Below are 144,179 nucleotides of genomic sequence, written 5' to 3' on the forward strand. Positions count from 1 at the left end.
TTGATCATATATTTACCTCCAAATCTGGATTTACTCAAAATGCTGATCTCGTCGAGATATGAACTTTGCCTCAATATGACAGTTTGGAATACAAGTCTCAATGGCATTGAGACAATCTCTGGAAACAAAGCGGGAGGGAGTGACATCATGAACTTGGTGAAAGATTCACTTTTAGAAACTGAAAAGCATTCACTTAATCCTGAAATGTCAAATTTTTGGGGATATCATTGCGGAAAAGGTCGGAAAGAACGCTGGAGTAGCTTGAAATGCCTATCTCATCTAGCTGTGGAACTTGGCGGAAGATCAGACTTTTGGCAAAAGAGACTGATAGTCATTCAGCAACTCTTTCGAAATCTCTGTTGATCTAACCAGAATTCATCGCGCATTCAGATACTGACTGCAATATCTGGTTTTCAGAAGGAACACCTCAAAGGCATTGAGGAAATTATTGGAATTAAATGTGGGTTGACTAAAATGCTTATCTCACCGAGATATGCACTTTGCAGCAATATCATTGTTTTGGCAGTAAAGTGTCAATGGCATTGAGAGAATCTTTGGAAACAAAGGTGGAGTAGAGAAATGATTCACTCTGGGAAATATTCACTTTTGCAAAGTGAACACCATTCCCTATATACTGGAATTCCAGATTTTTGTTGGTATCGTTGAGGAAATCGTCAGAAAGACTTCTGGATAAGCTGAAAATGACTATCTGATCTTCTTTTGGAACTTGTCGAAAAATCAGACGTTTTGCCGAAGAGACTCATTGGCATTCAGCAACTCTATGGAATTCTATGTTGGTCTACCCACAATGCTTCGCGCAGTTAGACCGTGAGGGCAATATCAGATCATCAGCAGGAAAACATCATTGGCTTTGAGGGAATTATTGGAATCAATTGTGCGTTCACTAAAATGTTTATCTCCCCAAGATATACACTTTGCCGCAATGTTAGAATTGTGGAGTTTAAGGTGACAATGGTATTGAGGAAAACATTGGAATCAACTCTGGTGGGACTCAACATGCTTACCTCATCCAGATATGCACTTTGCTGCAGTCTCCGCTTTTCAGCCAACATGAGTCACTGGGTTTGATCATATATTTACCTCCAAATCTGGATTTACTCAAAATGCTGATCTCGTCGAGATATGAACTTTTCCTCAATATGACAGTTTGGAATAGAAGTCTCAATGGCATTGAGACAATTTCTGGTAACAAAGCGGGATGGAGTGACATCATGAACTTGGTGAAAGATTCACTTTTTGAAACTGAAAAGCATTCACTTAATCCTGAAATGTCAAATTTTTGGAGATATCATTGCAGAAAAGGTCGGAAAGAACTCTGGAGTAGCTTGAAATGCCTATCTCATCTAGCTGTGGAACTTGGCGGAAGATCAGACTTTTGGCAAAAGAGACTGATAGTCATTCAGCAACTCTTTGGAAATCTCTGTTGATCTTACCAGAATTCATCGCGCATTCAGATACTGACTGCAATGTCAGGTTTTCAGAAGGAACACCTCAAAGGCATTGAGGAAATTATTGGCATCAAATGTGGGTTGTCTAAAATGCTTATCTCACCGAGATATGCACTTTGCAGCAATATCATTGTTTTGGCAATAAAGTGTCAATGGCATTGAGAGAATCTTTGGAAACAAAGGTGGAGGAGTCAAATGATTCACTCTGGGAAATATTCACTTTTGCAAAGTGAACACCATTCCCTATATACTGGAATTCCAGATTTTTGTTGGTATCGTTGTGGAAATCGTCAGAAAGACTTCTGGATAAGCTGAAAATGACTATCTGATCTTCTTGTGGAACTTGACGAAAAATCAGACGTTTTGCCGAAGAGACTCATTGGCATTCAGCAACTCTATGGAATTCTATGTTGATCTACCCACAATGCTTCGCGCAGTTAGACCATGAGTGCAATATCAGATCTTCAGCAGGAATACATCTTTGGCTTTGAGGGAATTATTGGAATCAATTGTGCGTTCACTAAAATGTTCATCTCCCCAAGATATACACTTTGCCGCAATGTTAGAATTGTGGAGTTTAAGGTGACAATGGTATTGAGGAAAACATTGGAATCAACTCTGGTGGGACTCAACATGCTTACCTCATCCAGATATGCACTTTGCTGCAGTCTCCGCTTTTCAGCCAACATGAGTCACTGGGTTTGATCATATATTTACCTCCAAATCTGGATTTACTCAAAATGCTGATCTCGTCGAGATATGAACTTTGCCTCAATATGACAGTTTGGAATAGAAGTCTCAATGGCATTGAGACAATCTCTGGAAACAAAGCGGGAGGGAGTGACATCATGAACTTGGTGAAAGATTCACTTTTAGAAACTGAAAAGCATTCACTTAATCCTGAAATGTCAAATTTTTGGGGATATCATTGCAGAAAAGGTCGGAAAGAACGCTGGAGTAGCTTGAAATGCCTATCTCATCTAGCTGTGGAACTTGGCGGAAGATCAGACTTTTGGCAAAAGAGACTGATAGTCATTCAGCAACTCTTTCGAAATCTCTGTTGATCTAACCAGAATTCATCGCGCATTCAGATACTGACTGCAATATCTGGTTTTCAGAAGGAACACCTCAAAGGCATTGAGGAAATTATTGGAATTAAATGTGGGTTGACTAAAATGCTTATCTCACCGAGATATGCACTTTGCAGCAATATCATTGTTTTGGCAGTAAAGTGTCAATGGCATTGAGAGAATCTTTGGATACAAAGGTGGAGTAGAGAAATGATTAACTCTGGGAAATATTCACTTTTGCAAAGTGAACACCATTCCCTATATACTGGAATTCCAGATTTTTGTTGGTATCGTTGTGGAAATCGTCAGAAAGACTTCTGGATAAGCTCAAAATGACTATCTGATCTTCATTTGGAACTTGACGAAAAATCAGACGTTTTGCCGAAGAGACTCATTGGCATTCAGCAACTCTATGGAATTCTATGTTGATCTACCCACAATGCTTCGCGCAGTTAGACCATGAGTGCAATATCAGATCTGCAGCAGGAATACATCATTGGCTTTGAGGGAATTATTGGAATCAATTGTGCTTTTACTAAAATGTTCATCTCCCCAAGATATACACTTTGCCGCAATGTTAGAATTGTTGGGTTTAAGGTGACAATGGTATTGAGGAAAACATTGGAATCAACTCTGGTGGGACTCAACATGCTTACCTCATCCAGATATGCACTTTGCTGCAGTCTCCGCTTTTCAGCCAACATGAGTCACTGGGTTTGATCATATATTTACCTCCAAATCTGGATTTACTCAAAATGCTGATCTCGTCGAGATATGAACTTTGCCTCAATATGACAGTTTGGAATAGAAGTCTCAATGGCATTGAGACAATCTCTGGAAACAAAGCGGGATGGAGTGACATCATGAACTTGGTGAAAGATTCACTTTTAGAAACTGAAAAGCATTCACTTAATCCTGAAATGTCAAATTTTTGGGGATATCATTGCAGAAAAGGTCGGAAAGAACGCTGGAGTAGCTTGAAATGCCTATCTCATCTAGCTGTGGAACTTGGCGGAAGATCAGACTTTTGGCAAAAGAGACTGATAGTCATTCAGCAACTCTTTGGAAATCTCTGTTGATCTTTCCAGAATTCATCGCGCATTCAGATACTGACTGCAATGTCAGGTTTTCAGAAGGAACACCTCAAAGGCATTGAGGAAATTATTGGAATCAAATGTGGGTTGACTAAAATGCTTATCTCACCGAGATATGCACTTTGCAGCAATATCATTGTTTTGGCAGTAAAGTGTCAATGGCATTGAGAGAATCTTTGGAAACAAAGGAGGAGGAGTCAAATGATTCACTCTGGGAAATATTCACTTTTGCAAAATGAACACCATTCCCTGTATACTTGAAATCCAGATTTTTGTTGGTATCGTTGAGGAAATCGTCAGAAAGACTTCTGGATAAGCTGAAAATGACTATCTGATCTTCTTTTGGAACTTGACGAAAAATCAGACGTTTTGCCGAAGAGACTCATTGGCATTCAGCAACTCTATGGAATTCTATGTTGATCTACCCACAATGCTTCGCGCAGTTAGACCGTGAGGGCAATATCAGATCATCAGCAGGAAAACATCATTGGCTTTGAGGGAATTATTGGAATCAATTGTGCGTTCACTAAAATGTTTATCTCCCCAAGATATACACTTTGCCGCAATGTTAGAATTGTGGAGTTTAAGGTGACAATGGTATTGAGGAAAACATTGGAATCAACTCTGGTGGGACTCAACATGCTTACCTCATCCAGATATGCACTTTGCTGCAGTCTCCGCTTTTCAGCCAACATGAGTCACTGGGTTTGATCATATATTTACCTCCAAATCTGGATTTACTCAAAATGCTGATCTCGTCGAGATATGAACTTTGCCTCAATATGACAGTTTGGAATAGAAGTCTCAATGGCATTGAGACAATCTCTGGAAACAAAGCGGGATGGAGTGACATCATGAACTTGGTGAAAGATTCACTTTTTGAAACTGAAAAGCATTCACTTAATCCTGAAATGTCTATTTTTTGGAGATATCATTGCAGAAAAGGTCGGAAAGAAGTCTGGAGTAGCTTGAAATGCCTATCTCATCTAGCTGCGGAACCTGGCGGAAGATCAGACTTTTGGCAAAAGAGACTGATAGTCATTCAGCAACTCTTTGGAAATCTCTGTTGATCTTACCAGAATTCATCGCGCATTCAGATACTGACTGCAATGTCAGGATTTCAGAAGGAACACCTCAAAGGCATTGAGGAAATTATTGGAATCAAATGTGTGTTGACTAAAATGCTTATCTCACCGAGATATGCACTTTGCAGCAATACCATTGTTCTGGCAGTAAAGTGTCAATGGCATTGAGAGAATCTTTGGAAACAAAGGTGGAGTAGAGAAATGATTCACTCTGGGAAATATTCACTTTTGCAAAGTGAACACCATTCCCTATATACTGGAATTCCAGATTTTTGTTGGTATCGTTGAGGAAATCGTCAGAAAGACTTCTGGATAAGCTCAAAATGACTATCTGATCTTCTTTTGGAACTTGTCGAAAAATCAGACGTTTTGCCGAAGAGACTCATTGGCATTCAGCAACTCTGTGGAATTCTATGTTGATCTACCCACAATGCTTCGCGCAGTCAGACCATGAGGGCAATATCAGATCATCAGCAGGAAAACATCATTGGCTTTGAGGGAATTATTGGAATCAATTGTGCGTTCACTAAAATGTTTATCTCCCCAAGATATACACTTTGCCGCAATGTTAGAATTGTGGAGTTTAAGGTGACAATGGTATTGAGGAAAACATTGGAATCAACTCTGGTGGGACTCAACATGCTTACCTCATCCAGATATGCACTTTGCTGCAGTCTCCGCTTTTCAGCCAACATGAGTCACTGGGTTTGATCATATATTTACCTCCAAATCTGGATTTACTCAAAATGCTGATCTCGTCGAGATATGAACTTTGCCTCAATATGACAGTTTGGAATAGAAGTCTCAATGGCATTGAGACAATCTCTGGAAACAAAGCGGGATGGAGTGACATCATGAACTTGGTGAAAGATTCACTTTTTGAAGCTGAAAAGCATTCACTTAATCCTGAAATGTCAATTTTTTGGAGATATCATTGCAGAAAAGGTCGGAAAGAACTCTGGAGTAGCTTGAAATGCCTATCTCATCTAGCTGTGGAACTTGGCGGAAGATCAGACTTTTGGCAAAAGAGACTGATAGTCATTCAGCAACTCTTTGGAAATCTGTGTTGATCGTACCAGAATTCATCGCGCATTCAGATACTGACTGCAATGTCAGGTTTTCAGAAGGAACACCTCAAAGGCATTGAGGAAATTATTGGAATCAAATGTGGGTTGTCTAAAGTGCTTATCTCACCGAGATATGCACTTTGCAGCAATATCATTGTTTTGGCAGTAAAGTGTCAATGGCATTGAGAGAATCTTTGGAAACAAAGGTGGAGGAGTCAAATGATTCACTCTGGGAAATATTCACTTTTGCAAAGTGAACACCATTCCCTATATACTGGAATTCCAGATTTTTGTTGGTATCGTTGAGGAAATCGTCAGAAAGTCTTCTGGATAAGCTCAAAATGACTATCTGATCTTCTTTTGGAACTTGACGAAAAATCAGACGTTTTGCCGAAGAGACTCATTGGCATTCAGCAACTCTATGGAATTCTATGTTGATCTACCCACAATGCTTCGCGCAGTTAGACCATGAGTGCAATATCAGATCTTCAGCAGGCATACATCATTGGCTTTGAGGGAATTATTGGAATCAATTGTGCGTTTACTAAAATGTTCATCTCCCCAAGATATACACTTTGCCGCAATGTTAGAATTGTGGAGTTTAAGGTGACAATGGTATTGAGGAAAACATTGTAATCAACTCTGGTGGGACTCAACATGCTTACCTCATCCAGATATGCACTTTGCTGCAGTCTCCGCTTTTCAGCCAACATGAGTCACTGGGTTTGATCATATATTTACCTCCAAATCTGGATTTACACAAAATGCTGATCTCGTCGAGATATGAACTTTGCCTCAATATGACAGTTTAGAATAGAAGTCTGAATGGCATTGAGACAATCTCTGGAAACAAAGCGGGAGGGAGTGACATCATGAACTTGGTGAAAGATTCACTTTTAGAAACTGAAAAGCATTCACTGAATCCTGAAATGTCAAATTTTTGGGGATATCATTGCAGAAAAGGTCGGAAAGAACGCTGGAGTAGCTTGAAATGCCTATCTCATCTAGCTGTGGAACTTGGCGTAAAATCAGACTTTTGGCAAAAGAGACTGATAGTCATTCAGCAACTCTTTGGAAATCTCTGTTGATCTTACCAGAATTCATCGCGCATTCAGATACTGACTGCAATGTCAGGGTTTCAGAAGGAACACCTCAAAGGCATTGAGGAAATTATTGGAATCAAATGTGGGTTGTCTAAAATGCTTATCTCACCGAGATATGCACTTTGCAGCAATATCATTGTTTTGGCAGTAAAGTGTCAATGGCATTGAGAGAATCTTCGGAAACAAAGGTGGAGGAGTCAAATGATTCACTCTGGGAAATATTCACTTTTGCAAAATGAACACCATTCCCTGTATACTGGAATTCCAGATTTTTGTTGGTATCGTTGAGGAAATAGTCAGAAAGACTTCTGGATAAGCTGAAAATGACTATCTGATCTTCTTTTGGAACTTGTCGAAAAATCAGACGTTTTGCCGAAGAGACTCATTGGCATAAAGCAACTCTATGGAATTCTATGTTGATCTACCCACAATGCTTCGCGCAGTTTGACCATGAGTGCAATATCAGATCTTCAGCAGGGATACATCATTGGCTTTGAGGGAATTATTGGAATCAATTGTGCGTTTACTAAAATGTTCATCTCCCCAAGATATACACTTTGCCGCAATGTTAGAATTGTGGAGTTTATGGTGACAATGGTATTGAGGAAAACATTGGAATCAACTCTGGTGGGACTCAACATGCTTACCTCATCCAGATATGCACTTTGCTGCAGTCTCCGCTTTTCAGCCAACATGAGTCACTGGGTTTGATCATATATTTACCTCCAAATCTGGATTTACACAAAATGCTGATCTCGTCGAGATATGAACTTTTCCTCAATATGACAGTTTAGAATAGAAGTCTGAATGGCATTGAGACAATCTCTGGAAACAAAGCGGGAGGGAGTGACATCATGAACTTGGTGAAAGATTCACTTTTAGAAACTGAAAAGCATTCACTTAATCCTGAAATGTCAAATTTTTGGGGATATCATTGCAGAAAAGGTTGGAAAGAACGCTGGAGTAGCTTGAAATGCCTATCTCATCTTGCTGTGGAACTTGGCGGAAAATCAGACCTTTGGCAAAAGAGACTGATAGTCATTCAGCAACTCTTTGGAAATCTGTGTTGATCTTACCAGAATTCATCGCGCATTCAGATACTGACTGCAATGTCAGGTTTTCAGAAGGAACACCTCAAAGGCATTGAGGAAATTATTGGAATCAAATGTGGGTTGTCTAAAATGCTTATCTCACCGAGATATGCACTTTGCAGCAATATCATTGTTTTGGCAGTAAAGTGTCAATGGCATTGAGAGAATCTTTGGAAACAAAGGTGGAGGAGTCAAATGATTCACTCTGGGAAATATTCACTTTTGCAAAGTGAACACCATTCCCTATACACTGGAATTCCAGATTTTTGTTGGTATCGTTGAGGAAATCGTCAGAAAGACTTCTGGATAAGCTGAAAATGACTATCTGATCTTCTTGTGCAACTTGACGAAAAATCAGACGTTTTGCCGAAGAGACTCATTGGCATTCAGCAACTCTATGGAATTCTATGTTGATCTACCCACAATGCTTCGCGCAGTTAGACCATGAGTGCAATATCAGATCTTCAGCAGGGATACATCATTGGCTTTGAGGGAATTATTGGAATCAATTGTGCGTTTACTAAAATGTTCATCTCCCCAAGATATACACTTTGCCGCAATGTTAGAATTGTGTAGTTTAAGGTGACAATGGTATTGAGGAAAACATTGGAATCAACTCTGGTGGGACTCAACATGCTTACCTCATCCAGATATGCACTTTGCTGCAGTCTCCGCTTTTCAGCCAACATGAGTCACTGGGTTTGATCATATATTTACCTCCAAATCTGGATTTACTCAAAATGCTGATCTCGTCGAGATATGAACTTTGCCTCAATATGACAGTTTAGAATAGAAGTCTGAATGGCATTGAGACAATCTCTGGAAACAAAGCGGGAGGGAGTGACATCATGAACTTGGTGAATGATTCACTTTTAGAAACTGAAAAGCATTCACTTAATCCTGAAATGTCAAATTTTTGGGGATATCATTGCAGAAAAGGTCGGAAAGAACTCTGGAGTAGCTTGAAATGCCTATCTCATCTAGCTGTGGAACTTGGCGGAAGATCAGACTTTTGGCAAAAGAGACTGAGAGTCATTCAGCAACTCTTTGGAAATCTCTGTTGATCTAACCAGAATTCATCGCGCATTCAGATACTGACTGCAATGTCAGGTTTTCAGAAGGAACACCTCAAAGGCATTGAGGAAATTATTGGAATCAAATGTGTGTTGACTAAAATGCTTATCTCACCGAGATATGCACTTTGCAGCAATACCATTGTTCTGGCAGTAAAGTGTCAATGGCATTGAGAGAATCTTTGGAAACAAAGGTGGAGTAGAGAAATGATTAACTCTGGGAAATATTCACTTTTGCAAAGTGAACACCATTCCCTATATACTGGAATTCCAGATTTTTGTTGGTATCGTTGAGGAAATCGTCAGAAAGACTTCTGGATAAGCTCAAAATGACTATCTGACCTTCTTTTGGAACTTGTCGAAAAATCAGACGTTTTGCCGAAGAGACTCATTGGCATTCAGCAACTCTATGGAATTCTATGTTGATCTACCCACAATGCTTCGCGCAGTTAGACCGTGAGGGCAATATCAGATCATCAGCAGGAAAACATCATTGGCTTTGAGGGAATTATTGGAATCAATTGTGCGTTCACTAAAATGGTTACCTCCCCAAGATATACACTTTGCCGCAATGTTAGAATTGTGGAGTTTAAGGTGACAATGGTATTGAGGAAAACATTGGAATCAACTCTGGTGGGACTCAACATGCTTACCTCATCCAGATATGCACTTTGCTGCAGTCTCCGCTTTTCAGCCAAAATGAGTCACTGGGTTTGATCATATATTTACCTCCAAATCTGGATTTACTCAAAATGCTGATCTCGTCGAGATATGAACTTTGCCTCAATATGACAGTTTGGAATAGAAGTCTCAATGGCATTGAGACAATCTCTGGAAACAAAGCGGGATGGAGTGACATCATGAACTTGGTGAAAGATTCACTTTTTGAAACTGAAAAGCATTCACTGAATCCTGAAATGTCCATTTTTTGGAGATATCATTGCAGAAAAGGTCGGAAAGAACTCTGGAGTAGCTTGAAATGCCTATCTCATCTAGCTGTGGAACTTGGCGGAAGATCAGACTTTTGGCAAAAGAGACTGATAGTCATTCAGCAACTCTTTGGAAATCTCTGTTGATCTTACCAGAATTCATCGCGCATTCAGATACTGACTGCAATGTCAGGTTTTCAGAAGGAACACCTCAAAGGCATTGAGGAAATTATTGGAATCAAATGTGGGTTGTCTAAAATGCTTATCTCACCGAGATATGCACTTTGCAGCAATAGCATTGTTTTGGCAGTAAAGTGTCAATGGCATTGAGAGAATCTTTGGAAACAAAGGTGGAGTAGAGAAATGATTCACTCTGGGAAATATTCACTTTTGCAAAGTGAACACCATTCCCTATATACTGGAATCGTTGGTATCGTTGAGGAAATCGTCAGAAAGACTTCTGGATAAGCTCAAAATGACTATCTGATCTTCTTTTGGAACTTGACGAAAAATCAGACGTTTTGCCGAAGAGACTCATTGGCGTTCAGCAACTCTATGGAATTCGATGTTGATCTCCCCACAATGCTTCGCGCAGTTAGACCATGAGTGCAATATCAGATCTTCAGCAGGAATACATCATTGGCTTTGAGGGAATTATTGGAATCAATTGTGCGTTCACTAAAATGTTCATCTCCCCAAGATATACACTTTGCCGCAATGTTAGAATTGTGGAGTTTAAGGTGACAATGGTATTGAGGAAAACATTGGAATCAACTCTGGTGGGACTCAACATGCTTACCTCATCCAGATATGCACTTTGCTGCAGTCTCCGCTTTTCAGCCAACATGAGTCACTGGGTTTGATCATATATTTACCTCCAAATCTGGATTTACTCAAAATGCTGATCTCGTCGAGATATGAACTTTGCCTCAATATGACAGTTTAGAATAGAAGTCTGAATGGCATTGAGACAATCTCTGGAAACAAAGCGGGAGGGAGTGACATCATGAACTTGGTGAATGATTCACTTTTAGAAACTGAAAAGCATTCACTTAATCCTGAAATGTCAAATTTTTGGAGATATCATTGCAGAAAAGGTCGGAAAGAACTCTGGAGTAGCTTGAAATGCCTATCTCATCTAGCTGTGGAACTTGGCGGAAGATCAGACTTTTGGCAAAAGAGACTGAGAGTCATTCAGCAACTCTTTGGAAATCTCTGTTGATCTAACCAGAATTCATCGCGCATTCAGATACTGACTGCAATGTCAGGTTTTCAGAAGGAACACCTCAAAGGCATTGAGGAAATTATTGGAATCAAATGTGTGTTGACTAAAATGCTTATCTCACCGAGATATGCACTTTGCAGCAATACCATTGTTCTGGCAGTAAAGTGTCAATGGCATTGAGAGAATCTTTGGAAACAAAGGTGGAGTAGAGAAATGATTAACTCTGGGAAATATTCACTTTTGCAAAGTGAACACCATTCCCTATATACTGGAATTCCAGATTTTTGTTGGTATCGTTGAGGAAATCGTCAGAAAGACTTCTGGATAAGCTCAAAATGACTATCTGATCTTCTTTTGGAACTTGTCGAAAAATCAGACGTTTTGCCGAAGAGACTCATTGGCATTCAGCAACTCTATGGAATTCTATGTTGATCTACCCACAATGCTTCGCGCAGTTAGACCGTGAGGGCAATATCAGATCATCAGCAGGAAAACATCATTGGCTTTGAGGGAATTATTGGAATCAATTGTGCGTTCACTAAAATGTTTATCTCCCCAAGATATACACTTTGCCGCAATGTTAGAATTGTGGAGTTTAAGGTGACAATGGTATTGAGGAAAACATTGGAATCAACTCTGGTGGGACTCAACATGCTTACCTCATCCAGATATGCACTTTGCTGCAGTCTCCGCTTTTCAGCCAAAATGAGTCACTGGGTTTGATCATATATTTACCTCCAAATCTGGATTTACTCAAAATGCTGATCTCGTCGAGATATGAACTTTGCCTCAATATGACAGTTTGGAATAGAAGTCTCAATGGCATTGAGACAATCTCTGGAAACAAAGCGGGATGGAGTGACATCATGAACTTGGTGAAAGATTCACTTTTTGAAACTGAAAAGCATTCACTTAATCCTGAAATGTCAATTTTTTGGAGATATCATTGCAGAAAAGGTCGGAAAGAACTCTGGAGTAGCTTGAAATGCCTATCTCATCTAGCTGTGGAACTTGGCGGAAGATCAGACTTTTGGCAAAAGAGACTGATAGTCATTCAGCAACTCTTTGGAAATCTGTGTTGATCTTACCAGAATTCATCGCGCATTCAGATACTGACTGCAATGTCAGGTTTTCAGAAGGAACACCTCAAAGGCATTGAGGAAATTATTGGAATCAAATGTGGGTTGTCTAAAATGCTTATCTCACCGAGATATGCACTTTGCAGCAATAGCATTGTTTTGGCAGTAAAGTGTCAATGGCATTGAGAGAATCTTTGGAAACAAAGGTGGAGTAGAGAAATGATTCACTCTGGGAAATATTCACTTTTGCAAAGTGAACACCATTCCCTATATACTGGAATTCCAGATTTTTGTTGGTATCGTTGAGGAAATCGTCAGAAAGACTTCTGGATAAGCTCAAAATGACTATCTGATCTACTTTTGGAACTTGACGAAAAATCAGACGTTTTGCCGAAGAGACTCATTGGCGTTCAGCAACTCTATGGAATTCTATGTTGATCTCCCCACAATGCTTTGCGCAGTTAGACCATGAGTGCAATATCAGATCTTCAGCAGGAATACATCATTGGCTTTGAGGGAATTATTGGAATCAATTGTGCGTTCACTAAAATGTTCATCTCCCCAAGATATACACTTTGCCGCAATGTTAGAATTGTGGAGTTTAAGGTGACAATGGTATTGAGGAAAACATTGGAATCAACTCTGGTGGGACTCAACATGCTTACCTCATCCAGATATGCACTTTGCTGCAGTCTCCGCTTTTCAGCCAACATGAGTCACTGGGTTTGATCATATATTTACCTCCAAATCTGGATTTACTCAAAATGCTGATCTCGTCGAGATATGAACTTTGCCTCAATATGACAGTTTAGAATACAAGTCTGAATGGCATTGAGACAATCTCTGGAAACAAAGCGGGAGGGAGTGACATCATGAACTTGGTGAATGATTCACTTTTAGAAACTGAAAAGCATTCACTTAATCCTGAAATGTCAAATTTTTGGGGATATCATTGCAGAAAAGGTCGGAAAGAACTCTGGAGTAGCTTGAAATGCCTATCTCATCTAGCTGTGGAACTTGGCGGAAGATCAGACTTTTGGCAAAAGAGACTGAGAGTCATTCAGCAACTCTTTGGAAATCTCTGTTGATCTAACCAGAATTCATCGCGCATTCAGATACTGACTGCAATGTCAGGTTTTCAGAAGGAACACCTCAAAGGCATTGAGGAAATTATTGGAATCAAATGTGTGTTGACTAAAATGCTTATCTCACCGAGATATGCACTTTGCAGCAATACCATTGTTCTGGCAGTAAAGTGTCAATGGCATTGAGAGAATCTTTGGAAACAAAGGTGGAGTAGAGAAATGATTAACTCTGGGAAATATTCACTTTTGCAAAGTGAACACCATTCCCTATATACTGGAATTCCAGATTTTTGTTGGTATCGTTGAGGAAATCGTCAGAAAGACTTCTGGATAAGCTCAAAATGACTATCTGATCTTCTTTTGGAACTTGTCGAAAAATCAGACGTTTTGCCGTAGAGACTCATTGGCATTTGGCAAATCTATGGAAATCTATGTTGATCTACCCGCAATGCTTCTCGCAGTAAGACCATGAGTGCAATATCAGATCTTCAGCAGGAATACATCATTGGCTTTGAGGGAATTATTGGAATCAATTGTTCGTTTACTAAAATGTTTATCTCCCCAAGATATACACTTTGCCACAATGTTAGAATTGTGGAGTTTAAGGTGACAATGGTATTGAGGAAAACATTGGAATCAACTCTGGTGGGACTCAACATGCTTACCTCATCCAGATATGCACTTTGCTGCAGTCTCCGCTTTTCAGCCAACATGAGTCACTGGGTTTGATCATATATTTACCTCCAAATCTGGATTTACTCAAAATGCTGATCTCGTCGAGATATGAACTTTGCCTCAATATGACAGTTTGGAATAGAAGTCTCAATGGCATTGAGACAATCTCTGGAAACAAAGCGGGATGGAGTGACATCATGAACTTGGTGAAAGATTCAGTTTTTGAAACTGAAAAGCATTCAATTAATCCTGAAATGTCAAATTTTTGGAGATATCATTGCAGAAAAGGTCGGAAAGAACTCTGGAGTAGCTTGAAATGCCTATCTCATCTAGCTGTGGAACTTGGCGGAAGATCAGACTTTTGGCAAAAGAGACTGATAGTCATTCAGCAACTCTTTGGAAATCTGTGTTGATCTTACCAGAATTCATCGCGCATTCAGATACTGACTGCAATGTCAGGTTTTCAGAAGGAACACCTCAAAGGCATTGAGGAAATTATTGGAATCAAATGTGGGTTGTCTAAAATGCTTATCTCACCGAGATATGCACTTTGCAGCAATATCATTGTTTTGGCAGTAAAGTGTCAATGGCATTGAGAGAATCTTTGGAAACAAAGGTGGAGGAGTCAAATGATTCACTCTGGGAAATATTCACTTTTGCAAAGTGAACACCATTCCCTATATACTGGAATTCCAGATTTTTGTTGGTATCGTTGAGGAAATCGTCAGAAAGACTTCTGGATAAGCTCAAAATGACTATCTGATCTTCTTTTGGAACTTGACGAAAAATCAGACGTTTTGCCGAAGAGACTCATTGGCATTCAGCAACTCTATGGAATTCTATGTTCATCTACCCACAATGCTTCGCGCAGTTAGACCATGAGGGCAATATCAGATCATCAGCAGGAAAACATCATTGGCTTTGAGGGAATTATTGGAATCAATTGTGCGTTCACTAAAATGTTTATCTCCCCAAGGTATACACTTTGCCGCAATGTTAGAATTGTGGAGTTTAAGGTGACAATGGTATTGAGGAAAACATTGGAATCAACTCTGGTGGGACTCAACATGCTTACCTCATCCAGATATGCACTTTGCTGCAGTCTCCGCTTTTCAGCCAACATGAGTCACTGGGTTTGATCATATATTTACCTCCAAATCTGGATTTACTCAAAATGCTGATCTCGTCGAGATATGAACTTTGCCTCAATATGACAGTTTAGAATAGAAGTCTCAATGGCATTGAGACAATCTCTGGAAACAAAGCGGGATGGAGTGACATCATGAACTTGGTGAAAGATTCACTTTTTGAAACTGAAAAGCATTCACTTAATCCTGAAATGTCAAATTTTTGGAGATATCATTGCAGAAAAGGTCGGAAAGAACTCTGGAGTAGCTTGAAATGCCTATCTCATCTAGCTGTGGAGCTTGGCGGAAGATCAGACTTTTGGCAAAAGAGACTGATAGTCATTCAGCAAATCTTTGGAAATCTCTGTTGATCTTACCAGAATTCATCGCGCATTCAGATACTGACTGCAATGTCAGGTTTTCAGAAGGAACACCTCAAAGGCATTGAGGAAATTATTGGAATCAAATGTGGGTTGTCAAAAATGCTTATCTCACCGAGATATGCACTTGGCAGCAATATCATTGTTTTGGCAGTAAAGTGTCAATGGCATTCAGAGAATCTTTGGAAACGAAGGTGGGGGAGTCAAATGATTCACTCTGGGAAATATTCACTTTTGAAAAAAGAACACCACTCCCTAAACACTGGAATTCCAGATTTTTGTTGGTATCGTTGAGGAAATCGTCAGAAAGACTTCTGGATGAGCTCAAAATGATTATCTGATCTACTTTTGGAACTTGACGAAAAATCAGACTTTTTGCCGTAGAGACTCATTGGCATTTGGCAACTCTATGGAAATCTATGTTGATCTACCCACAATGCTTCTCGCAGTTAGACCATGAGTGCAATATCAGATCATCAGCAGGAATACATCATTGGCTTTGAGGGAATTATTGGAATCAATTGTTCGTTTACTAAAATGTTTATCTCCTCAAGATATACACTTTGCCGCAATGTTAGAATTGTGGAGTTTAAGGTGACAATGGTATTGAGGAAAACATTGGAATCAACTCTGGTGGGACTCAACATGCTTACCTCATCCAGATATGCACTTTGCTGCAGTCTCCGCTTTTCAGCCAACATGAGTCACTGGGTTTGATCATATATTTACCTCCAAATCTGGATTTACTCAAAATGCTGATCTCGTCGAGATATGAACTTTGCCTCAATATGACAGTTTGGAATAGAAGTCTCAATGGCATTGAGACAATCTCTGGAAACAAAGCGGGATGGAGTGACATCATGAACTTGGTGAAAGATTCACTTTTTGAAACTGAAAAGCATTCACTTAATCCTGAAATGTCAAATTTTTGGAGATATCATTGCAGAAAAGGTCGGAAAGAACTCTGGAGTAGCTTGAAATGCCTATCTCATCTAGCTGTGGAGCTTGGCGGAATATCAGACTTTTGGCAAAAGAGACTGATAGTCATTCAGCAACTCTTTGGAAATCTCTGTTGATCTTACCAGAATTCATCGCGCATTCAGATACTGACTGCAATGTCAGGTTTTCAGAAGGAACACCTCAAAGGCATTGAGGAAATTATTGGAATCAAATGTGGGTTGACTAAAACGCTTATCTCACCGAGATATGCACTTTGCAGCAATACCATTGTCTGGCAGTAAAGTGTCAATGGCATTGAGAGAATCTTTGGAAACATAGGTGGAGTAGAGAAATGATTAACTCTGGGAAATATTCACTTTTGCAAAGTGAAAACCATTCCCTGTATACTGGAATTCCAGATTTTTGTTGGTATCGTTGAGGAAATCGTCAGAAAGACTTCTGGATAAGCTGAAAATGACTATCTGATCTTCTTTTGGAACTTGTCGAAAAATCAGACCTTTTGCCGAAGAGACTCTTTGGCATTCAGCAACTCTATGGAATTCTATGTTGATCTACCCACAATGCTTCGCGCATTTAGACCGTGAGGGCAATATCAGATCATCAGCAGGAAAACATCATTGGCTTTGAGGGAATTATTGGAATCAATTGTGCGTTCACTAAAATGTTTATATCCCCAAGATATACACTTTGCCGCAATGTTAGAATTGTGGAGTTTAAGGTGACAATGGTATTGAGGAAAACATTGGAATCAACTCTGGTGGGACTCAACATGCTTACCTCATCCAGATATGCACTTTGCTGCAGTCTCCGCTTTTCAGCCAACATGAGTCACTGGGTTTGATCATATATTTACCTCCAAATCTGGATTTACTAAAAATGCTGATCTCGTCGAGATATGAACTTTGCCTCAATATGACAGTTTAGAATACAAGTCTCAATGGCATTGAGACAATCTCTGGAAACAAAGCGGGAGGGAGTGACATCATGAACTTGGTGAAAGATTCACTTTTAGAAACTGAACGGCATTCACTTAATCCTGAAATGTCAAATTTTTGGGGATATCATTGCAGAAAAGGTCGGAAAGAACTCTGGAGTAGCTTGAAATGCCTATCTCATCTTGCTGTGGAACTTGGCGGAAGATCAGACTTTTGGCAAAAGTGACTGATAGTCATTCAGCAACTCTTTGGAAATCTCTGTTGATCTTACCAGAATTCATCGCGCATTCAGATACTGACTGCAATGTCAGGTTTTCAGAAGGAACACCTCAAAGGCATTGAGGAAATTATTGGACTCAAATGTGTGTTGACTAAAATGCTTATCTCACCGAGATATGCACTTTGCAGCAATATCATTGTTTTGGCAGTAAAGTGTCAATGGCATTGAGAGAATCTTTGGAAACAAAGGTGGGGGAGTCAAATGATTCACTCTGGGCAATATTCACTTTTGCAAAATGAACACCATTCCCTATACACTGGAATTCCAGATTTTTGTTGGTATCGTTGAGGAAATCGTCAGAAAGACTTCTGGATAAGCTCAAAATGATTATCTGATCTACTTTTGGAACTTGACGAAAAATCAGACTTTTTGCCGTAGAGACTCATTGGCATTTGGCAACTCTATGGAAATCTATGTTGATCTACCCACAATGCTTCTCGCAGTTAGACCATGAGTGCAATATCAGATCTTCAGCAGGAATACATCATTGGCTTTGAGGGAATTATTGGAATCAATTGTTCGTTTACTAAAATGTTCATCTCCCCAAGATATACACTTTGCCGCAATGTTAGAATTGTGGAGTTTAAGGTGACAATGGTATTGAGGAAAACATTGGAATCAACTCTGGTGGGACTCAACATGCTTACCTCATCCAGATATGCACTTTGCTGCAGTCTCCGCTTTTCAGCCAACATGAGTCACTGGGTTTGATCATATATTTACCTCCAAATCTGGATTTACTCAAAATGCTGATCTCGTCGAGATATGAACTTTGCCTCAATATGACAGTTTAGAATACAAGTCTCAATGGCATTGAGACAATCTCTGGAAACAAAGCGGGAGGGAGTGACATCATGAACTTGGTGAAAGATTCACTTTTTGAAACTGAAAAGCATTCACTTAATCCTGAAATGTCAAATTTTTGGGGATATCATTGCAGAAAAGGTCGGAAAGAACGCTGGAGTAGCTTGAAATGCCTATCTCATCTAGCTGTGGAACTTGGCGGAAGATCAGACTTTTGGCAAAAGAGACTTATAGTCATTCAGCAACTCTTTCGAAATCTCTGTTGATCTAACCAGAATTCATCGCGCATTCAGATACTGACTGCAATGTCAGGTTTTCAGAAGGAACACCTCAAAGGCATTGAGGAAATTATTGGAATCAAATGTGGGTTGACTAAAATGCTAATCTCACCGAGATATGCACTTTGCAGCAATATCATTGTTTTGGCAGTAAAGTGTCAATGGCATTGAGAGAATCTTTGGAAACAAAGGTGGGGGAGTCAAATGATTCACTCTGGGAAATATTCACTTTTGCAAAATGAACACCATTCCCTATACACTGGAATTCCAGATTTTTGTTGGTATCGTTGAGGAAATCGTCAGAAAGACTTCTGGATAAGCTCAAAATGATTATCTGATCTTCTTTTGGAACTTGTCGAAAAATCAGACGTTTTGCCGAAGAGACTCTTTGGCATTCAGCAACTCTATGGAATTCTATGTTGATCTACCCACAATGCTTCGCGCAGTTAGACCGTGAGGGCAATATCAGATCATCAGCAGGAAAACATCATTGGCTTTGAGGGAATTATTGGAATCAATTGTGCGTTCACTAAAATGTTTATCTCCCCAAGATATACACTTTGCCGCAATGTTAGAATTGTGGAGTTTAAGGTGACAATGGTATTGAGGAAAACATTGGAATCAACTCTGGTGGGACTCAACATGCTTACCTCATCCAGATATGCACTTTGCTGCAGTCTCCGCTTTTCAGCCAACATGAGTCACTGGGTTTGATCATATATTTACCTCCAAATCTGGATTTACTCAAAATGCTGATCTCGTCGAGATATGAACTTTGCCTCAATATGACAGTTTAGAATACAAGTCTCAATGGCATTGAGACAATCTCTGGAAACAAAGCGGGAGGGAGTGACATCATGAACTTGGTGAAAGATTCACTTTTTGAAACTGAAAAGCATTCACTTAATCCTGAAATGTCAAATTTTTGGGGATATCATTGCAGAAAAGGCCGGAAAGAACGCTGGAGTAGATTGAAATGCCTATCTCATCTAGCTGTGGAACTTGGAGGAAGATCAGACTTTTGGCAAAAGAGACTGATAGTCATTCAGCAACTCTTTCGAAATCTCTGTTGATCTAACCAGAATTCATCGCGCATTCAGATACTGACTGCAATGTCAGGTTTTCAGAAGGAACACCTCAAAGGCATTGAGGAAATTATTGGAATGAAATGTGGGTTGACTAAAATGCTTATCTCACCGAGATATGCACTTTGCAGCAATATCATTGTTTTGGCAGTAAAGTGTCAATGGCATTGAGAGAATCTTTGGAAACAAAGGTGGGGGAGTCAAATGATTCACTCTGGGAAATATTCACTTTTGCAAAATGAACACCATTCCCTATACACTGGAATTCCAGATTTTTGTTGGTATCGTTGAGGAAATCGTCAGAAAGACTTCTGGATAAGCTCAAAATGATTATCTGATCTACTTTTGGAACTTGACGAAAAATCAGACTTTTTGCCGTAGAGACTCATTGGCATTTGGCAACTCTATGGAAATCTATGTTGATCTACCCACAATGCTTCTCGCAGTTAGACCATGAGTGCAATATCAGATCTTCAGCAGGAATACATCATTGGCTTTGAGGGAATTATTGGAATCAATTGTTCGTTTACTAAAATGTTTATCTCCCCAAGATATACACTTTGCCGCAATGTTAGAATTGTGGAGTTTAAGGTGACAATGGTATTGAGGAAAACATTGGAATCAACTCTGGTGGGACTCAACATGCTTACCTCATCCAGATATGCACTTTGCTGCAGTCTCCTCTTTTCAGCCATCATGAGTCACTGGGTTTGATCATATATTTACCTCCAAATCTGGATTTACTCAAAATGCTGATCTCGTCGAGATATGAACTTTGCCTCAATATGACAGTTTGGAATAGAAGTCTCAATGGCATTGAGACAATCTCTGGAAACAAAGCGGGATGGAGTGACATCATGAACTTGGTGAAAGATTCACTTTTTGAAACTGAAAAGCATTCACTTAATCCTGAAATGTCAAATTTTTGGAGATATCATTGCAGAAAAGGTCGGAAAGAACTCTGGAGTAGCTTGAAATGCCTATCTCATCTAGCTGTGGAACTTGGCGGAAGATCAGACTTTTGGCAAAAGAGACTGATAGTCATTCAGCAACTCTTTGGAAATCTCTGTTGATCTTACCAGAATTCATCGCGCATTCAGATACTGACTGCAATGTCAGGTTTTCAGAAGGAACACCTCAAAGGCATTGAGGAAATTATTGGAATCAAATGTGGGTTGACTAAAATGCTTATCTCACCGAGATATGCACTTTGCAGCAATATCATTGTTTTGGCAGTAAAGTGTCAATGGCATTGAGAGAATCTTTGGAAACAAAGGTGGAGGAGTCAAATGATTCACTCTGGGAAATATTCACTTTTGCAAAATGAACACCATTCCCTGTATACTGGAATTCCAGATTTTTGTTGGTATCGTTGAGGAAATCGTCAGAAAGACTTCTGGATAAGCTCAAAATGACTATCTGATCTTCTTTTGGAACTTGTCGAAAAATCAGACCTTTTGCCGAAGAGACTCTTTGGCATTCAGCAACTCTATGGAATTCTATGTTGATCTACCCACAATGCTTCGCGCATTTAGACCGTGAGGGCAATATCAGATCATCAGCAGGAAAACATCATTGGCTTTGAGGGAATTATTGGAATCAATTGTGCGTTCACTAAAATGTTTATATCCCCAAGATATACACTTTGCCGCAATGTTAGAATTGTGGAGTTTAAGGTGACAATGGTATTGAGGAAAACATTGGAATCAACTCTGGTGGGACTCAACATGCTTACCTCATCCAGATATGCACTTTGCTGCAGTCTCCGCTTTTCAGCCAACATGAGTCACTGGGTTTGATCATATATTTACCTCCAAATCTGGATTTACTCAAAATGCTGATCTCGTCGAGATATGAACTTTGCCTCAATATGACAGTTTAGAATACAAGTCTCAATGGCATTGAGACAATCTCTGGAAACAAAGCGGGAAGGAGTGACATCATGAACTTGGTGAAAGATTCACTTTTTGAAACTGAAAAGCATTCACTTAATCCTGAAATGTCAAATTTTTGGGGATATCATTGCAGAAAAGGTCGGAAAGAACGCTGGAGTAGCTTGAAATGCCTATCTCATCTAGCTGTGGAACTTGGCGGAAGGTCAGACTTTTGGCAAAAGAGACTGATAGTCATTCAGCAACTCTTTCGAAATCTCTGTTGATCTAACCAGAATTCATCGCGCATTCAGATACTGACTGCAATGTCAGGTTTTCAGATGGAACACCTCAAAGGCATTGAGGAAATTATTGGAATCAAATGTGGGTTGACTAAAATGCTTATCTCACCGAGATATGCACTTTGCAGCAATATCATTGTTTTGGCAGTAAAGTGTCAATGGCATTGAGAGAATCTTTGGAAACAAAGGTGGAGGAGTCAAATGATTCACTCTGGGAAATATTCACTTTTGCAAAATGAACACCATTCCCTGTATACTGGAATTCCAGATTTTTGTTGGTATCGTTGAGGAAATCGTCAGAAAGACTTCTGGATAAGCTGAAAATGACTATCTGATCTTCTTTTGGAACTTGTCGAAAAATCAGACCTTTTGCCGAAGAGACTCTTTGGCATTCAGCAACTCTATGGAATTCTATGTTGACCTACCCACAATGCTTCGCGCATTTAGACCGTGAGGGCAATATCAGATCATCAGCAGGAAAACATCATTGGCTTTGAGGGAATTATTGGAATCAATTGTGCGTTCACTAAAATGTTTATATCCCCAAGATATACACTTTGCCGCAATGTTAGAATTGTGGAGTTTAAGGTGACAATGGTATTGAGGAAAACATTGGAATCAACTCTGGTGGGACTCAACATGCTTACCTCATCCAGATATGCACTTTGCTGCAGTCTCCGCTTTTCAGCCAACATGAGTCACTGGGTTTGATCATATATTTACCTCCAAATCTGGATTTACTCAAAATGCTGATCTCGTCGAGATATGAACTTTGCCTCAATATGACAGTTTAGAATACAAGTCTCAATGGCATTGAGACAATCTCTGGAAACAAAGCGGGAAGGAGTGACATCATGAACTTGGTGAAAGATTCACTTTTTGAAACTGAAAAGCATTCACTTAATCCTGAAATGTCAAATTTTTGGGGATATCGTTGCAGAAAAGGTCGGAAAGAACGCTGGAGTAGCTTGTAATACCTATCTCATCTAGCTGTGGAACTTGGCGGAAGGTCAGACTTTTGGCAAAAGAGACTGATAGTCATTCAGCAACTCTTTCGAAATCTCTGTTGATCTAACCAGAATTCATCGCGCATTCAGATACTGACTGCAATGTCAGGTTTTCAGATGGAACACCTCAAAGGCATTGAGGAAATTATTGGAATCAAATGTGGGTTGACTAAAATGCTTATCTCACCGAGATATGCACTTTGCAGCAATATCATTGTTTTGGCAGTAAAGTGTCAATGGCATTGAGAGAATCTTTGGAAACAAAGGTGGGGGAGTCAAATGATACACTCTGGGAAATATTCACTTTTGCAAAATTAACACCATTCCCTATACACTGGAATTCCAGATTTTTGTTGGTATCGTTGAGGAAATCGTCAGAAAGACTTCTGGATGAGCTCAAAATGATTATCTGATCTACTTTTGGAACTTGACGAAAAATCAGACTTTTTGCCGTAGAGACTCATTGGCATTTGGCAACTTTATGGAAATCTATGTTGATCTACCCACAATGCTTCTCGCAGTTCGACCATGAGTGCAATATCAGATCTTCAGCAGGAATACATCATTGGCTTTGAGGGAATTATTGGAATCAATTGTTCGTTTACTAAAATGTTTATCTCCCCAAGATATACACTTTGCCGCAATGTTAGAATTGTGGAGTTTAAGGTGACAATGGTATTGAGGAAAACATTGGAATCAACTCTGGTGGGACTCAACATGCTTACCTCATCCAGATATGCACTTTGCTGCAGTCTCCGCTTTTCAGCCAACATGAGTCACTGGGTTTGATCATATATTTACCTCCAAATCTGGATTTACTCAAAATGCTGATCTCGTCGAGATATGAACTTTGCCTCAATATGACAGTTTGGAATAGAAGTCTCAATGGCATTGAGACAATCTCTGGAAACAAAGCGGGACGGAGTGACATCATGAACTTGGTGAAAGATTCACTTTTTGAAACTGAAAAGCATTCACTTAATCCTGAAATGTCAAATTTTTGGAGATATCATGGCAGAAAAGGTCGGAAAGAACTCTGGAGTAGCTTGAAATGCCTATCTCATCTAGCTGTGGAACTTGGCGGAAGATCAGACTTTTGGCAAAAGAGACTGATAGTCATTCAGCAACTCTTTGGAAATCTCTGTTGATCTTACCAGAATTCATCGCGCATTCAGATACTGACTGCAATGTCAGGTTTTCAGAAGGAACACCTCAAAGGCATTGAGGAAATTATTGGAATCAAATGTGGGTTGACTAAAATGCTTATCTCACCGAGATATGCACTTTGCAGCAATATCATTGTTTTGGCAGTAAAGTGTCAATGGCATTGAGAGAATCTTTGGAAACAAAGGTGGAGGAGTCAAATGATTCACTCTGGGAAATATTCACTTTTGCAAAATGAACACCATTCCCTGTATACTGGAATTCCAGATTTTTGTTGGTATCGTTGAGGAAATCGTCAGAAAGACTTCTGGATAAGCTCAAAATGACTATCTGATCTTCTTTTGGAACTTGTCGAAAAATCAGACGTTTTGCCGAAGAGACTCTTTGGCATTCAGCAACTCTATGGAATTCTATGTTGATCTACCCACAATGCTTCGCGCAGTTAGACCGTGAGGGCAATATCAGATCATCAGCAGGAAAACATCATTGGCTTTGAGGGAATTATTGGAATCAATTGTGCGTTCACTAAAATGTTTATCTCCTCAAGATATACACTTTGCCGCAATGTTAGAATTGTGGAGTTTAAGGTGACAATGGTATTGAGGAAAACATTGGAATCAACTCTGGTGGGACTCAACATGCTTACCTCATCCAGATATGCACTTTGCTGCAGTCTCCGCTTTTCAGCCAACATGAGTCACTGGGTTTGATCATATATTTACCTCCAAATCTGGATTTACTCAAAATGCTGATCTCGTCGAGATATGAACTTTGCCTCAATATGACAGTTTAGAATACAAGTCTCAATGGCATTGAGACAATCTCTGGAAACAAAGCGGGAGGGAGTGACATCATGAACTTGGTGAAAGATTCACTTTTTGAAACTGAAAAGCATTCAATTAATCCTGAAATGTCAAATTTTTGGGGATATCATTGCAGAAAAGGTCGGAAAGAACGCTGGAGTAGCTTGAAATGCCTATCTCATCTAGCTGTGGAACTTGGCGGAAGATCAGACTTTTGGCAAAAGAGACTGATAGTCATTCAACAACTCTTTGGAAATCTCTGTTGACCTTACCAGAATTCATCGCGCATTCAGATACTGACTGCAATGTCAGGTTTTCAGAAGGAACACCTCAAAGGCATGGAGGAAATTATTGGAATCAAATGTGGGTTGACTAAAATGCTTATCTCACCGAGATATGCACTTTGCAGCAATATCATTGTTTTGGCAGTAAAGTGTCAATGGCATTGAGAGAATCTTTGGAAACAAAGGTGGGGGAGTCAAATGATTCACTCTGGGAAATATTCACTTTTGCAAAATTAACACCATTCCCTATACACTGGAATTCCAGATTTTTGTTGGTATCGTTGAGGAAATCGTCAGAAAGACTTCTGGATAAGCTCAAAATGATTATCTGATCTACTTTTGGAACTTGACGAAAAATCAGACTTTTTGCCGTAGAGACTCTTTGGCATTTGGCAACTCTATGGAAATCTATGTTGATCTACCAACAATGCTTCTCGCAGTTTGACCATGAGTGCAATATCAGATCTTCAGCAGGAATACATCATTGGCTTTGAGGGAATTATTGGAATCAATTGTTCGTTTACTAAAATGTTTATCTCCCCAAGATATACACTTTGCCGCAATGTTAGAATTGTGGAGTTTAAGGTGACAATGGTATCGAGGAAAGCATTGGAATCAACTCTGGTGGGACTCAACATGCTTACCTCATCCAGATATGCACTTTGCTGCAGTCTCCGCTTTTCAGCCAACATGAGTCACTGGGTTTGATCATATATTTACCTCCAAATCTGGATTTACTCAAAATGCTGATCTCGTCGAGATATGAACTTTGCCTCAATATGACAGTTTAGAATACAAGTCTCAATGGCATTGAGACAATCTCTGGAAACAAAGCGGGAGGGAGTGACATCATGAACTTGGTGAAAGATTCAGTTTTAGAAACTGAACGGCATTCACTTAATCCTGAAATGTCAAATTTTTGGGGATATCATTGCAGAAAAGGTCGGAAAGAACGCTGGAGTAGCTTGAAATGCCTATCTCATCTTGCTGAGGAACTTCGCGGAAGATCAGACTTTTGGCAAAAGTGACTGATAGTCATTCAGCAACTCTTTGGAAATCTCTGTTGATCTAACCAGAATTCATCGCGCATTCAGATACTGACTGCAATGTCAGGTTTTCAGAAGGAACACCTCAAAGGCATTGAGGAAATTATTGGAATCAAATGTGGGTTGACTAAAATGCTTATCTCACCGAGATATGCACTTTGCAGCAATATCATTGTTTTGGCAGTAAAGTGTCAATGGCATTGAGAGAATCTTTGGAAACAAAGGTGGGGGAGTCAAATGATTCACTCTGGGAAATATTCACTTTTGCAAAATGAACACCATTCCCTATACACTGGAATTCCAGATTTTTGTTGGTATCGTTGAGGAAATCGTCAGAAAGACTTCTGGATAAGCTCAAAATGACTATCTGATCTTCTTTTGGAACTTATCGAAAAATCAGACGTTTTGCCGAAGAGACTCATTGGCATTCAGCAACTCTATGGAATTCTATGTTGATCTACCCACAATGCTTCGCGCAGTTAGACCATGAGTGCAATATCAGATCTTCAGCAGGAATACATCATTGGCTTTGAGGGAATTATTGGAATCAATTGTGCGTTTACTAAAATGTTCATCTCCCCAAGATATACACTTTGCCGCAATGTTAGAATTGTGGAGTTTAAGGTGACAATGGTATTGAGGAAAACATTGGAATCAACTCTGGTGGGACTCAACATGCTTACCTCATCCAGATATGCACTTTGCTGCAGTCTCCGCTTTTCAGCCAACATGAGTTACTGGGTTTGATCATATATTTACCTCCAAATCTGGATTTACTCAAAATGCTGATCTCGTCGAGATATGAACTTTGCCTCAATATGACAGTTTGGAATAGAAGTCTCAATGGCATTGAGACAATCTCTGGAAACAAAGCGGGATGGAGTGACATCATGAACTTGGTGAAAGATTCACTTTTTGAAACTGAAAAGCATTCACTTAATCCTGAAATGTCAAATTTTTGGAGATATCATTGCAGAAAAGGTCGGAAAGAACTCTGGAGTAGCTTGAAATGCCTATCTCATCTAGCTGTGGAACTTGGCGGAAGATCAGACTTTTGGCAAAAGAGACTGATAGTCATTCAGCAACTCTTTGGAAATCTCTGTTGATCTAACCAGAATTCATCGCGCATTCAGATACTGACTGCATTGTCAGGTTTTCAGAAGGAACACCTCAAAGGCATTGAGGAAATTATTGGAATCAAATGTGGGTTGACTAAAATGCTTATCTCACCGAGATATGCACTTTGCAGCAATATCATTGTTTTGGCAGTAAAGTGTCAATGGCATTGAGAGAATCTTTGGAAACAAAGGTGTTGGAGTCAAATGATTCACTCTGGGAAATATTCACTTTTGCAAAATGAACACCATTCCCTGTATACTGGAATTCCAGATTTTTGTTGGTATCGTTGAGGAAATCGTCAGAAAGACTTCTGGATAAGCTCAAAATGATTATCTGATCTACTTTTGGAACTTGACGAAAAATCAGACTTTTTGCCGTAGAGACTCATTGGCATTTGGCAACTCTATGGAAATCTATGTTGATCTACCCACAATGCTTCTCGCAGTTAGACCATGAGTGCAATATCAGATCTTCAGCAGGAATACATCATTGGCTTTGAGGGAATTATTGGAATCAATTGTGCGTTCACTAAAATGTTTATCTCCCCAAGATATACACTTTGCCGCAATGTTAGAATTGTGGAGTTTAAGGTGACAATGGTATTGAGGAAAACATTGGAATCAACTCTGGTGGGACTCAACATGCTTACCTCATCCAGATATGCACTTTGCTGCAGTCTCCGCTTTTCAGCCAACATGAGTTACTGGGTTTGATCATATATTTACCTCCAAATCTGGATTTACTCAAAATGCTGATCTCGTCGAGATATGAACTTTGCCTCAATATGACAGTTTGGAATAGAAGTCTCAATGGCATTGAGACAATCTCTGGAAACAAAGCGGAATGGAGTGACATCATGAACTTGGTGAAAGATTCACTTTTTGAAACTGAAAAGCATTCACTTAATCCTGAAATGTCAAATTTTTGGAGATATCATTGCAGAAAAGGTCGGAAAGAACTCTGGAGTAGCTTGAAATGCCTATCTCATCTAGCTGTGGAAATTGGCGGAAGATCAGACTTTTGGCAAAAGAGACTGATAGTCATTCAGCAACTCTTTGGAAATCTCTGTTGATCTAACCAGAATTCATCGCGCATTCAGATACTGACTGCATTGTCAGGTTTTCAGAAGGAACACCTCAAAGGCATTGAGGAAATTATTGGAATCAAATGTGGGTTGACTGAAATGCTTATCTCACCGAGATATGCACTTTGCAGCAATATCATTGTTTTGGCAGTAAAGTGTCAATGGCATTGAGAGAATCTTTGGAAACAAAGGTGGAGGAGTCAAATGATTCACTCTGGGAAATATTCACTTTTGCAAAATGAACACCATTCCCTGTATACTGGAATTCCAGATTTTTGTTGGTATCGTTGAGGAAATCGTCAGAAAGACTTCTGGATAAGCTCAAAATGACTATCTGATCTTCTTTTGGAACTTGTCGAAAAATCAGACGTTTTGCCGAAGAGACTCTTTGGCATTCAGCAACTCTATGGAATTCTATGTTGATCTACCCACAATGCTTCGCGCAGTTAGACCGTGAAGGCAATATCAGATCATCAGCAGGAAAACATCATTGGCTTTGAGGGAATTATTGGAATCAATTGTGCGTTCACTAAAATGTTTATCTCCCCAAGATATACACTTTGCCGCAATGTTAGAATTGTGGAGTTTAAGGTGACAATGGTATTGAGGAAAACATTGGAATCAACTCTGGTGGGACTCAACATGCTTACCTCATCCAGATATGCACTTTGCTGCAGTCTCCGCTTTTCAGCCAACATGAGTCACTGGGTTTGATCATATATTTACCTCCAAATCTGGATTTACTCAAAATGCTGATCTCGTCGAGATATGAACTTTGCCTCAATATGACAGTTTAGAATACAAGTCTCAATGGCATTGAGACAATCTCTGGAAACAAAGCGGGAGGGAGTGACATCATGAACTTGGTGAAAGATTCACTTTTAGAAACTGAACGGCATTCACTTAATCCTGAAATGTCAAATTTTTGGGGATATCATTGCAGAAAAGGTCGGAAAGAACGCTGGAGTAGCTTGAAATGCCTATCTCATCTTGCTGTGGAACTTCGCGGAAGATCAGACTTTTGGCAAAAGTGACTGATAGTCATTCAGCAACTCTTTGGAAATCTCTGTTGATCTAACCAGAATTCATCGCGCATTCAGATACTGACTGCAATGTCAGGTTTTCAGAAGGAACACCTCAAAGGCATTGAGGAAATTATTGGAATCAAATGTGGGTTGACTAAAATGCTTATCTCACCGAGATATGCACTTTGCAGCAATATCATTGTTTTGGCAGTAAAGTGTCAATGGCATTGAGAGAATCTTTGGAAACAAAGGTGGGGGAGTCAAATGATTCACTCTGGGAAATATTCACTTTTGCAAAATGAACACCATTCCCTGTATACTGGAATTCCAGATTTTTGTTGGTATCGTTGAGGAAATCGTCAGAAAGACTTCTGGATAAGCTCAAAATGACTATCTGATCTTCTTTTGGAACTTGTCGAAAAATCAGACGTTTTGCCGAAGAGACTCATTGGCATTCAGCAACTCTATGGAATTCTATGTTGATCTACCCACAATGCTTCGCGCAGTTAGACCATGAGTGCAATATCAGATCTTCAGCAGGAATACATCATTGGCTTTGAGGGAATTATTGGAATCAATTGTGCGTTTACTAAAATGTTCATCTCCCCAAGATATACACTTTGCCGCAATGTTAGAATTGTGGAGTTTAAGGTGACAATGGTATTGAGGAAAACATTGGAATCAACTCTGGTGGGACTCAACATGCTTACCTCATCCAGATATGCACTTTGCTGCAGTCTCCGCTTTTCAGCCAACATGAGTTACTGGGTTTGATCATATATTTACCTCCAAATCTGGATTTACTCAAAATGCTGATCTCGTCGAGATATGAACTTTGCCTCAATATGACAGTTTGGAATAGAAGTCTCAATGGCATTGAGACAATCTCTGGAAACAAAGCGGGATGGAGTGACATCATGAACTTGGTGAAAGATTCACTTTTTGAAACTGAAAAGCATTCACTTAATCCTGAAATGTCAAATTTTTGGAGATATCATTGCAGAAAAGGTCGGAAAGAACTCTGGAGTAGCTTGAAATGCCTATCTCATCTCGCTGTGGAACTTGGCGGAAGATCAGACTTTTGGCAAAAGAGACTGATAGTCATTCAGCAACTCTTTGGAAATCTCTGTTGATCTAACCAGAATTCATCGCGCATTCAGATACTGACTGCATTGTCAGGTTTTCAGAAGGAACACCTCAAAGGCATTGAGGAAATTATTGGAATCAAATGTGGGTTGACTAAAATGCTTATCTCACCGAGATATGCACTTTGCAGCAATATCATTGTTTTGGCAGTAAAGTGTCAATGGCATTGAGAGAATCTTTGGAAACAAAGGTGGAGGAGTCAAATGATTCACTCTGGGAAATATTCACTTTTGCAAAATGAACACCATTCCCTGTATACTGGAATTCCAGATTTTTGTTGGTATCGTTGAGGAAATCGTCAGAAAGACTTCTGGATAAGCTCAAAATGATTATCTGATCTACTTTTGGAACTTGACGAAAAATCAGACTTTTTGCCGTAGAGACTCATTGGCATTTGGCAACTCTATGGAAATCTATGTTGATCTACCCACAATGCTTCTCGCAGTTAGACCATGAGTGCAATATCAGATCTTCAGCAGGAATACATCATTGGCTTTGAGGGAATTATTGGAATCAATTGTGCGTTCACTAAAATGTTTATCTCCCCAAGATATACACTTTGCCGCAATGTTAGAATTGTGGAGTTTAAGGTGACAATGGTATTGAGGAAAACATTGGAATCAACTCTGGTGGGACTCAACATGCTTACCTCATCCAGATATGCACTTTGCTGCAGTCTCCGCTTTTCAGCCAACATGAGTTACTGGGTTTGATCATATATTTACCTCCAAATCTGGATTTACTCAAAATGCTGATCTCGTCGAGATATGAACTTTGCCTCAATATGACAGTTTGGAATAGAAGTCTCAATGGCATTGAGACAATCTCTGGAAACAAAGCGGAATGGAGTGACATCATGAACTTGGTGAAAGATTCACTTTTTGAAACTGAAAAGCATTCACTTAATCCTGAAATGTCAAATTTTTGGAGATATCATTGCAGAAAAGGTCGGAAAGAACTCTGGAGTAGCTTGAAATGCCTATCTCATCTAGCTGTGGAAATTGGCGGAAGATCAGACTTTTGGCAAAAGAGACTGATAGTCATTCAGCAACTCTTTGGAAATCTCTGTTGATCTAACCAGAATTCATCGCGCATTCAGATACTGACTGCATTGTCAGGTTTTCAGAAGGAACACCTCAAAGGCATTGAGGAAATTATTGGAATCAAATGTGGGTTGACTGAAATGCTTATCTCACCGAGATATGCACTTTGCAGCAATATCATTGTTTTGGCAGTAAAGTGTCAATGGCATTGAGAGAATCTTTGGAAACAAAGGTGGAGGAGTCAAATGATTCACTCTGGGAAATATTCACTTTTGCAAAATGAACACCATTCCCTGTATACTGGAATTCCAGATTTTTGTTGGTATCGTTGATGAAATCGTCAGAAAGACTTCTGGATAAGCTCAAAATGACTATCTGATCTTCTTTTGGAACTTGTCGAAAAATCAGACGTTTTGCCGAAGAGACTCTTTGGCATTCAGCAACTCTATGGAATTCTATGTTGATCTACCCACAATGCTTCGCGCAGTTAGACCGTGAGGGCAATATCAGATCATCAGCAGGAAAACATCATTGGCTTTGAGGGAATTATTGGAATCAATTGTGCGTTCACTAAAATGTTTATCTCCCCAAGATATACACTTTGCCGCAATGTTAGAATTGTGGAGTTTAAGGTGACAATGGTATTGAGGAAAACATTGGAATCAACTCTGGTGGGACTCAACATGCTTACCTCATCCAGATATGCACTTTGCTGCAGTCTCCGCTTTTCAGCTAACATGAGTCACTGGGTTTGATCATATATTTACCTCCAAATCTGGATTTACTCAAAATGCTGATCTCGTCGAGATATGAACTTTGCCTCAATATGACAGTTTAGAATACAAGTCTCAATGGCATTGAGACAATCTCTGGAAACAAAGCGGGAGGGAGTGACATCATGAACTTGGTGAAAGATTCACTTTTTGAAACTGAAAAGCATTCACTTAATCCTGAAATGTCAAATTTTTGGGGATATCATTGCAGAAAAGGTCGGAAAGAACGCTGGAGTAGCTTGAAATGCCTATCTCATCTAGCTGTGGAACTTGGCGGAAGATCAGACTTTTGGCAAAAGAGACTGATAGTCATTCAGCAACTCTTTGGAAATCTCTGTTGATCTAACCAGAATTCATCGCGCATTCAGATACTGACTGCAATGTCAGGTTTTCAGAAGGAACACCTCAAAGGCATGGAGGAAATTATTGGAATCAAATGTGGGTTGACTAAAATGCTTATCTCACCGAGATATGCACTTTGCAGCAATATCATTGTTTTGGCAGTAAAGTGTCAATGGCATTGAGAGAATCTTTGGAAACAAAGGTGGAGGAGTCAAATGATTCACTCTGGGAAATATTCACTTTTGCAAAATGAACACCATTCCCTGTATACTGGAATTCCAGATTTTTGTTGGTAAATTTGAGGAAATCGTCAGAAAGACTTCTGGATAAGCTCAAAATGACTATCTGATCTTCTTTTGGAACTTGTCGAAAAATCAGACGTTTTGCCGAAGAGACTCTTTGGCATTCAGCAACTCTATGGAATTCTATGTTGATCTACCCACAATGCTTCGCGCAGTTAGACCGTGAGGGCAATATCAGATCATCAGCAGGAAAACATCATTGGCTTTGAGGGAATTATTGGAATCAATTGTGCGTTCACTAAAATGTTTATCTCCTCAAGATATACACTTTGCCGCAATGTTAGAATTGTGGAGTTTAAGGTGACAATGGTATTGAGGAAAACATTGGAATCAACTCTGGTGGGACTCAACATGCTTACCTCATCCAGATATGCACTTTGCTGCAGTCTCCGCTTTTCAGCCAACATGAGTCACTGGGTTTGATCATATATTTACCTCCAAATCTGGATTTACTCAAAATGCTGATCTCGTCGAGATATGAACTTTGCCTCAATATGACAGTTTAGAATACAAGTCTCAATGGCATTGAGACAATCTCTGGAAACAAAGCGGGAGGGAGTGACATCATGAACTTGGTGAAAGATTCACTTTTTGAAACTGAAAAGCATTCAATTAATCCTGAAATGTCAAATTTTTGGGGATATCATTGCAGAAAAGGTCGGAAAGAACGCTGGAGTAGCTTGAAATGCCTATCTCATCTAGCTGTGGAACTTGGCGGAAGATCAGACTTTTGGCAAAAGAGACTGATAGTCATTCAACAACTCTTTGGAAATCTCTGTTGACCTTACCAGAATTCATCGCGCATTCAGATACTGACTGCAATGTCAGGTTTTCAGAAGGAACACCTCAAAGGCATGGAGGAAATTATTGGAATCAAATGTGGGTTGACTAAAATGCTTATCTCACCGAGATATGCACTTTGCAGCAATATCATTGTTTTGGCAGTAAAGTGTCAATGGCATTGAGAGAATCTTTGGAAACAAAGGTGGGGGAGTCAAATGATTCACTCTGGGAAATATTCACTTTTGCAAAATTAACACCATTCCCTATACACTGGAATTCCAGATTTTTGTTGGTATCGTTGAGGAAATCGTCAGAAAGACTTCTGGATAAGCTCAAAATGATTATCTGATCTACTTTTGGAACTTGACGAAAAATCAGACTTTTTGCCGTAGAGACTCTTTGGCATTTGGCAACTCTATGGAAATCTATGTTGATCTACCAACAATGCTTCTCGCAGTTTGACCATGAGTGCAATATCAGATCTTCAGCAGGAATACATCATTGGCTTTGAGGGAATTATTGGAATCAATTGTTCGTTTACTAAAATGTTTATCTCCCCAAGATATACACTTTGCCGCAATGTTAGAATTGTGGAGTTTAAGGTGACAATGGTATCGAGGAAAGCATTGGAATCAACTCTGGTGGGACTCAACATGCTTACCTCATCCAGATATGCACTTTGCTGCAGTCTCCGCTTTTCAGCCAACATGAGTCACTGGGTTTGATCATATATTTACCTCCAAATCTGGATTTACTCAAAATGCTGATCTCGTCGAGATATGAACTTTGCCTCAATATGACAGTTTAGAATACAAGTCTCAATGGCATTGAGACAATCTCTGGAAACAAAGCGGGAGGGAGTGACATCATGAACTTGGTGAAAGATTCAGTTTTAGAAACTGAACGGCATTCACTTAATCCTGAAATGTCAAATTTTTGGGGATATCATTGCAGAAAAGGTCGGAAAGAACGCTGGAGTAGCTTGAAATGCCTATCTCATCTTGCTGAGGAACTTCGCGGAAGATCAGACTTTTGGCAAAAGTGACTGATAGTCATTCAGCAACTCTTTGGAAATCTCTGTTGATCTAACCAGAATTCATCGCGCATTCAGATACTGACTGCAATGTCAGGTTTTCAGAAGGAACACCTCAAAGGCATTGAGGAAATTATTGGAATCAAATGTGGGTTGACTAAAATGCTTATCTCACCGAGATATGCACTTTGCAGCAATATCATTGTTTTGGCAGTAAAGTGTCAATGGCATTGAGAGAATCTTTGGAAACAAAGGTGGGGGAGTCAAATGATTCACTCTGGGAAATATTCACTTTTGCAAAATGAACACCATTCCCTATACACTGGAATTCCAGATTTTTGTTGGTATCGTTGAGGAAATCGTCAGAAAGACTTCTGGATAAGCTCAAAATGACTATCTGATCTTCTTTTGGAACTTATCGAAAAATCAGACGTTTTGCCGAAGAGACTCATTGGCATTCAGCAACTCTATGGAATTCTATGTTGATCTACCCACAATGCTTCGCGCAGTTAGACCATGAGTGCAATATCAGATCTTCAGCAGGAATACATCATTGGCTTTGAGGGAATTATTGGAATCAATTGTGCGTTTACTAAAATGTTCATCTCCCCAAGATATACACTTTGCCGCAATGTTAGAATTGTGGAGTTTAAGGTGACAATGGTATTGAGGAAAACATTGGAATCAACTCTGGTGGGACTCAACATGCTTACCTCATCCAGATATGCACTTTGCTGCAGTCTCCGCTTTTCAGCCAACATGAGTTACTGGGTTTGATCATATATTTACCTCCAAATCTGGATTTACTCAAAATGCTGATCTCGTCGAGATATGAACTTTGCCTCAATATGACAGTTTGGAATAGAAGTCTCAATGGCATTGAGACAATCTCTGGAAACAAAGCGGGATGGAGTGACATCATGAACTTGGTGAAAGATTCACTTTTTGAAACTGAAAAGCATTCACTTAATCCTGAAATGTCAAATTTTTGGAGATATCATTGCAGAAAAGGTCGGAAAGAACTCTGGAGTAGCTTGAAATGCCTATCTCATCTAGCTGTGGAACTTGGCGGAAGATCAGACTTTTGGCAAAAGAGACTGATAGTCATTCAGCAACTCTTTGGAAATCTCTGTTGATCTAACCAGAATTCATCGCGCATTCAGATACTGACTGCATTGTCAGGTTTTCAGAAGGAACACCTCAAAGGCATTGAGGAAATTATTGGAATCAAATGTGGGTTGACTAAAATGCTTATCTCACCGAGATATGCACTTTGCAGCAATATCATTGTTTTGGCAGTAAAGTGTCAATGGCATTGAGAGAATCTTTGGAAACAAAGGTGTTGGAGTCAAATGATTCACTCTGGGAAATATTCACTTTTGCAAAATGAACACCATTCCCTGTATACTGGAATTCCAGATTTTTGTTGGTATCGTTGAGGAAATCGTCAGAAAGACTTCTGGATAAGCTCAAAATGATTATCTGATCTACTTTTGGAACTTGACGAAAAATCAGACTTTTTGCCGTAGAGACTCATTGGCATTTGGCAACTCTATGGAAATCTATGTTGATCTACCCACAATGCTTCTCGCAGTTAGACCATGAGTGCAATATCAGATCTTCAGCAGGAATACATCATTGGCTTTGAGGGAATTATTGGAATCAATTGTGCGTTCACTAAAATGTTTATCTCCCCAAGATATACACTTTGCCGCAATGTTAGAATTGTGGAGTTTAAGGTGACAATGGTATTGAGGAAAACATTGGAATCAACTCTGGTGGGACTCAACATGCTTACCTCATCCAGATATGCACTTTGCTGCAGTCTCCGCTTTTCAGCCAACATGAGTTACTGGGTTTGATCATATATTTACCTCCAAATCTGGATTTACTCAAAATGCTGATCTCGTCGAGATATGAACTTTGCCTCAATATGACAGTTTGGAATAGAAGTCTCAATGGCATTGAGACAATCTCTGGAAACAAAGCGGAATGGAGTGACATCATGAACTTGGTGAAAGATTCACTTTTTGAAACTGAAAAGCATTCACTTAATCCTGAAATGTCAAATTTTTGGAGATATCATTGCAGAAAAGGTCGGAAAGAACTCTGGAGTAGCTTGAAATGCCTATCTCATCTAGCTGTGGAAATTGGCGGAAGATCAGACTTTTGGCAAAAGAGACTGATAGTCATTCAGCAACTCTTTGGAAATCTCTGTTGATCTAACCAGAATTCATCGCGCATTCAGATACTGACTGCATTGTCAGGTTTTCAGAAGGAACACCTCAAAGGCATTGAGGAAATTATTGGAATCAAATGTGGGTTGACTGAAATGCTTATCTCACCGAGATATGCACTTTGCAGCAATATCATTGTTTTGGCAGTAAAGTGTCAATGGCATTGAGAGAATCTTTGGAAACAAAGGTGGAGGAGTCAAATGATTCACTCTGGGAAATATTCACTTTTGCAAAATGAACACCATTCCCTGTATACTGGAATTCCAGATTTTTGTTGGTATCGTTGAGGAAATCGTCAGAAAGACTTCTGGATAAGCTCAAAATGACTATCTGATCTTCTTTTGGAACTTGTCGAAAAATCAGACGTTTTGCCGAAGAGACTCTTTGGCATTCAGCAACTCTATGGAATTCTATGTTGATCTACCCACAATGCTTCGCGCAGTTAGACCGTGAAGGCAATATCAGATCATCAGCAGGAAAACATCATTGGCTTTGAGGGAATTATTGGAATCAATTGTGCGTTCACTAAAATGTTTATCTCCCCAAGATATACACTTTGCCGCAATGTTAGAATTGTGGAGTTTAAGGTGACAATGGTATTGAGGAAAACATTGGAATCAACTCTGGTGGGACTCAACATGCTTACCTCATCCAGATATGCACTTTGCTGCAGTCTCCGCTTTTCAGCCAACATGAGTCACTGGGTTTGATCATATATTTACCTCCAAATCTGGATTTACTCAAAATGCTGATCTCGTCGAGATATGAACTTTGCCTCAATATGACAGTTTAGAATACAAGTCTCAATGGCATTGAGACAATCTCTGGAAACAAAGCGGGAGGGAGTGACATCATGAACTTGGTGAAAGATTCACTTTTAGAAACTGAACGGCATTCACTTAATCCTGAAATGTCAAATTTTTGGGGATATCATTGCAGAAAAGGTCGGAAAGAACGCTGGAGTAGCTTGAAATGCCTATCTCATCTTGCTGTGGAACTTCGCGGAAGATCAGACTTTTGGCAAAAGTGACTGATAGTCATTCAGCAACTCTTTGGAAATCTCTGTTGATCTAACCAGAATTCATCGCGCATTCAGATACTGACTGCATTGTCAGGTTTTCAGAAGGAACACCTCAAAGGCATTGAGGAAATTATTGGAATCAAATGTGGGTTGACTGAAATGCTTATCTCACCGAGATATGCACTTTGCAGCAATATCATTGTTTTGGCAGTAAAGTGTCAATGGCATTGAGAGAATCTTTGGAAACAAAGGTGGAGGAGTCAAATGATTCACTCTGGGAAATATTCACTTTTGCAAAATGAACACCATTCCCTGTATACTGGAATTCCAGATTTTTGTTGGTATCGTTGAGGAAATCGTCAGAAAGACTTCTGGATAAGCTCAAAATGACTATCTGATCTTCTTTTGGAACTTGTCGAAAAATCAGACGTTTTGCCGAAGAGACTCTTTGGCATTCAGCAACTCTATGGAATTCTATGTTGATCTACCCACAATGCTTCGCGCAGTTAGACCGTGAAGGCAATATCAGATCATCAGCAGGAAAACATCATTGGCTTTGAGGGAATTATTGGAATCAATTGTGCGTTCACTAAAATGTTTATCTCCCCAAGATATACACTTTGCCGCAATGTTAGAATTGTGGAGTTTAAGGTGACAATGGTATTGAGGAAAACATTGGAATCAACTCTGGTGGGACTCAACATGCTTACCTCATCCAGATATGCACTTTGCTGCAGTCTCCGCTTTTCAGCCAACATGAGTCACTGGGTTTGATCATATATTTACCTCCAAATCTGGATTTACTCAAAATGCTGATCTCGTCGAGATATGAACTTTGCCTCAATATGACAGTTTAGAATACAAGTCTCAATGGCATTGAGACAATCTCTGGAAACAAAGCGGGAGGGAGTGACATCATGAACTTGGTGAAAGATTCACTTTTAGAAACTGAACGGCATTCACTTAATCCTGAAATGTCAAATTTTTGGGGATATCATTGCAGAAAAGGTCGGAAAGAACGCTGGAGTAGCTTGAAATGCCTATCTCATCTTGCTGTGGAACTTCGCGGAAGATCAGACTTTTGGCAAAAGTGACTGATAGTCATTCAGCAACTCTTTGGAAATCTCTGTTGATCTAACCAGAATTCATCGCGCATTCAGATACTGACTGCAATGTCAGGTTTTCAGAAGGAACACCTCAAAGGCATTGAGGAAATTATTGGAATCAAATGTGGGTTGACTAAAATGCTTATCTCACCGAGATATGCACTTTGCAGCAATATCATTGTTTTGGCAGTAAAGTGTCAATGGCATTGAGAGAATCTTTGGAAACAAAGGTGGGGGAGTCAAATGATTCACTCTGGGAAATATTCACTTTTGCAAAATGAACACCATTCCCTGTATACTGGAATTCCAGATTTTTGTTGGTATCGTTGAGGAAATCGTCAGAAAGACTTCTGGATAAGCTCAAAATGACTATCTGATCTTCTTTTGGAACTTGTCGAAAAATCAGACGTTTTGCCGAAGAGACTCATTGGCATTCAGCAACTCTATGGAATTCTATGTTGATCTACCCACAATGCTTCGCGCAGTTAGACCATGAGTGCAATATCAGATCTTCAGCAGGAATACATCATTGGCTTTGAGGGAATTATTGGAATCAATTGTGCGTTTACTAAAATGTTCATCTCCCCAAGATATACACTTTGCCGCAATGTTAGAATTGTGGAGTTTAAGGTGACAATGGTATTGAGGAAAACATTGGAATCAACTCTGGTGGGACTCAACATGCTTACCTCATCCAGATATGCACTTTGCTGCAGTCTCCGCTTTTCAGCCAACATGAGTTACTGGGTTTGATCATATATTTACCTCCAAATCTGGATTTACTCAAAATGCTGATCTCGTCGAGATATGAACTTTGCCTCAATATGACAGTTTGGAATAGAAGTCTCAATGGCATTGAGACAATCTCTGGAAACAAAGCGGGATGGAGTGACATCATGAACTTGGTGAAAGATTCACTTTTTGAAACTGAAAAGCATTCACTTAATCCTGAAATGTCAAATTTTTGGAGATATCATTGCAGAAAAGGTCGGAAAGAACTCTGGAGTAGCTTGAAATGCCTATCTCATCTCGCTGTGGAACTTGGCGGAAGATCAGACTTTTGGCAAAAGAGACTGATAGTCATTCAGCAACTCTTTGGAAATCTCTGTTGATCTAACCAGAATTCATCGCGCATTCAGATACTGACTGCATTGTCAGGTTTTCAGAAGGAACACCTCAAAGGCATTGAGGAAATTATTGGAATCAAATGTGGGTTGACTAAAATGCTTATCTCACCGAGATATGCACTTTGCAGCAATATCATTGTTTTGGCAGTAAAGTGTCAATGGCATTGAGAGAATCTTTGGAAACAAAGGTGGAGGAGTCAAATGATTCACTCTGGGAAATATTCACTTTTGCAAAATGAACACCATTCCCTGTATACTGGAATTCCAGATTTTTGTTGGTATCGTTGAGGAAATCGTCAGAAAGACTTCTGGATAAGCTCAAAATGATTATCTGATCTACTTTTGGAACTTGACGAAAAATCAGACTTTTTGCCGTAGAGACTCATTGGCATTTGGCAACTCTATGGAAATCTATGTTGATCTACCCACAATGCTTCTCGCAGTTAGACCATGAGTGCAATATCAGATCTTCAGCAGGAATACATCATTGGCTTTGAGGGAATTATTGGAATCAATTGTGCGTTCACTAAAATGTTTATCTCCCCAAGATATACACTTTGCCGCAATGTTAGAATTGTGGAGTTTAAGGTGACAATGGTATTGAGGAAAACATTGGAATCAACTCTGGTGGGACTCAACATGCTTACCTCATCCAGATATGCACTTTGCTGCAGTCTCCGCTTTTCAGCCAACATGAGTTACTGGGTTTGATCATATATTTACCTCCAAATCTGGATTTACTCAAAATGCTGATCTCGTCGAGATATGAACTTTGCCTCAATATGACAGTTTGGAATAGAAGTCTCAATGGCATTGAGACAATCTCTGGAAACAAAGCGGAATGGAGTGACATCATGAACTTGGTGAAAGATTCACTTTTTGAAACTGAAAAGCATTCACTTAATCCTGAAATGTCAAATTTTTGGAGATATCATTGCAGAAAAGGTCGGAAAGAACTCTGGAGTAGCTTGAAATGCCTATCTCATCTAGCTGTGGAAATTGGCGGAAGATCAGACTTTTGGCAAAAGAGACTGATAGTCATTCAGCAACTCTTTGGAAATCTCTGTTGATCTAACCAGAATTCATCGCGCATTCAGATACTGACTGCATTGTCAGGTTTTCAGAAGGAACACCTCAAAGGCATTGAGGAAATTATTGGAATCAAATGTGGGTTGACTGAAATGCTTATCTCACCGAGATATGCACTTTGCAGCAATATCATTGTTTTGGCAGTAAAGTGTCAATGGCATTGAGAGAATCTTTGGAAACAAAGGTGGAGGAGTCAAATGATTCACTCTGGGAAATATTCACTTTTGCAAAATGAACACCATTCCCTGTATACTGGAATTCCAGATTTTTGTTGGTATCGTTGATGAAATCGTCAGAAAGACTTCTGGATAAGCTCAAAATGACTATCTGATCTTCTTTTGGAACTTGTCGAAAAATCAGACGTTTTGCCGAAGAGACTCATTGGCATTCAGCAACTCTATGGAATTCTATGTTGGTCTACCCACAATGCTTCGCGCAGTTAGACCGTGAGGGCAATATCAGATCATCAGCAGGAAAACATCATTGGCTTTGAGGGAATTATTGGAATCAATTGTGCGTTCACTAAAATGTTTATCTCCCCAAGATATACACTTTGCCGCAATGTTAGAATTGTGGAGTTTAAGGTGACAATGGTATTGAGGAAAACATTGGAATCAACTCTGGTGGGACTCAACATGCTTACCTCATCCAGATATGCACTTTGCTGCAGTCTCCGCTTTTCAGCCAACATGAGTCACTGGGTTTGATCATATATTTACCTCCAAATCTGGATTTACTCAAAATGCTGATCTCGTCGAGATATGAACTTTGCCTCAATATGACAGTTTAGAATACAAGTCTCAATGGCATTGAGACAATCTCTGGAAACAAAGCGGGAGGGAGTGACATCATGAACTTGGTGAAAGATTCACTTTTTGAAACTGAAAAGCATTCACTTAATCCTGAAATGTCAAATTTTTGGGGATATCATTGCAGAAAAGGTCGGAAAGAACGCTGGAGTAGCTTGAAATGCCTATCTCATCTAGCTGTGGAACTTGGCGGAAGATCAGACTTTTGGCAAAAGAGACTGATAGTCATTCAGCAACTCTTTGGAAATCTCTGTTGATCTAACCAGAATTCATCGCGCATTCAGATACTGACTGCAATGTCAGGTTTTCAGAAGGAACACCTCAAAGGCATGGAGGAAATTATTGGAATCAAATGTGGGTTGACTAAAATGCTTATCTCACCGAGATATGCACTTTGCAGCAATATCATTGTTTTGGCAGTAAAGTGTCAATGGCATTGAGAGAATCTTTGGAAACAAAGGTGGAGGAGTCAAATGATTCACTCTGGGAAATATTCACTTTTGCAAAATGAACACCATTCCCTGTATACTGGAATTCCAGATTTTTGTTGGTAAATTTGAGGAAATCGTCAGAAAGACTTCTGGATAAGCTCAAAATGACTATCTGATCTTCTTTTGGAACTTGTCGAAAAATCAGACGTTTTGCCGAAGAGACTCTTTGGCATTCAGCAACTCTATGGAATTCTATGTTGATCTACCCACAATGCTTCGCGCAGTTAGACCGTGAGGGCAATATCAGATCATCAGCAGGAAAACATCATTGGCTTTGAGGGAATTATTGGAATCAATTGTGCGTTCACTAAAATGTTTATCTCCTCAAGATATACACTTTGCCGCAATGTTAGAATTGTGGAGTTTAAGGTGACAATGGTATTGAGGAAAACATTGGAATCAACTCTGGTGGGACTCAACATGCTTACCTCATCCAGATATGCACTTTGCTGCAGTCTCCGCTTTTCAGCCAACATGAGTCACTGGGTTTGATCATATATTTACCTCCAAATCTGGATTTACTCAAAATGCTGATCTCGTCGAGATATGAACTTTGCCTCAATATGACAGTTTAGAATACAAGTCTCAATGGCATTGAGACAATCTCTGGAAACAAAGCGGGAGGGAGTGACATCATGAACTTGGTGAAAGATTCACTTTTTGAAACTGAAAAGCATTCACTTAATCCTGAAATGTCAAATTTTTGGGGATATCATTGCAGAAAAGGTCGGAAAGAACGCTGGAGTAGCTTGAAATGCCTATCTCATCTAGCTGTGGAACTTGGCGGAAGATCAGACTTTTGGCAAAAGAGACTGATAGTCATTCAACAACTCTTTGGAAATCTCTGTTGACCTTACCAGAATTCATCGCGCATTCAGATACTGACTGCAATGTCAGGTTTTCAGAAGGAACACCTCAAAGGCATGGAGGAAATTATTGGAATCAAATGTGGGTTGACTAAAATGCTTATCTCACCGAGATATGCACTTTGCAGCAATATCATTGTTTTGGCAGTAAAGTGTCAATGGCATTGAGAGAATCTTTGGAAACAAAGGTGGGGGAGTCAAATGATTCACTCTGGGAAATATTCACTTTTGCAAAATTAACACCATTCCCTATACACTGGAATTCCAGATTTTTGTTGGTATCGTTGAGGAAATCGTCAGAAAGACTTCTGGATAAGCTCAAAATGATTATCTGATCTACTTTTGGAACTTGACGAAAAATCAGACTTTTTGCCGTAGAGACTCTTTGGCATTTGGCAACTCTATGGAAATCTATGTTGATCTACCAACAATGCTTCTCGCAGTTTGACCATGAGTGCAATATCAGATCTTCAGCAGGAATACATCATTGGCTTTGAGGGAATTATTGGAATCAATTGTTCGTTTACTAAAATGTTTATCTCCCCAAGATATACACTTTGCCGCAATGTTAGAATTGTGGAGTTTAAGGTGACAATGGTATCGAGGAAAGCATTGGAATCAACTCTGGTGGGACTCAACATGCTTACCTCATCCAGATATGCACTTTGCTGCAGTCTCCGCTTTTCAGCCAACATGAGTCACTGGGTTTGATCATATATTTACCTCCAAATCTGGATTTACTCAAAATGCTGATCTCGTCGAGATATGAACTTTGCCTCAATATGACAGTTTAGAATACAAGTCTCAATGGCATTGAGACAATCTCTGGAAACAAAGCGGGAGGGAGTGACATCATGAACTTGGTGAAAGATTCAGTTTTAGAAACTGAACGGCATTCACTTAATCCTGAAATGTCAAATTTTTGGGGATATCATTGCAGAAAAGGTCGGAAAGAACGCTGGAGTAGCTTGAAATGCCTATCTCATCTTGCTGTGGAACTTCGCGGAAGATCAGACTTTTGGCAAAAGTGACTGATAGTCATTCAGCAACTCTTTGGAAATCTCTGTTGATCTAACCAGAATTCATCGCGCATTCAGATACTGACTGCAATGTCAGGTTTTCAGAAGGAACACCTCAAAGGCATTGAGGAAATTATTGGAATCAAATGTGGGTTGACTAAAATGCTTATCTCACCGAGATATGCACTTTGCAGCAATATCATTGTTTTGGCAGTAAAGTGTCAATGGCATTGAGAGAATCTTTGGAAACAAAGGTGGGGGAGTCAAATGATTCACTCTGGGAAATATTCACTTTTGCAAAATGAACACCATTCCCTATACACTGGAATTCCAGATTTTTGTTGGTATCGTTGAGGAAATCGTCAGAAAGACTTCTGGATAAGCTCAAAATGACTATCTGATCTTCTTTTGGAACTTGTCGAAAAATCAGACGTTTTGCCGAAGAGACTCATTGGCATTCAGCAACTCTATGGAATTCTATGTTGATCTACCCACAATGCTTCGCGCAGTTAGACCATGAGTGCAATATCAGATCTTCAGCAGGAATACATCATTGGCTTTGAGGGAATTATTGGAATCAATTGTGCGTTTACTAAAATGTTCATCTCCCCAAGATATACACTTTGCCGCAATGTTAGAATTGTGGAGTTTAAGGTGACAATGGTATTGAGGAAAACATTGGAATCAACTCTGGTGGGACTCAACATGCTTACCTCATCCAGATATGCACTTTGCTGCAGTCTCCGCTTTTCAGCCAACATGAGTTACTGGGTTTGATCATATATTTACCTCCAAATCTGGATTTACTCAAAATGCTGATCTCGTCGAGATATGAACTTTGCCTCAATATGACAGTTTGGAATAGAAGTCTCAATGGCATTGAGACAATCTCTGGAAACAAAGCGGGATGGAGTGACATCATGAACTTGGTGAAAGATTCACTTTTTGAAACTGAAAAGCATTCACTTAATCCTGAAATGTCAAATTTTTGGAGATATCATTGCAGAAAAGGTCGGAAAGAACTCTGGAGTAGCTTGAAATGCCTATCTCATCTAGCTGTGGAACTTGGCGGAAGATCAGACTTTTGGCAAAAGAGACTGATAGTCATTCAGCAACTCTTTGGAAATCTCTGTTGATCTAACCAGAATTCATCGCGCATTCAGATACTGACTGCATTGTCAGGTTTTCAGAAGGAACACCTCAAAGGCATTGAGGAAATTATTGGAATCAAATGTGGGTTGACTAAAATGCTTATCTCACCGAGATATGCACTTTGCAGCAATATCATTGTTTTGGCAGTAAAGTGTCAATGGCATTGAGAGAATCTTTGGAAACAAAGGTGGAGGAGTCAAATGATTCACTCTGGGAAATATTCACTTTTGCAAAATGAACACCATTCCCTGTATACTGGAATTCCAGATTTTTGTTGGTATCGTTGAGGAAATCGTCAGAAAGACTTCTGGATAAGCTCAAAATGATTATCTGATCTACTTTTGGAACTTGACGAAAAATCAGACTTTTTGCCGTAGAGACTCATTGGCATTTGGCAACTCTATGGAAATCTATGTTGATCTACCCACAATGCTTCTCGCAGTTAGACCATGAGTGCAATATCAGATCTTCAGCAGGAATACATCATTGGCTTTGAGGGAATTATTGGAATCAATTGTGCGTTCACTAAAATGTTTATCTCCCCAAGATATACACTTTGCCGCAATGTTAGAATTGTGGAGTTTAAGGTGACAATGGTATTGAGGAAAACATTGGAATCAACTCTGGTGGGACTCAACATGCTTACCTCATCCAGATATGCACTTTGCTGCAGTCTCCGCTTTTCAGCCAACATGAGTTACTGGGTTTGATCATATATTTACCTCCAAATCTGGATTTACTCAAAATGCTGATCTCGTCGAGATATGAACTTTGCCTCAATATGACAGTTTGGAATAGAAGTCTCAATGGCATTGAGACAATCTCTGGAAACAAAGCGGAATGGAGTGACATCATGAACTTGGTGAAAGATTCACTTTTTGAAACTGAAAAGCATTCACTTAATCCTGAAATGTCAAATTTTTGGAGATATCATTGCAGAAAAGGTCGGAAAGAACTCTGGAGTAGCTTGAAATGCCTATTTAATCTAGCTGTGGAACTTGGCGGAAGATCAGACTTTTGGCAAAAGAGACTGATAGTCATTCAGCAACTCTTTGGAAATCTCTGTTGATCTTACCAGAATTCATCGCGCATTCAGATACTGACTGCAATGTCAGGTTTTCAGAAGGAACACCTCAAAGGCATTGAGGAAATTATTGGAATCAAATGTGGGTTGACTAAAATGCTTATCTCACCGAGATATGCACTTTGCAGCAATATCATTGTTTTGGCAGTAAAGTGTCAATGGCATTGAGAGAATCTTTGGAAACAAAGGTGGAGGAGTCAAATGATTCACTCTGGGAAATATTCACTTTTGCAAAATGAACACCATTCCCTGTATACTGGAATTCCAGATTTTTGTTGGTATCGTTGAGGAAATCGTCAGAAAGACTTCTGGATAAGCTCAAAATGACTATCTGATCTTCTTTTGGAACTTGTCGAAAAATCAGACCTTTTGCCGAAGAGACTCTTTGGCATTCAGCAACTCTATGGAATTCTATGTTGATCTACCCACAATGCTTCGCGCATTTAGACCGTGAGGGCAATATCAGATCATCAGCAGGAAAACATCATTGGCTTTGAGGGAATTATTGGAATCAATTGTGCGTTCACTAAAATGTTTATATCCCCAAGATATACACTTTGCCGCAATGTTAGAATTGTGGAGTTTAAGGTGACAATGGTATTGAGGAAAACATTGGAATCAACTCTGGTGGGACTCAACATGCTTACCTCATCCAGATATGCACTTTGCTGCAGTCTCCGCTTTTCAGCCAACATGAGTCACTGGGTTTGATCATATATTTACCTCCAAATCTGGATTTACTCAAAATGCTGATCTCGTCGAGATATGAACTTTGCCTCAATATGACAGTTTAGAAAACAAGTCTCAATGGCATTGAGACAATCTCTGGAAACAAAGCGGGAAGGAGTGACATCATGAACTTGGTGAAAGATTCACTTTTTGAAACTGAAAAGCATTCACTTAATCCTGAAATGTCAAATTTTTGGGGATATCATTGCAGAAAAGGTCGGAAAGAACGCTGGAGTAGCTTGAAATGCCTATCTCATCTAGCTGTGGAACTTGGCGGAAGGTCAGACTTTTGGCAAAAGAGACTGATAGTCATTCAGCAACTCTTTCGAAATCTCTGTTGATCTAACCAGAATTCATCGCGCATTCAGATACTGACTGCAATGTCAGGTTTTCAGATGGAACACCTCAAAGGCATTGAGGAAATTATTGGAATCAAATGTGGGTTGACTAAAATGCTTATCTCACCGAGATATGCACTTTGCAGCAATATCATTGTTTTGGCAGTAAAGTGTCAATGGCATTGAGAGAATCTTTGGAAACAAAGGTGGAGGAGTCAAATGATTCACTCTGGGAAATATTCACTTTTGCAAAATGAACACCATTCCCTGTATACTGGAATTCCAGATTTTTGTTGGTATCGTTGAGGAAATCGTCAGAAAGACTTCTGGATAAGCTGAAAATGACTATCTGATCTTCTTTTGGAACTTGTCGAAAAATCAGACCTTTTGCCGAAGAGACTCTTTGGCATTCAGCAACTCTATGGAATTCTATGTTGATCTACCCACAATGCTTCGCGCATTTAGACCGTGAGGGCAATATCAGATCATCAGCAGGAAAACATCATTGGCTTTGAGGGAATTATTGGAATCAATTGTGCGTTCACTAAAATGTTTATATCCCCAAGATATACACTTTGCCGCAATGTTAGAATTGTGGAGTTTAAGGTGACAATGGTATTGAGGAAAACATTGGAATCAACTCTGGTGGGACTCAACATGCTTACCTCATCCAGATATGCACTTTGCTGCAGTCTCCGCTTTTCAGCCAACATGAGTCACTGGGTTTGATCATATATTTACCTCCAAATCTGGATTTACTCAAAATGCTGATCTCGTCGAGATATGAACTTTGCCTCAATATGACAGTTTAGAATACAAGTCTCAATGGCATTGAGACAATCTCTGGAAACAAAGCGGGAAGGAGTGACATCATGAACTTGGTGAAAGATTCACTTTTTGAAACTGAAAAGCATTCACTTAATCCTGAAATGTCAAATTTTTGGGGATATCGTTGCAGAAAAGGTCGGAAAGAACGCTGGAGTAGCTTGTAATGCCTATCTCATCTAGCTGTGGAACTTGGCGGAAGGTCAGACTTTTGGCAAAAGAGACTGATAGTCATTCAGCAACTCTTTCGAAATCTCTGTTGATCTAACCAGAATTCATCGCGCATTCAGATACTGACTGCAATGTCAGGTTTTCAGATGGAACACCTCAAAGGCATTGAGGAAATTATTGGAATCAAATGTGGGTTGACTAAAATGCTTATCTCACCGAGATATGCACTTTGCAGCAATATCATTGTTTTGGCAGTAAAGTGTCAATGGCATTGAGAGAATCTTTGGAAACAAAGGTGGGGGAGTCAAATGATTCACTCTGGGAAATATTCACTTTTGCAAAATTAACACCATTCCCTATACACTGGAATTCCAGATTTTTGTTGGTATCGTTGAGGAAATCGTCAGAAAGACTTCTGGATGAGCTCAAAATGATTATCTGATCTACGTTTGGAACTTGACGAAAAATCAGACTTTTTGCCGTAGAGACTCATTGGCATTTGGCAACTCTATGGAAATCTATGTTGATCTACCCACAATGCTTCTCGCAGTTCGACCATGAGTGCAATATCAGATCTTCAGCAGGAATACATCATTGGCTTTGAGGGAATTATTGGAATCAATTGTTCGTTTACTAAAATGTTTATCTCCCCAAGATATACACTTTGCCGCAATGTTAGAATTGTGGAGTTTAAGGTGACAATGGTATTGAGGAAAACATTGGAATCAACTCTGGTGGGACTCAACATGCTTACCTCATCCAGATATGCACTTTGCTGCAGTCTCCGCTTTTCAGCCAACATGAGTCACTGGGTTTGATCATATATTTACCTCCAAATCTGGATTTACTCAAAATGCTGATCTCGTCGAGATATGAACTTTGCCTCAATATGACAGTTTGGAATAGAAGTCTCAATGGCATTGAGACAATCTCTGGAAACAAAGCGGGACGGAGTGACATCATGAACTTGGTGAAAGATTCACTTTTTGAAACTGAAAAGCATTCACTTAATCCTGAAATGTCAAATTTTTGGTGATATCATGGCAGAAAAGGTCGGAAAGAACTCTGGAGTAGCTTGAAATGCCTATCTCATCTAGCTGTGGAACTTGGCGGAAGATCAGGCTTTTGGCAAAAGAGACTGATAGTCATTCAGCAACTCTTTGGAAATCTCTGTTGATCTTACCAGAATTCATCGCGCATTCAGATACTGACTGCAATGTCAGGTTTTCAGAAGGAACACCTCAAAGGCATTGAGGAAATTATTGGAATCAAATGTGGGTTGACTAAAATGCTTATCTCACCGAGATATGCACTTTGCAGCAATATCATTGTTTTGGCAGTAAAGTGTCAATGGCATTGAGAGAATCTTTGGAAACAAAGGTGGAGGAGTCAAATGATTCACTCTGGGAAATATTCACTTTTGCAAAATGAACACCATTCCCTGTATACTGGAATTCCAGATTTTTGTTGGTATCGTTGAGGAAATCGTCAGAAAGACTTCTGGATAAGCTCAAAATGACTATCTGATCTTCTTTTGGAACTTGTCGAAAAATCAGACGTTTTGCCGAAGAGACTCTTTGGCATTCAGCAACTCTATGGAATTCTATGTTGATCTACCCACAATGCTTCGCGCAGTTAGACCGTGAGGGCAATATCAGATCATCAGCAGGAAAACATCATTGGCTTTGAGGGAATTATTGGAATCAATTGTGCGTTCACTAAAATGTTTATCTCCTCAAGATATACACTTTGCCGCAATGTTAGAATTGTGGAGTTTAAGGTGACAATGGTATTGAGGAAAACATTGGAATCAACTCTGGTGGGACTCAACATGCTTACCTCATCCAGATATGCACTTTGCTGCAGTCTCCGCTTTTCAGCCAACATGAGTCACTGGGTTTGATCATATATTTACCTCCAAATCTGGATTTACTCAAAATGCTGATCTCGTCGAGATATGAACTTTGCCTCAATATGACAGTTTAGAATACAAGTCTCAATGGCATTGAGACAATCTCTGGAAACAAAGCGGGAGGGAGTGACATCATGAACTTGGTGAAAGATTCACTTTTTGAAACTGAAAAGCATTCACTTAATCCTGAAATGTCAAATTTTTGGGGATATCATTGCAGAAAAGGTCGGAAAGAACGCTGGAGTAGCTTGAAATGCCTATCTCATCTAGCTGTGGAACTTGGCGGAAGATCAGACTTTTGGCAAAAGAGACTGATAGTCATTCAACAACTCTTTGGAAATCTCTGTTGACCTTACCAGAATTCATCGCGCATTCAGATACTGACTGCAATGTCAGGTTTTCAGAAGGAACACCTCAAAGGCATGGTGGAAATTATTGGAATCAAATGTGGGTTGACTAAAATGCTTATCTCACCGAGATATGCACTTTGCAGCAATATCATTGTTTTGGCAGTAAAGTGTCAATGGCATTGAGAGAATCTTTGGAAACAAAGGTGGGGGAGTCAAATGATTCACTCTGGGAAATATTCACTTTTGCAAAATTAACACCATTCCCTATACACTGGAATTCCAGATTTTTGTTGGTATCGTTGAGGAAATCGTCAGAAAGACTTCTGGATAAGCTCAAAATGATTATCTGATCTACTTTTGGAACTTGACGAAAAATCAGACTTTTTGCCGTAGAGACTCTTTGGCATTTGGCAACTCTATGGAAATCTATGTTGATCTACCAACAATGCTTCTCGCAGTTTGACCATGAGTGCAATATCAGATCTTCAGCAGGAATACATCATTGGCTTTGAGGGAATTATTGGAATCAATTGTTCGTTTACTAAAATGTTTATCTCCCCAAGATATACACTTTGCCGCAATGTTAGAATTGTGGAGTTTAAGGTGACAATGGTATCGAGGAAAGCATTGGAATCAACTCTGGTGGGACTCAACATGCTTACCTCATCCAGATATGCACTTTGCTGCAGTCTCCGCTTTTCAGCCAACATGAGTCACTGGGTTTGATCATATATTTACCTCCAAATCTGGATTTACTCAAAATGCTGATCTCGTCGAGATATGAACTTTGCCTCAATATGACAGTTTAGAATACAAGTCTCAATGGCATTGAGACAATCTCTGGAAACAAAGCGGGAGGGAGTGACATCATGAACTTGGTGAAAGATTCAGTTTTAGAAACTGAACGGCATTCACTTAATCCTGAAATGTCAAATTTTTGGGGATATCATTGCAGAAAAGGTCGGAAAGAACGCTGGAGTAGCTTGAAATGCCTATCTCATCTTGCTGTGGAACTTCGCGGAAGATCAGACTTTTGGCAAAAGTGACTGATAGTCATTCAGCAACTCTTTGGAAATCTCTGTTGATCTAACCAGAATTCATCGCGCATTCAGATACTGACTGCAATGTCAGGTTTTCAGAAGGAACACCTCAAAGGCATTGAGGAAATTATTGGAATCAAATGTGGGTTGACTAAAATGCTTATCTCACCGAGATATGCACTTTGCAGCAATATCATTGTTTTGGCAGTAAAGTGTCAATGGCATTGAGAGAATCTTTGGAAACAAAGGTGGGGGAGTCAAATGATTCACTCTGGGAAATATTCACTTTTGCAAAATGAACACCATTCCCTATACACTGGAATTCCAGATTTTTGTTGGTATCGTTGAGGAAATCGTCAGAAAGACTTCTGGATAAGCTCAAAATGACTATCTGATCTTCTTTTGGAACTTGTCGAAAAATCAGACGTTTTGCCGAAGAGACTCATTGGCATTCAGCAACTCTATGGAATTCTATGTTGATCTACCCACAATGCTTCGCGCAGTTAGACCATGAGTGCAATATCAGATCTTCAGCAGGAATACATCATTGGCTTTGAGGGAATTATTGGAATCAATTGTGCGTTTACTAAAATGTTCATCTCCCCAAGATATACACTTTGCCGCAATGTTAGAATTGTGGAGTTTAAGGTGACAATGGTATTGAGGAAAACATTGGAATCAACTCTGGTGGGACTCAACATGCTTACCTCATCCAGATATGCACTTTGCTGCAGTCTCCGCTTTTCAGCCAACATGAGTTACTGGGTTTGATCATATATTTACCTCCAAATCTGGATTTACTCAAAATGCTGATCTCGTCGAGATATGAACTTTGCCTCAATATGACAGTTTGGAATAGAAGTCTCAATGGCATTGAGACAATCTCTGGAAACAAAGCGGGATGGAGTGACATCATGAACTTGGTGAAAGATTCACTTTTTGAAACTGAAAAGCATTCACTTAATCCTGAAATGTCAAATTTTTGGAGATATCATTGCAGAAAAGGTCGGAAAGAACTCTGGAGTAGCTTGAAATGCCTATCTCATCTAGCTGTGGAACTTGGCGGAAGATCAGACTTTTGGCAAAAGAGACTGATAGTCATTCAGCAACTCTTTGGAAATCTCTGTTGATCTAACCAGAATTCATCGCGCATTCAGATACTGACTGCATTGTCAGGTTTTCAGAAGGAACACCTCAAAGGCATTGAGGAAATTATTGGAATCAAATGTGGGTTGACTAAAATGCTTATCTCACCGAGATATGCACTTTGCAGCAATATCATTGTTTTGGCAGTAAAGTGTCAATGGCATTGAGAGAATCTTTGGAAACAAAGGTGGAGGAGTCAAATGATTCACTCTGGGAAATATTCACTTTTGCAAAATGAACACCATTCCCTGTATACTGGAATTCCAGATTTTTGTTGGTATCGTTGAGGAAATCGTCAGAAAGACTTCTGGATAAGCTCAAAATGATTATCTGATCTACTTTGGGAACTTGACGAAAAATCAGACTTTTTGCCGTAGAGACTCATTGGCATTTGGCAACTCTATGGAAATCTATGTTGATCTACCCACAATGCTTCTCGCAGTTAGACCATGAGTGCAATATCAGATCTTCAGCAGGAATACATCATTGGCTTTGAGGGAATTATTGGAATCAATTGTGCGTTCACTAAAATGTTTATCTCCCCAAGATATACACTTTGCCGCAATGTTAGAATTGTGGAGTTTAAGGTGACAATGGTATTGAGGAAAACATTGGAATCAACTCTGGTGGGACTCAACATGCTTACCTCATCCAGATATGCACTTTGCTGCAGTCTCCGCTTTTCAGCCAACATGAGTTACTGGGTTTGATCATATATTTACCTCCAAATCTGGATTTACTCAAAATGCTGATCTCGTCGAGATATGAACTTTGCCTCAATATGACAGTTTGGAATAGAAGTCTCAATGGCATTGAGACAATCTCTGGAAACAAAGCGGAATGGAGTGACATCATGAACTTGGTGAAAGATTCACTTTTTGAAACTGAAAAGCATTCACTTAATCCTGAAATGTCAAATTTTTGGAGATATCATTGCAGAAAAGGTCGGAAAGAACTCTGGAGTAGCATGAAATGCCTATCTCATCTAGCTGTGGAAATTGGCGGAAGATCAGACTTTTGGCAAAAGAGACTGATAGTCATTCAGCAACTCTTTGGAAATCTCTGTTGATCTAACCAGAATTCATCGCGCATTCAGATACTGACTGCATTGTCAGGTTTTCAGAAGGAACACCTCAAAGGCATTGAGGAAATTATTGGAATCAAATGTGGGTTGACTGAAATGCTTATCTCACCGAGATATGCACTTTGCAGCAATATCATTGTTTTGGCTGTAAAGTGTCAATGGCATTGAGAGAATCTTTGGAAACAAAGGTGGAGGAGTCAAATGATTCACTCTGGGAAATATTCACTTTTGCAAAATGAACACCATTCCCTGTATACTGGAATTCCAGATTTTTGTTGGTATCGTTGAGGAAATCGTCAGAAAGACTTCTGGATAAGCTCAAAATGACTATCTGATCTTCTTTTGGAACTTGTCGAAAAATCAGACGTTTTGCCGAAGAGACTCTTTGGCATTCAGCAACTCTATGGAATTCTATGTTGATCTACCCACAATGCTTCGCGCAGTTAGACCGTGAAGGCAATATCAGATCATCAGCAGGAAAACATCATTGGCTTTGAGGGAATTATTGGAATCAATTGTGCGTTCACTAAAATGTTTATCTCCCCAAGATATACACTTTGCCGCAATGTTAGAATTGTGGAGTTTAAGGTGACAATGGTATTGAGGAAAACATTGGAATCAACTCTGGTGGGACTCAACATGCTTACCTCATCCAGATATGCACTTTGCTGCAGTCTCCGCTTTTCAGCCAACATGAGTCACTGGGTTTGATCATATATTTACCTCCAAATCTGGATTTACTCAAAATGCTGATCTCGTCGAGATATGAACTTTGCCTCAATATGACAGTTTGGAATAGAAGTCTCAATGGCATTGAGACAATCTCTGGAAACAAAGCGGGACGGAGTGACATCATGAACTTGGTGAAAGATTCACTTTTTGAAACTGAAAAGCATTCACTTAATCCTGAAATGTCAAATTTTTGGAGATATCATGGCAGAAAAGGTCGGAAAGAACTCTGGAGTAGCTTGAAATGCCTATCTCATCTAGCTGTGGAACTTGGCGGAAGATCAGACTTTTGGCAAAAGAGACTGATAGTCATTCAGCAACTCTTTGGAAATCTCTGTTGATCTTACCAGAATTCATCGCGCATTCAGATACTGACTGCAATGTCAGGTTTTCAGAAGGAACACCTCAAAGGCATTGAGGAAATTATTGGAATCAAATGTGGGTTGACTAAAATGCTTATCTCACCGAGATATGCACTTTGCAGCAATATCATTGTTTTGGCAGTAAAGTGTCAATGGCATTGAGAGAATCTTTGGAAACAAAGGTGGAGGAGTCAAATGATTCACTCTGGGAAATATTCACTTTTGCAAAATGAACACCATTCCCTGTATACTGGAATTCCAGATTTTTGTTGGTATCGTTGAGGAAATCGTCAGAAAGACTTCTGGATAAGCTCAAAATGACTATCTGATCTTCTTTTGGAACTTGTCGAAAAATCAGACGTTTTGCCGAAGAGACTCTTTGGCATTCAGCAACTCTATGGAATTCTATGTTGATCTACCCACAATGCTTCGCGCAGTTAGACCGTGAGGGCAATATCAGATCATCAGCAGGAAAACATCATTGGCTTTGAGGGAATTATTGGAATCAATTGTGCGTTCACTAAAATGTTTATCTCCTCAAGATATACACTTTGCCGCAATGTTAGAATTGTGGAGTTTAAGGTGACAATGGTATTGAGGAAAACATTGGAATCAACTCTGGTGGGACTCAACATGCTTACCTCATCCAGATATGCACTTTGCTGCAGTCTCCGCTTTTCAGCCAACATGAGTCACTGGGTTTGATCATATATTTACCTCCAAATCTGGATTTACTCAAAATGCTGATCTCGTCGAGATATGAACTTTGCCTCAATATGACAGTTTAGAATACAAGTCTCAATGGCATTGAGACAATCTCTGGAAACAAAGCGGGAGGGAGTGACATCATGAACTTGGTGAAAGATTCACTTTTTGAAACTGAAAAGCATTCACTTAATCCTGAAATGTCAAATTTTTGGGGATATCATTGCAGAAAAGGTCGGAAAGAACGCTGGAGTAGCTTGAAATGCCTATCTCATCTAGCTGTGGAACTTGGCGGAAGATCAGACTTTTGGCAAAAGAGACTGATAGTCATTCAACAACTCTTTGGAAATCTCTGTTGACCTTACCAGAATTCATCGCGCATTCAGATACTGACTGCAATGTCAGGTTTTCAGAAGGAACACCTCAAAGGCATGGAGGAAATTATTGGAATCAAATGTGGGTTGACTAAAATGCTTATCTCACCGAGATATGCACTTTGCAGCAATATCATTGTTTTGGCAGTAAAGTGTCAATGGCATTGAGAGAATCTTTGGAAACAAAGGTGGGGGAGTCAAATGATTCACTCTGGGAAATATTCACTTTTGCAAAATGAACACCATTCCCTATACACTGGAATTCCAGATTTTTGTTGGTATCGTTGAGGAAATCGTCAGAAAGACTTCTGGATAAGCTCAAAATGATTATCTGATCTACTTTTGGAACTTGACGAAAAATCAGACTTTTTGCCGTAGAGACTCTTTGGCATTTGGCAACTCTATGGAAATCTATGTTGATCTACCAACAATGCTTCTCGCAGTTTGACCATGAGTGCAATATCAGATCTTCAGCAGGAATACATCATTGGCTTTGAGGGAATTATTGGAATCAATTGTTCGTTTACTAAAATGTTTATCTCCCCAAGATATACACTTTGCCGCAATGTTAGAATTGTGGAGTTTAAGGTGACAATGGTATCGAGGAAAGCATTGGAATCAACTCTGGTGGGACTCAACATGCTTACCTCATCCAGATATGCACTTTGCTGCAGTCTCCGCTTTTCAGCCAACATGAGTCACTGGGTTTGATCATATATTTACCTCCAAATCTGGATTTACTCAAAATGCTGATCTCGTCGAGATATGAACTTTGCCTCAATATGACAGTTTAGAATACAAGTCTCAATGGCATTGAGACAATCTCTGGAAACAAAGCGGGAGGGAGTGACATCATGAACTTGGTGAAAGATTCAGTTTTAGAAACTGAACGGCATTCACTTAATCCTGAAATGTCAAATTTTTGGGGATATCATTGCAGAAAAGGTCGGAAAGAACGCTGGAGTAGCTTGAAATGCCTATCTCATCTTGCTGTGGAACTTCGCGGAAGATCAGACTTTTGGCAAAAGTGACTGATAGTCATTCAGCAACTCTTTGGAAATCTCTGTTGATCTAACCAGAATTCATCGCGCATTCAGATACTGACTGCAATGTCAGGTTTTCAGAAGGAACACCTCAAAGGCATGGAGGAAATTATTGGAATCAAATGTGGGTTGACTAAAATGCTTATCTCACCGAGATATGCACTTTGCAGCAATATCATTGTTTTGGCAGTAAAGTGTCAATGGCATTGAGAGAATCTTTGGAAACAAAGGTGGGGGAGTCAAATGATTCACTCTGGGAAATATTCACTTTTGCAAAATGAACACCATTCCCTATACACTGGAATTCCAGATTTTTGTTGGTATCGTTGAGGAAATCGTCAGAAAGACTTCTGGATAAGCTCAAAATGACTATCTGATCTTCTTTTGGAACTTGTCGAAAAATCAGACGTTTTGCCGAAGAGACTCATTGGCATTCAGCAACTCTATGGAATTCTATGTTGATCTACCCACAATGCTTCGCGCAGTTAGACCATGAGTGCAATATCAGATCTTCAGCAGGAATACATCATTGGCTTTGAGGGAATTATTGGAATCAATTGTGCGTTTACTAAAATGTTCATCTCCCCAAGATATACACTTTGCCGCAATGTTAGAATTGTGGAGTTTAAGGTGACAATGGTATTGAGGAAAACATTGGAATCAACTCTGGTGGGACTCAACATGCTTACCTCATCCAGATATGCACTTTGCTGCAGTCTCCGCTTTTCAGCCAACATGAGTTACTGGGTTTGATCATATATTTACCTCCAAATCTGGATTTACTCAAAATGCTGATCTCGTCGAGATATGAACTTTGCCTCAATATGACAGTTTGGAATAGAAGTCTCAATGGCATTGAGACAATCTCTGGAAACAAAGCGGGATGGAGTGACATCATGAACTTGGTGAAAGATTCACTTTTTGAAACTGAAAAGCATTCACTTAATCCTGAAATGTCAAATTTTTGGAGATATCATTGCAGAAAAGGTCGGAAAGAACTCTGGAGTAGCTTGAAATGCCTATCTCATCTAGCTGTGGAACTTGGCGGAAGATCAGACTTTTGGCAAAAGAGACTGATAGTCATTCAGCAACTCTTTGGAAATCTCTGTTCATCTAACCAGAATTCATCGCGCATTCAGATACTGACTGCATTGTCAGGTTTTCAGAAGGAACACCTCAAAGGCATTGAGGAAATTATTGGAATCAAATGTGGGTTGACTAAAATGCTTATCTCACCGAGATATGCACTTTGCAGCAATATCATTGTTTTGGCAGTAAAGTGTCAATGGCATTGAGAGAATCTTTGGAAACAAAGGTGGAGGAGTCAAATGATTCACTCTGGGAAATATTCACTTTTGCAAAATGAACACCATTCCCTGTATACTGGAATTCCAGATTTTTGTTGGTATCGTTGAGGAAATCGTCAGAAAGACTTCTGGATAAGCTCAAAATGATTATCTGATCTACTTTGGGAACTTGACGAAAAATCAGACTTTTTGCCGTAGAGACTCATTGGCATTTGGCAACTCTATGGAAATCTATGTTGATCTACCCACAATGCTTCTCGCAGTTAGACCATGAGTGCAATATCAGATCTTCAGCAGGAATACATCATTGGCTTTGAAGGAATTATTGGAATCAATTGTGCGTTCACTAAAATGTTTATCTCCCCAAGATATACACTTTGCCGCAATGTTAGAATTGTGGAGTTTAAGGTGACAATGGTATTGAGGAAAACATTGGAATCAACTCTGGTGGGACTCAACATGCTTACCTCATCCAGATATGCACTTTGCTGCAGTCTCCGCTTTTCAGCCAACATGAGTTACTGGGTTTGATCATATATTTACCTCCAAATCTGGATTTACTCAAAATGCTGATCTCGTCGAGATATGAACTTTGCCTCAATATGACAGTTTGGAATAGAAGTCTCAATGGCATTGAGACAATCTCTGGAAACAAAGCGGAATGGAGTGACATCATGAACTTGGTGAAAGATTCACTTTTTGAAACTGAAAAGCATTCACTTAATCCTGAAATGTCAAATTTTTGGAGATATCATTGCAGAAAAGGTCGGAAAGAACTCTGGAGTAGCTTGAAATGCCTATCTCATCTAGCTGTGGAAATTGGCGGAAGATCAGACTTTTGGCAAAAGAGACTGATAGTCATTCAGCAACTCTTTGGAAATCTCTGTTGATCTAACCAGAATTCATCGCGCATTCAGATACTGACTGCATTGTCAGGTTTTCAGAAGGAACACCTCAAAGGCATTGAGGAAATTATTGGAATCAAATGTGGGTTGACTGAAATGCTTATCTCACCGAGATATGCACTTTGCAGCAATATCATTGTTTTGGCAGTAAAGTGTCAATGGCATTGAGAGAATCTTTGGAAACAAAGGTGGAGGAGTCAAATGATTCACTCTGGGAAATATTCACTTTTGCAAAATGAACACCATTCCCTGTATACTGGAATTCCAGATTTTTGTTGGTATCGTTGAGGAAATCGTCAGAAAGACTTCTGGATAAGCTCAAAATGACTATCTGATCTTCTTTTGGAACTTGTCGAAAAATCAGACGTTTTGCCGAAGAGACTCTTTGGCATTCAGCAACTCTATGGAATTCTATGTTGATCTACCCACAATGCTTCGCGCAGTTAGACCGTGAAGGCAATATCAGATCATCAGCAGGAAAACATCATTGGCTTTGAGGGAATTATTGGAATCAATTGTGCGTTCACTAAAATGTTTATCTCCCCAAGATATACACTTTGCCGCAATGTTAGAATTGTGGAGTTTAAGGTGACAATGGTATTGAGGAAAACATTGGAATCAACTCTGGTGGGACTCAACATGCTTACCTCATCCAGATATGCACTTTGCTGCAGTCTCCGCTTTTCAGCCAACATGAGTCACTGGGTTTGATCATATATTTACCTCCAAATCTGGATTTACTCAAAATGCTGATCTCGTCGAGATATGAACTTTGCCTCAATATGACAGTTTGGAATAGAAGTCTCAATGGCATTGAGACAATCTCTGGAAACAAAGCGGGACGGAGTGACATCATGAACTTGGTGAAAGATTCACTTTTTGAAACTGAAAAGCATTCACTTAATCCTGAAATGTCAAATTTTTGGAGATATCATGGCAGAAAAGGTCGGAAAGAACTCTGGAGTAGCTTGAAATGCCTATCTCATCTAGCTGTGGAACTTGGCGGAAGATCAGACTTTTGGCAAAAGAGACTGATAGTCATTCAGCAACTCTTTGGAAATCTCTGTTGATCTAACCAGAATTCATCGCGCATTCAGATACTGACTGCAATGTCAGGTTTTCAGAAGGAACACCTCAAAGGCATTGAGGAAATTATTGGAATCAAATGTGGGTTGACTAAAATGCTTATCTCACCGAGATATGCACTTTGCAGCAATATCATTGTTTTGGCAGTAAAGTGTCAATGGCATTGAGAGAATCTTTGGAAACAAAGGTGGAGGAGTCAAATGATTCACTCTGGGAAATATTCACTTTTGCAAAATGAACACCATTCCCTGTATACTGGAATTCCAGATTTTTGTTGGTATCGTTGAGGAAATCGTCAGAAAGACTTCTGGATAAGCTCAAAATGACTATCTGATCTTCTTTTGGAACTTGTCGAAAAATCAGACGTTTTGCCGAAGAGACTCTTTGGCATTCAGCAACTCTATGGAATTCTATGTTGATCTACCCACAATGCTTCGCGCAGTTAGACCGTGAGGGCAATATCAGATCATCAGCAGGAAAACATCATTGGCTTTGAGGGAATTATTGGAATCAATTGTGCGTTCACTAAAATGTTTATCTCCTCAAGATATACACTTTGCCGCAATGTTAGAATTGTGGAGTTTAAGGTGACAATGGTATTGAGGAAAACATTGGAATCAACTCTGGTGGGACTCAACATGCTTACCTCATCCAGATATGCACTTTGCTGCAGTCTCCGCTTTTCAGCCAACATGAGTCACTGGGTTTGATCATATATTTACCTCCAAATCTGGATTTACTCAAAATGCTGATCTCGTCGAGATATGAACTTTGCCTCAATATGACAGTTTAGAATACAAGTCTCAATGGCATTGAGACAATCTCTGGAAACAAAGCGGGAGGGAGTGACATCATGAACTTGGTGAAAGATTCACTTTTTGAAACTGAAAAGCATTCACTTAATCCTGAAATGTCAAATTTTTGGGGATATCATTGCAGAAAAGGTCGGAAAGAACGCTGGAGTAGCTTGAAATGCCTATCTCATCTAGCTGTGGAACTTGGCGGAAGATCAGACTTTTGGCAAAAGAGACTGATAGTCATTCAACAACTCTTTGGAAATCTCTGTTGACCTTACCAGAATTCATCGCGCATTCAGATACTGACTGCAATGTCAGGTTTTCAGAAGGAACACCTCAAAGGCATGGAGGAAATTATTGGAATCAAATGTGGGTTGACTAAAATGCTTATCTCACCGAGATATGCACTTTGCAGCAATATCATTGTTTTGGCAGTAAAGTGTCAATGGCATTGAGAGAATCTTTGGAAACAAAGGTGGGGGAGTCAAATGATTCACTCTGGGAAATATTCACTTTTGCAAAATTAACACCATTCCCTATACACTGGAATTCCAGATTTTTGTTGGTATCGTTGAGGAAATCGTCAGAAAGACTTCTGGATAAGCTCAAAATGATTATCTGATCTACTTTTGGAACTTGACGAAAAATCAGACTTTTTGCCGTAGAGACTCTTTGGCATTTGGCAACTCTATGGAAATCTATGTTGATCTACCCACAATGCTTCTCGCAGTTTGACCATGAGTGCAATATCAGATCTTCAGCAGGAATACATCATTGGCTTTGAGGGAATTATTGGAATCAATTGTTCGTTTACTAAAATGTTTATCTCCCCAAGATATACACTTTGCCGCAATGTTAGAATTGTGGAGTTTAAGGTGACAATGGTATCGAGGAAAGCATTGGAATCAACTCTGGTGGGACTCAACATGCTTACCTCATCCAGATATGCACTTTGCTGCAGTCTCCGCTTTTCAGCCAACATGAGTCACTGGGTTTGATCATATATTTACCTCCAAATCTGGATTTACTCAAAATGCTGATCTCGTCGAGATATGAACTTTGCCTCAATATGACAGTTTAGAATACAAGTCTCAATGGCATTGAGACAATCTCTGGAAACAAAGCGGGAGGGAGTGACATCATGAACTTGGTGAAAGATTCAGTTTTAGAAACTGAACGGCATTCACTTAATCCTGAAATGTCAAATTTTTGGGGATATCATTGCAGAAAAGGTCGGAAAGAACGCTGGAGTAGCTTGAAATGCCTATCTCATCTTGCTGTGGAACTTCGCGGAAGATCAGACTTTTGGCAAAAGTGACTGATAGTCATTCAGCAACTCTTTGGAAATCTCTGTTGATCTAACCAGAATTCATCGCGCATTCAGATACTGACTGCAATGTCAGGTTTTCAGAAGGAACACCTCAAAGGCATTGAGGAAATTATTGGAATCAAATGTGGGTTGACTAAAATGCTTATCTCACCGAGATATGCACTTTGCAGCAATATCATTGTTTTGGCAGTAAAGTGTCAATGGCATTGAGAGAATCTTTGGAAACAAAGGTGGGGGAGTCAAATGATTCACTCTGGGAAATATTCACTTTTGCAAAATGAACACCATTCCCTATACACTGGAATTCCAGATTTTTGTTGGTATCGTTGAGGAAATCGTCAGAAAGACTTCTGGATAAGCTCAAAATGACTATCTGATCTTCTTTTGGAACTTGTCGAAAAATCAGACGTTTTGCCGAAGAGACTCATTGGCATTCAGCAACTCTATGGAATTCTATGTTGATCTACCCACAATGCTTCGCGCAGTTAGACCATGAGTGCAATATCAGATCTTCAGCAGGAATACATCATTGGCTTTGAGGGAATTATTGGAATCAATTGTGCGTTTACTAAAATATTCATCTCCCCAAGATATACACTTTGCCGCAATGTTAGAATTGTGGAGTTTAAGGTGACAATGGTATTGAGGAAAACATTGGAATCAACTCTGGTGGGACTCAACATGCTTACCTCATCCAGATATGCACTTTGCTGCAGTCTCCGCTTTTCAGCCAACATGAGTTACTGGGTTTGATCATATATTTACCTCCAAATCTGGATTTACTCAAAATGCTGATCTCGTCGAGATATGAACTTTGCCTCAATATGACAGTTTGGAATAGAAGTCTCAATGGCATTGAGACAATCTCTGGAAACAAAGCGGGATGGAGTGACATCATGAACTTGGTGAAAGATTCACTTTTTGAAACTGAAAAGCATTCACTTAATCCTGAAATGTCAAATTTTTGGAGATATCATTGCAGAAAAGGTCGGAAAGAACTCTGGAGTAGCTTGAAATGCCTATCTCATCTAGCTGTGGAACTTGGCGGAAGATCAGACTTTTGGCAAAAGAGACTGATAGTCATTCAGCAACTCTTTGGAAATCTCTGTTGATCTAACCAGAATTCATCGCGCATTCAGATACTGACTGCATTGTCAGGTTTTCAGAAGGAACACCTCAAAGGCATTGAGGAAATTATTGGAATCAAATGTGGGTTGACTAAAATGCTTATCTCACCGAGATATGCACTTTGCAGCAATATCATTGTTTTGGCAGTAAAGTGTCAATGGCATTGAGAGAATCTTTGGAAACAAAGGTGGAGGAGTCAAATGATTCACTCTGGGAAATATTCACTTTTGCAAAATGAACACCATTCCCTGTATACTGGAATTCCAGATTTTTGTTGGTATCGTTGAGGAAATCGTCAGAAAGACTTCTGGATAAGCTCAAAATGATTATCTGATCTACTTTGGGAACTTGACGAAAAATCAGACTTTTTGCCGTAGAGACTCATTGGCATTTGGCAACTCTATGGAAATCTATGTTGATCTACCCACAATGCTTCTCGCAGTTAGACCATGAGTGCAATATCAGATCTTCAGCAGGAATACATCATTGGCTTTGAGGGAATTATTGGAATCAATTGTGCGTTCACTAAAATGTTTATCTCCCCAAGATATACACTTTGCCGCAATGTTAGAATTGTGGAGTTTAAGGTGACAATGGTATTGAGGAAAACATTGGAATCAACTCTGGTGGGACTCAACATGCTTACCTCATCCAGATATGCACTTTGCTGCAGTCTCCGCTTTTCAGCCAACATGAGTTACTGGGTTTGATCATATATTTACCTCCAAATCTGGATTTACTCAAAATGCTGATCTCGTCGAGATATGAACTTTGCCTCAATATGACAGTTTGGAATAGAAGTCTCAATGGCATTGAGACAATCTCTGGAAACAAAGCGGAATGGAGTGACATCATGAACTTGGTGAAAGATTCACTTTTTGAAACTGAAAAGCATTCACTTAATCCTGAAATGTCAAATTTTTGGAGATATCATTGCAGAAAAGGTCGGAAAGAACTCTGGAGTAGCTTGAAATGCCTATCTCATCTAGCTGTGGAAATTGGCGGAAGATCAGACTTTTGGCAAAAGAGACTGATAGTCATTCAGCAACTCTTTGGAAATCTCTGTTGATCTAACCAGAATTCATCGCGCATTCAGATACTGACTGCATTGTCAGGTTTTCAGAAGGAACACCTCAAAGGCATTGAGGAAATTATTGGAATCAAATGTGGGTTGACTGAAATGCTTATCTCACCGAGATATGCACTTTGCAGCAATATCATTGTTTTGGCAGTAAAGTGTCAATGGCATTGAGAGAATCTTTGGAAACAAAGGTGGAGGAGTCAAATGATTCACTCTGGGAAATATTCACTTTTGCAAAATGAACACCATTCCCTGTATACTGGAATTCCAGATTTTTGTTGGTATCGTTGAGGAAATCGTCAGAAAGACTTCTGGATAAGCTCAAAATGACTATCTGATCTTCTTTTGGAACTTGTCGAAAAATCAGACGTTTTGCCGAAGAGACTCTTTGTCATTCAGCAACTCTATGGAATTCTATGTTGATCTACCCACAATGCTTCGCGCAGTTAGACCGTGAAGGCAATATCAGATCATCAGCAGGAAAACATCATTGGCTTTGAGGGAATTATTGGAATCAATTGTGCGTTCACTAAAATGTTTATCTCCCCAAGATATACACTTTGCCGCAATGTTAGAATTGTGGAGTTTAAGGTGACAATGGTATTGAGGAAAACATTGGAATCAACTCTGGTGGGACTCAACATGCTTACCTCATCCAGATATGCACTTTGCTGCAGTCTCCGCTTTTCAGCCAACATGAGTCACTGGGTTTGATCATATATTTACCTCCAAATCTGGATTTACTCAAAATGCTGATCTCGTCGAGATATGAACTTTGCCTCAATATGACAGTTTGGAATAGAAGTCTCAATGGCATTGAGACAATCTCTGGAAACAAAGCGGGACGGAGTGACATCATGAACTTGGTGAAAGATTCACTTTTTGAAACTGAAAAGCATTCACTTAATCCTGAAATGTCAAATTTTTGGAGATATCATGGCAGAAAAGGTCGGAAAGAACTCTGGAGTAGCTTGAAATGCCTATCTCATCTAGCTGTGGAACTTGGCGGAAGATCAGACTTTTGGCAAAAGAGACTGATAGTCATTCAGCAACTCTTTGGAAATCTCTGTTGATCTTACCAGAATTCATCGCGCATTCAGATACTGACTGCAATGTCAGGTTTTCAGAAGGAACACCTCAAAGGCATTGAGGAAATTATTGGAATCAAATGTGGGTTGACTAAAATGCTTATCTCACCGAGATATGCACTTTGCAGCAATATCATTGTTTTGGCAGTAAAGTGTCAATGGCATTGAGAGAATCTTTGGAAACAAAGGTGGAGGAGTCAAATGATTCACTCTGGGAAATATTCACTTTTGCAAAATGAACACCATTCCCTGTATACTGGAATTCCAGATTTTTGTTGGTATCGTTGAGGAAATCGTCAGAAAGACTTCTGGATAAGCTCAAAATGACTATCTGATCTTCTTTTGGAACTTGTCGAAAAATCAGACGTTTTGCCGAAGAGACTCTTTGGCATTCAGCAACTCTATGGAATTCTATGTTGATCTACCCACAATGCTTCGCGCAGTTAGACCGTGAGGGCAATATCAGATCATCAGCAGGAAAACATCATTGGCTTTGAGGGAATTATTGGAATCAATTGTGCGTTCACTAAAATGTTTATCTCCTCAAGATATACACTTTGCCGCAATGTTAGAATTGTGGAGTTTAAGGTGACAATGGTATTGAGGAAAACATTGGAATCAACTCTGGTGGGACTCAACATGCTTACCTCATCCAGATATGCACTTTGCTGCAGTCTCCGCTTTTCAGCCAACATGAGTCACTGGGTTTGATCATATATTTACCTCCAAATCTGGATTTACTCAAAATGCTGATCTCGTCGAGATATGAACTTTGCCTCAATATGACAGTTTAGAATACAAGTCTCAATGGCATTGAGACAATCTCTGGAAACAAAGCGGGAGGGAGTGACATCATGAACTTGGTGAAAGATTCACTTTTTGAAACTGAAAAGCATTCACTTAATCCTGAAATGTCAAATTTTTGGGGATATCATTGCAGAAAAGGTCGGAAAGAACGCTGGAGTAGCTTGAAATGCCTATCTCATCTAGCTGTGGAACTTGGCGGAAGATCAGACTTTTGGCAAAAGAGACTGATAGTCATTCAACAACTCTTTGGAAATCTCTGTTGACCTTACCAGAATTCATCGCGCATTCAGATACTGACTGCAATGTCAGGTTTTCAGAAGGAACACCTCAAAGGCATGGAGGAAATTATTGGAATCAAATGTGGGTTGACTAAAATGCTTATCTCACCGAGATATGCACTTTGCAGCAATATCATTGTTTTGGCAGTAAAGTGTCAATGGCATTGAGAGAATCTTTGGAAACAAAGGTGGGGGAGTCAAATGATTCACTCTGGGAAATATTCACTTTTGCAAAATTAACACCATTCCCTATACACTGGAATTCCAGATTTTTGTTGGTATCGTTGAGGAAATCGTCAGAAAGACTTCTGGATAAGCTCAAAATGATTATCTGATCTACTTTTGGAACTTGACGAAAAATCAGACTTTTTGCCGTAGAGACTCTTTGGCATTTGGCAACTCTATGGAAATCTATGTTGATCTACCAACAATGCTTCTCGCAGTTTGACCATGAGTGCAATATCAGATCTTCAGCAGGAATACATCATTGGCTTTGAGGGAATTATTGGAATCAATTGTTCGTATACTAAAATGTTTATCTCCCCAAGATATACACTTTGCCGCAATGTTAGAATTGTGGAGTTTAAGGTGACAATGGTATCGAGGAAAGCATTGGAATCAACTCTGGTGGGACTCAACATGCTTACCTCATCCAGATATGCACTTTGCTGCAGTCTCCGCTTTTCAGCCAACATGAGTCACTGGGTTTGATCATATATTTACCTCCAAATCTGGATTTACTCAAAATGCTGATCTCGTCGAGATATGAACTTTGCCTCAATATGACAGTTTAGAATACAAGTCTCAATGGCATTGAGACAATCTCTGGAAACAAAGCGGGAGGGAGTGACATCATGAACTTGGTGAAAGATTCAGTTTTAGAAACTGAACGGCATTCACTTAATCCTGAAATGTCAAATTTTTGGGGATATCATTGCAGAAAAGGTCGGAAAGAACGCTGGAGTAGCTTGAAATGCCTATCTCATCTTGCTGTGGAACTTCGCGGAAGATCAGACTTTTGGCAAAAGTGACTGATAGTCATTCAGCAACTCTTTGGAAATCTCTGTTGATCTAACCAGAATTCATCGCGCATTCAGATACTGACTGCAATGTCAGGTTTTCAGAAGGAACACCTCAAAGGCATTGAGGAAATTATTGGAATCAAATGTGGGTTGACTAAAATGCTTATCTCACCGAGATATGCACTTTGCAGCAATATCATTGTTTTGGCAGTAAAGTGTCAATGGCATTGAGAGAATCTTTGGAAACAAAGGTGGGGGAGTCAAATGATTCACTCTGGGAAATATTCACTTTTGCAAAATGAACACCATTCCCTATACACTGGAATTCCAGATTTTTGTTGGTATCGTTGAGGAAATCGTCAGAAAGACTTCTGGATAAGCTCAAAATGACTATCTGATCTTCTTTTGGAACTTGTCGAAAAATCAGACGTTTTGCCGAAGAGACTCATTGGCATTCAGCAACTCTATGGAATTCTATGTTGATCTACCCACAATGCTTCGCGCAGTTAGACCATGAGTGCAATATCAGATCTTCAGCAGGAATACATCATTGGCTTTGAGGGAATTATTGGAATCAATTGTGCGTTTACTAAAATGTTCATCTCCCCAAGATATACACTTTGCCGCAATGTTAGAATTGTGGAGTTTAAGGTGACAATGGTATTGAGGAAAACATTGGAATCAACTCTGGTGGGACTCAACATGCTTACCTCATCCAGATATGCACTTTGCTGCAGTCTCCGCTTTTCAGCCAACATGAGTTACTGGGTTTGATCATATATTTACCTCCAAATCTGGATTTACTCAAAATGCTGATCTCGTCGAGATATGAACTTTGCCTCAATATGACAGTTTGGAATAGAAGTCTCAATGGCATTGAGACAATCTCTGGAAACAAAGCGGGATGGAGTGACATCATGAACTTGGTGAAAGATTCACTTTTTGAAACTGAAAAGCATTCACTTAATCCTGAAATGTCAAATTTTTGGAGATATCATTGCAGAAAAGGTCGGAAAGAACTCTGGAGTAGCTTGAAATGCCTATCTCATCTAGCTGTGGAACTTGGCGGAAGATCAGACTTTTGGCAAAAGAGACTGATAGTCATTCAGCAACTCTTTGGAAATCTCTGTTGATCTAACCAGAATTCATCGCGCATTCAGATACTGACTGCATTGTCAGGTTTTCAGAAGGAACACCTCAAAGGCATTGAGGAAATTATTGGAATCAAATGTGGGTTGACTAAAATGCTTATCTCACCGAGATATGCACTTTGCAGCAATATCATTGTTTTGGCAGTAAAGTGTCAATGGCATTGAGAGAATCTTTGGAAACAAAGGTGGAGGAGTCAAATGATTCACTCTGGGAAATATTCACTTTTGCAAAATGAACACCATTCCCTGTATACTGGAATTCCAGATTTTTGTTGGTATCGTTGAGGAAATCGTCAGAAAGACTTCTGGATAAGCTCAAAATGATTATCTGATCTACTTTTGGAACTTGACGAAAAATCAGACTTTTTGCCGTAGAGACTCATTGGCATTTGGCAACTCTATGGAAATCTATGTTGATCTACCCACAATGCTTCTCGCAGTTAGACCATGAGTGCAATATCAGATCTTCAGCAGGAATACATCATTGGCTTTGAGGGAATTATTGGAATCAATTGTGCGTTCACTAAAATGTTTATCTCCCCAAGATATACACTTTGCCGCAATGTTAGAATTGTGGAGTTTAAGGTGACAATGGTATTGAGGAAAACATTGGAATCAACTCTGGTGGGACTCAACATGCTTACCTCATCCAGATATGCACTTTGCTGCAGTCTCCGCTTTTCAGCCAACATGAGTTACTGGGTTTGATCATATATTTACCTCCAAATCTGGATTTACTCAAAATGCTGATCTCGTCGAGATATGAACTTTGCCTCAATATGACAGTTTGGAATAGAAGTCTCAATGGCATTGAGACAATCTCTGGAAACAAAGCGGAATGGAGTGACATCATGAACTTGGTGAAAGATTCACTTTTTGAAACTGAAAAGCATTCACTTAATCCTGAAATGTCAAATTTTTGGAGATATCATTGCAGAAAAGGTCGGAAAGAACTCTGGAGTAGCTTGAAATGCCTATCTCATCTAGCTGTGGAAATTGGCGGAAGATCAGACTTTTGGCAAAAGAGACTGATAGTCATTCAGCAACTCTTTGGAAATCTCTGTTGATCTAACCAGAATTCATCGCGCATTCAGATACTGACTGCATTGTCAGGTTTTCAGAAGGAACACCTCAAAGGCATTGAGGAAATTATTGGAATCAAATGTGGGTTGACTGAAATGCTTATCTCACCGAGATATGCACTTTGCAGCAATATCATTGTTTTGGCAGTAAAGTGTCAATGGCATTGAGAGAATCTTTGGAAACAAAGGTGGAGGAGTCAAATGATTCACTCTGGGAAATATTCACTTTTGCAAAATGAACACCATTCCCTGTATACTGGAATTCCAGATTTTTGTTGGTATCGTTGAGGAAATCGTCAGAAAGACTTCTGGATAAGCTCAAAATGATTATCTGATCTACTTTTGGAACTTGACGAAAAATCAGACTTTTTGCCGTAGAGACTCTTTGGCATTTGGCAACTCTATGGAAATCTATGTTGATCTACCAACAATGCTTCTCGCAGTTTGACCATGAGTGCAATATCAGATCTTCAGCAGGAATACATCATTGGCTTTGAGGGAATTATTGGAATCAATTGTTCGTTTACTAAAATGTTTATCTCCCCAAGATATACACTTTGCCGCAATGTTAGAATTGTGGAGTTTAAGGTGACAATGGTATCGAGGAAAGCATTGGAATCAACTCTGGTGGGACTCAACATGCTTACCTCATCCAGATATGCACTTTGCTGCAGTCTCCGCTTTTCAGCCAACATGAGTCACTGGGTTTGATCATATATTTACCTCCAAATCTGGATTTACTCAAAATGCTGATCTCGTCGAGATATGAACTTTGCCTCAATATGACAGTTTAGAATACAAGTCTCAATGGCATTGAGACAATCTCTGGAAACAAAGCGGGAGGGAGTGACATCATGAACTTGGTGAAAGATTCACTTTTAGAAACTGAACGGCATTCACTTAATCCTGAAATGTCAAATTTTTGGGGATATCATTGCAGAAAAGGTCGGAAAGAACGCTGGAGTAGCTTGAAATGCCTATCTCATCTTGCTGTGGAACTTCGCGGAAGATCAGACTTTTGGCAAAAGTGACTGATAGTCATTCAGCAACTCTTTGGAAATCTCTGTTGATCTAACCAGAATTCATCGCGCATTCAGATACTGACTGCAATGTCAGGTTTTCAGAAGGAACACCTCAAAGGCATTGAGGAAATTATTGGAATCAAATGTGGGTTGACTAAAATGCTTATCTCACCGAGATATGCACTTTGCAGCAATATCATTGTTTTGGCAGTAAAGTGTCAATGGCATTGAGAGAATCTTTGGAAACAAAGGTGGGGGAGTCAAATGATTCACTCTGGGAAATATTCACTTTTGCAAAATGAACACCATTCCCTATACACTGGAATTCCAGATTTTTGTTGGTATCGTTGAGGAAATCGTCAGAAAGACTTCTGGATAAGCTCAAAATGACTATCTGATCTTCTTTTGGAACTTGTCGAAAAATCAGACGTTTTGCCGAAGAGACTCATTGGCATTCAGCAACTCTATGGAATTCTATGTTGATCTACCCACAATGCTTCGCGCAGTTAGACCATGAGTGCAATATCAGATCTTCAGCAGGAATACATCATTGGCTTTGAGGGAATTATTGGAATCAATTGTGCGTTTACTAAAATGTTCATCTCCCCAAGATATACACTTTGCCGCAATGTTAGAATTGTGGAGTTTAAGGTGACAATGGTATTGAGGAAAACATTGGAATCAACTCTGGTGGGACTCAACATGCTTACCTCATCCAGATATGCACTTTGCTGCAGTCTCCGCTTTTCAGCCAACATGAGTTACTGGGTTTGATCATATATTTACCTCCAAATCTGGATTTACTCAAAATGCTGATCTCGTCGAGATATGAACTTTGCCTCAATATGACAGTTTGGAATAGAAGTCTCAATGGCATTGAGACAATCTCTGGAAACAAAGCGGGATGGAGTGACATCATGAACTTGGTGAAAGATTCACTTTTTGAAACTGAAAAGCATTCACTTAATCCTGAAATGTCAAATTTTTGGAGATATCATTGCAGAAAAGGTCGGAAAGAACTCTGGAGTAGCTTGAAATGCCTATCTCGTCTAGCTGTGGAAATTGGCGGAAGATCAGACTTTTGGCAAAAGAGACTGATAGTCATTCAGCAACTCTTTGGAAATCTCTGTTGATCTAACCAGAATTCATCGCGCATTCAGATACTGACTGCATTGTCAGGTTTTCAGAAGGAACACCTCAAAGGCATTGAGGAAATTATTGGAATCAAATGTGGGTTGACTGAAATGCTTATCTCACCGAGATATGCACTTTGCAGCAATATCATTGTTTTGGCAGTAAAGTGTCAATGGCATTGAGAGAATCTTTGGAAACAAAGGTGGAGGAGTCAAATGATTCACTCTGGGAAATATTCACTTTTGCAAAATGAACACCATTCCCTGTATACTGGAATTCCAGATTTTTGTTGGTATCGTTGAGGAAATCGTCAGAAAGACTTCTGGATCAGCTCAAAATGACTATCTGATCTTCTTTTGGAACTTGTCGAAAAATCAGACGTTTTGCCGAAGAGACTCTTTGGCATTCAGCAACTCTATGGAATTCTATGTTGATCTACCCACAATGCTTCGCGCAGTTAGACCGTGAAGGCAATATCAGATCATCAGCAGGAAAACATCATTGGCTTTGAGGGAATTATTGGAATCAATTGTGCGTTCACTAAAATGTTTATCTCCCCAAGATATACACTTTGCCGCAATGTTAGAATTGTGGAGTTTAAGGTGACAATGGTATTGAGGAAAACATTGGAATCAACTCTGGTGGGACTCAACATGCTTACCTCATCCAGATATGCACTTTGCTGCAGTCTCCGCTTTTCAGCCAACATGAGTCACTGGGTTTGATCATATATTTACCTCCAAATCTGGATTTACTCAAAATGCTGATCTCGTCGAGATATGAACTTTGCCTCAATATGACAGTTTAGAATACAAGTCTCAATGGCATTGAGACAATCTCTGGAAACAAAGCGGGAGGGAGTGACATCATGAACTTGGTGAAAGATTCACTTTTTGAAACTGAAAAGCATTCACTTAATCCTGAAATGTCAAATTTTTGGGGATATCATTGCAGAAAAGGTCGGAAAGAACGCTGGAGTAGCTTGAAATGCCTATCTCATCTAGCTGTGGAACTTGGCGGAAGATCAGACTTTTGGCAAAAGAGACTGATAGTCATTCAGCAACTCTTTGGAAATCTCTGTTGATCTAACCAGAATTCATCGCGCATTCAGATACTGACTGCAATGTCAGGTTTTCAGAAGGAACACCTCAAAGGCATGGAGGAAATTATTGGAATCAAATGTGGGTTGACTAAAATGCTTATCTCACCGAGATATGCACTTTTCAGCAATATCATTGTTTTGGCAGTAAAGTGTCAATGGCATTGAGAGAATCTTTGGAAACAAAGGTGGGGGAGTCAAATGATTCACTCTGGGAAATATTCACTTTTGCAAAATTAACACCATTCCCTATACACTGGAATTCCAGATTTTTGTTGGTATCGTTGAGGAAATCGTCAGAAAGACTTCTGGATAAGCTCAAAATGATTATCTGATCTACTTTTGGAACTTGACGAAAAATCAGACTTTTTGCCGTAGAGACTCTTTGGCATTTGGCAACTCTATGGAAATCTATGTTGATCTACCAACAATGCTTCTCGCAGTTTGACCATGAGTGCAATATCAGATCTTCAGCAGGAATACATCATTGGCTTTGAGGGAATTATTGGAATCAATTGTTCGTTTACTAAAATGTTTATCTCCCCAAGATATACACTTTGCCGCAATGTTAGAATTGTGGAGTTTAAGGTGACAATGGTATCGAGGAAAGCATTGGAATCAACTCTGGTGGGACTCAACATGCTTACCTCATCCAGATATGCACTTTGCTGCAGTCTCCGCTTTTCAGCCAACATGAGTCACTGGGTTTGATCATATATTTACCTCCAAATCTGGATTTACTCAAAATGCTGATCTCGTCGAGATATGAACTTTGCCTCAATATGACAGTTTAGAATACAAGTCTCAATGGCATTGAGACAATCTCTGGAAACAAAGCGGGAGGGAGTGACATCATGAACTTGGTGAAAGATTCAGTTTTAGAAACTGAACGGCATTCACTTAATCCTGAAATGTCAAATTTTTGGGGATATCATTGCAGAAAAGGTCGGAAAGAACGCTGGAGTAGCTTGAAATGCCTATCTCATCTTGCTGTGGAACTTCGCGGAAGATCAGACTTTTGGCAAAAGTGACTGATAGTCATTCAGCAACTCTTTGGAAATCTCTGTTGATCTAACCAGAATTCATCGCGCATTCAGATACTGACTGCAATGTCAGGTTTTCAGAAGGAACACCTCAAAGGCATTGAGGAAATTATTGGAATCAAATGTGGGTTGACTAAAATGCTTATCTCACCGAGATATGCACTTTGCAGCAATATCATTGTTTTGGCAGTAAAGTGTCAATGGCATTGAGAGAATCTTTGGAAACAAAGGTGGGGGAGTCAAATGATTCACTCTGGGAAATATTCACTTTTGCAAAATGAACACCATTCCCTATACACTGGAATTCCAGATTTTTGTTGGTATCGTTGAGGAAATCGTCAGAAAGACTTCTGGATAAGCTCAAAATGACTATCTGATCTTCTTTTGGAACTTGTCGAAAAATCAGACGTTTTGCCGAAGAGACTCATTGGCATTCAGCAACTCTATGGAATTCTATGTTGATCTACCCACAATGCTTCGCGCAGTTAGACCATGAGTGCAATATCAGATCTTCAGCAGGAATACATCATTGGCTTTGAGGGAATTATTGGAATCAATTGTGCGTTTACTAAAATGTTCATCTCCCCAAGATATACACTTTGCCGCAATGTTAGAATTGTGGAGTTTAAGGTGACAATGGTATTGAGGAAAACATTGGAATCAACTCTGGTGGGACTCAACATGCTTACCTCATCCAGATATGCACTTTGCTGCAGTCTCCGCTTTTCAGCCAACATGAGTTACTGGGTTTGATCATATATTTACCTCCAAATCTGGATTTACTCAAAATGCTGATCTCGTCGAGATATGAACTTTGCCTCAATATGACAGTTTGGAATAGAAGTCTCAATGGCATTGAGACAATCTCTGGAAACAAAGCGGGATGGAGTGACATCATGAACTTGGTGAAAGATTCACTTTTTGAAACTGAAAAGCATTCACTTAATCCTGAAATGTCAAATTTTTGGAGATATCATTGCAGAAAAGGTCGGAAAGAACTCTGGAGTAGCTTGAAATGCCTATCTCATCTAGCTGTGGAACTTGGCGGAAGATCAGACTTTTGGCAAAAGAGACTGATAGTCATTCAGCAACTCTTTGGAAATCTCTGTTGATCTAACCAGAATTCATCGCGCATTCAGATACTGACTGCATTGTCAGGTTTTCAGAAGGAACACCTCAAAGGCATTGAGGAAATTATTGGAATCAAATGTGGGTTGACTAAAATGCTTATCTCACCGAGATATGCACTTTGCAGCAATATCATTGTTTTGGCAGTAAAGTGTCAATGGCATTGAGAGAATCTTTGGAAACAAAGGTGGAGGAGTCAAATGATTCACTCTGGGAAATATTCACTTTTGCAAAATGAACACCATTCCCTGTATACTGGAATTCCAGATTTTTGTTGGTATCGTTGAGGAAATCGTCAGAAAGACTTCTGGATAAGCTCAAAATGATTATCTGATCTACTTTTGGAACTTGACGAAAAATCAGACTTTTTGCCGTAGAGACTCATTGGCATTTGGCAACTCTATGGAAATCTATGTTGATCTACCCACAATGCTTCTCGCAGTTAGACCATGAGTGCAATATCAGATCTTCAGCAGGAATACATCATTGGCTTTGAGGGAATTATTGGAATCAATTGTGCGTTCACTAAAATGTTTATCTCCCCAAGATATACACTTTGCCGCAATGTTAGAATTGTGGAGTTTAAGGTGACAATGGTATTGAGGAAAACATTGGAATCAACTCTGGTGGGACTCAACATGCTTACCTCATCCAGATATGCACTTTGCTGCAGTCTCCGCTTTTCAGCCAACATGAGTTACTGGGTTTGATCATATATTTACCTCCAAATCTGGATTTACTCAAAATGCTGATCTCGTCGAGATATGAACTTTGCCTCAATATGACAGTTTGGAATAGGAGTCTCAATGGCATTGAGACAATCTCTGGAAACAAAGCGGAATGGAGTGACATCATGAACTTGGTGAAAGATTCACTTTTTGAAACTGAAAAGCATTCACTTAATCCTGAAATGTCAAATTTTTGGAGATATCATTGCAGAAAAGGTCGGAAAGAACTCTGGAGTAGCTTGAAATGCCTATCTCGTCTAGCTGTGGAAATTGGCGGAAGATCAGACTTTTGGCAAAAGAGACTGATAGTCATTCAGCAACTCTTTGGAAATCTCTGTTGATCTAACCAGAATTCATCGCGCATTCAGATACTGACTGCATTGTCAGGTTTTCAGAAGGAACACCTCAAAGGCATTGAGGAAATTATTGGAATCAAATGTGGGTTGACTGAAATGCTTATCTCACCGAGATATGCACTTTGCAGCAATATCATTGTTTTGGCAGTAAAGTGTCAATGGCATTGAGAGAATCTTTGGAAACAAAGGTGGAGGAGTCAAATGATTCACTCTGGGAAATATTCACTTTTGCAAAATGAACACCATTCCCTGTATACTGGAATTCCAGATTTTTGTTGGTATCGTTGAGGAAATCGTCAGAAAGACTTCTGGATAAGCTCAAAATGACTATCTGATCTTCTTTTGGAACTTGTCGAAAAATCAGACGTTTTGCCGAAGAGACTCTTTGGCATTCAGCAACTCTATGGAATTCTATGTTGATCTACCCACAATGCTTCGCGCAGTTAGACCGTGAGGGCAATATCAGATCATCAGCAGGAAAACATCATTGGCTTTGAGGGAATTATTGGAATCAATTGTGCGTTCACTAAAATGTTTATCTCCCCAAGATATACACTTTGCCGCAATGTTAGAATTGTGTAGTTTAAGGTGACAATGGTATTGAGGAAAACATTGGAATCAACTCTGGTGGGACTCAACATGCTTACCTCATCCAGATATGCACTTTGCTGCAGTCTCCGCTTTTCAGCCAACATGAGTCACTGGGTTTGATCATATATTTACCTCCAAATCTGGATTTACTCAAAATGCTGATCTCGTCGAGATATGAACTTTGCCTCAATATGACAGTTTAGAATACAAGTCTCAATGGCATTGAGACAATCTCTGGAAACAAAGCGGGAGGGAGTGACATCATGAACTTGGTGAAAGATTCACTTTTTGAAACTGAAAAGCATTCACTTAATCCTGAAATGTCAAATTTTTGGGGATATCATTGCAGAAAAGGTCGGAAAGAACGCTGGAGTAGCTTGAAATGCCTATCTCATCTAGCTGTGGAACTTGGCGGAAGATCAGACTTTTGGCAAAAGAGACTGATAGTCATTCAGCAACTCTTTGGAAATCTCTGTTGATCTAACCAGAATTCATCGCGCATTCAGATACTGACTGCAATGTCAGGTTTTCAGAAGGAACACCTCAAAGGCATGGAGGAAATTATTGGAATCAAATGTGGGTTGACTAAAATGCTTATCTCACCGAGATATGCACTTTGCAGCAATATCATTGTTTTGGCAGTAAAGTGTCAATGGCATTGAGAGAATCTTTGGAAACAAAGGTGGAGGAGTCAAATGATTCACTCTGGGAAATATTCACTTTTGCAAAATGAACACCATTCCCTGTATACTGGAATTCCAGATTTTTGTTGGTATCGTTGAGGAAATCGTCAGAAAGACTTCTGGATAAGCTCAAAATGACTATCTGATCTTCTTTTGGAACTTGTCGAAAAATCAGACGTTTTGCCGAAGAGACTCTTTGGCATTCAGCAACTCTATGGAATTCTATGTTGATCTACCCACAATGCTTCGCGCAGTTAGACCGTGAGGGCAATATCAGATCATCAGCAGGAAAACATCATTGGCTTTGAGGGAATTATTGGAATCAATTGTGCGTTCACTAAAATGTTTATCTCCTCAAGATATACACTTTGCCGCAATGTTAGAATTGTGGAGTTTAAGGTGACAATGGTATTGAGGAAAACATTGGAATCAACTCTGGTGGGACTCAACATGCTTACCTCATCCAGATATGCACTTTGCTGCAGTCTCCGCTTTTCAGCCAACATGAGTCACTGGGTTTGATCATATATTTACCTCCAAATCTGGATTTACTCAAAATGCTGATCTCGTCGAGATATGAACTTTGCCTCAATATGACAGTTTAGAATACAAGTCTCAATGGCATTGAGACAATCTCTGGAAACAAAGCGGGACGGAGTGACATCATGAACTTGGTGAAAGATTCACTTTTTGAAACTGAAAAGCATTCACTTAATCCTGAAATGTCAAATTTTTGGGGATATCATTGCAGAAAAGGTCGGAAAGAACGCTGGAGTAGCTTGAAATGCCTATCTCATCTAGCTGTGGAACTTGGCGGAAGATCAGACTTTTGGCAAAAGAGACTGATAGTCATTCAACAACTCTTTGGAAATCTCTGTTGACCTTACCAGAATTCATCGCGCATTCAGATACTGACTGCAATGTCAGGTTTTCAGAAGGAACACCTCAAAGGCATTGAGGAAATTATTGGAATCAAATGTGGGTTGACTAAAATGCTTATCTCACCGAGATATGCACTTTGCAGCAATATCATTGTTTTGGCAGTAAAGTGTCAATGGCATTGAGAGAATCTTTGGAAACAAAGGTGGGGGAGTCAAATGATTCACTCTGGGAAATATTCACTTTTGCAAAATTAACACCATTCCCTATACACTGGAATTCCAGATTTTTGTTGGTATCGTTGAGGAAATCGTCAGAAAGACTTCTGGATAAGCTCAAAATGATTATCTGATCTACTTTTGGAACTTGACGAAAAATCAGACTTTTTGCCGTAGAGACTCTTTGGCATTTGGCAACTCTATGGAAATCTATGTTGATCTACCAACAATGCTTCTCGCAGTTTGACCATGAGTGCAATATCAGATCTTCAGCAGGAATACATCATTGGCTTTGAGGGAATTATTGGAATCAATTGTTCGTTTACTAAAATGTTTATCTCCCCAAGATATACACTTTGCCGCAATGTTAGAATTGTGGAGTTTAAGGTGACAATGGTATCGAGGAAAGCATTGGAATCAACTCTGGTGGGACTCAACATGCTTACCTCATCCAGATATGCACTTTGCTGCAGTCTCCGCTTTTCAGCCAACATGAGTCACTGGGTTTGATCATATATTTATCTCCAAATCTGGATTTACTCAAAATGCTGATCTCGTCGAGATATGAACTTTGCCTCAATATGACAGTTTAGAATACAAGTCTCAATGGCATTGAGACAATCTCTGGAAACAAAGCGGGAGGGAGTGACATCATGAACTTGGTGAAAGATTCAGTTTTAGAAACTGAACGGCATTCACTTAATCCTGAAATGTCAAATTTTTGGGGATATCATTGCAGAAAAGGTCGGAAAGAACGCTGGAGTAGCTTGAAATGCCTATCTCATCTTGCTGTGGAACTTCGCGGAAGATCAGACTTTTGGCAAAAGTGACTGATAGTCATTCAGCAACTCTTTGGAAATCTCTGTTGATCTAACCAGAATTCATCGCGCATTCAGATACTGACTGCAATGTCAGGTTTTCAGAAGGAACACCTCAAAGGCATTGAGGAAATTATTGGAATCAAATGTGGGTTGACTAAAATGCTTATCTCACCGAGATATGCACTTTGCAGCAATATCATTGTTTTGGCAGTAAAGTGTCAATGGCATTGAGAGAATCTTTGGAAACAAAGGTGGGGGAGTCAAATGATTCACTCTGGGAAATATTCACTTTTGCAAAATGAACACCATTCCCTATACACTGGAATTCCAGATTTTTGTTGGTATCGTTGAGGAAATCGTCAGAAAGACTTCTGGATAAGCTCAAAATGACTATCTGATCTTCTTTTGGAACTTGTCGAAAAATCAGACGTTTTGCCGAAGAGACTCATTGGCATTCAGCAACTCTATGGAATTCTATGTTGATCTACCCACAATGCTTCGCGCAGTTAGACCATGAGTGCAATATCAGATCTTCAGCAGGAATACATCATTGGCTTTGAGGGAATTATTGGAATCAATTGTGCGTTTACTAAAATGTTCATCTCCCCAAGATATACACTTTGCCGCAATGTTAGAATTGTGGAGTTTAAGGTGACAATGGTATTGAGGAAAACATTGGAATCAACTCTGGTGGGACTCAACATGCTTACCTCATCCAGATATGCACTTTGCTGCAGTCTCCGCTTTTCAGCCAACATGAGTTACTGGGTTTGATCATATATTTACCTCCAAATCTGGATTTACTCAAAATGCTGATCTCGTCGAGATATGAACTTTGCCTCAATATGACAGTTTGGAATAGAAGTCTCAATGGCATTGAGACAATCTCTGGAAACAAAGCGGGATGGAGTGACATCATGAACTTGGTGAAAGATTCACTTTTTGAAACTGAAAAGCATTCACTTAATCCTGAAATGTCAAATTTTTGGAGATATCATTGCAGAAAAGGTCGGAAAGAACTCTGGAGTAGCTTGAAATGCCTATCTCATCTAGCTGTGGAACTTGGCGGAAGATCAGACTTTTGGCAAAAGAGACTGATAGTCATTCAGCAACTCTTTGGAAATCTCTGTTGATCTAACCAGAATTCATCGCGCATTCAGATACTGACTGCATTGTCAGGTTTTCAGAAGGAACACCTCAAAGGCATTGAGGAAATTATTGGAATCAAATGTGGGTTGACTAAAATGCTTATCTCACCGAGATATGCACTTTGCAGCAATATCATTGTTTTGGCAGTAAAGTGTCAATGGCATTGAGAGAATCTTTGGAAACAAAGGTGGAGGAGTCAAATGATTCACTCTGGGAAATATTCACTTTTGCAAAATGAACACCATTCCCTGTATACTGGAATTCCAGATTTTTGTTGGTATCGTTGAGGAAATCGTCAGAAAGACTTCTGGATAAGCTCAAAATGATTATCTGATCTACTTTTGGAACTTGACGAAAAATCAGACTTTTTGCCGTAGAGACTCATTGGCATTTGGCAACTCTATGGAAATCTATGTTGATCTACCCACAATGCTTCTCGCAGTTAGACCATGAGTGCAATATCAGATCTTCAGCAGGAATACATCATTGGCTTTGAGGGAATTATTGGAATCAATTGTGCGTTCACTAAAATGTTTATCTCCCCAAGATATACACTTTGCCGCAATGTTAGAATTGTGGAGTTTAAGGTGACAATGGTATTGAGGAAAACATTGGAATCAACTCTGGTGGGACTCAACATGCTTACCTCATCCAGATATGCACTTTGCTGCAGTCTCCGCTTTTCAGCCAACATGAGTTACTGGGTTTGATCATATATTTACCTCCAAATCTGGATTTACTCAAAATGCTGATCTCGTCGAGATATGAACTTTGCCTCAATATGACAGTTTGGAATAGAAGTCTCAATGGCATTGAGACAATCTCTGGAAACAAAGCGGAATGGAGTGACATCATGAACTTGGTGAAAGATTCACTTTTTGAAACTGAAAAGCATTCACTTAATCCTGAAATGTCAAATTTTTGGAGATATCATTGCAGAAAAGGTCGGAAAGAACTCTGGAGTAGCTTGAAATGCCTATCTCATCTAGCTGTGGAAATTGGCGGAAGATCAGACTTTTGGCAAAAGAGACTGATAGTCATTCAGCAACTCTTTGGAAATCTCTGTTGATCTAACCAGAATTCATCGCGCATTCAGATACTGACTGCATTGTCAGGTTTTCAGAAGGAACACCTCAAAGGCATTGAGGAAATTATTGGAATCAAATGTGGGTTGACTGAAATGCTTATCTCACCGAGATATGCACTTTGCAGCAATATCATTGTTTTGGCAGTAAAGTGTCAATGGCTTTGAGAGAATCTTTGGAAACAAAGGTGGAGGAGTCAAATGATTCACTCTGGGAAATATTCACTTTTGCAAAATGAACACCATTCCCTGTATACTGGAATTCCAGATTTTTGTTGGTATCGTTGAGGAAATCGTCAGAAAGACTTCTGGATAAGCTCAAAATGACTATCTGATCTTCTTTTGGAACTTGTCGAAAAATCAGACGTTTTGCCGAAGAGACTCTTTGGCATTCAGCAACTCTATGGAATTCTATGTTGATCTACCCACAATGCTTCGCGCAGTTAGACCGTGAGGGCAATATCAGATCATCAGCAGGAAAACATCATTGGCTTTGAGGGAATTATTGGAATCAATTGTGCGTTCACTAAAATGTTTATCTCCCCAAGATATACACTTTGCCGCAATGTTAGAATTGTGGAGTTTAAGGTGACAATGGTATTGAGGAAAACATTGGAATCAACTCTGGTGGGACTCAACATGCTTACCTCATCCAGATATGCACTTTGCTGCAGTCTCCGCTTTTCAGCCAACATGAGTCACTGGGTTTGATCATATATTTACCTCCAAATCTGGATTTACTCAAAATGCTGATCTCGTCGAGATATGAACTTTGCCTCAATATGACAGTTTAGAATACAAGTCTCAATGGCATTGAGACAATCTCTGGAAACAAAGCGGGAGGGAGTGACATCATGAACTTGGTGAAAGATTCACTTTTTGAAACTGAAAAGCATTCACTTAATCCTGAAATGTCAAATTTTTGGGGATATCATTGCAGAAAAGGTCGGAAAGAACGCTGGAGTAGCTTGAAATGCCTATCTCATCTAGCTGTGGAACTTGGCGGAAGATCAGACTTTTGGCAAAAGAGACTGATAGTCATTCAGCAACTCTTTGGAAATCTCTGTTGATCTAACCAGAATTCATCGCGCATTCAGATACTGACTGCAATGTCAGGTTTTCAGAAGGAACACCTCAAAGGCATGGAGGAAATTATTGGAATCAAATGTGGGTTGACTAAAATGCTTATCTCACCGAGATATGCACTTTGCAGCAATATCATTGTTTTGGCAGTAAAGTGTCAATGGCATTGAGAGAATCTTTGGAAACAAAGGTGGGGGAGTCAAATGATTCACTCTGGGAAATATTCACTTTTGCAAAATTAACACCATTCCCTATACACTGGAATTCCAGATTTTTGTTGGTATCGTTGAGGAAATCGTCAGAAAGACTTCTGGATAAGCTCAAAATGATTATCTGATCTACTTTTGGAACTTGACGAAAAATCAGACTTTTTGCCGTAGAGACTCTTTGGCATTTGGCAACTCTATGGAAATCTATGTTGATCTACCAACAATGCTTCTCGCAGTTTGACCATGAGTGCAATATCAGATCTTCAGCAGGAATACATCATTGGCTTTGAGGGAATTATTGGAATCAATTGTTCGTTTACTAAAATGTTTATCTCCCCAAGATATACACTTTGCCGCAATGTTAGAATTGTGGAGTTTAAGGTGACAATGGTATCGAGGAAAGCATTGGAATCAACTCTGGTGGGACTCAACATGCTTACCTCATCCAGATATGCACTTTGCTGCAGTCTCCGCTTTTCAGCCAACATGAGTCACTGGGTTTGATCATATATTTACCTCCAAATCTGGATTTACTCAAAATGCTGATCTCGTCGAGATATGAACTTTGCCTCAATATGACAGTTTAGAATACAAGTCTCAATGGCATTGAGACAATCTCTGGAAACAAAGCGGGAGGGAGTGACATCATGAACTTGGTGAAAGATTCACTTTTAGAAACTGAACGGCATTCACTTAATCCTGAAATGTCAAATTTTTGGGGATATCATTGCAGAAAAGGTCGGAAAGAACGCTGGAGTAGCTTGAAATGCCTATCTCATCTTGCTGTGGAACTTCGCGGAAGATCAGACTTTTGGCAAAAGTGACTGATAGTCATTCAGCAACTCTTTGGAAATCTCTGTTGATCTAACCAGAATTCATCGCGCATTCAGATACTGACTGCAATGTCAGGTTTTCAGAAGGAACACCTCAAAGGCATTGAGGAAATTATTGGAATCAAATGTGGGTTGACTAAAATGCTTATCTCACCGAGATATGCACTTTGCAGCAATATCATTGTTTTGGCAGTAAAGTGTCAATGGCATTGAGAGAATCTTTGGAAACAAAGGTGGGGGAGTCAAATGATTCACTCTGGGAAATATTCACTTTTGCAAAATGAACACCATTCCCTATACACTGGAATTCCAGATTTTTGTTGGTATCGTTGAGGAAATCGTCAGAAAGACTTCTGGATAAGCTCAAAATGATTATCTGATCTACTTTTGGAACTTGACGAAAAATCAGACTTTTTGCCGTAGAGACTCATTGGCATTTGGCAACTCTATGGAAATCTATGTTGATCTACCCACAATGCTTCTCGCAGTTAGACCATGAGTGCAATATCAGATCTTCAGCAGGAATACATCATTGGCTTTGAGGGAATTATTGGAATCAATTGTTCGTTTACTAAAATGTTTATCTCCCCAAGATATACACTTTGCCGCAATGTTAGAATTGTGGAGTTTAAGGTGACAATGGTATTGAGGAAAACATTGGAATCAACTCTGGTGGGACTCAACATGCTTACCTCATCCAGATATGCACTTTGCTGCAGTCTCCGCTTTTCAGCCAACATGAGTTACTGGGTTTGATCATATATTTACCTCCAAATCTGGATTTACTCAAAATGCTGATCTCGTCGAGATATGAACTTTGCCTCAATATGACAGTTTGGAATAGAAGTCTCAATGGCATTGAGACAATCTCTGGAAACAAAGCGGGATGGAGTGACATCATGAACTTGGTGAAAGATTCACTTTTTGAAACTGAAAAGCATTCACTTAATCCTGAAATGTCAAATTTTTGGAGATATCATTGCAGAAAAGGTCGGAAAGAACTCTGGAGTAGCTTGAAATGCCTATCTCATCTAGCTGTGGAACTTGGCGGAAGATCAGACTTTTGGCAAAAGAGACTGATAGTCATTCAGCAACTCTTTGGAAATCTCTGTTGATCTAACCAGAATTCATCGCGCATTCAGATACTGACTGCATTGTCAGGTTTTCAGAAGGAACACCTCAAAGGCATTGAGGAAATTATTGGAATCAAATGTGGGTTGACTAAAATGCTTATCTCACCGAGATATGCACTTTGCAGCAATATCATTGTTTTGGCAGTAAAGTGTCAATGGCATTGAGAGAATCTTTGGAAACAATGGTGGAGGAGTCAAATGATTCACTCTGGGAAATATTCACTTTTGCAAAGTGAACACCATTCCCTATATACAGGAATTCCAGATTTTTGTTGGTATCGTTGAGGAAATCTTCAGAAAGACTTCTGGATAAGCTCAAAATGACAATCTGATCTTCTTTTGGAACTTGACGAAAAATCAGACGTTTTGCCGAAGAGACTCATTGGCATTCAGCAACTCTATGGAATTCTATGTTGATCTACCCACAATGCTTCTCGCAGTTAGACCATGAGTGCAATATCAGATCTTCAGCAGGAATACATCATTGGCTTTGAGGGAATTATTGGAATCAATTGTGCGTTTACTAAAATGTTCATCTCCCCAAGATATACAATTTGCCGCAATGTTAGAATTGTGGAGTTTAAGGTGACAATGGTGTTGAGGAAAACATTGGAATCAACTCTGGTGGGACTCAACATGCTTACCTGATCCAGATATGCACTTTGCTGCAGTCTCCGCTTTTCAGCCAACATGAGTTACTGGGTTTGATCATATATTTACCTCCAAATCTGGATTTACTCAAAATGCTGATCTCGTCGAGATATGAACTTTGCCTCAATATGACAGTTTGGAATAGAAGTCTCAATGGCATTGAGACAATCTCTGGAAACAAAGCGGGATGGAGTGACATCATGAACTTGGTGAAAGATTCACTTTTTGAAACTGAAAAGCATTCACTTAATCCTGAAATGTCAAATTTTTGGAGATATCATTGCAGAAAAGGTCGGAAAGAACTCTGGAGTAGATTGAAATGCCTATCTCATCTAGCTGTGGAACTTGGCGGAAGATCAGACTTTTGGCAAAAGAGACTGATAGTCATTCAGCAACTCTTTGGAAATCTCTGTTGATCTAACCAGAATTCATCGCGCATTCAGATACTGACTGCAATGTCAGGTTTTCAGAAGGAACACCTCAAAGGCATTGAGGAAATTATTGGAATCAAATGTGGGTTGACTAAAATGCTTATCTCACCGAGATATGCACTTTGCAGCAATATCATTGTTTTGGCAGTAAAGTGTCAATGGCATTGAGAGAATCTTTGGAAACAAAGGTGGAGGAGTCAAATGATTCACTCTGGGAAATATTCACTTTTGCAAAATGAACACCATTCCCTGTATACTGGAATTCCAGATTTTTGTTGGTATCGTTGAGGAAATCGTCAGAAAGACTTCTGGATAAGCTCAAAATGATTATCTGATCTACTTTTGGAACTTGACGAAAAATCAGACTTTTTGCCGTAGAGACTCATTGGCATTTGGCAACTCTATGGAAATCTATGTTGATCTACCCACAATGCTTCTCGCAGTTAGACCATGAGTGCAATATCAGATCTTCAGCAGGAATACATCATTGGCTTTGAGGGAATTATTGGAATCAATTGTGCGTTCACTAAAATGTTTATCTCCCCAAGATATACACTTTGCCGCAATGTTAGAATTGTGGAGTTTAAGGTGACAATGGTATTGAGGAAAACATTGGAATCAACTCTGGTGGGACTCAACATGCTTACCTCATCCAGATATGCACTTTGCTGCAGTCTCCGCTTTTCAGCCAACATGAGTTACTGGGTTTGATCATATATTTACCTCCAAATCTGGATTTACTCAAAATGCTGATCTCGTCGAGATATGAACTTTGCCTCAATATGACAGTTTGGAATAGAAGTCTCAATGGCATTGAGACAATCTCTGGAAACAAAGCGGGATGGAGTGACATCATGAACTTGGTGAAAGATTCACTTTTTGAAACTGAAAAGCATTCACTTAATCCTGAAATATCAATTTTTTGGAGATATCATTGCAGAAAAGGTCGGAAAGAACTCTGGAGTAGCTTGAAATGCCTATCTCATCTAGCTGTGGAACTTGGCGGAAGATCAGACTTTTGGCAAAAGAGACTGATAGTCATTCAGCAACTCTTTGGAAATCTCTGTTGATCTTACCAGAATTCATCGCGCATTCAGATACTGACTGCAATGTCAGGTTTACAGAAGGAACACCTCAAAGGCATTGAGGAAATTATTGGAATCAAATGTGGGTTGACTAAAATGCTTATCTCACCGAGATATGCACTTTGCAGCAATATCATTGTTTTGGCAGTAAAGTGTCAATGGCATTGAGAGAATCTTTGGAAACAAAGGTGGAGGAGTCAAATGATTCACTCTGGGAAATATTCACTTTTGCAAAGTGAACACCATTCCCTATATACAGGAATTCCAGATTTTTGTTGGTATCGTTGAGGAAATCTTCAGAAAGACTTCTGGATAAGCTCAAAATGACAATCTGATCTTCTTTTGGAACTTGACGAAAAATCAGACGTTTTGCCGAAGAGACTCATTGGCATTCAGCAACTCTATGGAATTCTATGTTGATCTACCCACAATGCTTCTCGCAGTTAGACCATGAGTGCAATATCAGATCTTCAGCAGGAATACATCATTGGCTTTGAGGGAATTATTGGAATCAATTGTGCGTTTACTAAAATGTTCATCTCCCCAAGATATACAATTTGCCGCAATGTTAGAATTGTGGAGTTTAAGGTGACAATGGTGTTGAGGAAAACATTGGAATCAACTCTGGTGGGACTCAACATGCTTACCTGATCCAGATATGCACTTTGCTGCAGTCTCCGCTTTTCAGCCAACATGAGTTACTGGGTTTGATCATATATTTACCTCCAAATCTGGATTTACTCAAAATGCTGATCTCGTCGAGATATGAACTTTGCCTCAATATGACAGTTTGGAATAGAAGTCTCAATGGCATTGAGACAATCTCTGGAAACAAAGCGGGATGGAGTGACATCATGAACTTGGTGAAAGATTCACTTTTTGAAACTGAAAAGCATTCACTTAATCCTGAAATGTCAAATTTTTGGAGATATCATTGCAGAAAAGGTCGGAAAGAACTCTGGAGTAGATTGAAATGCCTATCTCATCTAGCTGTGGAACTTGGCGGAAGATCAGACTTTTGGCAAAAGAGACTGATAGTCATTCAGCAACTCTTTGGAAATCTCTGTTGATCTAACCAGAATTCATCGCGCATTCAGATACTGACTGCAATGTCAGGTTTTCAGAAGGAACACCTCAAAGGCATTGAGGAAATTATTGGAATCAAATGTGGGTTGACTAAAATGCTTATCTCACCGAGATATGCACTTTGCAGCAATATCATTGTTTTGGCAGTAAAGTGTCAATGGCATTGAGAGAATCTTTGGAAACAAAGGTGGAGGAGTCAAATGATTCACTCTGGGAAATATTCACTTTTGCAAAATGAACACCATTCCCTGTATACTGGAATTCCAGATTTTTGTTGGTATCGTTGAGGAAATCGTCAGAAAGACTTCTGGATAAGCTCAAAATGATTATCTGATCTACTTTTGGAACTTGACGAAAAATCAGACTTTTTGCCGTAGAGACTCATTGGCATTTGGCAACTCTATGGAAATCTATGTTGATCTACCCACAATGCTTCTCGCAGTTAGACCATGAGTGCAATATCAGATCTTCAGCAGGAATACATCATTGGCTTTGAGGGAATTATTGGAATCAATTGTGCGTTCACTAAAATGTTTATCTCCCCAAGATATACACTTTGCCGCAATGTTAGAATTGTGGAGTTTAAGGTGACAATGGTATTGAGGAAAACATTGGAATCAACTCTGGTGGGACTCAACATGCTTACCTCATCCAGATATGCACTTTGCTGCAGTCTCCGCTTTTCAGCCAACATGAGTTACTGGGTTTGATCATATATTTACCTCCAAATCTGGATTTACTCAAAATGCTGATCTCGTCGAGATATGAACTTTGCCTCAATATGACAGTTTGGAATAGAAGTCTCAATGGCATTGAGACAATCTCTGGAAACAAAGCGGGATGGAGTGACATCATGAACTTGGTGAAAGATTCACTTTTTGAAACTGAAAAGCATTCACTTAATCCTGAAATATCAATTTTTTGGAGATATCATTGCAGAAAAGGTCGGAAAGAACTCTGGAGTAGCTTGAAATGCCTATCTCATCTAGCTGTGGAACTTGGCGGAAGATCAGACTTTTGGCAAAAGAGACTGATAGTCATTCAGCAACTCTTTGGAAATCTCTGTTGATCTTACCAGAATTCATCGCGCATTCAGATACTGACTGCAATGTCAGGTTTACAGAAGGAACACCTCAAAGGCATTGAGGAAATTATTGGAATCAAATGTGGGTTGACTAAAATGCTTATCTCACCGAGATATGCACTTTGCAGCAATATCATTGTTTTGGCAGTAAAGTGTCAATGGCATTGAGAGAATCTTTGGAAACAAAGGTGGAGGAGTCAAATGATTCACTCTGGGAAATATTCACTTTTGCAAAATGAACACCATTCCCTGTATACTGGAATTCCAGATTTTTGTTGGTATCGTTGAGGAAATCGTCAGAAAGACTTCTGGATAAGCTGAAAATGACTATCTGATCTTCTTTTGGAACTTGTCGAAAAATCAGACATTTTGCCGAAGAGACTCTTTGGCATTCAGCAACTCTATGGAATTCTATGTTGATCTACCCACAATGCTTCGCGCAGTTAGACCGTGAGGGCAATATCAGATCATCAGCAGGAAAACATCATTGGCTTTGAGGGAATTATTGGAATCAATTGTGCGTTCACTAAAATGTTTATATCCCCAAGATATACACTTTGCCGCAATGTTAGAATTGTGGAGTTTAAGGTGACAATGGTATTGAGGAAAACATTGGAATCAACTCTGGTGGGACTCAACATGCTTACCTCATCCAGATATGCACTTTGCTGCAGTCTCCGCTTTTCAGCCAACATGAGTCACTGGGTTTGATCATATATTTACCTCCAAATCTGGATTTACTCAAAATGCTGATCTCGTCGAGATATGAACTTTGCCTCAATATGACAGTTTGGAATACAAGTCTCAATGGCATTGAGACAATCTCTGGAAACAAAGCGGGAGGGAGTGACATCATGAACTTGGTGAAAGATTCACTTTTAGAAACTGAACGGCATTCACAATCCTGAAATGTCAAATTTTTGGGGATATCATTGCAGAAAAGGTCGGAAAGAACGCTGGAGTAGCTTGAAATGCCTATCTCATCTTGCTGTGGAACTTGGCGGAAGATCAGACTTTTGGCAAAAGAGACTTATAGTCATTCAGCAACTCTTTCGAAATCTCTGTTGATCTAACCAGAATTCATCGCGCATTCAGATACTGACTGCAATGTCAGGTTTTCAGAAGGAACACCTCAAAGGCATTGAGGAAATTATTGGAATCAAATGTGGGTTGACTAAAATGCTAATCCCACCGAGATATGCACTTTTCAGCAATATCATTGTTTTGGCAGTAAAGTGTCAATGGCATTGAGAGAATCTTTGGAAACAAAGGTGGGGGAGTCAAATGATTCACTCTGGGAAATATTCACTTTTGCAAAATGAACACCATTCCCTATACACTGGAATTCCAGATTTTTGTTGGTATCGTTGAGGAAATCGTCAGAAAGACTTCTGGATAAGCTCAAAATGATTATCTGATCTACTTTTGGAACTTGACGAAAAATCAGACTTTTTGCCGTAGAGACTCATTGGCATTTGGCAACTCTATGGAAATCTATGTTGATCTACCCACAATGCTTCTCGCAGTTAGACCATGAGTGCAATATCAGATCTTCAGCAGGAATACATCATTGGCTTTGAGGGAATTATTGGAATCAATTGTTCGTTTACTAAAATGTTTATCTCCCCAAGATATACACTTTGCCGCAATGTTAGAATTGTGGAGTTTAAGGTGACAATGGTATTGAGGAAAACATTGGAATCAACTCTGGTGGGACTCAACATGCTTACCTCATCCAGATATGCACTTTGCTGCAGTCTCCTCTTTTCAGCCATCATGAGTCACTGGGTTTGATCATATATTTACCTCCAAATCTGGATTTACTCAAAATGCTGATCTCGTCGAGATATGAACTTTGCCTCAATATGACAGTTTGGAATAGAAGTCTCAATGGCATTGAGACAATCTCTGGAAACAAAGCGGGATGGAGTGACATCATGAACTTGGTGAAAGATTCACTTTTTGAAACTGAAAAGCTTTCACTTAATCCTGAAATGTCAAATTTTTGGAGATATCATTGCAGAAAAGGTCGGAAAGAACTCTGGAGTAGCTTGAAATGCCTATCTCATCTAGCTGTGGAACTTGGCGGAAGATCAGACTTTTGGCAAAAGAGACTGATAGTCATTCAGCAACTCTTTGGAAATCTCTGTTGATCTTACCAGAATTCATCGCGCATTCAGATACTGACTGCAATGTCAGGTTTTCAGAAGGAACACCTCAAAGGCATTGAGGAAATTATTGGAATCAAATGTGGGTTGACTAAAATGCTTATCTCACCGAGATATGCACTTTGCAGCAATATCATTGTTTTGGCAGTAAAGTGTCAATGGCATTGAGAGAATCTTTGGAAACAAAGGTGGAGGAGTCAAATGATTCACTCTGGGAAATATTCACTTTTGCAAAATGAACACCATTCCCTGTATACTGGAATTCCAGATTTTTGTTGGCATCGTTGAGGAAATCGTCAGAAAGACTTCTGGATAAGCTGAAAATGACTATCTGATCTTCTTTTGGAACTTGTCGAAAAATCAGACCTTTTGCCGAAGTGACTCTTTGGCATTCAGCAACTCTATGGAATTCTATGTTGATCTACCCACAATGCTTCGCGCATTTAGACCGTGAGGGCAATATCAGATCATCAGCAGGAAAACATCATTGGCTTTGAGGGAATTATTGGAATCAATTGTGCGTTCACTAAAATGTTTATATCCCCAAGATATACACTTTGCCGCAATGTTAGAATTGTGGAGTTTAAGGTGACAATGGTATTGAGGAAAACATTGGAATCAACTCTGGTGGGACTCAACATGCTTACCTCATCCAGATATGCACTTTGCTGCAGTCTCCGCTTTTCAGCCAACATGAGTCACTGGGTTTGATCATATATTTACCTCCAAATCTGGATTTACTAAAAATGCTGATCTCGTCGAGATATGAACTTTGCCTCAATATGACAGTTTAGAATACAAGTCTCAATGGCATTGAGACAATCTCTGGAAACAAAGCGGGAGGGAGTGACATCATGAACTTGGTGAAAGATTCACTTTTAGAAACTGAACGGCATTCACTTAATCCTGAAATGTCAAATTTTTGGGGATATCATTGCAGAAAAGGTCGGAAAGAACTCTGGAGTAGCTTGAAATGCCTATCTCATCTTGCTGTGGAACTTGGCGGAAGATCAGACTTTTGGCAAAAGTGACTGATAGTCATTCAGCAACTCTTTGGAAATCTCTGTTGATCTTACCAGAATTCATCGCGCATTCAGATACTGACTGCAATGTCAGGTTTTCAGAAGGAACACCTCAAAGGCATTGAGGAAATTATTGGACTCAAATGTGTGTTGACTAAAATGCTTATCTCACCGAGATATGCACTTTGCAGCAATATCATTGTTTTGGCAGTAAAGTGTCAATGGCATTGAGAGAATCTTTGGAAACAAAGGTGGGGGAGTCAAATGATTCACTCTGGGCAATATTCACTTTTGCAAAATGAACACCATTCCCTATACACTGGAATTCCAGATTTTTGTTGGTATCGTTGAGGAAATCGTCAGAAAGACTTCTGGATAAGCTCAAAATGATTATCTGATCTACTTTTGGAACTTGACGAAAAATCAGACTTTTTGCCGTAGAGACTCATTGGCATTTGGCAACTCTATGGAAATCTATGTTGATCTACCCACAATGCTTCTCGCAGTTAGACCATGAGTGCAATATCAGATCTTCAGCAGGAATACATCATTGGCTTTGAGGGAATTATTGGAATCAATTGTTCGTTTACTAAAATGTTCATCTCCCCAAGATATACACTTTGCCGCAATGTTAGAATTGTGGAGTTTAAGGTGACAATGGTATTGAGGAAAACATTGGAATCAACTCTGGTGGGACTCAACATGCTTACCTCATCCAGATATGCACTTTGCTGCAGTCTCCGCTTTTCAGCCAACATGAGTCACTGGGTTTGATCATATATTTACCTCCAAATCTGGATTTACTCAAAATGCTGATCTCGTCGAGATATGAACTTTGCCTCAATATGACAGTTTAGAATACAAGTCTCAATGCCATTGAGACAATCTCTGGAAACAAAGCGGGAGGGAGTGACATCATGAACTTGGTGAAAGATTCACTTTTTGAAACTGAAAAGCATTCACTTAATCCTGAAATGTCAAATTTTTGGGGATATCATTGCAGAAAAGGTCGGAAAGAACGCTGGAGTAGCTTGAAATGCCTATCTCATCTAGCTGTGGAACTTGGCGGAAGATCAGACTTTTGGCAAAAGAGACTTATAGTCATTCAGCAACTCTTTCGAAATCTCTGTTGATCTAACCAGAATTCATCGCGCATTCAGATACTGACTGCAATGTCAGGTTTTCAGAAGGAACACCTCAAAGGCATTGAGGAAATTATTGGAATCAAATGTGGGTTGACTAAAATGCTAATCTCACCGAGATATGCACTTTGCAGCAATATCATTGTTTTGGCAGTAAAGTGTCAATGGCATTGAGAGAATCTTTGGAAACAAAGGTGGGGGAGTCAAATGACTCACTCTGGGAAATATTCACTTTTGCAAAATGAACACCATTCCCTATACACTGGAATTCCAGATTTTTTTGGTATCGTTGAGGAAATCGTCAGAAAGACTTCTGGAAAAGCTCAAAATGATTATCTGATCTACTTTTGGAACTTGACGAAAAATCAGACTTTTTGCCGTAGAGACTCATTGGCATTTGGCAACTCTATGGAAATCTATGTTGATCTACCCACAATGCTTCTCGCAGTTAGACCATGAGTGCAATATCAGATCTTCAGCAGGAATACATCATTGGCTTTGAGCGAATTATTGGAATCAATTGTTCGTTTACTAAAATGTTTATCTCCCCAAGATATACACTTTGCCGCAATGTTAGAATTGTGGAGTTTAAGGTGACAATGGTATTGAGGAAAACATTGGAATCAACTCTGGTGGGACTCAACATGCTTACCTCATCCAGATATGCACTTTGCTGCAGTCTCCTCTTTTCAGCCATCATGAGTCACTGGGTTTGATCATATATTTACCTCCAAATCTGGATTTACTCAAAATGCTGATCTCGTCGAGATATGAACTTTGCCTCAATATGACAGTTTGGAATAGAAGTCTCAATGGCATTGAGACAATCTCTGGAAACAAAGCGGGATGGAGTGACATCATGAACTTGGTGAAAGATTCACTTTTTGAAACTGAAAAGCTTTCACTTAATCCTGAAATGTCAAATTTTTGGAGATATCATTGCAGAAAAGGTCGGAAAGAACTCTGGAGTAGCTTGAAATGCCTATCTCATCTAGCTGTGGAATTGGCGGAAGATCAGACTTTTGGCAAAAGAGACTGATAGTCATTCAGCAACTCTTTGGAAATCTCTGTTGATCTTACCAGAATTCATCGCGCATTCAGATACTGACTGCAATGTCAGGTTTTCAGAAGGAACACCTCAAAGGCATTGAGGAAATTATTGGAATCAAATGTGGGTTGACTAAAATGCTTATCTCACCGAGATATGCACTTTGCAGCAATATCATTGTTTTGGCAGTAAAGTGTCAATGGCATTGAGAGAATCTTTGGAAACAAAGGTGGAGGAGTCAAATGATTCACTCTGGGAAATATTCACTTTTGCAAAATGAACACCATTCCCTGTATACTGGAATTCCAGATTTTTGTTGGTATCGTTGAGGAAATCGTCAGAAAGACTTCTGGATAAGCTGAAAATGACTATCTGATCTTCTTTTGGAACTTGTCGAAAAATCAGACATTTTGCCGAAGAGACTCTTTGGCATTCAGCAACTCTATGGAATTCTATGTTGATCTACCCACAATGCTTCGCGCATTTAGACCGTGAGGGCAATATCAGATCATCAGCAGGAAAACATCATTGGCTTTGAGGGAATTATTGGAATCAATTGTGCGTTCACTAAAATGTTTATCTCCCCAAGATATACACTTTGCCGCAATGTTAGAATTGTGGAGTTTAAGGTGACAATGGTATTGAGGAAAACATTGGAATCAACTCTGGTGGGACTCAACATGCTTACCTCATCCAGATATGCACTTTGCTGCAGTCTCCGCTTTTCAGCCAACATGAGTTACTGGGTTTGATCATATATTTACCTCCAAATCTGGATTTACTCAAAATGCTGATCTCGTCGAGATATGAACTTTGCCTCAATATGACAGTTTAGAATAGAAGTCTCAATGGCATTGAGACAATCTCTGGAAACAAAGCGGAATGGAGTGACATCATGAACTTGGTGAAAGATTCACTTTTTGAAACTGAAAAGCATTCACTTAATCCTGAAATGTCAAATTTTTGGAGATATCATTGCAGAAAAGGTCGGAAAGAACTCTGGAGTAGCTTGAAATGCCTATCTCATCTAGCTGTGGAACTTGGCGGAAGATCAGACTTTTGGCAAAAGAGACTGATAGTCATTCAGCAACTCTTTGGAAATCTCTGTTGATCTAACCAGAATTCATCGCGCATTCAGATACTGACTGCATTGTCAGGTTTTCAGAAGGAACACCTCAAAGGCATTGAGGAAATTATTGGAATCAAATGTGGGTTGACTGAAATGCTTATCTCACCGAGATATGCACTTTGCAGCAATATCATTGTTTTGGCAGTAAAGTGTCAATGGCATTGAGAGAATCTTTGGAAACAAAGGTGGAGGAGTCAAATGATTCACTCTGGGAAATATTCACTTTTGCAAAATGAACACCATTCCCTGTATACTGGAATTCCAGATTTTTGTTGGTATCGTTGAGGAAATCGTCAGAAAGACTTCTGGATAAGCTGAAAATGACTATCTGATCTTCTTTTGGAACTTGTCGAAAAATCAGACGTTTTGCCGAAGAGACTCATTGGCATTCAGCAACTCTATGGAATTCTATGTTGATCTACCCACAATGCTTCGCGCAGTTAGACCGTGAGGGCAATATCAGATCATCAGCAGGAAAACATCATTGGCTTTGAGGGAATTATTGGAATCAATTGTGCGTTCACTAAAATGTTTATCTCCCCAAGATATACACTTTGCCGCAATGTTAGAATTGTGGAGTTTAAGGTGACAATGGTATTGAGGAAAACATTGGAATCAACTCTGGTGGGACTCAACATGCTTACCTCATCCAGATATGCACTTTGCTGCAGTCTCCGCTTTTCAGCCCACATGAGTTACTGGGTTTGATCATATATTTACCTCCAAATCTGGATTTACTCAAAATGCTGATCTCGTCGAGATATGAACTTTGCCTCAATATGACAGTTTGGAATAGAAGTCTCAATGGCATTGAGACAATCTCTGGAAACAAAGCGGAATGGAGTGACATCATGAACTTGGTGAAAGATTCACTTTTTGAAACTGAAAAGCATTCACTTAATCCTGAAATGTCAAATTTTTGGGGATATCATTGCAGAAAAGGTCGGAAAGAACTCTGGAGTAGCTTGAAATGCCTATCTCATCTAGCTGTGGAACTTGGCGGAAGATCAGACTTTTGGCAAAAGAGACTGATAGTCATTCAGCAACTCTTTCGAAATCTCTGTTGATCTAACCAGAATTCATCGCGCATTCAGATACTGACTGCAATGTCAGGTTTTCAGAAGGAACACCTCAAAGGCATTGAGGAAATTATTGGAATGAAATGTGGGTTGACTAAAATGCTTATCTCACCGAGATATGCACTTTGCAGCAATATCATTGTTTTGGCAGTAAAGTGTCAATGGCATTGAGAGAATCTTTGGAAACAAAGGTGGGGGAGTCAAATGATTCACTCTGGGAAATATTCACTTTTGCAAAATTAACACCATTCCCTATACACTGGAATTCCAGATTTTTGTTGGTATCGTTGAGGAAATCGTCAGAAAGACTTCTGGATAACCTCAAAATGATTATCTGATCTACTTTAGGAACTTGACGAAAAATCAGACTTTTTGCCGTAGAGACTCATTGGCATTTGGCAACTCTATGGAAATCTATGTTGATCTACCCACAATGCTTCTCGCAGTTAGACCATGAGTGCAATATCAGATCTTCAGCAGGAATACATCATTGGCTTTGAGGGAATTATTGGAATCAATTGTTCGTTTACTAAAATGTTTATCTCCCCAAGATATACACTTTGCCGCAATGTTAGAATTGTGGAGTTTAAGGTGACAATGGTATTGAGGAAAACATTGGAATCAACTCTGGTGGGACTCAACATGCTTACCTCATCCAGATATGCACTTTGCTGCAGTCTCCTCTTTTCTGCCATCATGAGTCACTGGGTTTGATCATATATTTACCTCCAAATCTGGATTTACTCAAAATGCTGATCTCGTCGAGATATGAACTTTGCCTCAATATGACAGTTTGGAATAGAAGTCTCAATGGCATTGAGACAATCTCTGGAAACAAAGCGGGATGGAGTGACATCATGAACTTGGTGAAAGATTCACTTTTTGAAACTGAAAAGCTTTCACTTAATCCTGAAATGTCAAATTTTTGGAGATATCATTGCAGAAAGGTCGGAAAGAACTCTGGAGTAGCTTGAAATGCCTATCTCATCTAGCTGTGGAACTTGGCGGAAGATCAGACTTTTGGCAAAAGAGACTGATAGTCATTCAACAACTCTTTGGAAATCTCTGTTGACCTTACCAGAATTCATCGCGCATTCAGATACTGACTGCAATGTCAGGTTTTCAGAAGGAACACCTCAAAGGCATTGAGGAAATTATTGGAATCAAATGTGGGTTGTCTAAAATGCTTATCTCACCGAGATATGCACTTTGCAGCAATATCATTGTTTTGGCAGTAAAGTGTCAATGGCATTGAGAGAATCTTTGGAAACAATGGTGGAGGAGTCAAATGATTCACTCTGGGAAATATTCACTTTTGCAAAGTGAACACCATTCCCTATATACTGGAATTCCAGATTTTTGTTGGTATCGTTGAGGAAATCGTCAGAAAGACTTCTGGATAAGCTCAAAATGATTATCTGATCTACTTTTGGAACTTGACGAAAAATCAGACTTTTTGCCGTAGAGACTCATTGGCATTTGGCAACTCTATGGAAATCTATGTTGATCTACCCACAATGCTTCGCGCAGTTAGACCATGAGGGCAATATCAGATCTTCAGCAGGAATACATCATTGGCTTTGAGGGAATTATTGGAATCAATTGTTCGTTTACTAAAATGTTCATCTCCCCAAGATATACACTTTGCCGCAATGTTAGAATTGTGGAGTTTAAGGTGACAATGGTATTGAGGAAAACATTGGAATCAACTCTGGTGGGACTCAACATGCTTACCTCATCCAGATATGCACTTTGCTGCAGTCTCCGCTTTTCAGCCAACATGAGTTACTGGGTTTGATCATATATTTACCTCCAAATCTGGATTTACTCAAAATGCTGATCTCGTCGAGATATGAACTTTGCCTCAATATGACAGTTTGGAATAGAAGTCTCAATGGCATTGAGACAATCTCTGGAAACAAAGCGGGAGGGAGTGACATCATGAACTTGGTGAAAGATTCACTTTTTGAAACTGAAAAGCATTCACTTAATCCTGAAATGTCAAATTTTTGGAGATATCATTGCAGAAAAGGTCGGAAAGAACTCTGGAGTAGCTTGAAATGCCTATCTCATCTAGCTGTGGAATTGGCGGAAGATCAGACTTTTGGCAAAAGAGACTGATAGTCATTCAGCAACTCTTTGGAAATCTCTGTTGATCTAACCAGAATTCATCGCGCATTCAGATACTGACTGCAATGTCAGGTTTTCAGAAGGAACACCTCAAAGGCATTGAGGAAATTATTGGAATGAAATGTGTGTTGACTAAAATGCTTATCTCACCGAGATATGCACTTTGCAGCAATATCATTGTTTTGGCAGTAAAGTGTCAATGGCATTGAGAGAATCTTTGGAAACAAAGGTGGGGGAGTCAAATGATTCACTCTGGGAAATATTCACTTTTGCAAAATTAACACCATTCCCTATACACTGGAATTCCAGATTTTTGTTGGTATCGTTGAGGAAATCGTCAGAAAGACTTCTGGATAAGCTGAAAATGACTATCTGATCTTCTTTTGGAACTTGTCGAAAAATCAGACATTTTGCCGAAGAGACTCTTTGGCATTTGGCAACTCTATGGAAATCTATGTTGATCTACCAACAATGCTTCTCGCAGTTAGACCATGAGTGCAATATCAGATCTTCAGCAGGAATACATCATTGGCTTTGAGGGAATTATTGGAATCAATTGTTCGTTTACTAAAATGTTTATCTCCCCAAGATATACACTTTGCCGCAATGTTAGAATTGTGGAGTTTAAGGTGACAATGGTATTGAGGAAAACATTGGAATCAGCTCTGGTGGGACTCAACATGCTTACCTCATCCAGATATGCACTTTGCTGCAGTCTCCTCTTTTCAGCCAACATGAGTCACTGGGTTTGATCATATATTTACCTCCAAATCTGGATTTACTCAAAATGCTGATCTCGTCGAGATATGAACTTTGCCTCAATATGACAGTTTGGAATAGAAGTCTCAATGGCATTGAGACAATCTCTGGAAACAAAGCGGGATGGAGTGACATCATGAACTTGGTGAAAGATTCACTTTTTGAAACTGAAAAGCATTCACTTAATCCTGAAATATCAATTTTTTGGAGATATCATTGCAGAAAAGGTCGGAAAGAACTCTGGAGTAGCTTGAAATGCCTATCTCATCTAGCTGTGGAACTTGGCGGAAGATCAGACTTTTGGCAAAAGAGACTTATAGTCATTCAGCAACTCTTTGGAAATCTCTGTTGATCTTACCAGAATTCATCGCGCATTCAGATACTGACTGCAATGTCAGGTTTTCAGAAGGAACACCTCAAAGGCATTGAGGAAATTATTGGAATCAAATGTGGGTTGACTAAAATGCTTATCTCACCGAGATATGCACTTTGCAGCAATATCATTGTTTTGGCAGTAAAGTGTCAATGGCATTGAGAGAATCTTTGGAAACAAAGGTGGAGGAGTCAAATGATTCACTCTGGGAAATATTCACTTTTGCAAAATGAACACCATTCCCTGTATACTGGAATTCCAGATTTTTGTTGGTATCGTTGAGGAAATCGTCAGAAAGACTTCTGGATAAGCTGAAAATGACTATCTGATCTTCTTTTGGAACTTGTCGAAAAATCAGACATTTTGCCGAAGAGACTCTTTGGCATTCAGCAACTCTATGGAATTCTATGTTGATCTACCCACAATGCTTCGCGCATTTAGACCGTGAGGGCAATATCAGATCATCAGCAGGAAAACATCATTGGCTTTGAGGGAATTATTGGAATCAATTGTGCGTTCACTAAAATGTTTATATCCCCAAGATATACACTTTGCCGCAATGTTAGAATTGTGGAGTTTAAGGTGACAATGGTATTGAGGAAAACATTGGAATCAACTCTGGTGGGACTCAACATGCTTACCTCATCCAGATATGCACTTTGCTGCAGTCTCCGCTTTTCAGCCAACATGAGTCACTGGGTTTGATCATATATTTACCTCCAAATCTGGATTTACTAAAAATGCTGATCTCGTCGAGATATGAACTTTGCCTCAATATGACAGTTTAGAATACAAGTCTCAATGGCATTGAGACAATCTCTGGAAACAAAGCGGGAGGGAGTGACATCATGAACTTGGTGAAAGATTCACTTTTAGAAACTGAACGGCATTCACTTAATCCTGAAATGTCAAATTTTTGGGGATATCATTGCAGAAAAGGTCGGAAAGAACTCTGGAGTAGCTTGAAATGCCTATCTCATCTTGCTGTGGAACTTGGCGGAAGATCAGACTTTTGGCAAAAGTGACTGATAGTCATTCAGCAACTCTTTGGAAATCTCTGTTGATCTTACCAGAATTCATCGCGCATTCAGATACTGACTGCAATGTCAGGTTTTCAGAAGGAACACCTCAAAGGCATTGAGGAAATTATTGGACTCAAATGTGTGTTGACTAAAATGCTTATCTCACCGAGATATGCACTTTGCAGCAATATCATTGTTTTGGCAGTAAAGTGTCAATGGCATTGAGAGAATCTTTGGAAACAAAGGTGGGGGAGTCAAATGATTCACTCTGGGCAATATTCCCTTTTGCAAAATGAACACCATTCCCTATACACTGGAATTCCAGATTTTTGTTGGTATCGTTGAGGAAATCGTCAGAAAGACTTCTGGATAAGCTGAAAATGATTATCTGATCTACTTTTGGAATTTGACGAAAAATCAGACTTTTTGCCGTAGAGACTCATTGGCATTTGGCAACTCTATGGAAATCTATGTTGATCTACCCACAATGCTTCTCGCAGTTAGACCATGAGTGCAATATCAGATCTTCAGCAGGAATACATCATTGGCTTTGAGGGAATTATTGGAATCAATTGTTCGTTTACTAAAATGTTCATCTCCCCAAGATATACACTTTGCCGCAATGTTAGAATTGTGGAGTTTAAGGTGACAATGGTATTGAGGAAAACATTGGAATCAACTCTGGTGGGACTCAACATGCTTACCTCATCCAGATATGCACTTTGCTGCAGTCTCCGCTTTTCAGCCAACATGAGTCACTGGGTTTGATCATATATTTACCTCCAAATCTGGATTTACTCAAAATGCTGATCTCGTCGAGATATGAACTTTGCCTCAATATGACAGTTTGGAATACAAGTCTCAATGGCATTGAAACAATCTCTGGAAACAAAGCGGGAGGGAGTGACATCATGAACTTGGTGAAAGATTCACTTTTTGAAACTGAAAAGCATTCACTTAATCCTGAAATGTCAAATTTTTGGGGATATCATTGCAGAAAAGGTCGGAAAGAACGCTGGAGTAGCTTGAAATGCCTATCTCATCTAGCTGTGGAACTTGGCAGAAGATCAGACTTTTGGCAAAAGAGACTTATAGTCATTCAGCAACTCTTTCGAAATCTCTGTTGATCTAACCAGAATTCATCGCGCATTCAGATACTGACTGCAATGTCAGGTTTTCAGAAGGAACACCTCAAAGGCATTGAGGAAATTATTGGAATCAAATGTGGGTTGACTAAAATGCTAATCTCACCGAGATATGCACTTTGCAGCAATATCATTGTTTTGGCAGTAAAGTGTCAATGGCATTGAGAGAATCTTTGGAAACAAAGGTGGAGGAGTCAAATGATTCACTCTGGGAAATATTCACTTTTGCAAAATGAACACCATTCCCTGTATACTGGAATTCCAGATTTTTGTTGGTATCGTTGAGGAAATCGTCAGAAAGACTTCTGGATAAGCTGAAAATGACTATCTGATCTTCTTTTGGAACTTGTCGAAAAATCAGACATTTTGCCGAAGAGACTCTTTGGCATTCAGCAACTCTATGGAATTCTATGTTGATCTACCCACAATGCTTCGCGCATTTAGACCGTGAGGGCAATATCAGATCATCAGCAGGAAAACATCATTGGCTTTGAGGGAATTATTGGAATCAATTGTGCGTTCACTAAAATGTTTATATCCCCAAGATATACACTTTGCCGCAATGTTAGAATTGTGGAGTTTAAGGTGACAATGGTATTGAGGAAAACATTGGAATCAACTCTGGTGGGACTCAACATGCTTACCTCATCCAGATATGCACTTTGCTGCAGTCTCCGCTTTTCAGCCAACATGAGTCACTGGGTTTGATCATATATTTACCTCCAAATCTGGATTTACTCAAAATGCTGATCTCGTCGAGATATGAACTTTGCCTCAATATGACAGTTTGGAATAGAAGTCTCAATGGCATTGAGACAATCTCTGGAAACAAAGCGGGATGGAGTGACATCATGAACTTGGTGAAAGATTCACTTTTTGAAACTGAAAAGCATTCACTTAATCCTGAAATATCAATTTTTTGGAGATATCATTGCAGAAAAGGTCGGAAAGAACTCTGGAGTAGCTTGAAATGCCTATCTCATCTAGCTGTGGAACTTGGCGGAAGATCAGACTTTTGGCAAAAGAGACTTATAGTCATTCAGCAACTCTTTGGAAATCTCTGTTGATCTTACCAGAATTCATCGCGCATTCAGATACTGACTGCAATGTCAGGTTTTCAGAAGGAACACCTCAAAGGCATTGAGGAAATTATTGGAATCAAATGTGGGTTGACTAAAATGCTTATCTCACCGAGATATGCACTTTGCAGCAATATCATTGTTTTGGCAGTAAAGTGTCAATGGCATTGAGAGAATCTTTGGAAACAAAGGTGGAGGAGTCAAATGATTCACTCTGGGAAATATTCACTTTTGCAAAATGAACACCATTCCCTGTATACTGGAATTCCAGATTTTTGTTGGTATCGTTGAGGAAATCGTCAGAAAGACTTCTGGATAAGCTGAAAATGACTATCTGATCTTCTTTTGGAACTTGTCGAAAAATCAGACATTTTGCCGAAGAGACTCTTTGGCATTCAGCAACTCTATGGAATTCTATGTTGATCTACCCACAATGCTTCGCGCATTTAGACCGTGAGGGCAATATCAGATCATCAGCAGGAAAACATCATTGGCTTTGAGGGAATTATTGGAATCAATTGTGCGTTCACTAAAATGTTTATATCCCCAAGATATACACTTTGCCGCAATGTTAGAATTGTGGAGTTTAAGGTGACAATGGTATTGAGGAAAACATTGGAATCAACTCTGGTGGGACTCAACATGCTTACCTCATCCAGATATGCACTTTGCTGCAGTCTCCGCTTTTCAGCCAACATGAGTCACTGGGTTTGATCATATATTTACCTCCAAATCTGGATTTACTAAAAATGCTGATCTCGTCGAGATATGAACTTTGCCTCAATATGACAGTTTAGAATACAAGTCTCAATGGCATTGAAACAATCTCTGGAAACAAAGCGGGAGGGAGTGACATCATGAACTTGGTGAAAGATTCACTTTTAGAAACTGAACGGCATTCACTTAATCCTGAAATGTCAAATTTTTGGGGATATCATTGCAGAAAAGGTCGGAAAGAACTCTGGAGTAGCTTGAAATGCCTATCTCATCTTGCTGTGGAACTTGGCGGAAGATCAGACTTTTGGCAAAAGTGACTGATAGTCATTCAGCAACTCTTTGGAAATCTCTGTTGATCTTACCAGAATTCATCGCGCATTCAGATACTGACTGCAATGTCAGGTTTTCAGAAGGAACACCTCAAAGGCATTGAGGAAATTATTGGACTCAAATGTGTGTTGACTAAAATGCTTATCTCACCGAGATATGCACTTTGCAGCAATATCATTGTTTTGGCAGTAAAGTGTCAATGGCATTGAGAGAATCTTTGGAAACAAAGGTGGGGGAGTCAAATGATTCACTCTGGGCAATATTCCCTTTTGCAAAATGAACACCATTCCCTATACACTGGAATTCCAGATTTTTGTTGGTATCGTTGAGGAAATCGTCAGAAAGACTTCTGGATAAGCTGAAAATGATTATCTGATCTACTTTTGGAATTTGACGAAAAATCAGACTTTTTGCCGTAGAGACTCATTGGCATTTGGCAACTCTATGGAAATCTATGTTGATCTACCCACAATGCTTCTCGCAGTTAGACCATGAGTGCAATATCAGATCTTCAGCAGGAATACATCATTGGCTTTGAGGGAATTATTGGAATCAATTGTTCGTTTACTAAAATGTTCATCTCCCCAAGATATACACTTTGCCGCAATGTTAGAATTGTGGAGTTTAAGGTGACAATGGTATTGAGGAAAACATTGGAATCAACTCTGGTGGGACTCAACATGCTTACCTCATCCAGATATGCACTTTGCTGCAGTCTCCGCTTTTCAGCCAACATGAGTCACTGGGTTTGATCATATATTTACCTCCAAATCTGGATTTACTCAAAATGCTGATCTCGTCGAGATATGAACTTTGCCTCAATATGACAGTTTGGAATACAAGTCTCAATGGCATTGAAACAATCTCTGGAAACAAAGCGGGAGGGAGTGACATCATGAACTTGGTGAAAGATTCACTTTTTGAAACTGAAAAGCATTCACTTAATCCTGAAATGTCAAATTTTTGGGGATATCATTGCAGAAAAGGTCGGAAAGAACGCTGGAGTAGCTTGAAATGCCTATCTCATCTAGCTGTGGAACTTGGCAGAAGATCAGACTTTTGGCAAAAGAGACTTATAGTCATTCAGCAACTCTTTCGAAATCTCTGTTGATCTAACCAGAATTCATCGCGCATTCAGATACTGACTGCAATGTCAGGTTTTCAGAAGGAACACCTCAAAGGCATTGAGGAAATTATTGGAATCAAATGTGGGTTGACTAAAATGCTAATCTCACCGAGATATGCACTTTGCAGCAATATCATTGTTTTGGCAGTAAAGTGTCAATGGCATTGAGAGAATCTTTGGAAACAAAGGTGGAGGAGTCAAATGATTCACTCTGGGAAATATTCACTTTTGCAAAATGAACACCATTCCCTGTATACTGGAATTCCAGATTTTTGTTGGTATCGTTGAGGAAATCGTCAGAAAGACTTCTGGATAAGCTGAAAATGACTATCTGATCTTCTTTTGGAACTTGTCGAAAAATCAGACATTTTGCCGAAGAGACTCTTTGGCATTCAGCAACTCTATGGAATTCTATGTTGATCTACCCACAATGCTTCGCGCATTTAGACCGTGAGGGCAATATCAGATCATCAGCAGGAAAACATCATTGGCTTTGAGGGAATTATTGGAATCAATTGTGCGTTCACTAAAATGTTTATATCCCCAAGATATACACTTTGCCGCAATGTTAGAATTGTGGAGTTTAAGGTGACAATGGTATTGAGGAAAACATTGGAATCAACTCTGGTGGGACTCAACATGCTTACCTCATCCAGATATGCACTTTGCTGCAGTCTCCGCTTTTCAGCCAACATGAGTCACTGGGTTTGATCATATATTTACCTCCAAATCTGGATTTACTCAAAATGCTGATCTCGTCGAGATATGAACTTTGCCTCAATATGACAGTTTGGAATAGAAGTCTCAATGGCATTGAGACAATCTCTGGAAACAAAGCGGGATGGAGTGACATCATGAACTTGGTGAAAGATTCACTTTTTGAAACTGAAAAGCATTCACTTAATCCTGAAATATCAATTTTTTGGAGATATCATTGCAGAAAAGGTCGGAAAGAACTCTGGAGTAGCTTGAAATGCCTATCTCATCTAGCTGTGGAACTTGGCGGAAGATCAGACTTTTGGCAAAAGAGACTTATAGTCATTCAGCAACTCTTTGGAAATCTCTGTTGATCTTACCAGAATTCATCGCGCATTCAGATACTGACTGCAATGTCAGGTTTTCAGAAGGAACACCTCAAAGGCATTGAGGAAATTATTGGAATCAAATGTGGGTTGACTAAAATGCTTATCTCACCGAGATATGCACTTTGCAGCAATATCATTGTTTTGGCAGTAAAGTGTCAATGGCATTGAGAGAATCTTTGGAAACAAAGGTGGAGGAGTCAAATGATTCACTCTGGGAAATATTCACTTTTGCAAAATGAACACCATTCCCTGTATACTGGAATTCCAGATTTTTGTTGGTATCGTTGAGGAAATCGTCAGAAAGACTTCTGGATAAGCTGAAAATGACTATCTGATCTTCTTTTGGAACTTGTCGAAAAATCAGACATTTTGCCGAAGAGACTCTTTGGCATTCAGCAACTCTATGGAATTCTATGTTGATCTACCCACAATGCTTCGCGCATTTAGACCGTGAGGGCAATATCAGATCATCAGCAGGAAAACATCATTGGCTTTGAGGGAATTATTGGAATCAATTGTGCGTTCACTAAAATGTTTATATCCCCAAGATATACACTTTGCCGCAATGTTAGAATTGTGGAGTTTAAGGTGACAATGGTATTGAGGAAAACATTGGAATCAACTCTGGTGGGACTCAACATGCTTACCTCATCCAGATATGCACTTTGCTGCAGTCTCCGCTTTTCAGCCAACATGAGTCACTGGGTTTGATCATATATTTACCTCCAAATCTGGATTTACTCAAAATGCTGATCTCGTCGAGATATGAACTTTGCCTCAATATGACAGTTTAGAATACAAGTCTCAATGGCATTGAGACAATCTCTGGAAACAAAGCGGGAGGGAGTGACATCATGAACTTGGTGAAAGATTCACTTTTTGAAACTGAAAAGCATTCACTTAATCCTGAAATGTCAAATTTTTGGGGATATCATTGCAGAAAAGATCGGAAAGAACGCTGGAGTAGCTTGAAATGCCTATCTCATCTAGCTGTGGAAATTGGCGGAAGATCAGACTTTTGGCAAAAGAGACTGATAGTCATTCAGCAACTCTTTGGAAATCTCTGTTGATCTAACCAGAATTCATCGCGCATTCAGATACTGACTGCATTGTCAGGTTTTCAGAAGGAACACCTCAAAGGCATTGAGGAAATTATTGGAATCAAATGTGGGTTGACTGAAATGCTTATCTCACCGAGATATGCACTTTGCAGCAATATCATTGTTTTGGCAGTAAAGTGTCAATGGCATTGAGAGAATCTTTGGAAACAAAGGTGGAGGAGTCAAATGATTCACTCTGGGAAATATTCACTTTTGCAAAATGAACACCATTCCCTGTATACTGGAATTCCAGATTTTTGTTGGTATCGTTGAGGAAATCGTCAGAAAGACTTCTGGATAAGCTCAAAATGACTATCTGATCTTCTTTTGGAACTTGTCGAAAAATCAGACGTTTTGCCGAAGAGACTCTTTGGCATTCAGCAACTCTATGGAATTCTATGTTGATCTACCCACAATGCTTCGCGCAGTTAGACCGTGAGGGCAATATCAGATCATCAGCAGGAAAACATCATTGGCTTTGAGGGAATTATTGGAATCAATTGTGCGTTCACTAAAATGTTTATCTCCCCAAGATATACACTTTGCCGCAATGTTAGAATTGTGGAGTTTAAGGTGACAATGGTATTGAGGAAAACATTGGAATCAACTCTGGTGGGACTCAACATGCTTACCTCATCCAGATATGCACTTTGCTGCAGTCTCCGCTTTTCAGCCAACATGAGTCACTGGGTTTGATCATATATTTACCTCCAAATCTGGATTTACTCAAAATGCTGATCTCGTCGAGATATGAACTTTGCCTCAATATGACAGTTTAGAATACAAGTCTCAATGGCATTGAGACAATCTCTGGAAACAAAGCGGGATGGAGTGACATCATGAACTTGGTGAAAGATTCACTTTTTGAAACTGAAAAGCATTCACTTAATCCTGAAATGTCAAATTTTTGGGGATATCATTGCAGAAAAGGTCGGAAAGAACGCTGGAGTAGCTTGAAATGCCTATCTCATCTAGCTGTGGAACTTGGCGGAAGATCAGACTTTTGGCAAAAGAGACTGATAGTCATTCAGCAACTCTTTGGAAATCTCTGTTGATCTAACCAGAATTCATCGCGCATTCAGATACTGACTGCAATGTCAGGTTTTCAGAAGGAACACCTCAAAGGCATGGAGGAAATTATTGGAATCAAATGTGGGTTGACTAAAATGCTTATCTCACCGAGATATGCACTTTGCAGCAATATCATTGTTTTGGCAGTAAAGTGTCAATGGCATTGAGAGAATCTTTGGAAACAAAGGTGGGGGAGTCAAATGATTCACTCTGGGAAATATTCACTTTTGCAAAATTAACACCATTCCCTATACACTGGAATTCCAGATTTTTGTTGGTATCGTTGAGGAAATCGTCAGAAAGACTTCTGGATAAGCTCAAAATGATTATCTGATCTACTTTTGGAACTTGACGAAAAATCAGACTTTTTGCCGTAGAGACTCTTTGGCATTTGGCAACTCTATGGAAATCTATGTTGATCTACCAACAATGCTTCTCGCAGTTTGACCATGAGTGCAATATCAGATCTTCAGCAGGAATACATCATTGGCTTTGAGGGAATTATTGGAATCAATTGTTCGTTTACTAAAATGTTTATCTCCCCAAGATATACACTTTGCCGCAATGTTAGAATTGTGGAGTTTAAGGTGACAATGGTATCGAGGAAAGCATTGGAATCAACTCTGGTGGGACTCAACATGCTTACCTCATCCAGATATGCACTTTGCTGCAGTCTCCGCTTTTCAGCCAACATGAGTCACTGGGTTTGATCATATATTTACCTCCAAATCTGGATTTACTCAAAATGCTGATCTCGTCGAGATATGAACTTTGCCTCAATATGACAGTTTAGAATACAAGTCTCAATGGCATTGAGACAATCTCTGGAAACAAAGCGGGAGGGAGTGACATCATGAACTTGGTGAAAGATTCACTTTTAGAAACTGAACGGCATTCACTTAATCCTGAAATGTCAAATTTTTGGGGATATCATTGCAGAAAAGGTCGGAAAGAACGCTGGAGTAGCTTGAAATGCCTATCTCATCTTGCTGTGGAACTTCGCGGAAGATCAGACTTTTGGCAAAAGTGACTGATAGTCATTCAGCAACTCTTTGGAAATCTCTGTTGATCTAACCAGAATTCATCGCGCATTCAGATACTGACTGCAATGTCAGGTTTTCAGAAGGAACACCTCAAAGGCATTGAGGAAATTATTGGAATCAAATGTGGGTTGACTAAAATGCTTATCTCACCGAGATATGCACTTTTCAGCAATATCATTGTTTTGGCAGTAAAGTGTCAATGGCATTGAGAGAATCTTTGGAAACAAAGGTGGGGGAGTCAAATGATTCACTCTGGGAAATATTCACTTTTGCAAAATGAACACCATTCCCTATACACTGGAATTCCAGATTTTTGTTGGTATCGTTGAGGAAATCGTCAGAAAGACTTCTGGATAAGCTCAAAATGATTATCTGATCTACTTTTGGAACTTGACGAAAAATCAGACTTTTTGCCGTAGAGACTCATTGGCATTTGGCAACTCTATGGAAATCTATGTTGATCTACCCACAATGCTTCTCGCAGTTAGACCATGAGTGCAATATCAGATCTTCAGCAGGAATACATCATTGGCTTTGAGGGAATTATTGGAATCAATTGTTCGTTTACTAAAATGTTTATCTCCCCAAGATATACACTTTGCCGCAATGTTAGAATTGTGGAGTTTAAGGTGACAATGGTATTGAGGAAAACATTGGAATCAACTCTGGTGGGACTCAACATGCTTACCTCATCCAGATATGCACTTTGCTGCAGTCTCCGCTTTTCAGCCAACATGAGTTACTGGGTTTGATCATATATTTACCTCCAAATCTGGATTTACTCAAAATGCTGATCTCGTCGAGATATGAACTTTGCCTCAATATGACAGTTTGGAATAGAAGTCTCAATGGCATTGAGACAATCTCTGGAAACAAAGCGGGATGGAGTGACATCATGAACTTGGTGAAAGATTCACTTTTTGAAACTGAAAAGCATTCACTTAATCCTGAAATGTCAAATTTTTGGAGATATCATTGCAGAAAAGGTCGGAAAGAACTCTGGAGTAGCTTGAAATGCCTATCTCATCTAGCTGTGGAACTTCGCGGAAGATCAGACTTTTGGCAAAAGTGACTGATAGTCATTCAGCAACTCTTTGGAAATCTCTGTTGATCTAACCAGAATTCATCGCGCATTCAGATACTGACTGCAATGTCAGGTTTTCAGAAGGAACACCTCAAAGGCATTGAGGAAATTATTGGAATCAAATGTGGGTTGACTAAAATGCTTATCTCACCGAGATATGCACTTTTCAGCAATATCATTGTTTTGGCAGTAAAGTGTCAATGGCATTGAGAGAATCTTTGGAAACAAAGGTGGGGGAGTCAAATGATTCACTCTGGGAAATATTCACTTTTGCAAAATGAACACCATTCCCTATACACTGGAATTCCAGATTTTTGTTGGTATCGTTGAGGAAATCGTCAGAAAGACTTCTGGATAAGCTCAAAATGATTATCTGATCTACTTTTGGAACTTGACGAAAAATCAGACTTTTTGCCGTAGAGACTCATTGGCATTTGGCAACTCTATGGAAATCTATGTTGATCTACCCACAATGCTTCTCGCAGTTAGACCATGAGTGCAATATCAGATCTTCAGCAGGAATACATCATTGGCTTTGAGGGAATTATTGGAATCAATTGTTCGTTTACTAAAATGTTTATCTCCCCAAGATATACACTTTGCCGCAATGTTAGAATTGTGGAGTTTAAGGTGACAATGGTATTGAGGAAAACATTGGAATCAACTCTGGTGGGACTCAACATGCTTACCTCATCCAGATATGCACTTTGCTGCAGTCTCCGCTTTTCAGCCAACATGAGTTACTGGGTTTGATCATATATTTACCTCCAAATCTGGATTTACTCAAAATGCTGATCTCGTCGAGATATGAACTTTGCCTCAATATGACAGTTTGGAATAGAAGTCTCAATGGCATTGAGACAATCTCTGGAAACAAAGCCGGATGGAGAGACATCATGAACTTGGTGAAAGATTCACTTTTTGAAACTGAAAAGCATTCACTTAATCCTGAAATGTCAAATTTTTGGAGATATCATTGCAGAAAAGGTCGGAAAGAACTCTGGAGTAGCTTGAAATGCCTATCTCATCTAGCTGTGGAACTTGGCGGAAGATCAGACTTTTGGCAAAAGAGACTGATAGTCATTCAGCAACTCTTTGGAAATCTCTGTTGATCTAACCAGAATTCATCGCGCATTCAGATACTGACTGCATTGTCAGGTTTTCAGAAGGAACACCTCAAAGGCATTGAGGAAATTATTGGAATCAAATGTGGGTTGACTAAAATGCTTATCTCACCGAGATATGCACTTTGCAGCAATATCATTGTTTTGGCAGTAAAGTGTCAATGGCATTGAGAGAATCTTTGGAAACAATGGTGGAGGAGTCAAATGATTCACTCTGGGAAATATTCACTTTTGCAAAGTGAACACCATTCCCTATATACAGGAATTCCAGATTTTTGTTGGTATCGTTGAGGAAATCTTCAGAAAGACTTCTGGATAAGCTCAAAATGACTATCTGATCTTCGTTTGGAACTTGACGAAAAATCAGACGTTTTGCCGAAGAGACTCATTGGCATTCAGCAACTCTATGGAATTCTATGTTGATCTACCCACAATGCTTCGCGCAGTTAGACCATGAGTGCAATATCAGATCTTCAGCAGGAATACATCATTGGCTTTGAGGGAATTATTGGAATCAATTGTGCGTTTACTAAAATGTTCATCTCCCCAAGATATACAATTTGCCGCAATGTTAGAATTGTGGAGTTTAAGGTGACAATGGTATTGAGGAAAACATTGGAATCAACTCTGGTGGGACTCAACATGCTTACCTGATCCAGATATGCACTTTGCTGCAGTCTCCGCTTTTCAGCCAACATGAGTTACTGGGTTTGATCATATATTTACCTCCAAATCTGGATTTACTCAAAATGCTGATCTCGTCGAGATATGAACTTTGCCTCAATATGACAGTTTGGAATAGAAGTCTCAATGGCATTGAGACAATCTCTGGAAACAAAGCGGGATGGAGTGACATCATGAACTTGGTGAAAGATTCACTTTTTGAAACTGAAAAGCATTCACTTAATCCTGAAATGTCAAATTTTTGGAGATATCATTGCAGAAAAGGTCGGAAAGAACTCTGGAGTAGCTTGAAATGCCTATCTCATCTAGCTGTGGAACTTGGCGGAAGATCAGACTTTTGGCAAAAGAGACTGATAGTCATTCAGCAACTCTTTGGAAATCTCTGTTGATCTAACCAGAATTCATCGCGCATTCAGATACTGACTGCATTGTCAGGTTTTCAGAAGGAACACCTCAAAGGCATTGAGGAAATTATTGGAATCAAATGTGGGTTGACTAAAATGCTTATCTCACCGAGATATGCCCTTTGCAGCAATATCATTGTTTTGGCAGTAAAGTGTCAATGGCATTGAGAGAATCTTTGGAAACAAAGGTGGAGGAGTCAAATGATTCACTCTGGGAAATATTCACTTTTGCAAAATTAACACCATTCCCTGTATACTGGAATTCCAGATTTTTGTTGGTATCGTTGAGGAAATCGTCAGAAAGACTTCTGGATAAGCTCAAAATGATTATCTGATCTACTTTTGGAACTTGACGAAAAATCAGACTTTTTGCCGTAGAGACTCATTGGCATTTGGCAACTCTATGGAAATCTATGTTGATCTACCCACAATGCTTCTCGCAGTTAGACCATGAGTGCAATATCAGATCTTCAGCAGGAATACATCATTGGCTTTGAGGGAATTATTGGAATCAATTGTGCGTTCACTAAAATGTTTATCTCCCCAAGATATACACTTTGCCGCAATGTTAGAATTGTGGAGTTTAAGGTGACAATGGTATTGAGGAAAACATTGGAATCAACTCTGGTGGGACTCAACATGCTTACCTCATCCAGATATGCACTTTGCTGCAGTCTCCGCTTTTCAGCCAACATGAGTTACTGGGTTTGATCATATATTTACCTCCAAATCTGGATTTACTCAAAATGCTGATCTCGTCGAGATATGAACTTTGCCTCAATATGACAGTTTGGAATAGAAGTCTCAATGGCATTGAGACAATCTCTGGAAACAAAGCGGGATGGAGTGACATCATGAACTTGGTGAAAGATTCACTTTTAGAAACTGAACGGCATTCACAATCCTGAAACGTCAAATTTTTGGGGATATCATTGCAGAAAAGGTCGGAAAGAACGCTGGAGTAGCTTGAAATGCCTATCTCATCTTGCTGTGGAACTTGGCGGAAGATCAGACTTTTGGCAAAAGAGACTTATAGTCATTCAGCAACTCTTTCGAAATCTCTGTTGATCTAACCAGAATTCATCGCGCATTCAGATACTGACTGCAAAGTCAGGTTTTCAGAAGGAACACCTCAAAGGCATTGAGGAAATTATTGGAATCAAATGTGGGTTGACTAAAATGCTAATCTCACCGAGATATGCACTTTTCAGCAATATCATTGTTTTGGCAGTAAAGTGTCAATGGCATTGAGAGAATCTTTGGAAACAAAGGTGGGGGAGTCAAATGATTCACTCTGGGAAATATTCACTTTTGCAAAATGAACACCATTCCCTATACACTGGAATTCCAGATTTTTGTTGGTATCGTTGAGGAAATCGTCAGAAAGACTTCTGGATAAGCTCAAAATGATTATCTGATCTACTTTTGGAACTTGACGAAAAATCAGACTTTTTGCCGTAGAGACTCATTGGCATTTGGCAACTCTATGGAAATCTATGTTGATCTACCCACAATGCTTCTCGCAGTTAGACCATGAGTGCAATATCAGATCTTCAGCAGGAATACATCATTGGCTTTGAGGGAATTATTGGAATCAATTGTTCGTTTACTAAAATGTTTATCTCCCCAAGATATACACTTTGCCGCAATGTTAGAATTGTGGAGTTTAAGGTGACAATGGTATTGAGGAAAACATTGGAATCAACTCTGGTGGGACTCAACATGCTTACCTCATCCAGATATGCACTTTGCTGCAGTCTCCTCTTTTCAGCCATCATGAGTCACTGGGTTTGATCATATATTTACCTCCAAATCTGGATTTACTCAAAATGCTGATCTCGTCGAGATATGAACTTTGCCTCAATATGACAGTTTGGAATAGAAGTCTCAATGGCATTGAGACAATCTCTGGAAACAAAGCGGGATGGAGTGACATCATGAACTTGGTGAAAGATTCACTTTTTGAAACTGAAAAGCTTTCACTTAATCCTGAAATGTCAAATTTTTGGAGATATCATTGCAGAAAAGGTCGGAAAGAACTCTGGAGTAGCTTGAAATGCCTATCTCATCTAGCTGTGGAACTTGGCGGAAGATCAGACTTTTGGCAAAAGAGACTGATAGTCATTCAGCAACTCTTTGGAAATCTCTGTTGATCTTACCAGAATTCATCGCGCATTCAGATACTGACTGCAATGTCAGGTTTTCAGAAGGAACACCTCAAAGGCATTGAGGAAATTATTGGAATCAAATGTGGGTTGACTAAAATGCTTATCTCACCGAGATATGCACTTTGCAGCAATATCATTGTTTTGGCAGTAAAGTGTCAATGGCATTGAGAGAATCTTTGGAAACAAAGGTGGAGGAGTCAAATGATTCACTCTGGGAAATATTCACTTTTGCAAAATGAACACCATTCCCTGTATACTGGAATTCCAGATTTTTGTTGGCATCGTTGAGGAAATCGTCAGAAAGACTTCTGGATAAGCTGAAAATGACTATCTGATCTTCTTTTGGAACTTGTCGAAAAATCAGACATTTTGCCGAAGAGACTCTTTGGCATTCAGCAACTCTATGGAATTCTATGTTGATCTACCCACAATGCTTCGCGCATTTAGACCGTGAGGGCAATATCAGATCATCAGCAGGAAAACATCATTGGCTTTGAGGGAATTATTGGAATCAATTGTGCGTTCACTAAAATGTTTATATCCCCAAGATATACACTTTGCCGCAATGTTAGAATTGTGGAGTTTAAGGTGACAATGGTATTGAGGAAAACATTGGAATCAACTCTGGTGGGACTCAACATGCTTACCTCATCCAGATATGCACTTTGCTGCAGTCTCCGCTTTTCAGCCAACATGAGTCACTGGGTTTGATCATATATTTACCTCCAAATCTGGATTTACTAAAAATGCTGATCTCGTCGAGATATGAACTTTGCCTCAATATGACAGTTTAGAATACAAGTCTCAATGGCATTGAGACAATCTCTGGAAACAAAGCGGGAGGGAGTGACATCATGAACTTGGTGAAAGATTCACTTTTAGAAACTGAACGGCATTCACTTAATCCTGAAATGTCAAATTTTTGGGGATATCATTGCAGAAAAGGTCGGAAAGAACTCTGGAGTAGCTTGAAATGCCTATCTCATCTTGCTGTGGAACTTGGCGGAAGATCAGACTTTTGGCAAAAGTGACTGATAGTCATTCAGCAACTCTTTGGAAATCTCTGTTGATCTTACCAGAATTCATCGCGCATTCAGATACTGACTGCAATGTCAGGTTTTCAGAAGGAACACCTCAAAGGCATTGAGGAAATTATTGGACTCAAATGTGTGTTGACTAAAATGCTTATCTCACCGAGATATGCACTTTTCAGCAATATCATTGTTTTGGCAGTAAAGTGTCAATGGCATTGAGAGAATCTTTGGAAACAAAGGTGGGGGAGTCAAATGATTCACTCTGGGAAATATTCACTTTTGCAAAATGAACACCATTCCCTATACACTGGAATTCCAGATTTTTGTTGGTATCGTTGAGGAAATCGTCAGAAAGACTTCTGGATAAGCTCAAAATGATTATCTGATCTACTTTTGGAACTTGACGAAAAATCAGACTTTTTGCCGTAGAGACTCATTGGCATTTGGCAACTCTATGGAAATCTATGTTGATCTACCCACAATGCTTCTCGCAGTTAGACCATGAGTGCAATATCAGATCTTCAGCAGGAATACATCATTGGCTTTGAGGGAATTATTGGAATCAATTGTTCGTTTACTAAAATGTTTATCTCCCCAAGATATACACTTTGCCGCAATGTTAGAATTGTGGAGTTTAAGGTGACAATGGTATTGAGGAAAACATTGGAATCAACTCTGGTGGGACTCAACATGCTTACCTCATCCAGATATGCACTTTGCTGCAGTCTCCTCTTTTCAGCCATCATGAGTCACTGGGTTTGATCATATATTTACCTCCAAATCTGGATTTACTCAAAATGCTGATCTCGTCGAGATATGAACTTTGCCTCAATATGACAGTTTGGAATAGAAGTCTCAATGGCATTGAGACAATCTCTGGAAACAAAGCGGGATGGAGTGACATCATGAACTTGGTGAAAGATTCACTTTTTGAAACTGAAAAGCTTTCACTTAATCCTGAAATGTCAAATTTTTGGAGATATCATTGCAGAAAAGGTCGGAAAGAACTCTGGAGTAGCTTGAAATGCCTATCTCATCTAGCTGTGGAACTTGGCGGAAGATCAGACTTTTGGCAAAAGAGACTGATAGTCATTCAGCAACTCTTTGGAAATCTCTGTTGATCTTACCAGAATTCATCGCGCATTCAGATACTGACTGCAATGTCAGGTTTTCAGAAGGAACACCTCAAAGGCATTGAGGAAATTATTGGAATCAAATGTGGGTTGACTAAAATGCTTATCTCACCGAGATATGCACTTTGCAGCAATATCATTGTTTTGGCAGTAAAGTGTCAATGGCATTGAGAGAATCTTTGGAAACAAAGGTGGAGGAGTCAAATGATTCACTCTGGGAAATATTCACTTTTGCAAAATGAACACCATTCCCTGTATACTGGAATTCCAGATTTTTGTTGGCATCGTTGAGGAAATCGTCAGAAAGACTTCTGGATAAGCTGAAAATGACTATCTGATCTTCTTTTGGAACTTGTCGAAAAATCAGACATTTTGCCGAAGAGACTCTTTGGCATTCAGCAACTCTATGGAATTCTATGTTGATCTACCCACAATGCTTCGCGCATTTAGACCGTGAGGGCAATATCAGATCATCAGCAGGAAAACATCATTGGCTTTGAGGGAATTATTGGAATCAATTGTGCGTTCACTAAAATGTTTATATCCCCAAGATATACACTTTGCCGCAATGTTAGAATTGTGGAGTTTAAGGTGACAATGGTATTGAGGAAAACATTGGAATCAACTCTGGTGGGACTCAACATGCTTACCTCATCCAGATATGCACTTTGCTGCAGTCTCCGCTTTTCAGCCAACATGAGTCACTGGGTTTGATCATATATTTACCTCCAAATCTGGATTTACTAAAAATGCTGATCTCGTCGAGATATGAACTTTGCCTCAATATGACAGTTTAGAATACAAGTCTCAATGGCATTGAGACAATCTCTGGAAACAAAGCGGGAGGGAGTGACATCATGAACTTGGTGAAAGATTCACTTTTAGAAACTGAACGGCATTCACTTAATCCTGAAATGTCAAATTTTTGGGGATATCATTGCAGAAAAGGTCGGAAAGAACTCTGGAGTAGCTTGAAATGCCTATCTCATCTTGCTGTGGAACTTGGCGGAAGATCAGACTTTTGGCAAAAGTGACTGATAGTCATTCAGCAACTCTTTCGAAATCTCTGTTGATCTAACCAGAATTCATCGCGCATTCAGATACTGACTGCAATGTCAGGTTTTCAGAAGGAACACCTCAAAGGCATTGAGGAAATTATTGGAATCAAATGTGGGTTGACTAAAATGCTAATCTCACCGAGATATGCACTTTGCAGCAATATCATTGTTTTGGCAGTAAAGTGTCAATGGCATTGAGAGAATCTTTGGAAACAAAGGTGGGGGAGTCAAATGACTCACTCTGGGAAATATTCACTTTTGCAAAATGAACACCATTCCCTATACACTGGAATTCCAGATTTTTTTGGTATCGTTGAGGAAATCGTCAGAAAGACTTCTGGAAAAGCTCAAAATGATTATCTGATCTACTTTTGGAACTTGACGAAAAATCAGACTTTTTGCCGTAGAGACTCATTGGCATTTGGCAACTCTATGGAAATCTATGTTGATCTACCCACAATGCTTCTCGCAGTTAGACCATGAGTGCAATATCAGATCTTCAGCAGGAATACATCATTGGCTTTGAGCGAATTATTGGAATCAATTGTTCGTTTACTAAAATGTTTATCTCCCCAAGATATACACTTTGCCGCAATGTTAGAATTGTGGAGTTTAAGGTGACAATGGTATTGAGGAAAACATTGGAATCAACTCTGGTGGGACTCAACATGCTTACCTCATCCAGATATGCACTTTGCTGCAGTCTCCTCTTTTCAGCCATCATGAGTCACTGGGTTTGATCATATATTTACCTCCAAATCTGGATTTACTCAAAATGCTGATCTCGTCGAGATATGAACTTTGCCTCAATATGACAGTTTGGAATAGAAGTCTCAATGGCATTGAGACAATCTCTGGAAACAAAGCGGGATGGAGTGACATCATGAACTTGGTGAAAGATTCACTTTTTGAAACTGAAAAGCTTTCACTTAATCCTGAAATGTCAAATTTTTGGAGATATCATTGCAGAAAAGGTCGGAAAGAACTCTGGAGTAGCTTGAAATGCCTATCTCATCTAGCTGTGGAATTGGCGGAAGATCAGACTTTTGGCAAAAGAGACTGATAGTCATTCAGCAACTCTTTGGAAATCTCTGTTGATCTTACCAGAATTCATCGCGCATTCAGATACTGACTGCAATGTCAGGTTTTCAGAAGGAACACCTCAAAGGCATTGAGGAAATTATTGGAATCAAATGTGGGTTGACTAAAATGCTTATCTCACCGAGATATGCACTTTGCAGCAATATCATTGTTTTGGCAGTAAAGTGTCAATGGCATTGAGAGAATCTTTGGAAACAAAGGTGGAGGAGTCAAATGATTCACTCTGGGAAATATTCACTTTTGCAAAATGAACACCATTCCCTGTATACTGGAATTCCAGATTTTTGTTGGTATCGTTGAGGAAATCGTCAGAAAGACTTCTGGATAAGCTGAAAATGACTATCTGATCTTCTTTTGGAACTTGTCGAAAAATCAGACATTTTGCCGAAGAGACTCTTTGGCATTCAGCAACTCTATGGAATTCTATGTTGATCTACCCACAATGCTTCGCGCATTTAGACCGTGAGGGCAATATCAGATCATCAGCAGGAAAACATCATTGGCTTTGAGGGAATTATTGGAATCAATTGTGCGTTCACTAAAATGTTTATCTCCCCAAGATATACACTTTGCCGCAATGTTAGAATTCTGGAGTTTAAGGTGACAATGGTATTGAGGAAAACATTGGAATCAACTCTGGTGGGACTCAACATGCTTACCTCATCCAGATATGCACTTTGCTGCAGTCTCCGCTTTTCAGCCAACATGAGTTACTGGGTTTGATCATATATTTACCTCCAAATCTGGATTTACTCAAAATGCTGATCTCGTCGAGATATGAACTTTGCCTCAATATGACAGTTTAGAATAGAAGTCTCAATGGCATTGAGACAATCTCTGGAAACAAAGCGGAATGGAGTGACATCATGAACTTGGTGAAAGATTCACTTTTTGAAACTGAAAAGCATTCACTTAATCCTGAAATGTCAAATTTTTGGAGATATCATTGCAGAAAAGGTCGGAAAGAACTCTGGAGTAGCTTGAAATGCCTATCTCATCTAGCTGTGGAACTTGGCGGAAGATCAGACTTTTGGCAAAAGAGACTGATAGTCATTCAGCAACTCTTTGGAAATCTCTGTTGATCTAACCAGAATTCATCGCGCATTCAGATACTGACTGCATTGTCAGGTTTTCAGAAGGAACACCTCAAAGGCATTGAGGAAATTATTGGAATCAAATGTGGGTTGACTGAAATGCTTATCTCACCGAGATATGCACTTTGCAGCAATATCATTGTTTTGGCAGTAAAGTGTCAATGGCATTGAGAGAATCTTTGGAAACAAAGGTGGAGGAGTCAAATGATTCACTCTGGGAAATATTCACTTTTGCAAAATGAACACCATTCCCTGTATACTGGAATTCCAGATTTTTGTTGGTATCGTTGAGGAAATCGTCAGAAAGACTTCTGGATAAGCTGAAAATGACTATCTGATCTTCTTTTGGAACTTGTCGAAAAATCAGACGTTTTGCCGAAGAGACTCATTGGCATTCAGCAACTCTATGGAATTCTATGTTGATCTACCCACAATGCTTCGCGCAGTTAGACCGTGAGGGCAATATCAGATCATCAGCAGGAAAACATCATTGGCTTTGAGGGAATTATTGGAATCAATTGTGCGTTCACTAAAATGTTTATCTCCCCAAGATATACACTTTGCCGCAATGTTAGAATTGTGGAGTTTAAGGTGACAATGGTATTGAGGAAAACATTGGAATCAACTCTGGTGGGACTCAACATGCTTACCTCATCCAGATATGCACTTTGCTGCAGTCTCCGCTTTTCAGCCCACATGAGTTACTGGGTTTGATCATATATTTACCTCCAAATCTGGATTTACTCAAAATGCTGATCTCGTCGAGATATGAACTTTGCCTCAATATGACAGTTTGGAATAGAAGTCTCAATGGCATTGAGACAATCTCTGGAAACAAAGCGGAATGGAGTGACATCATGAACTTGGTGAAAGATTCACTTTTTGAAACTGAAAAGCATTCACTTAATCCTGAAATGTCAAATTTTTGGAGATATCATTGCAGAAAAGGTCGGAAAGAACTCTGGAGTAGCTTGAAATGCCTATCTCATCTAGCTGTGGAACTTGGCGGAAGATCAGACTTTTGGCAAAAGAGACTGATAGTCATTCAGCAACTCTTTCGAAATCTCTGTTGATCTAACCAGAATTCATCGCGCATTCAGATACTGACTGCAATGTCAGGTTTTCAGAAGGAACACCTCAAAGGCATTGAGGAAATTATTGGAATGAAATGTGGGTTGACTAAAATGCTTATCTCACCGAGATATGCACTTTGCAGCAATATCATTGTTTTGGCAGTAAAGTGTCAATGGCATTGAGAGAATCTTTGGAAACAAAGGTGGGGGAGTCAAATGATTCACTCTGGGAAATATTCACTTTTGCAAAATTAACACCATTCCCTATACACTGGAATTCCAGATTTTTGTTGGTATCGTTGAGGAAATCGTCAGAAAGACTTCTGGATAAGCTCAAAATGATTATCTGATCTACTTTAGGAACTTGACGAAAAATCAGACTTTTTGCCGTAGAGACTCATTGGCATTTGGCAACTCTATGGAAATCTATGTTGATCTACCCACAATGCTTCTCGCAGTTAGACCATGAGTGCAATATCAGATCTTCAGCAGGAATACATCATTGGCTTTGAGGGAATTATTGGAATCAATTGTTCGTTTACTAAAATGTTTATCTCCCCAAGATATACACTTTGCCGCAATGTTAGAATTGTGGAGTTTAAGGTGACAATGGTATTGAGGAAAACATTGGAATCAACTCTGGTGGGACTCAACATGCTTACCTCATCCAGATATGCACTTTGCTGCAGTCTCCTCTTTTCTGCCATCATGAGTCACTGGGTTTGATCATATATTTACCTCCAAATCTGGATTTACTCAAAATGCTGATCTCGTCGAGATATGAACTTTGCCTCAATATGACAGTTTGGAATAGAAGTCTCAATGGCATTGAGACAATCTCTGGAAACAAAGCGGGATGGAGTGACATCATGAACTTGGTGAAAGATTCACTTTTTGAAACTGAAAAGCTTTCACTTAATCCTGAAATGTCAAATTTTTGGAGATATCATTGCAGAAAGGTCGGAAAGAACTCTGGAGTAGCTTGAAATGCCTATCTCATCTAGCTGTGGAACTTGGCGGAAGATCAGACTTTTGGCAAAAGAGACTGATAGTCATTCAACAACTCTTTGGAAATCTCTGTTGACCTTACCAGAATTCATCGCGCATTCAGATACTGACTGCAATGTCAGGTTTTCAGAAGGAACACCTCAAAGGCATTGAGGAAATTATTGGAATCAAATGTGGGTTGTCTAAAATGCTTATCTCACCGAGATATGCACTTTGCAGCAATATCATTGTTTTGGCAGTAAAGTGTCAATGGCATTGAGAGAATCTTTGGAAACAATGGTGGAGGAGTCAAATGATTCACTCTGGGAAATATTCACTTTTGCAAAGTGAACACCATTCCCTATATACTGGAATTCCAGATTTTTGTTGGTATCGTTGAGGAAATCGTCAGAAAGACTTCTGGATAAGCTCAAAATGATTATCTGATCTACTTTTGGAACTTGACGAAAAATCAGACTTTTTGCCGTAGAGACTCATTGGCATTTGGCAACTCTATGGAAATCTATGTTGATCTACCCACAATGCTTCGCGCAGTTAGACCATGAGGGCAATATCAGATCTTCAGCAGGAATACATCATTGGCTTTGAGGGAATTATTGGAATCAATTGTTCGTTTACTAAAATGTTCATCTCCCCAAGATATACACTTTGCCGCAATGTTAGAATTGTGGAGTTTAAGGTGACAATGGTATTGAGGAAAACATTGGAATCAACTCTGGTGGGACTCAACATGCTTACCTCATCCAGATATGCACTTTGCTGCAGTCTCCGCTTTTCAGCCAACATGAGTTACTGGGTTTGATCATATATTTACCTCCAAATCTGGATTTACTCAAAATGCTGATCTCGTCGAGATATGAACTTTGCCTCAATATGACAGTTTGGAATAGAAGTCTCAATGGCATTGAGACAATCTCTGGAAACAAAGCGGGAGGGAGTGACATCATGAACTTGGTGAAAGATTCACTTTTTGAAACTGAAAAGCATTCACTTAATCCTGAAATGTCAAATTTTTGGAGATATCATTGCAGAAAAGGTCGGAAAGAACTCTGGAGTAGCTTGAAATGCCTATCTCATCTAGCTGTGGAATTGGCGGAAGATCAGACTTTTGGCAAAAGAGACTGATAGTCATTCAGCAACTCTTTGGAAATCTCTGTTGATCTAACCAGAATTCATCGCGCATTCAGATACTGACTGCAATGTCAGGTTTTCAGAAGGAACACCTCAAAGGCATTGAGGAAATTATTGGAATGAAATGTGGGTTGACTAAAATGCTTATCTCACCGAGATATGCACTTTGCAGCAATATCATTGTTTTGGCAGTAAAGTGTCAATGGCATTGAGAGAATCTTTGGAAACAAAGGTGGGGGAGTCAAATGATTCACTCTGGGAAATATTCACTTTTGCAAAATTAACACCATTCCCTATACACTGGAATTCCAGATTTTTGTTGGTATCGTTGAGGAAATCGTCAGAAAGACTTCTGGATAAGCTGAAAATGACTATCTGATCTTCTTTTGGAACTTGTCGAAAAATCAGACATTTTGCCGAAGAGACTCTTTGGCATTTGGCAACTCTATGGAAATCTATGTTGATCTACCAACAATGCTTCTCGCAGTTAGACCATGAGTGCAATATCAGATCTTCAGCAGGAATACATCATTGGCTTTGAGGGAATTATTGGAATCAATTGTTCGTTTACTAAAATGTTTATCTCCCCAAGATATACACTTTGCCGCAATGTTAGAATTGTGGAGTTTAAGGTGACAATGGTATTGAGGATAACATTGGAATCAGCTCTGGTGGGACTCAACATGCTTACCTCATCCAGATATGCACTTTGCTGCAGTCTCCTCTTTTCAGCCAACATGAGTCACTGGGTTTGATCATATATTTACCTCCAAATCTGGATTTACTCAAAATGCTGATCTCGTCGAGATATGAACTTTGCCTCAATATGACAGTTTGGAATAGAAGTCTCAATGGCATTGAGACAATCTCTGGAAACAAAGCGGGATGGAGTGACATCATGAACTTGGTGAAAGATTCACTTTTTGAAACTGAAAAGCATTCACTTAATCCTGAAATATCAATTTTTTGGAGATATCATTGCAGAAAAGGTCGGAAAGAACTCTGGAGTAGCTTGAAATGCCTATCTCATCTAGCTGTGGAACTTGGCGGAAGATCAGACTTTTGGCAAAAGAGACTTATAGTCATTCAGCAACTCTTTGGAAATCTCTGTTGATCTTACCAGAATTCATCGCGCATTCAGATACTGACTGCAATGTCAGGTTTTCAGAAGGAACACCTCAAAGGCATTGAGGAAATTATTGGAATCAAATGTGGGTTGACTAAAATGCTTATCTCACCGAGATATGCACTTTGCAGCAATATCATTGTTTTGGCAGTAAAGTGTCAATGGCATTGAGAGAATCTTTGGAAACAAAGGTGGGGGAGTCAAATGATTCACTCTGGGAAATATTCACTTTTGCAAAATTAACACCATTCCCTATACACTGGAATTCCAGATTTTTGTTGGTATCGTTGAGGAAATCGTCAGAAAGACTTCTGGATAAGCTCAAAATGATTATCTGATCTACTTTTGGAACTTGACGAAAAATCAGACTTTTTGCCGTAGAGACTCTTTGGCATTTGGCAACTCTATGGAAATCTATGTTGATCTACCAACAATGCTTCTCGCAGTTTGACCATGAGTGCAATATCAGATCTTCAGCAGGAATACATCATTGGCTTTGAGGGAATTATTGGAATCAATTGTTCGTTTACTAAAATGTTTATCTCCCCAAGATATACACTTTGCCGCAATGTTAGAATTGTGGAGTTTAAGGTGACAATGGTATCGAGGAAAGCATTGGAATCAACTCTGGTGGGACTCAACATGCTTACCTCATCCAGATATGCACTTTGCTGCAGTCTCCGCTTTTCAGCCAACATGAGTCACTGGGTTTGATCATATATTTACCTCCAAATCTGGATTTACTCAAAATGCTGATCTCGTCGAGATATGAACTTTGCCTCAATATGACAGTTTAGAATACAAGTCTCAATGGCATTGAGACAATCTCTGGAAACAAAGCGGGAGGGAGTGACATCATGAACTTGGTGAAAGATTCACTTTTAGAAACTGAACGGCATTCACTTAATCCTGAAATGTCAAATTTTTGGGGATATCATTGCAGAAAAGGTCGGAAAGAACGCTGGAGTAGCTTGAAATGCCTATCTCATCTTGCTGTGGAACTTCGCGGAAGATCAGACTTTTGGCAAAAGTGACTGATAGTCATTCAGCAACTCTTTGGAAATCTCTGTTGATCTAACCAGAATTCATCGCGCATTCAGATACTGACTGCAATGTCAGGTTTTCAGAAGGAACACCTCAAAGGCATTGAGGAAATTATTGGAATCAAATGTGGGTTGACTAAAATGCTTATCTCACCGAGATATGCACTTTTCAGCAATATCATTGTTTTGGCAGTAAAGTGTCAATGGCATTGAGAGAATCTTTGGAAACAAAGGTGGGGGAGTCAAATGATTCACTCTGGGAAATATTCACTTTTGCAAAATGAACACCATTCCCTATACACTGGAATTCCAGATTTTTGTTGGTATCGTTGAGGAAATCGTCAGAAAGACTTCTGGATAAGCTCAAAATGATTATCTGATCTACTTTTGGAACTTGACGAAAAATCAGACTTTTTGCCGTAGAGACTCATTGGCATTTGGCAACTCTATGGAAATCTATGTTGATCTACCCACAATGCTTCTCGCAGTTAGACCATGAGTGCAATATCAGATCTTCAGCAGGAATACATCATTGGCTTTGAGGGAATTATTGGAATCAATTGTTCGTTTACTAAAATGTTTATCTCCCCAAGATATACACTTTGCCGCAATGTTAGAATTGTGGAGTTTAAGGTGACAATGGTATTGAGGAAAACATTGGAATCAACTCTGGTGGGACTCAACATGCTTACCTCATCCAGATATGCACTTTGCTGCAGTCTCCGCTTTTCAGCCAACATGAGTTACTGGGTTTGATCATATATTTACCTCCAAATCTGGATTTACTCAAAATGCTGATCTCGTCGAGATATGAACTTTGCCTCAATATGACAGTTTGGAATAGAAGTCTCAATGGCATTGAGACAATCTCTGGAAACAAAGCGGGATGGAGTGACATCATGAACTTGGTGAAAGATTCACTTTTTGAAACTGAAAAGCATTCACTTAATCCTGAAATGTCAAATTTTTGGAGATATCATTGCAGAAAAGGTCGGAAAGAACTCTGGAGTAGCTTGAAATGCCTATCTCATCTAGCTGTGGAACTTCGCGGAAGATCAGACTTTTGGCAAAAGTGACTGATAGTCATTCAGCAACTCTTTGGAAATCTCTGTTGATCTAACCAGAATTCATCGCGCATTCAGATACTGACTGCAATGTCAGGTTTTCAGAAGGAACACCTCAAAGGCATTGAGGAAATTATTGGAATCAAATGTGGGTTGACTAAAATGCTTATCTCACCGAGATATGCACTTTTCAGCAATATCATTGTTTTGGCAGTAAAGTGTCAATGGCATTGAGAGAATCTTTGGAAACAAAGGTGGGGGAGTCAAATGATTCACTCTGGGAAATATTCACTTTTGCAAAATGAACACCATTCCCTATACACTGGAATTCCAGATTTTTGTTAGTATCGTTGAGGAAATCGTCAGAAAGACTTCTGGATAAGCTCAAAATGATTATCTGATCTACTTTTGGAACTTGACGAAAAATCAGACTTTTTGCCGTAGAGACTCATTGGCATTTGGCAACTCTATGGAAATCTATGTTGATCTACCCACAATGCTTCTCGCAGTTAGACCATGAGTGCAATATCAGATCTTCAGCAGGAATACATCATTGGCTTTGAGGGAATTATTGGAATCAATTGTTCGTTTACTAAAATGTTTATCTCCCCAAGATATACACTTTGCCGCAATGTTAGAATTGTGGAGTTTAAGGTGACAATGGTATTGAGGAAAACATTGGAATCAACTCTGGTGGGACTCAACATGCTTACCTCATCCAGATATGCACTTTGCTGCAGTCTCCGCTTTTCAGCCAACATGAGTTACTGGGATTGATCATATATTTACCTCCAAATCTGGATTTACTCAAAATGCTGATCTCGTCGAGATATGAACTTTGCCTCAATATGACAGTTTGGAATAGAAGTCTCAATGGCATTGAGACAATCTCTGGAAACAAAGCCGGATGGAGTGACATCATGAACTTGGTGAAAGATTCACTTTTTGAAACTGAAAAGCATTCACTTAATCCTGAAATGTCAAATTTTTGGAGATATCATTGCAGAAAAGGTCGGAAAGAACTCTGGAGTAGCTTGAAATGCCTATCTCATCTAGCTGTGGAACTTGGCGGAAGATCAGACTTTTGGCAAAAGAGACTGATAGTCATTCAGCAACTCTTTGGAAATCTCTGTTGATCTAACCAGAATTCATCGCGCATTCAGATACTGACTGCATTGTCAGGTTTTCAGAAGGAACACCTCAAAGGCATTGAGGAAATTATTGGAATCAAATGTGGGTTGACTAAAATGCTTATCTCACCGAGATATGCACTTTGCAGCAATATCATTGTTTTGGCAGTAAAGTGTCAATGGCATTGAGAGAATCTTTGGAAACAATGGTGGAGGAGTCAAATGATTCACTCTGGGAAATATTCACTTTTGCAAAGTGAACACCATTCCCTATATACAGGAATTCCAGATTTTTGTTGGTATCGTTGAGGAAATCTTCAGAAAGACTTCTGGATAAGCTCAAAATGACAATCTGATCTTCGTTTGGAACTTGACGAAAAATCAGACGTTTTGCCGAAGAGACTCATTGGCATTCAGCAACTCTATGGAATTCTATGTTGATCTACCCACAATGCTTCGCGCAGTTAGACCATGAGTGCAATATCAGATCTTCAGCAGGAATACATCATTGGCTTTGAGGGAATTATTGGAATCAATTGTGCGTTTACTAAAATGTTCATCTCCCCAAGATATACAATTTGCCGCAATGTTAGAATTGTGGAGTTTAAGGTGACAATGGTATTGAGGAAAACATTGGAATCAACTCTGGTGGGACTCAACATGCTTACCTGATCCAGATATGCACTTTGCTGCAGTCTCCGCTTTTCAGCCAACATGAGTTACAGGGTTTGATCATATATTTACCTCCAAATCTGGATTTACTCAAAATGCTGATCTCGTCGAGATATGAACTTTGCCTCAATATGACAGTTTGGAATAGAAGTCTCAATGGCATTGAGACAATCTCTGGAAACAAAGCGGGATGGAGTGACATCATGAACTTGGTGAAAGATTCACTTTTTGAAACTGAAAAGCATTCACTTAATCCTGAAATGTCAAATTTTTGGAGATATCATTGCAGAAAAGGTCGGAAAGAACTCTGGAGTAGCTTGAAATGCCTATCTCATCTAGCTGTGGAACTTGGCGGAAGATCAGACTTTTGGCAAAAGAGACTGATAGTCATTCAGCAACTCTTTGGAAATCTCTGTTGATCTAACCAGAATTCATCGCGCATTCAGATACTGACTGCATTGTCAGGTTTTCAGAAGGAACACCTCAAAGGCATTGAGGAAATTATTGGAATCAAATGTGGGTTGACTAAAATGCTTATCTCACCGAGATATGCCCTTTGCAGCAATATCATTGTTTTGGCAGTAAAGTGTCAATGGCATTGAGAGAATCTTTGGAAACAAAGGTGGAGGAGTCAAATGATTCACTCTGGGAAATATTCACTTTTGCAAAATGAACACCATTCCCTGTATACTGGAATTCCAGATTTTTGTTGGTATCGTTGAGGAAATCGTCAGAAAGACTTCTGGATAAGCTCAAAATGATTATCTGATCTACTTTTGGAACTTGACGAAAAATCAGACTTTTTGCCGTAGAGACTCATTGGCATTTGGCAACTCTATGGAAATCTATGTTGATCTACCCACAATGCTTCTCGCAGTTAGACCATGAGTGCAATATCAGATCTTCAGCAGGAATACATCATTGGCTTTGAGGGAATTATTGGAATCAATTGTGCGTTCACTAAAATGTTTATCTCCCCAAGATATACACTTTGCCGCAATGTTAGAATTGTGGAGTTTAAGGTGACAATGGTATTGAGGAAAACATTGGAATCAACTCTGGTGGGACTCAACATGCTTACCTCATCCAGATATGCACTTTGCTGCAGTCTCCGCTTTTCAGCCAACATGAGTTACTGGGTTTGATCATATATTTACCTCCAAATCTGGATTTACTGAAAATGCTGATCTCGTCGAGATATGAACTTTGCCTCAATATGACAGTTTGGAATAGAAGTCTCAATGGCATTGAGACAATCTCTGGAAACAAAGCGGGATGGAGTGACATCATGAACTTGGTGAAAGATTCACTTTTTGAATCTGAAAAGCATTCACTTAATCCTGAAATATCAATTTTTTGGAGATATCATTGCAGAAAAGGTCGGAAAGAACTCTGGAGTAGCTTGAAATGCCTATCTCATCTAGCTGTGGAACTTGGCGGAAGATCAGACTTTTGGCAAAAGAGACTGATAGTCATTCAGCAACTCTTTGGAAATCTCTGTTGATCTTACCAGAATTCATCGCGCATTCAGATACTGACTGCAATGTCAGGTTTTCAGAAGGAACACCTCAAAGGCATTGAGGAAATTATTGGAATCAAATGTGGGTTGACTAAAATGCTTATCTCACCGAGATATGCACTTTGCAGCAATATCATTGTTTTGGCAGTAAAGTGTCAATGGCATTGAGAGAATCTTTGGAAACAAAGGTGGAGGAGTCAAATGATTCACTCTGGGAAATATTCACTTTTGCAAAATGAACACCATTCCCTGTATACTGGAATTCCAGATTTTTGTTGGTATCGTTGAGGAAATCGTCAGAAAGACTTCTGGATAAGCTCAAAATGACTATCTGATCTTCTTTTGGAACTTGTCGAAAAATCAGACATTTTGCCGAAGAGACTCTTTGGCATTCAGCAACTCTATGGAATTCTATGTTGATCTACCCACAATGCTTCGCGCAGTTAGACCGTGAGGGCAATATCAGATCATCAGCAGGAAAACATCATTGGCTTTGAGGGAATTATTGGAATCAATTGTGCGTTCACTAAAATGTTTATATCCCCAAGATATACACTTTGCCGCAATGTTAGAATTGTGGAGTTTAAGGTGACAATGGTATTGAGGAAAACATTGGAATCAACTCTGGTGGGACTCAACATGCTTACCTCATCCAGATATGCACTTTGCTGCAGTCTCCGCTTTTCAGCCAACATGAGTCACTGGGTTTGATCATATATTTACCTCCAAATCTGGATTTACTCAAAATGCTGATCTTGTCGAGATATGAACTTTGCCTCAATATGACAGTTTAGAATACAAGTCTCAATGGCATTGAGACAATCTCTGGAAACAAAGCGGGAGGGAGTGACATCATGAACTTGGTGAAAGATTCACTTTTAGAAACTGAAGGGCATTCACAATCCTGAAACGTCAAATTTTTGGGGATATCATTGCAGAAAAGGTCGGAAAGAACGCTGGAGTAGCTTGAAATGCCTATCTCATCTTGCTGTGGAACTTGGCGGAAGATCAGACTTTTGGCAAAAGAGACTTATAGTCATTCAGCAACTCTTTCGAAATCTCTGTTGATCTAACCAGAATTCATCGCGCATTCAGATACTGACTGCAATGTCAGGTTTTCAGAAGGAACACCTCAAAGGCATTGAGGAAATTATTGGAATCAAATGTGGGTTGACTAAAATGCTAATCTCACCGAGATATGCACTTTTCAGCAATATCATTGTTTTGGCAGTAAAGTGTCAATGGCATTGAGAGAATCTTTGGAAACAAAGGTGGGGGAGTCAAATGATTCACTCTGGGAAATATTCACTTTTGCAAAATGAACACCATTCCCTATACACTGGAATTCCAGATTTTTGTTGGTATCGTTGAGGAAATCGTCAGAAAGACTTCTGGATAAGCTCAAAATGATTATCTGATCTACTTTTGGAACTTGACGAAAAATCAGACTTTTTGCCGTAGAGACTCATTGGCATTTGGCAACTCTATGGAAATCTATGTTGATCTACCCACAATGCTTCTCGCAGTTAGACCATGAGTGCAATATCAGATCTTCAGCAGGAATACATCATTGGCTTTGAGGGAACTATTGGAATCAATTGTTCGTTTACTAAAATGTTTATCTCCCCAAGATATACACTTTGCCGCAATGTTAGAATTGTGGAGTTTAAGGTGACAATGGTATTGAGGAAAACATTGGAATCAACTCTGGTGGGACTCAACATGCTTACCTCATCCAGATATGCACTTTGCTGCAGTCTCCTCTTTTCAGCCATCATGAGTCACTGGGTTTGATCATATATTTACCTCCAAATCTGGATTTACTCAAAATGCTGATCTCGTCGAGATATGAACTTTGCCTCAATATGACAGTTTGGAATAGAAGTCTCAATGGCATTGAGACAATCTCTGGAAACAAAGCGGGATGGAGTGACATCATGAACTTGGTGAAAGATTCACTTTTTGAAACTGAAAAGCTTTCACTTAATCCTGAAATGTCAAATTTTTGGAGATATCATTGCAGAAAAGGTCGGAAAGAACTCTGGAGTAGCTTGAAATGCCTATCTCATCTAGCTGTGGAACTTGGCGGAAGATCAGACTTTTGGCAAAAGAGACTGATAGTCATTCAGCAACTCTTTGGAAATCTCTGTTGATCTTACCAGAATTCATCGCGCATTCAGATACTGACTGCAATGTCAGGTTTTCAGAAGGAACACCTCAAAGGCATTGAGGAAATTATTGGAATCAAATGTGGGTTGACTAAAATGCTTATCTCACCGAGATATGCACTTTGCAGCAATATCATTGTTTTGGCAGTAAAGTGTCAATGGCATTGAGAGAATCTTTGGAAACAAAGGTGGAGGAGTCAAATGATTCACTCTGGGAAATATTCACTTTTGCAAAATGAACACCATTCCCTGTATACTGGAATTCCAGATTTTTGTTGGCATCGTTGAGGAAATCGTCAGAAAGACTTCTGGATAAGCTGAAAATGACTATCTGATCTTCTTTTGGAACTTGTCGAAAAATCAGACATTTTGCCGAAGAGACTCTTTGGCATTCAGCAACTCTATGGAATTCTATGTTGATCTACCCACAATGCTTCGCGCATTTAGACCGTGAGGGCAATATCAGATCATCAGCAGGAAAACATCATTGGCTTTGAGGGAATTATTGGAATCAATTGTGCGTTCACTAAAATGTTTATATCCCCAAGATATACACTTTGCCGCAATGTTAGAATTGTGGAGTTTAAGGTGACAATGGTATTGAGGAAAACATTGGAATCAACTCTGGTGGGACTCAACATGCTTACCTCATCCAGATATGCACTTTGCTGCAGTCTCCGCTTTTCAGCCAACATGAGTCACTGGGTTTGATCATATATTTACCTCCAAATCTGGATTTACTAAAAATGCTGATCTCGTCGAGATATGAACTTTGCCTCAATATGACAGTTTAGAATACAAGTCTCAATGGCATTGAGACAATCTCTGGAAACAAAGCGGGAGGGAGTGACATCATGAACTTGGTGAAAGATTCACTTTTAGAAACTGAACGGCATTCACTTAATCCTGAAATGTCAAATTTTTGGGGATATCATTGCAGAAAAGGTCGGAAAGAACTCTGGAGTAGCTTGAAATGCCTATCTCATCTTGCTGTGGAACTTGGCGGAAGATCAGACTTTTGGCAAAAGTGACTGATAGTCATTCAGCAACTCTTTGGAAATCTCTGTTGATCTTACCAGAATTCATCGCGCATTCAGATACTGACTGCAATGTCAGGTTTTCAGAAGGAACACCTCAAAGGCATTGAGGAAATTATTGGACTCAAATGTGTGTTGACTAAAATGCTTATCTCACCGAGATATGCACTTTGCAGCAATATCATTGTTTTGGCAGTAAAGTGTCAATGGCATTGAGAGAATCTTTGGAAACAAAGGTGGGGGAGTCAAATGATTCACTCTGGGCAATATTCACTTTTGCAAAATGAACACCATTCCCTATACACTGGAATTCCAGATTTTTGTTGGTATCGTTGAGGAAATCGTCAGAAAGACTTCTGGATAAGCTCAAAATGATTATCTGATCTACTTTTGGAACTTGACGAAAAATCAGACTTTTTGCCGTAGAGACTCATTGGCATTTGGCAACTCTATGGAAATCTATGTTGATCTACCCACAATGCTTCTCGCAGTTAGACCATGAGTGCAATATCAGATCTTCAGCAGGAATACATCATTGGCTTTGAGGGAATTATTGGAATCAATTGTTCGTTTACTAAAATGTTCATCTCCCCAAGATATAAACTTTGCCGCAATGTTAGAATTGTGGAGTTTAAGGTGACAATGGTATTGAGGAAAACATTGGAATCAACTCTGGTGGGACTCAACATGCTTACCTCATCCAGATATGCACTTTGCTGCAGTCTCCTCTTTTCTGCCATCATGAGTCACTGGGTTTGATCATATATTTACCTCCAAATCTGGATTTACTCAAAATGCTGATCTCGTCGAGATATGAACTTTGCCTCAATATGACAGTTTGGAATAGAAGTCTCAATGGCATTGAGACAATCTCTGGAAACAAAGCGGGATGGAGTGACATCATGAACTTGGTGAAAGATTCACTTTTTGAAACTGAAAAGCTTTCACTTAATCCTGAAATGTCAAATTTTTGGAGATATCATTGCAGAAAGGTCGGAAAGAACTCTGGAGTAGCTTGAAATGCCTATCTCATCTAGCTGTGGAACTTGGCGGAAGATCAGACTTTTGGCAAAAGAGACTGATAGTCATTCAACAACTCTTTGGAAATCTCTGTTGACCTTACCAGAATTCATCGCGCATTCAGATACTGACTGCAATGTCAGGTTTTCAGAAGGAACACCTCAAAGGCATTGAGGAAATTATTGGAATCAAATGTGGGTTGTCTAAAATGCTTATCTCACCGAGATATGCACTTTGCAGCAATATCATTGTTTTGGCAGTAAAGTGTCAATGGCATTGAGAGAATCTTTGGAAACAATGGTGGAGGAGTCAAATGATTCACTCTGGGAAATATTCACTTTTGCAAAGTGAACACCATTCCCTATATACTGGAATTCCAGATTTTTGTTGGTATCGTTGAGGAAATCGTCAGAAAGACTTCTGGATAAGCTCAAAATGATTATCTGATCTACTTTTGGAACTTGACGAAAAATCAGACTTTTTGCCGTAGAGACTCATTGGCATTTGGCAACTCTATGGAAATCTATGTTGATCTACCCACAATGCTTCGCGCAGTTAGACCATGAGGGCAATATCAGATCTTCAGCAGGAATACATCATTGGCTTTGAGGGAATTATTGGAATCAATTGTTCGTTTACTAAAATGTTCATCTCCCCAAGATATACACTTTGCCGCAATGTTAGAATTGTGGAGTTTAAGGTGACAATGGTATTGAGGAAAACATTGGAATCAACTCTGGTGGGACTCAACATGCTTACCTCATCCAGATATGCACTTTGCTGCAGTCTCCGCTTTTCAGCCAACATGAGTTACTGGGTTTGATCATATATTTACCTCCAAATCTGGATTTACTCAAAATGCTGATCTCGTCGAGATATGAACTTTGCCTCAATATGACAGTTTGGAATAGAAGTCTCAATGGCATTGAGACAATCTCTGGAAACAAAGCGGGAGGGAGTGACATCATGAACTTGGTGAAAGATTCACTTTTTGAAACTGAAAAGCATTCACTTAATCCTGAAATGTCAAATTTTTGGAGATATCATTGCAGAAAAGGTCGGAAAGAACTCTGGAGTAGCTTGAAATGCCTATCTCATCTAGCTGTGGAATTGGCGGAAGATCAGACTTTTGGCAAAAGAGACTGATAGTCATTCAGCAACTCTTTGGAAATCTCTGTTGATCTAACCAGAATTCATCGCGCATTCAGATACTGACTGCAATGTCAGGTTTTCAGAAGGAACACCTCAAAGGCATTGAGGAAATTATTGGAATGAAATGTGGGTTGACTAAAATGCTTATCTCACCGAGATATGCACTTTGCAGCAATATCATTGTTTTGGCAGTAAAGTGTCAATGGCATTGAGAGAATCTTTGGAAACAAAGGTGGGGGAGTCAAATGATTCACTCTGGGAAATATTCACTTTTGCAAAATTAACACCATTCCCTATACACTGGAATTCCAGATTTTTGTTGGTATCGTTGAGGAAATCGTCAGAAAGACTTCTGGATAAGCTGAAAATGACTATCTGATCTTCTTTTGGAACTTGTCGAAAAATCAGACATTTTGCCGAAGAGACTCTTTGGCATTTGGCAACTCTATGGAAATCTATGTTGATCTACCAACAATGCTTCTCGCAGTTAGACCATGAGTGCAATATCAGATCTTCAGCAGGAATACATCATTGGCTTTGAGGGAATTATTGGAATCAATTGTTCGTTTACTAAAATGTTTATCTCCCCAAGATATACACTTTGCCGCAATGTTAGAATTGTGGAGTTTAAGGTGACAATGGTATTGAGGATAACATTGGAATCAGCTCTGGTGGGACTCAACATGCTTACCTCATCCAGATATGCACTTTGCTGCAGTCTCCTCTTTTCAGCCAACATGAGTCACTGGGTTTGATCATATATTTACCTCCAAATCTGGATTTACTCAAAATGCTGATCTCGTCGAGATATGAACTTTGCCTCAATATGACAGTTTGGAATAGAAGTCTCAATGGCATTGAGACAATCTCTGGAAACAAAGCGGGATGGAGTGACATCATGAACTTGGTGAAAGATTCACTTTTTGAAACTGAAAAGCATTCACTTAATCCTGAAATATCAATTTTTTGGAGATATCATTGCAGAAAAGGTCGGAAAGAACTCTGGAGTAGCTTGAAATGCCTATCTCATCTAGCTGTGGAACTTGGCGGAAGATCAGACTTTTGGCAAAAGAGACTTATAGTCATTCAGCAACTCTTTGGAAATCTCTGTTGATCTTACCAGAATTCATCGCGCATTCAGATACTGACTGCAATGTCAGGTTTTCAGAAGGAACACCTCAAAGGCATTGAGGAAATTATTGGAATCAAATGTGGGTTGACTAAAATGCTTATCTCACCGAGATATGCACTTTGCAGCAATATCATTGTTTTGGCAGTAAAGTGTCAATGGCATTGAGAGAATCTTTGGAAACAAAGGTGGGGGAGTCAAATGATTCACTCTGGGAAATATTCACTTTTGCAAAATTAACACCATTCCCTATACACTGGAATTCCAGATTTTTGTTGGTATCGTTGAGGAAATCGTCAGAAAGACTTCTGGATAAGCTCAAAATGATTATCTGATCTACTTTTGGAACTTGACGAAAAATCAGACTTTTTGCCGTAGAGACTCTTTGGCATTTGGCAACTCTATGGAAATCTATGTTGATCTACCAACAATGCTTCTCGCAGTTTGACCATGAGTGCAATATCAGATCTTCAGCAGGAATACATCATTGGCTTTGAGGGAATTATTGGAATCAATTGTTCGTTTACTAAAATGTTTATCTCCCCAAGATATACACTTTGCCGCAATGTTAGAATTGTGGAGTTTAAGGTGACAATGGTATCGAGGAAAGCATTGGAATCAACTCTGGTGGGACTCAACATGCTTACCTCATCCAGATATGCACTTTGCTGCAGTCTCCGCTTTTCAGCCAACATGAGTCACTGGGTTTGATCATATATTTACCTCCAAATCTGGATTTACTCAAAATGCTGATCTCGTCGAGATATGAACTTTGCCTCAATATGACAGTTTAGAATACAAGTCTCAATGGCATTGAGACAATCTCTGGAAACAAAGCGGGAGGGAGTGACATCATGAACTTGGTGAAAGATTCACTTTTAGAAACTGAACGGCATTCACTTAATCCTGAAATGTCAAATTTTTGGGGATATCATTGCAGAAAAGGTCGGAAAGAACGCTGGAGTAGCTTGAAATGCCTATCTCATCTTGCTGTGGAACTTCGCGGAAGATCAGACTTTTGGCAAAAGTGACTGATAGTCATTCAGCAACTCTTTGGAAATCTCTGTTGATCTAACCAGAATTCATCGCGCATTCAGATACTGACTGCAATGTCAGGTTTTCAGAAGGAACACCTCAAAGGCATTGAGGAAATTATTGGAATCAAATGTGGGTTGACTAAAATGCTTATCTCACCGAGATATGCACTTTTCAGCAATATCATTGTTTTGGCAGTAAAGTGTCAATGGCATTGAGAGAATCTTTGGAAACAAAGGTGGGGGAGTCAAATGATTCACTCTGGGAAATATTCACTTTTGCAAAATGAACACCATTCCCTATACACTGGAATTCCAGATTTTTGTTGGTATCGTTGAGGAAATCGTCAGAAAGACTTCTGGATAAGCTCAAAATGATTATCTGATCTACTTTTGGAACTTGACGAAAAATCAGACTTTTTGCCGTAGAGACTCATTGGCATTTGGCAACTCTATGGAAATCTATGTTGATCTACCCACAATGCTTCTCGCAGTTAGACCATGAGTGCAATATCAGATCTTCAGCAGGAATACATCATTGGCTTTGAGGGAATTATTGGAATCAATTGTTCGTTTACTAAAATGTTTATCTCCCCAAGATATACACTTTGCCGCAATGTTAGAATTGTGGAGTTTAAGGTGACAATGGTATTGAGGAAAACATTGGAATCAACTCTGGTGGGACTCAACATGCTTACCTCATCCAGATATGCACTTTGCTGCAGTCTCCGCTTTTCAGCCAACATGAGTTACTGGGTTTGATCATATATTTACCTCCAAATCTGGATTTACTCAAAATGCTGATCTCGTCGAGATATGAACTTTGCCTCAATATGACAGTTTGGAATAGAAGTCTCAATGGCATTGAGACAATCTCTGGAAACAAAGCGGGATGGAGTGACATCATGAACTTGGTGAAAGATTCACTTTTTGAAACTGAAAAGCATTCACTTAATCCTGAAATGTCAAATTTTTGGAGATATCATTGCAGAAAAGGTCGGAAAGAACTCTGGAGTAGCTTGAAATGCCTATCTCATCTAGCTGTGGAACTTCGCGGAAGATCAGACTTTTGGCAAAAGTGACTGATAGTCATTCAGCAACTCTTTGGAAATCTCTGTTGATCTAACCAGAATTCATCGCGCATTCAGATACTGACTGCAATGTCAGGTTTTCAGAAGGAACACCTCAAAGGCATTGAGGAAATTATTGGAATCAAATGTGGGTTGACTAAAATGCTTATCTCACCGAGATATGCACTTTTCAGCAATATCATTGTTTTGGCAGTAAAGTGTCAATGGCATTGAGAGAATCTTTGGAAACAAAGGTGGGGGAGTCAAATGATTCACTCTGGGAAATATTCACTTTTGCAAAATGAACACCATTCCCTATACACTGGAATTCCAGATTTTTGTTAGTATCGTTGAGGAAATCGTCAGAAAGACTTCTGGATAAGCTCAAAATGATTATCTGATCTACTTTTGGAACTTGACGAAAAATCAGACTTTTTGCCGTAGAGACTCATTGGCATTTGGCAACTCTATGGAAATCTATGTTGATCTACCCACAATGCTTCTCGCAGTTAGACCATGAGTGCAATATCAGATCTTCAGCAGGAATACATCATTGGCTTTGAGGGAATTATTGGAATCAATTGTTCGTTTACTAAAATGTTTATCTCCCCAAGATATACACTTTGCCGCAATGTTAGAATTGTGGAGTTTAAGGTGACAATGGTATTGAGGAAAACATTGGAATCAACTCTGGTGGGACTCAACATGCTTACCTCATCCAGATATGCACTTTGCTGCAGTCTCCGCTTTTCAGCCAACATGAGTTACTGGGATTGATCATATATTTACCTCCAAATCTGGATTTACTCAAAATGCTGATCTCGTCGAGATATGAACTTTGCCTCAATATGACAGTTTGGAATAGAAGTCTCAATGGCATTGAGACAATCTCTGGAAACAAAGCCGGATGGAGTGACATCATGAACTTGGTGAAAGATTCACTTTTTGAAACTGAAAAGCATTCACTTAATCCTGAAATGTCAAATTTTTGGAGATATCATTGCAGAAAAGGTCGGAAAGAACTCTGGAGTAGCTTGAAATGCCTATCTCATCTAGCTGTGGAACTTGGCGGAAGATCAGACTTTTGGCAAAAGAGACTGATAGTCATTCAGCAACTCTTTGGAAATCTCTGTTGATCTAACCAGAATTCATCGCGCATTCAGATACTGACTGCATTGTCAGGTTTTCAGAAGGAACACCTCAAAGGCATTGAGGAAATTATTGGAATCAAATGTGGGTTGACTAAAATGCTTATCTCACCGAGATATGCACTTTGCAGCAATATCATTGTTTTGGCAGTAAAGTGTCAATGGCATTGAGAGAATCTTTGGAAACAATGGTGGAGGAGTCAAATGATTCACTCTGGGAAATATTCACTTTTGCAAAGTGAACACCATTCCCTATATACAGGAATTCCAGATTTTTGTTGGTATCGTTGAGGAAATCTTCAGAAAGACTTCTGGATAAGCTCAAAATGACAATCTGATCTTCGTTTGGAACTTGACGAAAAATCAGACGTTTTGCCGAAGAGACTCATTGGCATTCAGCAACTCTATGGAATTCTATGTTGATCTACCCACAATGCTTCGCGCAGTTAGACCATGAGTGCAATATCAGATCTTCAGCAGGAATACATCATTGGCTTTGAGGGAATTATTGGAATCAATTGTGCGTTTACTAAAATGTTCATCTCCCCAAGATATACAATTTGCCGCAATGTTAGAATTGTGGAGTTTAAGGTGACAATGGTATTGAGGAAAACATTGGAATCAACTCTGGTGGGACTCAACATGCTTACCTGATCCAGATATGCACTTTGCTGCAGTCTCCGCTTTTCAGCCAACATGAGTTACAGGGTTTGATCATATATTTACCTCCAAATCTGGATTTACTCAAAATGCTGATCTCGTCGAGATATGAACTTTGCCTCAATATGACAGTTTGGAATAGAAGTCTCAATGGCATTGAGACAATCTCTGGAAACAAAGCGGGATGGAGTGACATCATGAACTTGGTGAAAGATTCACTTTTTGAAACTGAAAAGCATTCACTTAATCCTGAAATGTCAAATTTTTGGAGATATCATTGCAGAAAAGGTCGGAAAGAACTCTGGAGTAGCTTGAAATGCCTATCTCATCTAGCTGTGGAACTTGGCGGAAGATCAGACTTTTGGCAAAAGAGACTGATAGTCATTCAGCAACTCTTTGGAAATCTCTGTTGATCTAACCAGAATTCATCGCGCATTCAGATACTGACTGCATTGTCAGGTTTTCAGAAGGAACACCTCAAAGGCATTGAGGAAATTATTGGAATCAAATGTGGGTTGACTAAAATGCTTATCTCACCGAGATATGCCCTTTGCAGCAATATCATTGTTTTGGCAGTAAAGTGTCAATGGCATTGAGAGAATCTTTGGAAACAAAGGTGGAGGAGTCAAATGATTCACTCTGGGAAATATTCACTTTTGCAAAATGAACACCATTCCCTGTATACTGGAATTCCAGATTTTTGTTGGTATCGTTGAGGAAATCGTCAGAAAGACTTCTGGATAAGCTCAAAATGATTATCTGATCTACTTTTGGAACTTGACGAAAAATCAGACTTTTTGCCGTAGAGACTCATTGGCATTTGGCAACTCTATGGAAATCTATGTTGATCTACCCACAATGCTTCTCGCAGTTAGACCATGAGTGCAATATCAGATCTTCAGCAGGAATACATCATTGGCTTTGAGGGAATTATTGGAATCAATTGTGCGTTCACTAAAATGTTTATCTCCCCAAGATATACACTTTGCCGCAATGTTAGAATTGTGGAGTTTAAGGTGACAATGGTATTGAGGAAAACATTGGAATCAACTCTGGTGGGACTCAACATGCTTACCTCATCCAGATATGCACTTTGCTGCAGTCTCCGCTTTTCAGCCAACATGAGTTACTGGGTTTGATCATATATTTACCTCCAAATCTGGATTTACTGAAAATGCTGATCTCGTCGAGATATGAACTTTGCCTCAATATGACAGTTTGGAATAGAAGTCTCAATGGCATTGAGACAATCTCTGGAAACAAAGCGGGATGGAGTGACATCATGAACTTGGTGAAAGATTCACTTTTTGAATCTGAAAAGCATTCACTTAATCCTGAAATATCAATTTTTTGGAGATATCATTGCAGAAAAGGTCGGAAAGAACTCTGGAGTAGCTTGAAATGCCTATCTCATCTAGCTGTGGAACTTGGCGGAAGATCAGACTTTTGGCAAAAGAGACTGATAGTCATTCAGCAACTCTTTGGAAATCTCTGTTGATCTTACCAGAATTCATCGCGCATTCAGATACTGACTGCAATGTCAGGTTTTCAGAAGGAACACCTCAAAGGCATTGAGGAAATTATTGGAATCAAATGTGGGTTGACTAAAATGCTTATCTCACCGAGATATGCACTTTGCAGCAATATCATTGTTTTGGCAGTAAAGTGTCAATGGCATTGAGAGAATCTTTGGAAACAAAGGTGGAGGAGTCAAATGATTCACTCTGGGAAATATTCACTTTTGCAAAATGAACACCATTCCCTGTATACTGGAATTCCAGATTTTTGTTGGTATCGTTGAGGAAATCGTCAGAAAGACTTCTGGATAAGCTCAAAATGACTATCTGATCTTCTTTTGGAACTTGTCGAAAAATCAGACATTTTGCCGAAGAGACTCTTTGGCATTCAGCAACTCTATGGAATTCTATGTTGATCTACCCACAATGCTTCGCGCAGTTAGACCGTGAGGGCAATATCAGATCATCAGCAGGAAAACATCATTGGCTTTGAGGGAATTATTGGAATCAATTGTGCGTTCACTAAAATGTTTATATCCCCAAGATATACACTTTGCCGCAATGTTAGAATTGTGGAGTTTAAGGTGACAATGGTATTGAGGAA

Source organism: Carcharhinus amblyrhynchos, chromosome 7 (genome assembly GCF_965287045.1).
Source record: "Carcharhinus amblyrhynchos chromosome 7, sCarAmb.v2.hapA, whole genome shotgun sequence".
NCBI classification, from domain to species: domain Eukaryota; kingdom Metazoa; phylum Chordata; class Chondrichthyes; order Carcharhiniformes; family Carcharhinidae; genus Carcharhinus; species Carcharhinus amblyrhynchos.